General features: G+C 36.7%; 1 protein-coding gene across 1 annotated transcript; it reads right to left on the reverse strand.

The window, feature by feature from the left end:
- Nucleotides 1-12,607: 12,607 nt before the first annotated feature.
- Nucleotides 12,608-88,137, reverse strand: LOC140525461 (uncharacterized). The gene is given in 3 exon segments (XM_072640886.1): nucleotides 12,608-19,221; nucleotides 74,192-75,453; nucleotides 87,874-88,137. Coding segments are annotated over 3 exon segments (2,346 nt in total). The 5' UTR covers nucleotides 87,951-88,137; the 3' UTR covers nucleotides 12,608-18,214.
- Nucleotides 88,138-144,179: the final 56,042 nt, after the last annotated feature.

A 144,179-nucleotide genomic window follows, 5' to 3' on the forward strand; every position in this document is an offset into this window, starting at 1 on the left:
CTTCCTGACTCCAGACCCAGTTCTTTATCCATTGTGTCACCTAGACACCCTTCAGTTGTATTGAACATGTTTGGTAGTGAGATGACTATAATAGACAAAGTTCTACTCCCCATCCACAAGTTCACAGGGAGTACAAGATTGTAAACTTGGTCCCCAAACAGTCCATGCATACAAACAGTAGCAGTATTATCCACAAAGAAGAAAAAAAAACCCACCTTTTTTGGAACCCTTGGACATCTTTAATGTTAGTTGTCTCGTTCTCTTGTTGGCATGGGTATTCCATTATGGCTCAGTTTTGTGGAAGAACGATTGTGTCTGTGGATTCAATACTCCTGATAACTTTTGATGTAATCTTGAGGTTAGCCTTTGAAACAGGGAAAAACTAACAAAAATAAGACAAAATGAGGTTTAAAAAAATTAACTACTGAATGAATGACAATAATGCAAATAAACACCTACTATGTGCAAGTATTCTAACCCTAAATTCTAGGCACTAGAGAGATAGTAAAAGTTAGGTAGTTCCTACTTTAAAGAAGCTTATATGGTACTAAGGAATATAATAGTTGTGCTAAGTAAATACAAGTTAGTTTGGGCAAGGAAATACATACTTACAAATAATAATATCGTACTTCTTCTGTCCCTAACTCAACCCTGGGAAGTTTTCAAGTTGAGTCCTCAGGGGAGAGATTAGGTAGTCTAGGAGTCCAGATCTTAAAATTATAGTTAATGAGATCACTCTGGTATGTTAACCATTAATAGTCAACTAGTAGGTACTCAAAGCAAAGATATCTACCAAGATAACATAGTAAGAACAGTTAGCTACAATATTACCTCCATAAGACTGAGTTGTACTTTCCCATAAACATACATAGTATACAGGTACTAAGGTTCACATCTAGCAAATACTAGAGAGAATAAAATTTCTCTTTTCATAGTGTTCTCACACTGCTTCTCCCTGCTCAGCTAGACTCCCTGGGTCTGCCTCTTTCCACAACTTCACTTTTGACTACTGGTTTTAGTATCTTTGTCTATACCCTACTCCTTCTCTGTCATTTTCTTTTTATTATAAACTTTATAAATCTCTAGAAACAAATCTCAAGAAAAAGGATGTATATGAAACAGTGAATTTCTATTACGCATAGTTTGTCTTCTTCTCCACTATGTACAGCTTATGTTTTTACTTTAAATAATTCATATTTGTCATAGTAGTTTCAATACTGCCCTGCTTGTCTGTCACTTTCTGACTTTCTCACTTCCTTCTGTTCTCCTGTTTAATTGCTTTAACGATTCATTGATATTCTTTTTCTTCCTTTTTCTCTTGTTTCACTAACTGCTAAGTCCACTTCCCTGTAATTCCCACCAAAGAGAAATAAAAGTCCTCCCTTATAACAAACATGTATAATAATGAAAAACAGATCCATACATTATCTATGTCTGAGAATGTATGTCCCATTATTCATCTCTAGGATTTGGCATCAGTCTTCTGGACTTGGAAATCCTCTTTGTGTATCTAACGTAGATACTGCAGAAGGGAGTTAACTGGGGCTGGAGACCTGTAGCACTCCCTGTTCTGAACCCAGTCATTTCAGTTTATACAGGGTCATTGCTAGAGGGAAACTTCTAATTAGATTTCCCTCTCACATTCATTAGCTCAATGAATGAATTAGATTTCCCTCTCTCACATTCATTAGCTCAATGAATGAATTAGATTTCCCTCTCTCACATTCATTAGCTCAATGAAACATTATCCTGGTATTCTGGGGACAATGTTACTTTTCTGACTCATCTACAATCTTTCCCCAACAAGGGAAAGCAGGAAGAGATAATCAATGTACAATATAAATTTGGTAATGGTACATATATTTTTAAATCACTCCATATATCAACAGAATGACTTAAAACAATCAGTGTATCTATGAGTACAATTGGCTGGGAGGCTTGTATTCAAGACTTCTTGGCACATATTACAGTTTACAGGATTAATTAGCAGTTTTCACATTTTACCTCTTTCTTCTATTTTCCGATTGCTTGGGTGGTGAAAGCTTGCTGGCAAATTGACCAAAATGGGTTGTTTCCACTCAACATTGATTCTAATTTTTAAATTTTTTTCATTTGATTTTCCTGATAGTTGTATTTTGTAATTTGTATGAATCATTCTCCTGGTTCTTCGGCCAGCTTCAGTCTGTACCTGTTAATTCAAGTCTTTCCAGATTTCTATGAATCCATCTCTTTATTTACATACATATGCCATTCCCCAATTGATAGGTATCTATTTTATTTTCTTCAGCATTTTTTCGGGTCTCCTTTAGCAAGGAGTTGACCTGCTTTTCATGCTTTTCTTGCATCTCTCTCATTTCTCTTCCCAGTTTTTCCTCCACCTCTCTTACTTGATTTTCAAAATCCTTTTTGAGCTCTTCCATGGCCTGAGCCCACTGATTATTTATTTTGGTTGTTTGGGATACAGAAGCCTTGACTTTTATGTCTTTCCCTGATGGTAAGCATTGTTCTTCCTCCTCTGAAAGGATAGGAGGAGATACCTGTTCGCCAAGAAAGTAACCTTCTATGGTCTTATTTTTTTCCCCTTTTTTGGGCATTTTCCCTACCAGTTACTTGGCTTTTGGGTCCTTTGTCAAGAGTAGGGTATACTCTGGGGACCTGCAAGATATCATTTCCTCCAAGGTGGCACAATCAAACATGTACTGGTCTGGGTGCAGGGAAGGATTTTTGTGCCCAGAATCTTAGCAGAGGTTCCTCTCCACAGGCACCTGACCTCCAGTTCCAGCAAGCTAGCACTGGGGGGCTCAGATTCTGTCAAGCTGAGGGGGCAGGGCCACCATTCAGTGCAAAACAAAGACCAGCTGCCTCAGGGAGTCTACACAGGGCTGAGGTAAGACTCAGCTCTTCAGTGCCCCCAGGGGTTTTTACGCTCCAATGGAGCTGTATGTACCGGCTGCTGTGCAGCCTCTGTGACCACTGCCTGCTGCTGGAGCTATGGGAAGGCCCTTCTCCCTTCCTGGCCAGCTGATAACACCCCTTCATTGACCTTTGGCGCCTGTGAGTTGAGGGATCTGAGGACCCGCTGCTCTGACTGGAGATTCTTCCCTCCAGGTGTCCTCCTCCCAGAGTCTCTCGCCTCACCACGCTGGCCTGGGCTCTGCGCTCGGCTCCTTGTCCAGCGCAACCAACGTTTCCATGGGCCTTTCAGGTCACCCTGGGCTGGAAATCTCCTCCACTCTGTTGTTCTCTACTTCTGCTGCTCCAAAATTTGTTGAGAATCCTTCTCTACAGGTATTTTATGGGCTGTGGGGGGAGACCCTGTGTATGTGTCTTTCTACTCCACCTAGGTACCTATTTTATTATTTTTAGTTATAGCAAAAAGTGCTGCTAGTACTATTTTTTCTGTTTATCCTTTCCTTCTTTCTTTGATCTTTGGGGGATAAGACTAGTGATACTGTGGGTCAAAGGGTTAAGATTAGGGTTTAGTGACTTTTGAATAGTTCCAAATGCTTTCGAAAATGATTAAACCACTTTACAGTCTTCCCATAGCACATCCAACCACCGCCATTTTCAAATTTTGTCATTTTTGTCATTTTGATGGGTGTGCCATATAGCTTCTAAATTGTTTTATTTTGCATGTTTTCAGATTATTAAAATATGATTGTTGATAATTTTTTGTCTTTTTGTTCATATCCCTTACTATTTATGTATTGGCCTTGGGCAAATCACTTAACCTCTGTCTCCCTGTTTCCTCAACTATATAATGGGGTTAATAACAACATTTACCTCCTAAGTTTGTTGTTAGGATGAAATGAGATAACAGTTGTGAAAGTGCTTAGCACATAGTAGGCACTTAATAAGTAATAAGTACTTAATAAGTACCATAGTAAGCACTTGGTTCTTTTCTTCCCATTGGGGAAGGGTTCCTGTTCTTAACTATTTGAATTTACTTACCAATATATTATGGCTTTCAAATGTTGATCAGATAAATTTGTCACAAAGACTTTCCCTCCTAGTTAATTACTTGACCCTTTGATCCTAACTACTTCTACTTTGTGCAGAAACTTTTAGCTTCATGTAATTAAAATCATCCATTTTATCTTCAGTAATATTCTAATGTCTCTTCTTTTATGACACACTCTACCTTTATGTATTAGCCAGATAATAAGTAACAGTCACAATTTTAACTCAGTTACTCTGATTTTGTATCCTGTTTCTTTAGGATGTTTCAGCCTTCTGTGTCATGAGCCTAAAGGTTTGCAGGTTGTCATTAAAGACCACCAACCATTGATCATTGTGCTTCAGTCTTCAAGCCCCTTGGGACATTTCCTGTTAGGTTGCTGCAATTTTTATAAATCCACCTCACTCCTGCCAGAATTCCTGGTCAGGAATTTATAGTCTCTTCCCCTATCACACTATTTATCAGAAGTTAAATGAATTGACATTTTGCAGGTAAGTTTTTATATTGGTTAACAGCATAATATTTATTATACATCCATTACTGTAACTAATATGTCCCTATCAGTGAAAATTGAATATTAGTGTGATTGTAGGCCACTTAATTGATTTTTGTCCTAGTTTCCCCTATATTATATTTAAAATGAGAATTTAAAGACTTGCTAACTTTAGGAGTAATAACTGAGACTATAAGGGAATTTTATATATATATATATATATTATATAATTATATAAGGGAAAGATTTTAGAATCTTAAAAGAAAAAAGTATCAGAGAAAAATCAAAGATAAGTGTCTGTTATATATATGCATATTTATACATGCATTTATATATTTATATTTATATATGTATATAGAATATAGGCAGCTTCTTTTCTTTCCCTACCCCAAAGCTCCTTCAAAGAAAAGACTATTTATTTTTCATTTTTTTGTATCTCCAGCACTTAGCACACAGTGCCTTCACATAGTAGACATTTAATAAATGTTTCTTGAATTTAATTCACTTAGGATTCTTCATATCTGACCCAATATGAATTACTGACTGGGGGGGGTGGGGAATGACTTATTGGAAATATACCCTCATGTTAGTAAATGTCTTTTGTGTCTTACATATATGTATATTGACAATATTGTAACTATTGTTTTTCCTTATTTACCTGTATTTTAATATGTAATACTAATGTTTCATTGGTAAGAGCTTTTTGCACTTACGACTTCCTTTTTCAGATAAAAGAACTGATCCAGTGGAAGAGGTAAGCAAATAAAGCCTAGGCTATTGATAATATCAAATATTTACATGCAAAAATATGTTTATTTGGTTCTTTTATTTTCTCATAACTTCAGTTTTCAGAAGTCAATAAGGAGACTTAATCAATGATAACTAGACTCCCCTCCCAAACATCAATTTAGCTTGCTCATTTTCTGGGAAGAAAACTTGACTGGGCATGGAAAATTTAAAGGATATTTCTTCAGAAAGCAAATGAGCATTTGAAAATTAGGGCTGTAAAGGAAGTCTTTATTTAATGATCATAACTATAATGTTTGCTACTTTTAATATGTACTAAAATGGTGTAAAATATTAAGTCCACTGGAGGGGAAAAAAACCAACTAGGATTGATTTTTTTTCCAGTGCTGGTTTTTTGTACCAGTGGACTTCAGGGGTCTTCTTGACTTCAGGAGTGCAGCTCTCTGTCATCTCTTATGAGAAGACATTATAACTCTGATTGAGAGTCCTGCCCCTGACAGCAGGGATTCTTTCATAAACACAAAATATAGACGATATTAGATTATTATCCCTTCCCTCATCCTTCTAGTTTGTTCCTTCAAATATGACATTGATATCTAGCAAGTGATAGGAATGAAGAGTTTTTCTGATTCTTGACCCCCTTCATTGAGAGTCACGATGGTTTGGAGACTGGGTTCAAAAAAGAAGGTGTGTCTATCAGCTAGCAGCCACTTTTGGAAGAACACTGCAGCTTCTGGGTGCCTTCTTCTTTCCCAGATCTGCACTGATAAATCTTATTGGTGCTGCATGTCTCTCAGATGACCTGGGGTTAGAAACAGCTGGAGATGTATTTGCCTGGGGTGTTCTTTCTTCCCTTTCCAAGTTTTTCCCCTCCCCTTCATTACTCCAGCCTGGATGCAGGTGATGAGGCTGGCAAGCAGAGATCAAGCAGTGTTTAGCTCCAGAAGCACAGGAGGGAAGATTTACAACTCCTCCCTGTTCCACTTGATGGACAATTAAAGTGCTCCATGGTTGGAAGAGAGCAAAGTTGTTAAGAGTCAGAATAGTCAGAATAAATCAGTCACCTTCACTTAAAGGTCTGAGCTGGACTGCTTTCAGGGGACTTTATAGGCACAGAATACCATTTAGTTTATATTTTGAAACATAAGAATTTATTATAAAAATGTTGATGACCAGGAGAAAAAGAGTAGAAAGGTCTCAGCAAATAGGAGATTGAGTCATGTGGCAAGAAGCTTCAGGAGTTCATGGTGGCATTTGAGAGAGATGCTGGTCATAGTATTATAGAATTAATTCTGGATAAGGCTGAAAATGTTGAGATTTAGCAGTGCTGGGACCAAGAAATAGCAACACATAGTTCTTGCCCAAATGAATTTAACTCAAGTCTTTTGTCAGCCAAAGAAGTTTAAAATTTATTAAAAGTCCACCATAGTGGGTAGAAATCTGAGCATTTGTGATGATTGTCAAGTGGGTCAGATTGAATCTGAGCACTTACATGGACACAAGATAGATGTAATATACAGAAAGAATGAGGGAGGGATCTAGGGTGGCCAAGTAGTCTGGGGTGACTAGAGGAGGAGTCTAGGGAGGATCTTGATGGAAGTGGTCAGTAGGCTCAGGTTACTGGGACTATGTGGGTTAAAGAATAAATAGAAACTACATGAAAGGAAATTAAAATAATGCAATAACACACCATGGGATATTGCTAAAGAAATCCTCTGGGGAAAATTACATCCATTAAATCAAATTTTATTTTAAAAAAAGGACAGAATTAATGAACTTAACATGAATTTTTAAAAATTACAAAGCCAAGAAATAAACCTAAGATATGCATAAAAGAGGAGATAATGAAAACTGAAGGAAATAAATGAATCAGAAACCAAAAAAGACTACAGAAATGATCAACTTAATAGTTCTTTGAAAAGACTAACAAAATTGATTAACATTTAGCTAACCTGATTTAAAAGAGGGCAAAAAATAAAAGCAACAAAACAGCAAATGAATGAGATGAAATCACAACAAAATAAAAATAACTATCAGATCCTTCTATATACTTTTATATACGGTTGTTGATATTGTTCACCCTGAGCTCTAGAAGAGGACCAAGGAGGGTGATATCTTGACTTTCAATTGAATTGGGTTTAAGTGAGGCAGAGCTACACAGTCATCAGCCTCACCCATTCCTCCAAAGTTATCATGGTCCTGTGGCAAGATGACTGACAATGGCCGAGGATGCAGTGGGTGACCCTGGCCTTTTTAAATTAAGACCTTTCCTTGTCTCAGTTTTTCTGAGGCAAAGCCTATTCAATGACTAAGGGTTAGATAAGAACTGAGACAAAAAATGGCCTAGTTTACCAACAAAAGTACCAACATGGGAGGATAAGATCATCAGAGTTTCCAACAAGAACATAAAACAATTGTTATTTGCACTCATTCTAAGTCATCAAAGCCCAAACAATGAGCAACAAATGCTTGGGATAGGATCTATTATTGGCTATTCAATGAAAGCCAGAGCTATTTGGGTTTAAAGGCATAATCATGGAGCTTCATTTGATTCACAATGGGCTCTTTAAAAGCCTGGTTTTTCAGAACTATACTTCAAGAAATCATAAATGAATGGAAAGTGCACAGGACAAAGAGTAAATTCTCCCAGTAAACCAGGACAGGTTAGTAAATCAAAGGAAACATTTTGTATGAAAAGTTATGAAGCAATTAAAGATCCCCCAAAAGGAAAAAAATATCTACATGAGAGGAAGACCACCCCAGTTCCTCTATTCCTGATGGGGTGCCAAAAGCTGTCTTTTGTCCTTTGGGTTTACTGGCTGCATTTCTTGCTCAAAAATCAAGCCTTAAATCCAATTCACTCTGGAGTTCATATACTGGACAACAAGTCCGCAGTCCCCTAGCACAGAGTGGATGTAATAATTAAATAGTAATTTGTTTCTCTTTTACCCAGGAACCCTGAGGGTCTTCCCCTCCCAGTTTGATTTTTTTTTTTTATTAAAGGGGCAATCCCTTGAGTAACTTAAAGCAGCCTCTTCATTGAATGGGTGTATCTCACTCAAAGTAAGATTGTGATAAGACCTACGCCTGAAAGGGCCAGGGTCTCACATAGCATAATCAACAATCTCCAGTCTTCCTGATGAATATCATGTCACTGAACCCAGATGGCTAAGGAGAAGAAAGTGAGGTTGGTGACCCTGCACAGCCCTCCCTCACTCAGACCAAAGTGAATTACAAGTCACGTCATCATCTTGATGTCATGGTCCTCTTTGAGAAGGAAGGATAAACACAAGCCATGAGTGAGTAGCAGCTCCTCTCCTCTCCTCTGGTGTTCTGCCTAGGGGAAGGTAAACTCCATGGTCATAAGCTGCCTTTTTTCCATTGGGTTTACAGTATACAATTCTTGCTCAAAGATCAAGCCTTAAACCCAATTCATTCTGGAGCTCATAGACTAGACAAGTCCCCAGTCACCTGGCACAGAGTGGATGTAATAACTAAATAATAATTTGTTTCTCTTTTACCCAGGAACCCTGAGGGTCTTCCCTTCCCAGTTTGATTTTCTTTTGATTAAAGGAGCCATCCCTTGAGTAACTTAAAGAAGTCTATTCATTGAATGGGTGTATCTCACTCAAAATAAGATTGTGATAAGACCTAAGCCTTAAAGGGCCAGGGTCTCACATTGCCTCCTGGGCCATCTCCAGTCATCCTGATGAATATCATGTCACTGGACCCAGATGGCTCAGGAGAAGAAAGTGAGGTTGGCGACCTCCTCACTCAAATCAAAGTCAACTGCAAGTCATGTCATCATCTTGATGTCATGGTCCTCTTCAAGAACTAAGGACACACACAAGATGGGGTGCTTGTGTTTGGACCCCAGTCCTAGGACTATATCTCTCCCCAGGCCAAAGAATCTATCTCTGGCAATAACTCATGAGTGTGCCCCAGTGAGGCAAACTATCTCTCCCTGTTACAAGAACAAGCCAACCTCTCTAGAATTTCTCTTGCATAAATAAGGACTATCTTGTACCAGCAGAACTACCATGTGCTGGTTCCCATAGTTACCGTCTACAATCCAGAGGTCAAGCTATAGACTTAAACTCCCCAGGGTTCCCAGTAGTAAATGAACCCAAAAGTATAGAAACTGTATGATCTTTTAAGAGCTGATCATTCCTTGATCCCACCCCTGACCCTCTAATTAGCATATTGGACATATCATTTACTCAACTTTTTCTATATAAGCTTTAGCATCACTCCCATTAAGTTGTGAATTCCCTAAGGAGCTCCATCCACTTTATTAGCATTATAATAAACTTTTTCCACTTGACTGAAAGGTTGCTTTGGTCCCTGAATTCTTTCCAGATGACTCCACCTGGTACCTCACTAGTTTGGGGGTCACTGCACTCCTAAAACCACATCATACCCACTCCAGGAAACTTTAGTTATATGCTAATAAAGCTGAGAACAGAAAAGAGGAATGCTTTAAAAAAATTTTTAAAATATAAAATATTCAAACTAACAGAAGATGAAATAGATCTTAATCCATTTTCAGTTAGGTGACCTAGTTAGGGCCAAGTTCAAATATAGCCTCAGTTACAGGCTATGTGACCCTAGGCAAATCACTTTATTTGTTTCCACCTCCTCTATAAAATGAGGATGATAATAATAACACCTGTCTTCCGGGGTTATTGTAAGAATAAAATGAGATAATATTTGTAAAGCACTGCGCAACTCTTAAAATGCTAAATAAATGATAGCTATTAGAGCAATGAAAGTTGGGAGTCAAGGTGGCTGAGTTCAAATACTGCTTCACACACTTATTAGATGTCTGTTCCTGAGCAAGTCATTCAATTTCTCTATGCCTCAGTTTCCTCATCCATAAAATGGAGATAATAGCACCTACAATATGGTTTTTGTGAGGATCAAATGAGTTAACAAATCTAAAGCAAACATTAAAACACTATATAAATGCTAGCTTATCATCATCATCATCATCATCATCATCATCATCATCATCATCATCATTATTGATAATAATGAAATGAAACAGAACTATTTGTAAAGGAACTACCAAAGGCAAAACCTCCCAGTCTTTATAGATTGACAGAATTCTATCACACTTTTCAAGCACAAAACCTACATAAGCTATTCTCAAAGACTGAGAAAGAAAACATGCCACCAGACTATTTTATGAGACAAATGTAGTCCTAATACCCAAACTAGGAATGGATAAAGCAAAGGAGAAATAAAGCCAATATCATTGATGAATACTAATTCAAAAATTGGAAATAAAATCTTGTCAAATTATAGCAACTCATAAAAGAAAGCATTCATTATGACTAAGTTGGATTTATACAAGGGGTATATGGACAACTCAACACTAGGGCAAGGAAAAATAACTTTTTTCTACATGTAAATGGCTATAGAAAAAATCTTGGACAATGCTCAAGACTTATTTATGCTAAAGGTCATACAAAATACAAGGCACAAAGGGACCTTTTATTGTCATAAAAAAGTATCTAAAGTAAAAACAAGCAGGAGTAACAGTACTTCTAGACCTCAAACTATATTATAAGACAGCAGTCATCAAAACTATTTGGTATTGGGTAAAAAGGAGAGAGGGAGATTGATGGAACAGACTAGATGAGAATCAGAAACAATGAAACTCAGAAACCCAGTGTTTGATAAGCCTCAAAACATAAATTGCTTAAGAAAGAACATCCTGCTTGATTAAAAAAAATCAAACTACTAGAAAAACTGAAAAACAGTCTGGCAGAAATTAGGCTTAAACAAAGATCTTGCGTTGTATTTCATAACAAATGAAAAATGGCTAGATTATCCTAATATTAAAGATCATATTGTTTCGTAATAAAATCAGAAAAGAAACAGATCATATAACTTTCATTGCTTTGGATAATAGGCAAAGGAAATTGTAAAAGATAAATACTTTTCAATACATGTTATTCAAAAATTTTACAAAGTTAATGTATCTAGATTAAGAGAAGTTATAGAATGGGAAAAGATTTTTGTATCAAATTGCTCAGAAAAGAGTTTCATTTCTAAGATAAGTAGATAACATACACACACAACTAAAAGTCATTCCCCAGAGCTAAGTTAAAAGACATGACCAAACAGCTATTCCCCACGCTATTAATATGAATGATCTAAATCACCGATGCAAAATAAAATAGCACTGAAGGTTCACCTCAGGCCTAGAAAATTGGCAAAGATGAGAAAAGATGTTGGTCATTGTTGGAGAGGTTGTATGAAGACAGGCACACCGGTACATTGTTGATGGAGCTATGAAACAGTGCAATCGTTCTAGAAAGCAATTTGAAATAATGGATATAAATTGACTAAATATTCATACCTTTTGAACCAGAAATTCTGCTACTAGGCATATTATATTCCCAAAGAAGTCATTGATAAGAAGAAAGTTCTTACATATACCAAAATAATTATAGGATTACTTTTTATAGAGCAGAGGACAGCTAAGTGGCATGGTGGCTAAAGCCTGGTTGGGTCAAGAGTCAGGAAGACCTGAGTTCAAATCAAGTCTCGGATACTGATAATCATTTAATATCATTTGAACCTCAATAAGGGCCAGAGCCTGAATTAATCAACTAGAAAAAGAACCTCAGCCTAACTGATATCCCTTTGTTCTGAGTAAACTCAGAAAATACCTCTTTCTATGTCAACAAGGTCAGATGGGGCTGATTCAAGAGCATTTTTTTTTCTGTTTATGACAATTAAGGATAAGACCCTTAACCCAAGACACTATCTTGAATGGGACTTTTTCTTATTTTAATATTTTATGGACACATAATATGTTATGGCATGTTGATGGTAAAGAAAACACAGATATCCTGGGTTGTAATTTCAATTGACACTTTGTCAACTCTCTTATCTTATTGTATTTACCACCTCTTCAATTAAGAACAATACTTTCTCACAATGTGGTTAAACATATATGGAGATCATAAATTTGAGTGACATAGAGACCCTGAGTTGGGGTTGTTCTAAAACATATTTAAACTTGATCATTCTTTTATTAGTCAGTCAGAACTTATGTTTTGGCTCCATGCACCATGTATCTGCTAGCTTTAAGGGAATAAACAATACGAATTTATATATCACCTAGTCTGTTTGCCTCTTTTAACCAAACTTTCAGACTGACAATACTTACTAGATGTGTGACCCACTTAACTTCTGTTTGCCGCAGTTTCCTCATCTGCAAAAAGGGGATAATAATAGCACCTACTTCCCAGGGTTCTGTGAGGATCAAATGAAATAATAATTGTAAAGTGTTTATTTAGTATCGGTGCCCTCTACATGGTAAGCATTATGTAAATGCTAGCTATTACGATGATGATAAGTAGTTAAGAACTAGAAACAAAGAATGGCTAATCAAATTGTGGCACACGAATATAATGGAATTTTACTGTAGCATAAGAAATGACAAATATGATGAATACAAAGGAGCACAGACTTAAACGAAATAATACAGAGTGAAGTAATCAGTTAAGAAAATAATATACACAATGACAAAGGAACCATCACGAAACAATCAAAAGTGAATACTGCAAAATTACAATGAACAAGTATGACCTCAAAGAAGAAATATGAGAAAATACTCTTTTCTAACTCTCTTACAAAAGTGGAAGGTAAGTGGCTGTGGATATTTTGGACTATTTAGATGTATTGGTTTTTTCCTGATTTTTTTTTTCTCTTCCTATTTTCTTTAAAAATATGTTATATGTAATGGCTCTCTTGGAAATGTTAGTGATATAAAAGGAAATTATTTCCATAAGAAATTTCTCGAAAAATCCAGTCTTTCCTAAGCATTTTCTGCCAGAAGCAGTCAGATAGGAAAATTGCTGACAGCACTTGCCTGTTTTATGTAATTAATTCCCTTTCTTAGAAAGGAAAGGCAAGCATGTAATCTTCCCAAGATTTGTGAAACTTGATGACTACTATCAATTTATGTTGATTCATGAGCAGCAAATGATATGGCCAAAAGTAACCTAGAAAGTATTACTAAATGTTATGAACAATTGTTCTAAAAGAGTGGGTGATGGAGCACAATTGAATTTTTTTTTTTGTACATTATAGGGTCATTGTAACATTTTTAGAAGTGCACAGAAGTAAACAAAGTTGAGAAGGAAGCACAGACAAAAAAGTGAGTTTTGAAAGCAATGTGTGTAATTTATTATGTACTTTTTAAAGGAAGCAGTATGAAATGGAGATTTAACTTCATAATCATTCTTTTGTTCTGCTGTATAAATAGTGCTTTTGGTTTAAAATAAGAGCATCAGGAAAACACTTTTTAAAAAATTCAAGACTTAGCTAATGATTAGATGTAGATGACAGAATTCAAAGGTAAGGTGGGGATTTGGAGCCTTGATGTCAGAGGGTGGTTTGGGGGAAAAGATCAGTTTATTTTCAGTAACCTATTATCTTTCTCTTTTTCCCAAAATGACTATTCTGCAGTTCTTCACATTTTATTCCCTAGAAGTGCTTGATCCATGTACAATTTAGTGGAAAAGGAAAAGTGGAAAGCCTGAGTAATTCATTCTTAGATAAATGCAAAGTGATAGTGGCTTACATATCTCGAACTAGAGTTTCCAATGAGCCACAGATGTGACCTTCGGCAAAGTGACAAAATGAAACCTATGCATCACCTATATAATATTGGCCAAAATCACAATCTCTTTGCATCTGAGGTTCATTTGTAAAATGAGGCTAAAGTAGATGATTTCTAAAATCTCTTAATCCTATGAGTTCAAACTTTCTACTAGTCCCATGAGCACCCTTTCTTTACCCTTGTAGACTCCCATTAGCCTTTATACTAAAATGGGAATATTCCTACTTTTCATACTAACATAAACAGATCCCCTCAAAAGCACATAAATGGGTTTCCCCAGGCAAAAAGCATGAGAAGCATGGAAATATGGCACTCCAGATATAGACCAATTTGTCCCTGTGATTCAGCAGTCTTCTAACAAATTGGATCAGTGGTGGTAGTGAGTAAAATAGAAGGCAGCTGCCACTGTGAATATTAGCTCCCCCCAACTTAATTTATGTGCCTGTGGTTCCATCTCAAATTGACTGGCTTGGAAGGTCTGGACTGATTCCATCTGTGAAGCAAATTCTGGGCACATTTAAACAATCTCCATCTTTAGTTTGAGTCACATTTTTCAGCAGTCTCTGATCTAGACAAACTGAGTTTTGCAATGGGACAAAGGGACCCCATGATAATAGACTGGGCCAAAAAAACTTTCCCTTCTCCTGCAGCCTCCAAAGCTTCATGCTACCAGTTCTTGCAACTAAGATCAGCTCTATCATGTATTGACAGAAGAAAATCTATTTTCAGCCAATGAAAGAAGATAGGTAAGATACATTTTTTCCTAATTCAAGGTCATGGTCTCTCCTCCTCCAATTCTTCCTGACACTCATTATAGAAAATAGCTTTGTTGACTTCTTGACCCTCACCCACCTAGGGACCTTAAACAAAAAGATTCACGGTAGAAGCATCCACAGAGAGTACAAAGCTGAGGATCATTCCTTGGGGATACAACTCCAGATAAATGATAACAGTACGGTCTCTATTTCCCACACACTTCCCAAATATCTTTTTTAGAAATGCAATCATGTTAAAAAAAATTAACACCTAAATCACAAAAGGACTAGTATTTTGGAGGGCTTCTATTGGCTAATTGTATGGCATGTCTAAAGATCTGTGCTTGATGTTCACAAATGATTTTCTTTATAGGCTGGGGCTGTCAGAATGGAAGCCACAGTACTTACTACACATACTAGTCATGAGAACAAAATGAAATGTATATAAACTGCTTTGCAAACCTTAAAACATTATGCAAACATCTACTATTGTTGTTATGATTATCAAGGGTCCCAGGATTAAAAACTTGTGATCTTTATTCCTTTACTCATTCAGCCACCAAATTCTGTCAATTTGTGTCATGAAGATGGAAGAAACTAATAGTGTCATGCAATAGTAAACTGATGTTTAAAACACCCTTTTGAGGTGTGCTGTTATCCCCATTTTTCAGATGAAGAAACTAAGGCTGAGAAATGTTAAATGCCCTGCATGGGATCACAAATCTATTTGATTTGAATTCAAGTATTCCTGACTCCAAAACTAGAACTTTATGCATCTTATTTCCTCTTCTTCCTTAGAATCCAAACTCCTCAAACCCCCAGATGATTCACAGTAACACTTCACCATGGTGAAAATAAATCCATTGGTGAAGGTAGTAGTGACTGCCTCATTGAAAAGGCATGCTTTCACCCTCAAAGTTTCTGACTTCATTAGAGCTAAAGTCTAGGGTCTGGGTCTTTAAGGAGAAGTGGTTAAAGAAACTAGAGTCAGAACCCTGTAGAAAAACCAGTCAGGCAGGGCTGAGAACCTTAAGTACATTCCTAGGATGTACAGGTTCTACTTTGAGGTTAGCTGTACCCTGCCTTGATGATGGGACTTCTAAGTATTTTAGGGGCCCAAGTCAATGAGGACATTAGGCAGAGGTTTAACTGAGACCCAGGATAACAGTGTTCTTCAGATGGTTTAAGATCCAACTTTTCAACAATAGAGGGAAAAAAGTAAAATCTAAAGTCCCTACCATGATTAAGGGCATCTCAGAGTTTTCTAGTACATAGAGAAATCACCCTACATTGATTTTGAAATGGGATGTTCTATCAAAATATATTTTGGTATGGCTAATAATTTCTTTTGGTAACTCCAAGACTTTTAATTGAAAGCTATTTCTAGTCAAAGCTTTCAGTTAGAACTGATAAAAAACAAAGATCAATTTCACATTGTGTGTGTATATGCAATGTGTAGAGCAAATATCAAATAGAAAGGGACTAATTGGTGCCTAAAAAAAGTATAGATGGTCAGCAAGAAGATCAGGCAAAGAATTTTTTTGCTGACTAGAGAAAAGACAGATTGTTACAGAATTGATAAAAGCAGCATGATGGTGTTGGGCCAACATGTTTATTTTCCTGTTCTTGTGAAGATGCAGGGACCAAGATTGTGGAAAATCAGGAGCTCAGCTGTAAAAACTCTCAGATTAGAAAGAGAATATCATAGGTTAGAGGGAAACAGACCCCTAAGACTTGTGATACAAAGTTGGTGAGAGATGCTAAAGTTAGGGTTTAACTCCAAAAATGGTTCAATTGGTTTTACTCAAGTCTATAGAAAAGAGAACAGGTGAAAATCAATGAGAAAGTTACCTCCTTTTATCAGATTATCATAAATTTTCCAAATTGTCTATCTTGTATGGTGCTCTTTATAGTTTATGGTCCACTGTTTTAATGGTTATATTAAAAATAGCATAAAATGGTGGATAAAAAGCCAGCCTCAAAGCCAAGAACACCTGAATTCAGGTCAAGCTTCTGACACATACTGGCTATGTGATCCTGAAAAGTCTGTGTTTCTCAGTGTTCTAGGCAACTTTCTAAAACTGTAAGTTGCAGCAAGGAGGCTAATCTGAATTGGTAGTATTTCTTCACCTGTGAAAACAAAAGTGCAAAACTGAACCCCATTTTAACAATAATAATTTAAAAGAAAAGCATACTATTCAATTTTAATCATCTCAAAAAGAGACCTGGATATGATGACCTAGAGTAGACCATGAAGCCATGAACAAAACACTACCATCATCTCACTTTAATTGAAGACCAAGTATCTAAGAGAAAATAAACCATTGCAAAAAATTCAGTTTTATGAAGTCCACTCTGACAAATGTCACATAGGATAGGAATAATAGTACTTCCTTAATAAGCCAACAAATATTTATTAAGTACCTATTGATAAAACCATAGAACCTCTGCCTTGGAAGGGACCTCAGAGGTATTCTAGCCCAACCCACATCTGAATAAGAATCCCCTCTACAACATATCCATCATCAAGCTTTTGCTTAAAGACACCAAGTGAAAGGGAACCTATCACCTTTTAAGGAAGTCAATTAGACTCTAAAACAGTGCTAAATATTAATAAATTTTTCTTGAAACCAAGCCTAAGTCTATCTTGGTTTTTTTTAATTGTTTTTTTTATTACTGTCTTTAAAAATTCCCTGTTTGGGAATTCTCTTCTATTCTATGTCCAGCACTATTAGAGACCCATAAGGAGTTGATAAATAATCAGTACAGACAATTCATAAACAACCATAACTGGCACAGCAGATGTAGATGTCATTTGGTCACAGGAATGATAAGACAACAGTTGGAAGAAAAGATACGATTCTTAAATAAAAGAATAAATCTGTTTGTGATTGTAGTATTGATAATAATAACATATTATAGAGAGGAAGTAATAGGAAGTCAAGACTAGGAAAACCAAGGGGTTTGTGAAAATATTAGAGGCCAGATATTCTCATTGAAAGTCAGTGTAAAGCACTGCATTAGAAAGCACACAGATAAGCATATTTCAGGGCATACATGAATACCTGAGATCAGGTAGGATCAGAGGGGTAGGATCCAGGTGAACAAGTAAAAATTAAGGCATGCACAGATACTAATAAAATATCAGAACCCGTATAGGCAGGCAGTTGAGAACCAAGACACAAAGATCAGGGGCAAAGTATATGATTAAAAGTTTGGGTGGAAGGGCAGGGAGACAATCAAGAATCAGGAGATGTACCAAAGGAGCAAGAGAAGACAGGCAAAATCATATATGTGTGTGTGTGTGTGTGTGTGTGTGTGTGTGTGTGTATGCATATATATATACACACACATACACACACATATATACATATATGTATATATGTACGAATGTGTGTATGTGTATATATATGATACACTAATAGGGGAATCTTGTTTCTGATACACCTATCCAAGGTAGGAGGCTTTTTATATGCTTAATTTATGGGGCTGAAATCCAAGCAATAGGCCTGATCTTCCTACGAAAGTTAGAAGTGAATGCCATTGGTGGCAAGAGTGTGAATGGAAAATTAGGGGAAATGATGAAAAAGTTCTTTCCCCAAATTTTTATACTGGCAGGATTATTCTATGGTATGAAGTTGCTGGTGTCGGAGCAGGACTGAGCTATTACCAAAGGCTTTTCCACATTCATTACATTTATAGGGCTTCTCTCCAGTATGAATTCTATGATGCTGAATAAGGTGTGTGCTCTGGCTAAAGGCTTTCCCACATTCACTGCATTCATAGGGTTTCTCTCCAGTATGAACTCGCTGATGTTTTGTAAGTGATGAGCTTTCAGGAAAGGCCTTCCCACATTCGCTGCATTCATAGGGTTTCTCTCCAGTATGAATTCTCTGATGTTGAGTAAAGGTTGAGTGTGCAGTGAAGGCTTTCCCACATTCATTGCATTCATAAGGTTTTTCGCCAGTATGAGTTCTTTGATGCTGAGTTAAGTGTGTACTGCGGCTAAAAGCTTTACCACAATCATTACACTTATAGGGTTTCTCCCCAGTATGAATTCTTTGATGTTGAGTGAGGGATGAGAAATCACTAAAAGCTTTCCCACATTCATTACACTTATAAGGTTTTTCTCCAGTATGAATTCTTTGATGTTGAGTAAAGGATGAACAATCACTGAAAGCTTTCCCACATTCATTACATTTATAAGGTTTCTCTCCAGTATGAATTCTCTGATGCTGAGTAAGGGATGAGCTCACAGTGAATGATTTCCCACATTCATTACATTTATAAGGTTTCTCTCCAGTGTGAGTTCTTTGATGTTCAATGAGGGATGAGCTCTGGCTGAAGGCTTTCCCACATTCTTTACATTTATAGGGTTTCTCTCCAGTGTGAATTCTCTGATGACGAATAAAGTTTGAGCGGTCACTAAAGATTTTCTCACAGTCATTACACTTATAAGTTTTCTTCCCTGAAGAAATTTTTTGACATTTAACTAATTCTGAATGCAGTTTGAAGGTTGTTCCACATGTATCAAAACTACTAGATTTCTCTCCTATATGAACTCTCTGATGAGTAATAAGTTTTGACTTCAGTTTGAAGTTTCTTCTAATTTCATTACATTTATCATCTCTTTCTTCAGTGGGCATTACATTTTTTGTTACTGTCAATTGCCTGAAACCTTTCTTCTTGGAAAAGGATTTATTCTCAGTCTTGCTTGTAGGGTTTTGCTCCTGCCTCCCTAATTTGTCCTCACTTTCACACTCTTCTCCAAAAATGGAACCTTGTGTGATGTTCCCTCTTAGTTTTTCCATTATTGACCTGGTAAATCTCTTGCTTAAGAGATATGTTGCAATCTTCTTCTTTTCTTGGTCTCCAAATCTGAAAAAAAAAATTAAAAATGCAAATGTCATCTATTTTATTTTGAGGGGAAAAGAATATTAGGCCAGTGGGAAGAAGATTGTATATGTGTACGTATACATATGTTAATTTCCAATATTGAAATTAACATATGCTAGGAAATATGGCTTTTTCAGAGAACAAGAAAGTCAACAAAAATGACATAAAAAGGAAAATTATAGTTGTTACACAGGTTTGGGAACCACTGTTTTTGATGGAGCTATGAACTGTCTAGCTATTCAGGAAAGTAATTTACAACTACATAAAAAAGACTATATCTATAACTATTTATACTCTTTGACCCAGCAATAACACCCCTAGGTCTATATCCCAAAGAGCTCAGAGAAAGAGAAAAAGGGACCACGTGCACTAAAATATTTATAGCAGCTCCTTTTGCTATAAGAATCAGAAACAAAGGAAAGTGTCCATCAATTACAGAAGTTTAATATATTATGGTATATGCAATTAATGAAATAACATTGCACCATTCAAAATGACAAAAGGGATCTGAGAAGACATATAACAGTATGTAACAGTATATAAAAGTATGCAGAGCAAAGTGAGTAAAACCAGGAAGAGAATTTATACAATAACACTGGAAAGAAAAATAACTTTGTAAGATTTAAAACTCTGATCAGAGCAATGACAAAATATGATTTCAGAGGACCAGTGACTACTCACTTCTTGACGAAGTGTAATGGATTGAAGATTTTTTTAAAAAGCACATTTGGGGGCATGACAAATGTGTGGGTTTGTTTTGCTTGACTCTGCTTATTTGTTATAAGGATTATGTGCTTCTTTTTCTCATTGGAAGCAGGAATTTTCAGGGAAGGGGAAAGCTAGTGATAGTACTGTCGATAAAAAAAAGAGGGTCAATGAAGCATTTTGTTTTCCCACAGAGAACAGACATTCAGAAGGCAACAGAGACAAGCAAGAAAGTTTTGAAAGTTAACATGCAATATTTATTTTGTACCTTTTTTATACACCTTCTGGAGGGTATGCTCAGCTCAAGTCTGTTGTCCCTTCAATCCATCCTCCATTCAACCAAACGTTTTCTTAAAGTGAAGGTCTGACCATATTACCCCTCTATTCAATAAACTCCAGTGGCACTCTATCACCTTCAGGATAGAAAATGCTCTGTTTGGCATTCAAAGCCCTTTAAACCTAACCCCTCAACTCCCTCCTACCTTTCTAGTCCTCTTACACCTTATTCTACACCATGACCTAGTAACACTGGCCCCCTTGCTATTCCTCAAGCAAGATACTCCATCTCTCAGCTCCAAGTATTTTCTCCAGTTGTTTCCCATGCCTGCAATGTTCCCCCTCAACTTCAACCATAGACTTCACTGAATTTCTTTTAGTCCCAACTGAAATCTCATATTTTATATGAAGTCTTTCCTAAGCCTTTTAATTCTAGTGTCTTCCCTCTGTTATTTCCTATCTTGTATATAGTTCACTTTGTACATATTTGCTTGTATGTTGTTTCCCCATTAGAATACAAGTTCCTTACATGCAAAGACTATTTTTTCCTTCTTTTTGTATCTCTAGCACTTGGTACAGTACCTGACACATAGTAGGTGCTTCCTAAATGTTTATTGATATTTTAGGGTTAGGTTTTTTTTAAAAGCTGTAACAGAAATTCATAACTTTACACATAATTCTCTTTTTCTGTTCTACTTTCCATTTTCATTTTTTGTGTGTTAAGTTCAGAGTAGATATATGACACATACATCTGTGTTTGTTTTTATAGTTCAGTTTTGTCCAACTCTATATGACTTTGTGGACTTTTTTGTGGAATTTTCTTGGCAAAGATACTAGTGTACTTAACCATTTCCTTTTCCATTGTGTCTCCATATTACAGATAAGGAACTGAGGTAAAAAGGGTTTAAGTGAGGTTAAGTTTGGTTGCCTGGAGCTTTATTCACTGCTCACCTAGCCGCTCATATCTGTGTACATACATATATAATGTATGAGTGTTATATACACATACATATATAACACATGTTTATTTATATAGAACATATATAAAAATATAATGCATGTGTGTGAATATATGTGTATATGTGTGCCTTCTGCCTTCCTAGACCATGTTGTTTGAATGTCTTGAGAGAATACTACCTTGGACAAGATACCAAAAGGCACTTTAGTATTAAAGGCACTCAGCTGGCAGGATCAGGGATTCAATTCATTATTCACCTCTCCTTCACTTTCCCTTATTTTTCTGTCTCAAGACTGCATTGTTGCTTTTGAAAACCGTCAGAGTTTTACACTGCTAGTGTGGATTAATTTTTTTTGGAGATTTTTAAAAGTAATGCAAGTATCACTCTCATTTTACAAATGAAAAAACCCAGATGCTGAAAGGTTAAGTGACTTTACCGTAGTAATACAGATATTGACAAAATTTTAATTCAGGGTTCTTGATTCCAGATCTTATTCTCTCTCTCTCTCTCTCTCTCTGTCTCTCTCTCTTTCTCTCTCTCTCTCCCTCCCCACATATACACATATATACATATATACATAATATGTATGTATGTATATGTATATCACTGATTACTTTTATGTCACTGCAGGAATTAGGTCTTCAGAATATTTTTTTTTTAATTTTTACATTTTTTTTTCAGTTAACCAGAATTTATGCTTTTTCCTTGCTCCTTCTCTCTACCCTACTGGAAAAAAGAAAAGAAAAACAAAATCCTTGTGATAAATATGCACTCAAGAAAAACAAATTCCCACATTAATCCTGTCAAAAAATATTTGTCTCATTCAGCATCTTGATTTCATCATCCCTGTTTGTCAGGAGGAGGGCTAAACATGCTTTGGAATTGTGGCACATCATTGAACTAATCATAATTCTTAAGTTTTTCAAAGTGATTTTTCTTTACAATGCTGTTGTAAAAAATGATTCCCCTGGTTCTGCTCATTTCATCCTCCATCACGTAATACAAGTCTTCCGTGGTTTCTCTGAAAATGCCCCCTTCATCATTTCTAAGATAGGATAGTAATATTTCATTACATTCGTATAATTTCATCTGGTCAGCTATTTCCCAGTAAATGGGTGCCTTCTTTGATTCTCATTCTTTACTACTACAAAAAGTTGCTGTAAATATGATATGACTTCTTTTTCTCTTTTACTTCTTTGAATAAGTAAATTAATCCAGACAGTATTGCCACAGTTTTGTTATATTGACTCAGTTTATCTTATCCATGAGCAATTACTATTTCTCCACTTATTTGGCCAGTATTTATTTTTGTAAGGGGCCATCTCCACTTCTCCTGATGAATATCAGACAACTGGACTCAGATGGCTCAGGAGGTGAGGTTGGTGACCTTGCACAGCTCTCCCTCACTCAAATCAAGGTCAACTGCAAGTCATGTCATCACCTTGATGTCATGGTCCTCTTCAAGAACAAAGGACAAACACAGCCTGTGAGTGAGTGGCAGCTCCCCTCTCCTCTCCCCTCTCCTCCCCTCCTTTCTCCTCCCCTCTTCTCCCCTCTCTTCCCTTCCCATTCCCCTCCTCTTCCCTCCCCTCCCCTGGTGTTCTGCACAGGGGAAGGTGAACTCCATAGTCAAAAGCCGCCTTTTTTTTCCCTTTGGGTTTACTGGCTACATTTCTTGCTCAAAGATCAAGCCTTGAACCCAATTCACTCTGGAGCTCATGGACTGGACAGCAAGTCCCCACCCATCTAGCACAGAGTGAATGTAATAACTAAATGGTAATTGTTTCTCTGGAATGGTCTTTCCCTGGGGGTCTTCCCCTCCCAGTTTGATTCTTTTTTTTTATTAAAGGGACCATCTCTTGAGTAACTTAAAGATTGGTTGGTTGATGGGTTGTTGTCCTTCATTCTCAAAGAGGACCAAAATGACATCACCATGATAAACTGAAGTTTCAGTGTGTCTGACTATGGCTGATGAGACCCATACATGCTTGGAATGTTCTACCACAGATTGGACACAGAGAGTCCCTGTGAATATTTGAGGTGGTTACTCCAAATGTGCACCTAACTCACCAAGGGGTTTGAGACCTCTTGGTTACCCTCAGCCTGGTTTGGCCCATCTGCCAAAAAGGCTTACGAGGTATGGCCACTGTGCATGCTGCAGCTTCTTGGAGCCACAGGTGAGAGTTGGGTGGAACAGGTGGACACCAAAGGTGGAAAGAGCCCTGAAAAGAGCTCGGCAGCCATCACACCAAAGTTATCAGTCCTCCCTGAACATACCCTACACTCCAACCCAAAGAAGCCTATTCATTGAATGGGTGTACCTCAAAGAGAGAATCTGAAAAGACCCTAGCTTGAGAGGGCCAGGGTCTTGCATTGCATCCTGGGCCATCTCCAGTTGTCCTGATGAATGTCAGGCTACTCGATCCAGATGGTTCAGGAGAGGAAAGTGGGGTTGGTGACCTTGCACAGCCCTCCTTCACTCAAATTAAAGTCAACTGCAAGTCATGTCATCATCCTGATGTCATGGTCCTCTTCGAGAATGAAGGACAAACACAACAATGAATGTATATATGTGTATGTATATATATATGTATATTATATATGTATATATGTGTGTATAAACATGCATATATGTATCCAGATATATATACATATATGAACGCACAACACATTCGTTGTTATATGTACATACATATGTGTTATATATACATACATGTGTATATAAAAATATGATAATGGATATGTACATACTCAGATGGGGTCAGCTAGAAGGTACACTGGATAGAGCACTGGCCCTGGATCAGGAAGATCTGAATTCAGATCTGGCCCCAGACACTTACTAGCTGTATAACCCTGGTGTAATGTATAAATTCATTTAAGATATTCTGACTCACTCAGTATGTCTACAATCTGACTCTAACTAATCTAATGCCTAAGTAGAAGTTGAAGGACTGTTTATGGAAGTGGGCACCCCTCCCAGAATCAGACATTCCTAAACAGAAATGCTCTCACGGATGTTTTGAGAACAGTTTCTTTCCCACCAATCATGCATATAACTGGCTAAATGCCTTCTTGGTTAGCAGGAACTACTAAAGGCGCGTAGTCCTGAGCCATCTTCAGGAGCCTTCCCCATGGTACAGATGTGTAATCCAGGACCTTCCCATGAGGACTCTGGAGGCTGACCCAGGACTCACCAGCCATGTGATCCAGATGTAGATAACTGCCCCGTTGGTGCTGATCAATTGTGGTAATATTGGATACCTGGTGAGACTTACTGATTGTGACACATCTGTTGAGATTTACTGATTATACCATAACAGTTGAGATTTGCTGATTGTGCCATAACTGTGGAGATTTGCTGATTGTGACATAACTATTAGGACTTACTGACTGAGAACTTTATTATTATTTTCATTATTATTACTAATGAATACTAATAATATATATACACACATATGTCAAACTTGAGACTCTGTCATTTCTGAACCAATCTGAACTGAAACTAAATTAAGCTGCAGCAAATAAGGTTTCTTCATAATATATTTTTTTTGCATCACGAACAGAATTGGTTTAGAAATGCCTTCGTTCTCAAAGAAAACAGACCCATTGAATGCTGACATTCTGGGGTGGGAAGATATGCCTTACACATCCCTGGCTAAAGAGTGGGCCACGGTGAATACTGGGAAAGCAAATTGAGGAAAGCAGAAGCTCTGGATGTTGTACACTGCTTAGAGAATATCCCTTTTGAAAAAGGGGAAGATCATTTGACTGTTTGCCAGAGAGGCTGGGCTCTCCTGGCTTCCTATGAGCCTATACAACAGCAAAAGGGCACCCTGATACAGGAAAAAGTTTGAGTTGAGAAAGAGATGGCTGAAGTGCTTGATAAATGTCTATGTCACAATGGCAGAATATGATCCTCAGTGAACAAGCAAGAGGATATCAACGTGTGTCAGAAAAAAGGCATTTGTAGGGTTGTGCAGCAGAAATATAGGAAGAGAAAAAGGAAAATAAGTAAGATAAAGGAAGCTTTTTGCGTGGTCTCCACATGAGGACTAAAAATCTCCCCAAAACTGTCTGATTTGTGCAAGGGATTTCTGACAATTCTCTCTGAGCTTTTGGATTCTCCCTGTTATTTTGGTGTTTGTGTCTCTGTGTGATTCGAATGAGTGTCTATGTGTAATGTGACACCCTGTAAGGTTTAAAATACAGTCAGCCAATAGGAGTAGCCTGCAAGGGCAGTAGCTGGACTTTTCTTGGAATTCTGCTCTCTGTTTCTCTACCCCTCTCCCTCCCTCCCTGACTGTAGCAGCCTCAGAGGAGCAGGTGGATAGGAGAGAAAAAAAATACTTTACTGTTTAGGTTATATGATTGGTAAAGGCAAGTCAAAGAAGGTTTGAGAGTAAAGGGTTTGGAAACTGTTGAAAAGTAATCGGTGAAAAAAAAAATTCTCCTTATATATATTCTACCTTTAATCAAGTTTTGAATGTGGAAGGAGAGACAAGAAAGAAAGGGGGAATATTTTCCCCTCAGATCAGAATGACTAGCATATACTCATTTCATGCCTCACATAAAAGAAAAGGTTTTATGTACTGGAACACAACCAAAAGGTAATTGAATTAATTCTGGTCATCTTTTAAGTGAAATGTGCCACTCCTAATTTGATGTTTAATATAGGTCAGCATTTATTATATTATTTGGCACTAAGGCAAATTAGGAAAATGTTTAGATCTGAAATTTGTTAACTGGGTGACCTTAAGCAAGTTACCTCAGTTTATCTGACATGATTGGAAAGTGCCTAACATAATATCTGGCAGAGGGCAGACCCTATAATTGTTAACTATTATTATTAGTTCCTAAATTAGATGTGACCACTATACAATGCCAATAGTGCTAAGATGCCCAATTTTCTATGTAAGGTTAATTTGGAAATGCATTCAACAAACTTGGTGTCACCTGATTGGTAATCTGTTTGTTTCAAGTTTTTAATACATAACATTTTTTCAAATTGGCAGACTTTTGTGTCAGTCATGTCAAACAACTTTTCATCATTTGAATGTTATTAAAGTATGAACTGAAAGAAACTAAACGATAGTGGAAAAATTGTGTAAAACCAGCTATGTTACTTTATCAGCCCTGCTAACCTTGTCTTAGAATGTTTATTAACTGCCATTTAGAAAACCAGGTATTTCCACTTTTGCCTGTAGTTAAAGAGGAGGTTGTAGCTAAAACAATTCAACTATCACTTATGAACGATGTAAGATTGTCAGTAAAGGGAACTGAAAGAGGGAGAGCATTCCAAGAATCTGGGACAGTCAAATAAGAGAAAGTTAAGAGCAATTAAGAGAAAATGCGTGGAACAGGGATGCCTAGTTCATGGAACAACAAGGAGGTCATGTGTTAAAGAAGAGATGGAAAGGAGTAAGGTATAAGAGCTCTGAATGCCAAACATGTATTTTGTATTTAATTCTAGAGGAGAAAGGGAGCCATTGGAGTTTATTGAGTATGGATGAGTGGGTGGGTTGACATAATTAGACATGCCTTTCAGGAAAATTGCTTTGGTGGCTGAATGGAGGGTAGACTGCAGTAGGGAGAGACTTGAGTTTCTCCACCAGCTTGGTATTGCCATAGTCCAGATGAGGTGATGAAGGCCTCTACCAGAATGGTGGCAATATCAAAGGACAAAAGGGTGTATATTTGAGAGATAGTGCAAAGGTGAAATTGAGAGGCCTGTAGACTGGGTATAGGAAATGAGAGATAATGAAGAGTTAAAGTTAGTTTGTAAGTCAGGGAAACTGGGAGAAGAGAGTTGCCCTTGACAATACATAGGGATGGTAAGAGGCAAGGATGGTATAGGGAAAAGATAATAAATTCCATTTTGGAGATATCAAATTAGATATGCACTGAACATCTAGTTTGAGCTGTCTGAATGTCAGTTGGGGATGAGAGACTGGAAGTCAGCAGAGAAGTTAGGGCAGGATAGGTGGATTTGGAAATCATTGGCATAATTAAATCCATGGGAGCTGATGAAATCGCCAAAGGAAGAAGTATAGTATTACTCAACAGTAATAGTAAAGTTAAGAAGAAGGGAGAATTTGGTTGGGGGGGTTGGAGTGGAGATTTTGGAGAGTTCAGTTTTGAATATGTGGATTTTAAGATATCTACAAGACATCTAGTTCGAAGAAACAGCTAGAGCCACAAAAGTAGAAGAAAGGAGAGAGGTTAATATTATATAATTAGATCTGAGAATCATTTGCATGAAGATGACATAGAAATTGATTAAGGAATTGAGCCAAAAAAGAGAAGAGATACAATAGCTAGGTGGGATAAATGATGTGAGGGGTTTTTGACACGAGAATGCTTATAGACAGTAGAGAAGGAGCCAACAGATAGGAAGAGATTGAAGATTAGTGAGGGTGGAAATGAGAGAAATGGCAATCTGCTGGAGAAGACACACATGTACAGGATTTTTCCTTAGAAAAATATCCCTCACATGAGAAGGGGCCAAAGGAGGAGATTGGGGCAAAAGCCATCTAAGATGAGTAGGAGGGAAAAAGAGAACACTCTCTACAAAGAGCCTCAAGACAACGTTCTCAGCTGTGAGAGCAGGAACTATGGGAGATTTGAAGAAGAATGAAAAAGTCTGGAAAAGTCACTGCAGTAAGTGGGAAAATGAATCAATTAGGGGACTATAAAATGATTGCCTGGCAGCAGTGAGGGCTCAGTTGAGATTATGTAAAATAAGTCTTTAGTGGACCCAGTCAAAATGGTTTTATAACTTTCTCCAACTTTGTTCAGTGGCATTTGAGTAGAAGTAAAAGCAGTGGATGATGGGAATAGTTCAAGATTGAAGTTTGGCAGGGCAAGATTGGTCACAGGATAAGAGGACACTTCTAGACTTTCTCACTACCATTATCACTCAGTAATTTCTGCTTTGAGATTCACTCAATCCTTATTTACCACACAATCAATCAAAATTCTTGTAGCTGTTATCTACTAACCCTTAGGACACTGCAACTCCTCCACCAAGACCAGTGAGTTAAGGGGAGTATATGTCCAAAGGGTTGGAAAGTTGTGTCATCAGGAAGGAGGCAGATTTGAGTGAGTACAATATAGATGGAAGGAGTGATAAAGAAGCTTAAAAATGAAAGCATTCCAGAGATCACAACGAAAAAGGATAAACAGTTCTAAAGTGGGATACTAGGTGTCAGGGATAGGAGTTGAGAGAGATAGAATAAGGAAGCAGTCAGTGGAAGATGGAGAATGGGGTTTGAAACATGATGTTATTGGAATGTGAACAATGTGATGGAGTGTCAGTATGTTCACTACTGAAGAATAATAAGTTCTGATAGGTTATCATCATTCCTAGGAGTTCAGCCTCAGCATTGGAGTCATTCCAGGGTTTCAGACCCTGCCTTGGAAGGTGTTCCCATAAAGAGGGTAGGATCAGGTGAGGCAACTATTAGAGATGGAACTGTAAGAGGATAAAGAGAATGCAGGGAAGGAGCATACACAAATGGATGGCCCAGAGAGGGTAGGGCTAATTTCCAAAGCAATTTCATATAAATGATCTAATTTTATCCTCACAAGAACCACTGCCCCCAGTCCCTTGATCTATAGAGAAAATTTTAGAGGGCATGATAAAAAGGCTCAATAGACTTCTTAATACTCAAAAACCTCTAAAAGAGAGGATCTTAACTTGGTGTCCTTGAAGGGGTCTGTAGTAGATGAGGGAAAAAAATACATTTTTTTCAATATAATTTACTACATATGCCTATGACATGAAAAAGATTAAAAACTCTCATTAAGAAAGGATCTTGGCCTTGTGTACTTGAGAGGGGAGGAGAATTAGGGAGTTAATCTTGCATCAAACTCAGTTTATTTGATGTGAGGAGAATCACTCAGAAATGACTACATTCTCCAATAATACATTTAAAAACGACTTTTTGGAAACAGAGAAGGAAGAAAGTGAGGAACATTTCCTATGGAATTCATTTATCACTAGGAATGACACAATCAAATGAGATTATATTTGTAAAGTGCTTAACCGGCTCTAGTACATCGTATGTGTTTAATAAATATGTGTTTCCCCCACCTATCTTTTAAATTGAAAATGTTTGCAGCTTGCATTAATTGTGAGTAGTGAAATGTATTGCGAGGTAGAAGTTCTTAAAATAATAGATTGCCTATGCTTCTCATTTTGATGCACTATAAAGATGTACATACTGATAACCAGCAACCCATCATGAAAATGGAGAATGTTAGCAGGTCAACTAAGGAAGTATCATATCATCTCCCCAGTGATTTCATTAGCTCACATGAGTTTAATAATCTTCAGTATAGAAATGACTCCCAAATGCATATATAACCTAGCCCTAATCTCTCTACTTAGCTCCAGTTCAGAAATTCTGTCTACTAACACTTGAGACTCAATGTTTTAAAAAAGAATTCCCTATTTCTCTTCTAAATTTCCTTTTGTCTAAGGCCAAGTACCAATATCCTTCCAATAACCTCATTTTGATCTTTGGTGCTTCCTATTCCCCATCTCCATCTACCTTCCCCACCTATTTTCAAATCTGATACTAGATCTGGTTGATTATACCACCACAATACCTCCTACTCTTCCTATTCTCCCCATGTGCTTTGCTACCACTGTATTCCAGGCCCTTATAGTTTTATTTAACTAATTCATTTCCCTGCCTCTGATCTCTCCCAATTCTAATTCACCATCCACAACTGTCAATTTGGAAAAGCACAGTTCTGACCATACCATTCTCCTATTCAAAAACCTTCAAAAGGTCCCTTCTGCCACCAGGAAACAGCTTCAAATTTAAGGCCCTCTACAACTGATCTCCAATCTATCTTTTCAGTTTGATTTCACAATACTCATCTTCATATATTCTATGTTCCAGCTTTCTCCCTGAACTCAAAAATGCCATCTCCCACATCTGAGGATTTCAAAAATCGTTCTTCATGGTTGGAATATACTCCCTCCTCAGTTTAGCCTTTCAGATTTCCTATTTTCCTTTAAGAAAAATTTTAGGTGTCAACTCCTATGAAGCCCTCCCTAAATCACTCCTACCCCACTTATGAAGGCCTCACATATTCCTAGGTTCATTCATTGATCTTTCAATTGCCCTCTATATTTCTTATCTTGCATCATTTTTCATTCTCTTGGATCTGTTAAAAGATATATTCCTCAAGGAGTATAAATTCCTTGAGGAAAGGACTATTTTGGTTTGTTTTTGGTTTTTTGTCTTTCCATCCTCAGAATCTATCATAGTGCTTGTTAATTAGTGGAGTTTTTTTTTATTTGAATAAGGTAGGTAGCATAAACATTATTTTCTATTTATTAATATTCTCATCTCAGATAAAAAATGAGGTTAAATGACTTGTACATAATAACACATCTATTATGTGGTAGCAATGGGATAAAAACCAGCCTGGCATTCTTTTACTATATACCACAATATGAGTGCTAAAAGTAAATCCTGTTAAGAAGAGTATCTGGATTCTTTTTTCTCTTATATTTGTCACTATCTGGCAATCTAACCATTTAAAATTCATTTCACCCATTTTATTACCAAGTTTCCTAATTATAAAATGCAGATGGGTATGTCTTTTCATTGGATTTTTCCCTACTCTCTAAAGATTGTCTTGACCTAAGTCAAGACCTATTCTACCTAAAACTATCCTGTTTTGAGAAAATTTGGTTTCTCGGTGACTCGGGAAACTTTATGTTCCAGGTTAGCACTTCTTCAGCAACATTTCTTCATCAGCGGTTCAAATCTGCACCCACAGCAGGGAATGTGCATTTCCACACTAACTAAACACTCTGCTAAGAATTACTGACAGCAGAGACACATCAGAAGTAGCAAAAGGGCCGTGACAGTTTCAGTTACACCATCAGACCTCAGGGAACTCAAAAAAGCAAGGCACTGATTGCTTACATTGGCATGGTTTCATGAAAAGAGCACAGGTACTTGATATAAAGAGACCTAGTTTCTCAACCTGGTACTACCACTTACCAGCTGTGTGACCTATCTCAAGTCATTTTATCTCTTTGAGTTTCTTCATCTGCAAAATGAAGGATCTCAAGGGTGCCTTCCAAAGGTAACGTTCTGCGTTACAGTGAGGACTCAGTAAAGTTTGTTGGGGGAAGATTCCCTCCAGGTCCTTAGTCCCTTCCCTGTCAAGGAGGCTGACCCGGCTGAAACGACAAATGACAAACAGTCCTTGTCCAGTGGCTCTACCTCCCTCCCACCCCTTCCCCCATACAACAACTCAGGCAGAAACAAGCCTCCGGCTACGGATTCTCCCCCAGGGTGCTATTAAGGTGTCCGACCTCCTGCAAAAGAAAGGGCCCAAGTCAGTAAATACCTGGAGATGGGATCCCAGGACGGATGTCCTACGCGGAACCAAGGCGTCCAGAAATGGTGACGGAGCTGCGCACGCATCCCTGGCCTCCCGTCAGGTCTCCTGCAGAGGCGGGGCCTTGGCACTCAGCTTCCCCAAAATTTTGGGTTCCCCGTGACTTCCGTTCGGTAGCTCCGCAGCGCCCTTCTTCCCCTGAAGTCGCTACACCCTCTCTCTCTCCCGCTCCAGCCTTTGCACATCCCTCCTCACCTTCCCCTGCACCCCTTATCCCCCATCCCCGCAAATATCCTATACCTACCTCCCAGTAGGCCCTGACACAAACCCAGTCCCTTAGCAAAAGCTCCGCTCCATCGCCATCGCGCATGTCATTAGAGGAGGAGCGAGGACACTGCTAGAGGCTGGATCTGTCCGAGGTTTTGGCGACCACCTACCGCCTGAAAGGTTCCTCCCGCCCAGCGCCTAATTTTCGAGTCAGCACCAACGCGGTTTACGTATTTCCTTTTTAACTTTAATGCCTTTTTAAGTTATGAACTTGACAGAAATGAACAAACAGGAATATTTCCATATACAAAGAAGAGAAAAAGGTGTGTGAGCTGTGAATTTTTATTTAGGGCACATTGGTTTTTAGAGAAATATTTAAGTGGTTTGCTAGGTAGGAGTAGACATTCATCTCAATTGCGCATACAAGCTTTACAAAAATTGACCATGTAGGAGGACATAAAAACCTCACATTCAGAAAAGCAGAAATATATTAAGCACATCCTTTACTGACCATAATGAAATAAAATATATTCAATAAAGGGCCATGGAAGAAAGCATCCAAAATTAACTGGAGACAAAGTAACTTCATCCTAAAAGAGCAAAGAACAAGTCGTAGAAATAATAGATAATTTCACCCCCCAACAAATGACAACAGTGATGCAACATATTAAAATTTGTGAGCTTCGGAAAAGCCCTGCTTAGGGGTGACTTCATGTTTTTCCTCTATAGAAAAGAGAAAGAATGATCAATTAATTATTTATGCAACTAAATGTAGCAAGTGTGTCCTTAGTATCCCTGAGCTGGGCAGGTTGAAGACCAGTCTCTTTTCTACCGTCATTACACATACACACACACACACACACACACACACACGCACTTCAACGCACATTTCTAGGTGCCATTAACCATTTAATGCTGGGTGGTTTTTGGTATTTTGGTTTTTTGTTTTTTTTCCAAAATAATATTTACTTCAAAGATATATGTCCTTGTTGGGATGAACTACAAATATTTTCCCTGAACATGTTAAGGGACTATTCCATCTTGTCTAGAGAAGGAGGAAGGGGCTGAAAACTTAGTTCTGTCTTTACACAGCATTGATCTTAGCAAGTTTACACCCAAAGTTAGCATCTTTGCTGCAAAAGTCCTTATCTCAGTTACTACTGGGCTGAGATTCAAAAGGTTACTCCTTGTTCTTCAGTTATCAATGCCGCACTGGCACTGACTCTAGGACCCAGATTCTGGAATACTAGAAGACTGAGGCACCCTTTGGATCTTTTGAATTCCCAAGGGTGAAGAGGCCTTTCCCTTATAACTTGTTCTCTTTACCACAGAGTAAGCTGCCCACAATAACTTATAGAATGTCCATGTATGCTTCACAGTGTCTTCAAGGCACTTCCCTTATACATCATAATGCTTCTTCCAGAAGTAAGCTCCCTGGCCTTTCCACTTGTAGAAATGCTGTCTCAGACGTTATAAGCATGCATTAGACCTCCATAAACATGTTCAGGTATATTTTTATACAGCCCTATACATATACACACACCCACATATATAAACTACTTATATGTATATGTGTATATAATGCAATCTATGTGCATATGTATGTATATGATGGCCAGAGAATTTCTGGGTCAGGCCTTGTGACGCTCCTGTGATAAGACTTTGGACGGCAAAGAAAGTTTAACTCAGATTACTTTCCACCACTATTATAAAAAAAGGGCACTTCAGTCTCTATTTTGAGTTTACAGACATTGTTTCTGAAAGCTCAAAAGTCATATGACCTGCAAAATCAAGGCTAAAAAGGAAGCCACAACTCTTGATTTGACCAGCTTGCAGGTGTCCTTATCTTCCCCCTTCTGTTACTTGTGTTTCAGACATGTACCTTTATCTTCCCCTCCTGGTTTTTGTAAATTTTTAAAATTCCATTGTCCTATGGTGAATTTATATTCTATATAAGGTAGCTGAAGCTGATGCTCTAGGTTTTCTGACTTTCCATACAGAGAAACCTACATTCTGAGTGTAAATAAATATGCCCATAACTGTATCTGTATGTTGATCCAATGATTGGCAGTAGTTCCTAATCAATGGGGCCCTTGGATAATTTTTATTTCAATATATATATGTGCATGTGCGTATATACACATGTATATATGTACACATACATGCATATGCATGTTTTCCATATCCATACACACATATATTCTATGTTGTGTGGGAATCAATTGCATAAATCAAATGACCTCACTTCACTTAAAGTAAGATAGAAGATATTAGACTCTGGTGCATTCATCAGGTGAGAATACATCTTGATTACTCGCTAGGTGTGAATAAGGCCTAGACATGCTGCTAGGTACTTTTTAGGGTCTGTATAAAATGAAGAGCTAATTTACCATCACAAATATTTAAGTATCTGGTGGAAGAAAGGAGAGAGAGCCACTACTGAAAAGTATTCACTTGACAGAGGGAAAGGAGAGGATTTCAGCCTCAGCCTAGGTCTATTTCTCCTCCTCCCCTGCTCCGTATCTAGAGAAGGTTATTGTGAGCCTCAGTAGACCTGGAAGATTTGGAACTTCTCATTGGCCTCCTAGCATCATACCTGAATTAGCAGCAGCTGGTGAACACAATGAGGAAAGTCGATTCTAGGCTCCATAAAGAGTCCAGAAAGAAAGCTACAGTATAGCCAAGGGGAACACTGGGCTACTCTGTTTCTTTGCTTTTCTATATTGTGTGTAATCTGTTCCACTGATCAAACTATTTTTAAGCTTTTATTGATATTTTGTTTCTTGTACAACCATAGTTATCCCATGTGTTCCTCTCCTTCCCCTCTCAGGGAACTATCCCATATGACAAATTTATTTTTAGAGAGGAAAAAAAAGTGAACAAACTGGTTGATACATTGAAAAAGTCCCAAAACATGTGCAATGTATAACACCTGTGAACCTCTCATTCCACAACAGGAGGAGTTATGAGAGTCTTCACTTCTTTCTTCATTTGAGTCCTGCTGGACTTTATCATTTTGCTTTATTCTCTTTTGATGTGTGTGTATATGTGTTCTTTCCATTTACACACAGTGGATAAAATGCCAGGCTTGAAGTCAGAAAGACTCATCTTCCTGAGTTCAGATCTGGAATCAGATACTTACTAACTGTGTGAGCCTGGGCAAGTCACTTAACCCTATTTGCCTAAGTTCCCCATCTGTAAAATGAACTGGAGAAGTAAGTGGCATACCACGCCAGTACCTTTGCCAAAGATCCCCAGACAGTCACGAATAGTAGGACACAACTGAAATGAATGAGCAACAAAAGATTGCTGTTATTTCTTGCAGAAAACATTCTGCATCAGTTCATGTATCTTTCTTTTTTTTTTTTATTAAACTTTTAACATTTATTTTCACACGATTTTGGGTTACAAATTTTCTCCCCCTTTTTCCCCCTCCCCCACCCAGACCCAAGTTTTCTAATTGCCCCTGTGACCTATCTGCTCTCTCCTCTCTCCTCCCTCCCTGCCCTTGTCTCCATCTTCTCTTTTGTCCTGTAGGGCCGGATAGCTTTCTTGACCCCTTAACCTGTATTTCTTGTTACCCAGTGGTAAGAACATTACATTTGGTCCTAACACTTTGAGTTCCAACTTCTTTAGCTCCCTCCCTCTCTACCCCTTCCCCTTGGAAGACAGGCAGTTCAATATAGGCCATATCTGTTTAGTTTTGCAGATGATTTCCATACTAGTTGTGTTGTATAAGACTAACTATATTTCCCTCCATCGTGTCCTGTCCCCCATTACTTCCATTTTCTTATGGTCCTTTCCCTTCCCATGAGTGTCGACCTCGTATTGCATTCTCCTCCCCATGCCCTCCCCTCTATCCTCCCCCCCATCCTGCTTGTGCCCCTGTCCCCCACTCTCCTGTATTATGAGATAGGTTTTCCTATCAGAATGAGTGTGCATTATATTCTTTCCTTTAGTGGAATGTGATGAGAGTAGATCTCATGTTTTTTTCTTGCCTCCCCTCTTTATCCCACCACTAATAAGTCTTTTGCTTGCCTCTTTTATGAGAGATAATTTGCCCCATATAACTTCTCCCTTTCTCCTCCCAATATTTCTCTCTCACTGCTTGATTTCATTTTTTTTTTTTTAGTATATGATCCCATCCTCTTCAATTCACTCTGTGCACTCTGTCTCTATGTATGTGTGCGTGTGTGCATGTGTGCATGTGTGCATGTGTGTGTGTGTGTACTCCCACCCAGTGCTCAGATACTGAAATGTTTCAAGACTTATAAATATTGTCTTTCCATGTAGGAATGTAAACAGTTCAACTTTAGTAAGTCCCTTATGATTTCTCTTTGCTGTTCGCCTTTTCATGGTTCTCTTCATTCTTGTGTTAGAAAGTCAAATTTTCTTTCCAGCTCTGGTCTTTTCATCAGGAAAATTTGAAAGTCTTCTATTTCATTGAAAGACCATTTTTTCTCCTGAAGTATTATACTTAGTTTTTCTGGGTAGGTGATTCTTGGCTTCAGTCCTAGTTCCTTTGACTTCTGGAATATCCTATTCCATTCCCTTCTATCCCTCAATGTAGAAGGTGCCAGATCTTGTACTATCCTGATTGTATTTCCACAATACTTGAATTGTTTCTTTCTAGCTGCTTGCAATATTTTCTCTTTCACCTGGGAATTCTGGAATTTGGCCACAATGCTCCTAGGAGTTTCTCTTTTTGGATCTCTTTCATGCGGTGTTCTGCGGATTCCTTGAATATTTATTTTGCCTTCTGGTTCTAGAATCTCAGGGCAGTTTTCCTTGATAATTTCGTGGAGGATGATGTCTAGGCTCTTCTTTTGATCATGGTTTTCAGGTAGTCCCAGAATTTTTACATTGTCTCTCCTGATTCTATTTTCCAGGTCAGTTGTTTTTCCAATAAGATATTTCACATTATCTTCCATTTTTCGAATCTGCGTGGTATGTTCTGAGATATCTGTCTTTCTCGAAAAGTCCAAAGCTTCCATCTGTACCATTCCAGATTTGAGAGATCTATTTTCTTCAGTAAGCTTTTGAATCTCCTTTTCCATTTGCTTAATTCTGCTTTTGAAAGCATTCTTCTCCTCATTGGCCCCTTGCACCTCCCTTGCCAGCTGAGTTAGGCTAGTTCTCAAGGTGCCAATTTCTTCAAGATTTTTTTGGTTCTCCTTTACCAGGGAGCTGATCTGTTTTTCATGCTTCTCCCTTATCCCTCTCATTTCCCTTCCCAGTCTTTCCTCCATCTCTCTAACTTGATTTTCAAAATTCCTCTTGAGCTCTTCCATGGCCCGAGCCCATTGGGTGGGCTGGGACACAGAATCCTCGATTTCTGTGTCTTTGCCTGATGGCAAGCATTGTTCCTCCCCATCAGAAAGGAAGGGAGGAAGTTTTTTTTCTCCGATAAAGTACCCTTCAATAGTTTTATTTCTTTTCCCTTTTCTTGGCATTATCTCCACCTAGTGGCCTGACCTCTGAATGTTCTCCTCACACCCACCTTGCCTCCTGGTCCTCCCAGCCAGCGTTTGGGGACTGACTCATGTATCTTTCTTGTATTTGTCACATATCATTTCTTTTTTCCCATGTAATAGCATTTTATTTTCTCCAATTACATGTAAAGATAGTTTTCAAAATTCACTTCAAAATTTTATGATTTTGAATTCCAAATTTTTTCTTCCTCCATTCTTTCCCCCCTCCTCAAGGCAGCAAGCAAGACATGTATGATCATATTGTTGGAAACATACTCACTTTGAACAAAGAACAATAGTTGCTTTGAAATCAGGAAAGCTTTTATTAATTTTTACATTCATTCCCCCTGAATGAACTGGTAGTTCCTAATGGATTGCTACATTTGTTCAGATCAATGCAAGTCTTTTTATGCTGTTCCCAATGCGAATTTCCTACCTTGCTCTCCATTGGCTAGCACTCCAGGGTTGACTCCAGGCCATGTGGGCCATATTCTTCATTTTCTTTATAGAATGACATGATACACATTCTTTTAAAGGAATTCCCTTAATTGATGTACAGTCTTCTTGATGTTGATCTGAAACTTTGATTAAAGAGGCAAATAGGCTAAGTGATATGTTAATTGAATAGATGGTAAATATAATAAGAGAGTTGACAAAGTGTCAATTGAAATTACAACCCAGGACATCTGTGTTTTCTTTACCAGTAACGTGCCATAGCATAGTATGTGTCCTCAAAATATTAAGAAGTCCCATTATTCAAGATAGTGTGTTGGGTTAAGGGTCTTATAAAGAATGCTCTTAAATCAGCTCCATCTGGCCTTGTTGACATAGGAAGAGGTATTCTCTGAGGTTACTCAGAAAATAAAGAAGCTGTTAGGTCCAGGTTCTTCTGGTTGAGTAGTTCAGGCTCTGGCCCTTACTAAGGTCCAAAAATGATATTAAATGATTATCACTAGTATTGCAGATATTACATATTTTCTGTGGAAATGTAAGTTCAGTTCATCTCTTACAATATTAAAAATATTTCCACTTGTATAATTTCTTAAAGCAGAGTGATATTTGATTACATCATATGCCACAATTGTTTAGTCATTCCCCACTTAATGAACATCTGCTTGGGCATCATTCCTACTTCCTTTCATCATTTCCCTTAATATGTCAGATCTTTTGTTTTTCCAGATGAATTTCATTAATATTGTTATCAACTTCTATAAAGTATCTTCTTGGTAATTTGACTGGTATAGCATAAATATGTAAATTAACTTTGACAGTATTATTCCAATTCTTTGTTATCATAAAAAGTGCTGCTATAAATATTTTGGTATGTATGGGAACTTTATTCTTATAAATGGTTTTCTCGAGATAAGTCCAGTAATAGAGCTTTTGGTGCAAAGGCTATAGATATTTCAGTCACTATATTTGCCTAATTCCAAATTGCTTTCTAAAACTGTTGTACCATTTCACAGCTCGACTAAAAATCTGTCAATGTGCTCATTATACCACAAACTAGTCCACCATACTGACTGTTGCCATTTTTTGGTAATTTTTGCCATTTTGCAGGGTGTAAGGTGAAACTTCAAGATTCTTTTGATTTATCCTTCTCTTATTAGTCATTTGGATTATTCTTTCATGTGGTTGTTAATATTTTGTAATTCTTTTGAGAAATGTTTATTCACATCCTTTTGCCATGTATCTATTGGAAAATGGCTGTTAGTCACATATTTATTAAATATATGCATCTAGGGTCATCTCCAGTTGCCCTGACCTATGTTTTGCACTGGACTCAGATTACACTGGAGGAGAGAGTGAGTCTGGTGACTTTGCATAGCCCTGACTCACTGAAATCCAATTCACTTTCAAGTCAAGACATCACCCTCCTGGTCCTCTTCAAGAATGAAGGATGAATAACAAACACCAACAGTATCATATCACACACACACACACACGTGCACACATCTTGGCTACAAAACCCTTATCAGAGAAATTTGGTACTAAGTTGTTGTCTTTTTCCCCATTTTCCTTCTTATTCGATGTATATTAATATTATCCACCCAGAAGTTTTTCAGTTTCATGTAATCATTTATTTTTTTTTATTTTACCTCTTGTTTGGTTAAGAATATATCTCTTACCCAAATCTGTGAGAGGTATGCCATCTGTTTTTCTTCTAACTTGTTTATATTATGATCTTTAATATTAAGGTCTCAAAAACATTTTGAATGTGTTGTGAAATATGGTAGAAAGGTGTTGGTCTAAGCCTCATTTCTGCCAGACGATTTGCTAGTTTTTCCAGCAGTTTTTATGAAAGATGGAATATTTTCCTACAATTTATGCTTTCCACTTTATGAAATACTGAGTTATTGAGTTCTATTGTTTCTGATTCTCCTTTGTCTGATCTGGTCCATTGATCTATCTCTATTTTTCAATAATACCAGATGGTTTTGATGACTGCTCTTTAGTAATATAGTTTGAGGTCTGGAAGTGCTATTTCCCCCATCATTCCAAGTACTTCTCATCATCTCCTTTGATATTCTGATCTTTTACTTTTCCAAATGAATTTTGTTATTATTTTATCAAGTTCCCTAAAATATTCCCTTGGTAATTTGATCAGCATAATATTAAAGCTGTAAATTAACTTTCATAGTATTGTCATTTAATTATAATGACAGGGCCTGATTATGAACACATTCATCCAGCTATTTAAGGGTTTTTTAAATTTCTTTAAGGAGCACTTTGTAACTGAATCCATACAATCTTTTGTAGGTTTGGTAGGTTGATTCCCAGATTTTTTGTGCATTATATGTTATTTAGAATTTTATAAGTTATTTGAAATTAGATTTCCCTTTTAATTATTGTTTCTTGGGATTTGTTATTATTATATAGATATGCTGTAAATTTTTGAGGGTTTATTTTGTAGATTGCAATTTTGCTAAAGCTATTGTTTCGATTTTTATCTTTGTTGATTTCCTAGGATTTTTCAGTTATACCAAAGCAACAAACCCTTCTTCCATTTGTTACTAGGGAAAGCTCATTGGTGGTGTCCACCTGTATGGCTAGCTAGTGTATTGACCAGATAAGACTTTCTTGAAAGACAAACAGTATTTCAGAGAAAAAAGACCAGACTCCCTAGCATCTAACTGCACCCTTCAAGGATAACAAATTTCTTCTAACTGTACAAGGGCAGCTAGTGGTAACACTGTTAGGAAACAACTTTTAAATTTAATTCAGAGAGGAAAACTTCTGGACCAATGAACTTCTGAACTTAACGCAGAGGCAAAGAAACATTCCTCAGTAAGCTACAGAATAGAATCAATTACAGAACCATTTTAAAGAACAAAAACATACAAAAATTAAAAGTGACAGGATGAAACCAAACTTATTCTACATTAAGTGCATCCCAAAACAGCAGGGATTCCAATTTCTCTCAGAAATTCTTTTCTGTCCCCCACCCTGACTTCCCAGGCAGGATGAGTGGACTTTTAAGTAAAATATCTCCCAAACCACACACAGCTGGAGGTCGCTAATCTCCATTCACATACTATCTCTCTTCACCCAAGGTAGCATTCATCAATGGAATCCCCTCCTACCACCAAAGCAAGGCCTCCTTTCTTTACCTCCCTTTTCAAACTTCCCTCTGCCCTCAACCGCTTTCTGACAAATATTTCTCTTATTCAGACCACAGAGGTTACCCTTCCCTCTCCTTTGATCCCAGCACCTCAAACATTTTCCTCCATCCCATTGCTCTCCTTCCTTCTTTCATGTACCCTCCATTTTGTAATGTAGTACCTTCCCAAAATGTTGATTCACTTGTAGATAAAAGTGTTATCAGGTTCTGTCTACAATGCTCCAAGTCTACCTCTTCACTGTCACTTCTATTGGATGTCTGTCTGCAACCTGTCTCTTTGTGTAGTCTTCAAAAGAAATCTTTTTCTATTGCTGTTGCACTTCATTAAAGGTCCACACAACACATACACACACACACACACACACACACACACACACACACATACACACACACATTGTGCTTTGTCCCAGTATTCTATCCTATTTCCTCTATTCTTCGATTTTCTGGCCCAGCACTAGCTAGTACTTGTTCTGACCCAAATAACACAGAGTCAGATAGGGAGGTCTTCTGATATTGAGGACTCACTCCAGAACCCAGGGAGGGACTGTCACTAGGACTAGAGGAGATGTGACTCCCAGAAACATGACAATACTCTATCAAACTCATACCAGAATTAAAGGTTAACTTAAGCTTAAAAGCAAACATGTGCCAACTGACAGCTTTGTCAACTACACAGTTCTGGGTCACCACAGATCCTAGGGAAACTGAGAAGGGACCCAGCACATGGGGGTAGTATTCTCAGGTAGGAAGGAAGTTCAGAAGCAGGGAGCTGTAGTTTCGCTCAGACTTCAGTGTGATATAGCAGTTCTATCATCTAGCCTGAGGAATAACCAGAGAAGGAACCCCAGAACAAAGATGAGCTTGTAGTTCTTTCTCTGAAATAGCAGAACCTCCAAACTGAGAAGAACTAAGTCCATCAAAGTCAGCCATTGCACAGTGTGGCTGTTACTGTGTACAATATTCTCCTGGTTCTGCTCACTTCACTCAGCATCAGTTCAGGTTTTCTGAAGTCCACCTGCTCATCATTTCTTATAGAACAATAGTATTCTATTATATTCATATACCACAACTTGTTCAGCCATAGGCACCCCCACAGTTTCCAGTTCTTGGCAACCACAAAAAGAACTGCTATAAATATTTTTGTACATGTGGGTAAAACTATTTTTATTAGTGAAATTCTGCTTGAGGAAAAAATTGGAAAAGAAATGAGAAATATGGAAGAAAGAATTGGAAAAAGAATTAATAGCTTGTTATGAGAGGTCCAAAATCTTGATCAAACAACAAAGTACCTGAAATTTAAAATGGACCCAATAAAAGCCAATGACACCATGAAACAACAAGAAATATTAAACAAAGTCAAAAGTCTGAAAGGAAAATAGAAAAAATATGTTATCTCAGAGCAAAAACAACCAACGTGGAAAACAGATCAAGGAGAAAAAAATTACACATCCTTGTACTACCTGAACATCATTACCAAAAAAAAGAGCTTAGATATCCTTTTTCAAGAATTCTTAAAAGAAAACTACCCAGATATCTTAGAACCACAGGGAAAAGTGGAAATTGGAAGGACCCACCCGTCACCTATCCTGAGAGAAACCTCAAAATGAAAACTTTCAAGAACATCATAGCCAAAATCCAGGGCATCCAAGTCAAAGAAAGAAAATATTGCAAGCAGTCAGAATAGATTCAGGGGCCAAGTTGGCAGTTAGAATCACCTGTGATTTAGCAGTCACTACTATAAAGTAGAGAAGTTGGAATATGATATTCTAGAAGACAAAAGATATGTGTTTATATCCGATAATAACTTACCCAGCAAACCTGGGTGCAGTCCTACGGGGGAAAAATGGATCTTTAATGAAATACAGGAATTCTAAGCATTTCTATTTTTAAAAAAATACGAAAGCCACATGGCAACTTTGAAGTTCAAACATGATCGTGAAGAGTAATATAAAAAAGTAAACACAAATGAACAATGATCATTAACTAAAAAAAGGAAAAACTGTTTACATTCGACGATGTGTCCCCATTGAGGTCTATCATTATCAGGGTTCATAGAAAGGTTCCAAATAAACAAGGCCTGAGAATTATTCCATGATGTCTTGATGTATTAAAGACAACTTGAAAGAGATGGGAAGGAAATATATTTGGGATGAGAGGAAGGAAAAAAAGATTAGGGAAAACTATCTCACATAATTAGGGTACACAAACAGACATCTGTACAAATAAGGAGAAGGGGGTGAGGGGAGCAGCTGATACTTCAACCTCATTCTCATCTGAACTGGTTAAAGGAAGAAAAAATGTACTCACAGAGTTGAGTCCAAAAATACATTTCACTCAACAGGGAAATAGAAGAGGATGGAGGAAGAGAGTATTAAGGGGAAAATAGATTAAAGGAGGTTTAGTCCTAAGGAAGACAAATGTTAAATTTGTTTCCAAAAATATTTATAGTGCTTTTTGAGGTGCCAAAGATGGGAATCATTGAGGGTGATCTTAAATTGGGGAATGGATGAATATGTGTAGCATGTAAATGTTAAGGAGTATTATTAATATTCTAAGAAAATGAAGGGTATGGTTTCATAAAAACTTGGGAAGATCTGCATGAACTAATGCAGAGTGAAGTGAACAGAACTGATGAAAAGTGAGAAGAGAGCAATCTTTTAAGAAAGATTAAACTAAAATAACTGAAGGAACATAGTACTCTGTTTTTTAACAACCAAGGGGAAAAGTAACATAAAAAACAACGTTAGAGACAAATTGAGGAAAATATAAATGTAACTGATAAGTTTACATGTGAATAGATTAAATAGACCCATAAAATGTAAAAGAGAGACACGTTGGATAAGAAAACAGGACCTTACAATTTCTTGCTTATAAAAAAAATTCTATTTTTTAAAAATGATGTATTTATGCTTAGTTTTCAACATTCAGTTTTATAAGATTTTGAATTATAAATTTCCTCCCCTCACTCCCTCCCTCCTCCCCAAGAATGCATGCAATATGATACAGGCTATACATGTACATTCATTTTAAACATATTTCCACATTAGTCATGTCGTGAAAGAATAAGAGCAAAGGGAAAAACCATGAGAAAGAAAAATAACATAACAAAAGAGAAAACAATATACTTCGACCATCATTGAGACTCCATAGTTCTTTCTCTGGATGTGGATAGCATTTTCCATCATGAATCTTTTGGAATTGTCTTAGGTCATTACATTGCTGAGAAGAGCTAAATCTAACAAAGTTGGTCAGCACAATGTTGCTGTTACTTTGTACAATGAAGAAATACATTTTTAAAAACAATAATATACACAAATTAAAATGGAAGGGATGGGAAAATATTTTTTACTATGCATTAAGTGAATCCAAAAAAAGCAGGAGTTGTAATTATGCTATCTGACAAAGCCAAACAAACATTCCTAAAACAAAAAGGATAAACAAGGAAACTACATTATACTGAAAGGAACCATAGAAAACAAGACAATAACAATAATAAGTTTGTGTGCTCCATGTATCTTAGCATCCAAACTCATAAAGAAACACAATTTGAGTTCTAAGAAGACATAGCAAGTAATAGTGATGGAGACTGCAATATCCTTCTCTCAGTTTCTGATAAGTCTTACAGAAAGATGGGCAAAAATGGGGGGTGGGGTGGGGAATGGAACTGAACAAATTTCTTGAGAAAATGGAGTTAAAAGCCATGGTATCTTCTAAATGAGACTGCAAAAGAATATGCTTCTTTTTAAACTCTATGGAACTTTTACAAAAATTGACCATGTTTTAGGGCACAGAGACATAGAAAAAAAATTCAAAAAAGCCAAAGTACTTAATACAAACTTTATAGACCATAAAGCAATGATAATAGCAGTTGGTTCAGAGACCACAAATAAAAGAAAAAGGCACAAATAGAGACCTAACCATGAAAGTCTAAATATAGAATAAGTCAAAGAACAGGAAAAATCAATGAAAAATAAGTAGTCCTCAGGAGAAATATAATATCCCTAAAAATACATATTAACAAAATAGAAAACTAATGCTTAGCGATTAATTGATGAACTTAATATGCATTTTAAGAAATTAAGCAACAAATAAACCTAGAATAAGCACCAACGGAGGAAATATTAATACTTAGGGTGGATATATCAATCAGAAAAAAAACACAGAAACAAAAAATAAAACTAAAAGTTGGTTCATTGAAAAAACTAATAAAATAAATAACGCCAGAAGAAATCAAGAGAATAATAGGAACATATCATACACAGTTTTATACTAAGAACATAAACAAAATAGAAGAATATTTTCAACAATATAGGCTGTCAGAAACTATCAGATCAGATAGGTTTATTGAATAAACCAGTCTAAGAAAAGAAAATAAATCAACCTGTAAAGGAAGTAGCAAAGGAATAAAAAACCCTCTGATACTAATGAATGCAAAGGAGAATTCTATCAAACTTTAAAAAAGTAATTAGTATCCATATGTCATATGTCACTATATATTTGGGAAATGAAGCCTCTATCAGAGAAACTTGCTGCAAAAATTTTTATATTGCTTCATTGTCTATAGTACCTTTTAGCAAAAAGTAGTTTTCCTGATTGTCTTTTTAAATTAGGTCTCGTTTTGCTTTTGCTTTGTCTGAAATTATGATCGCTACTCTTACCTTCTTTTACTTCAACTAAGGCATGATAGATTCTTCTTCAGTCCTTTATTTTAATGGTATGTGTGTGTTTTGTTTCAAGTGGGTGATTTGTAAACTAAGTATTGTTGGATTCTAGTTTCTAATTCATTCTCCTATGTACTTTCATTTTATGGGTTTCTCCTGTTCACATTCAAGGTTACTGAATACACTTACTGTGTATTTCTCTTCATCCTATTTTCTTCTGTTTACTCCTCTCTCTCTCTTTGTCTCCCCCTGTGTTTTTCCCTTTCACTCTCTCCACATTTCTTCCCAAAAGTCTGTTTTGCTTCGGACTCCCTTAATCCACCCTCTTTTATCTCTCTCTCTCTGTCTCTCTCTCTCTGTCTCTCTTTCACACACACACACGCACACACACACACACACACACACACACATCTCCATCTCCTTCCTCTCCTATTTTTTTCTACTAGGTGAGAGAGTTTTCTATACCCAACTGAGTGTGTGTATATATTCTTCCTTCTTCAAACCAATTCTAGTAAGTTTAACATTTAAGAATTGCCTGTCACCTCCTCCATTATCCCCTTCACTATAAACTCAGCCTTGTGTGTTTCTATGTGAGAAAATTTTCCCCTTTCTCTTTCCCCTTCTCCTAGAGCATCCTTCTTTTTCACTCCTTCATTTTTCTTTTCTTTTGGAGACTTTTCTAACATGATCAACTCACATTCATGTCCTCTGTCTATGTAGATTCCTTTTAAATGTCTTCATTATAATAATATAGTTCTTTGGAGCTACATGCACATCTTGCCATTTGGGAATGTAAAATGTTCGACTTTGTCGAGTCCTTTATGATTTAAGTCCCTCTTTCATATTTGCCTTTTTATGCTTTTCTTGAGTCTTGTGTTTGAATGTCAAATTTCTATTCAGCTCTGGTATTTTCATCAGGAATGCTTGGAAGCCCTCTATTTCATTAAATATTCATTTTCCTTTGAAGTATTCTACTCAGTTTTGCTGGGCAGGTAATTCTTGATTGTAATCCTAGCTCCTTCACTTTCCAGAATATCATATTTCAAGTCCTCTACTCTTTTTCTGTGGAAGGTGCTAAATCTTGTTCAGTCTTTACTGTGATCCCACAGTTTTTGAATTATTTCTTTCTCAATGCTTGCAATAATTCCTCCTTGACCTAGGAGCTCTGTAGTTTGACTATGAGATTCTGTTCCTGGCAGTTTTCATTTCAGGATCTCTTTCAGTGATCAATGGAATCTTTCAATTTCTGTATTACTTTCTGGATCTAAGATACTGGGAACATTTTCCTTTATAATTTCTTGGAAGAGATGTCTAGGCACTTTTTGATGATGGCTTTCAGGTAATCCAATAATTCTTGAATTATCTCTTCTCAATCTATTTTCCAAGTCAGTTGTTTTTCCCAGTCATACATTTCATGTTTTCTTCTTTTATTTTCATTCTTTTCACATTATTTTACTGCTTCTTGATGTCTCATGGAGTCATTAGCTTCCACACACTTAACTTTAATTTATAAAGAGTTCTTTTCTTCAGTGAATTTTTGTGCCTTTTTTACCATTAAGCAAATTCTGTTTTTAAGGGTTTTTTCAGTATCTTTTTTTGTGTCTCTTTTATCAAGATGTTAATTCTCTTTATTTTTTTGTATCACTCTCATTTCTTCCTCAATTTTTCCTCTATCACTTATTTCTTCCAGGAATTCTTGTCAGACTTGGGTTCAATTAGCATTTTTCTTTGAGGCTTTGCACATTGTTGTCTTCTTCTGTGTTGATATATTTGTCTTCCCTACTTTTTATGGTTGAAATCTTTTTCCAGCCGTTTCTTGACTTTGAACTTTAAGCTAAAGTTAGACTCTGCTCACCTGTGGGTATGGAGGCACTGTATCAAGCTTCAGACATTTTGTGCTGCTGTTTTCAGAGCTAGTTCTAGGGGTTTACAAATTTTTTGTGCTTCCAAGGTGGTATGATCTGGGGAGAGGAGTGGTCACTGCTCTCCTGGTCTATACTCTGGTCTTTACTTGGGCAGGGCCCCTGCTCTTTTGTAGCCACAAGTGCTAGCATTCCTCTTGGACCTGGAACTATTACCAGGGCTCTTGCTTTCCTGCAGCCACAAGCACTAGTGCTCCTCTTGGCCTTGGAACTGTAACCAGGGTGCCTTCTCCCTTGAAACCAAAAAGAAGCACTCCTTTCCACCCTGGAATTGTGACCTAGAACTGCTTATGGGCAATAGGGTGCCAAAAAGAGGTCCCTGTAATCTCTTTCTCATCAGTTGTCTGATACCTCTTACCTTCTCTGGGCTGAGAGCTCCTGAAGCTGCTGCTAATGCTATTACAGCTCTAATGCCCACTACTAGTGCTTGTGTATGTACTCTGGGTCAGTGCCCATGCTGGTGTCACAGACCTTTCATGCTGTCTTCCTAAATTGTCTTAAGGTGGAAAAATATCTCACTCTACCCTTTTTGTTGGCTATATCACTTCAACATTTTATTTGAGGAGTTATTTAAAGCTGTTTGTAGGGGAATATTAGAAGGACTCAGCTAGGTTGATGCTTTTACTATTTTGACTCACCTGAGTCCTGATTCTTACATTGTCTTTTCTCACCATTTTCCTAATCAGTTTATCAACTAGTAGATACTTAACATTTTCTTCTATTTTAAAAAGTTATTTAACTATATTTTAATAGAGGTGTGTGTGTGTGTGCATGTGTGTGTGTGTGTTTCATAGGGTTATTGAGTTCTGATTGCCCCATTCTCTTTTTCATAGTTTCTTCTTAAATTTTAAAAAGTTTTTGCATGCTCTGTTCTAAGCTATCTATTCTCTTTTCATTTTTTTTTATTCAGAGATCTTCTTTCATTTAAATAAAATCTCTTATTTCATTGCTTCCTGTTAGAGTTCTTGTGGTCAAACAATTCTTTTCTCTTCAGTACTATATGAATTTGTTATGAAAATTTTTTCTTCTGAAAGCAACTCAATCCATAGCATATAGTTATTATGTTCAGCAGTTTCTTCTATTTATTCTTCTATTTATTTATTCTTCTATTATTTATTTCCTGCATCACTTTTTGAATTTAGCTCTTTGTACTTGGATTAGACTCTACTACCTCCTGTACTTTTGAATGAATCTGGTTACTGTTGCCTCTGCTATTCTGGGTACTCCTGCCCTTTTCAGGATTCAAAGATGCTGAGCCAAAGAAGCTTTGTAGCTTTATTTAGATTTTGGTCTTGGCCCCTTTCCTGTCTCCTTTTCTGCACAGTATTGCATTGGGAATCGATTCAGTCTCTTGCTGTGATTTTCACAGGTCTCAAATAGGTACTGTTGATTTTAATGGAAACGGATCACCTGCCCCATTCCAGATGTTGCATTGTCCCTGTCTTCTGCCACAATTCCAGCTCAGTGTGCATGGCTAAGGTATCATCAGGGTGCTGGTGTAGCTCTCTCTTGTTATGGGCTTGCACCATTTGAACATCAGAGCTTCCTGAGCACCTTACTTAATAAGTGCTGCAATGGCAAGGTCCTGAACTGGTCCTGACTCCTTGCACTCTGTCTGGCAAAGGCTATTTGGATGCCACACCTTTCACCTTCCCTGTTTTTTGTTTTTTTTGCTTAGAATGCCAAATGTCTTATAACAGTGTTCTTATCCAGTCCTGTACTGGATGGATAGTTTCTTTTTTGGCTTTCCTGACCTTTCTTCCTTCTGGTTCACACTTAAAACTCTTCGATAACATTTGTGTGAGATCTGGGCTTTTCTGGATCCTATTTCATAGCCACCTTAACTGGAAGTCCTAGATGACATTTACGTCCCATTACAGTTCTGTCTATGGTCCTAGGATCGCATACGAGCTGGTGTTCAAATTGCATTTTCACTATTACAAGGTGCTTTCCTCAAAAGGACTCTAAAAAGCAGGTGAGCACTGCTTAGGGGAAAATCAGCTTCCCATTTTCTCTGAATAAGCCGTGTTCAGATCCTAGAACAAATCCATTTTTGTTCATTTTTAAAAATTTACTGGTTTCTGGACAACCCTAGCTAAGGTCCTGATTTATCAAATTGCTCCACAAGATGGCGACATCCTGGGAAAAGAGACTGGAAAGCCCTGAGGAACCAGAGTGAGCCCCCAGCGCCAGCAGTTCTTTTTTCTCCAGCCACTGGGGTAAAAGAAAGGATTCCTTCTAGCCTTGTGGAATTGACGGTGGAGGGGATGCCGGGGAAACAAGATTAAGTTTTGTTAATTTAAAATGTTCGTTTTTCGTTTCTGGGCAGCTGGGGGACTAGTCTCCCAGAGGTCTAGGATCCTGAAGTGCCTGCTCCGTGAAACGGATTAAGGGTACCCCACACAGCTCCTGCAGCCGCTGCCATCAACCAAAACCAGCATCCTCAGGACTGAGTCGAATCTTTCTCAGTTACTTTTATTTTATTTCGTTATCCTTCCCTTCCCTTCTTCCCCTTCTTCTTTCCACCAAGAGGCGACGTCTCAGGCTACCTCAGAGAAAAAAAAACACAATAAACAAATTTCCATCATTAATTTCGATGCAAAATTTTTAAATAAAATATTAGCAAAGAGATGACAGCAATATATCATAAAGATCACGATCAGATAAAATTTATAACAGGAATACAAGCCTGGTTCAATATTAGGAAAAATATAAGCATAACTGAAAAACAACAAAATCATATGATTATATTAATGGATGGAGAAAAAGCTTTTGACAAAATACAGCATGAACTGAAAAACAACAAAATCATATGATTATATTAATAGATGGAGAAAAAGCTTTTGACAAAATACAGCATGCATTCCTATAAAGAACAGGAGCCTTTCTTAAAATGATAAGTAACATCTATCTAAAACCAAGAGCAAGGATTAACTGTAATGGGACTAAACTAGACACCTTCCAAATAAGGTCAGGGATGTAACCAGGATGTCCATTATTATCACATTATTTCGTAGTGTATTACGAATCCTAGATAAAGCAATAAAGCAAAAAAAAAAAAATGATTGAAGTAATAGAAATAGGGAACAAAGAAACAAAATATGCCACTCTTTCAAGATGATATGATGGTATAGAGAATCCTAGATAACCAATTTTAAAAACTAGTTGAAATAATGAACAACTTTAGCAATGCTGTAGTATACAAAATGAACTCACAGAAATCATCCACATTTTTTATATTACCAACAGAAAGAGATAGAAAGAGAAATTCCATTTAAAATAACTGCAGACAGTATAAAAACCTTAAGAGTCTATCTGCCAAGATAGAATGAGGAACTACATGAACACAATTACAAAACACTCTTCACATAAATAAAAACATCAAAACATGTATAGAGTAAGTCAACATAATAAAAGATAATTCTGCCCAAGTTAACATACTTATTCAGTGACATACTATTCAAACTACCAAAAAAATTATTTTATAGAGTTAGAAAAAATAACAACAAAATTCACCTGGAAGAAGGAAAGGTCAAAAACATCAATGAAATTTATGAAAAAAAATGCAAAGCAAGGATGCCCATTAGTGTAAATTTCAAGCTATAAATCAGATTCTGGCTAAAAAATATAGTGGTGGATCAATGGAATACAACATACCTAGTAGTAAATTATCCTAGTAATCTGTTTGATAAACCCAATGATCCAAGCTTTGGGGGTAAGAACTTACCATTTAACAAAAATTGCTGGGAAAACTATAAACGGATCATAGACCAATATTTCATACCATAAGGACAAGATGTATAAATTATTTAGACATAAAGGGTGATATCATAAGTAAATTAAGCAAACATGAAAAATTCAACCTCTCAGATATGGATATATCTGGATATGAGATGAATAAGGGGAGAGTTTATGACCAAACAGGAGGTACTGAGAATCACAGGAAGTAAAATGAATAATTTTCATTACATGAAATTAAAAAGGTTTTTCACAAACAAAACGTAGTCAAAATTAGAATGAAAGTTAGAAACTGGGGGAAATGTTTACAGCAAATTTTTCTGATAAAGGCTTCATGTCTTTTGTTTTGCTTTGCATTCTTTTTAATTTTAAAATTTTTATTTTTTAAACATAGTTCCACATTTGTCATGTTGTGAAAGAAGAATCAGAACAAAAGGGGGGAAACCACAAGAAAGAAGAGAAAAGTAGTATTCCATCTCCAGTCAGACTGCATAGTTATTTTTCTGGATATAGACAGCATTTTCTGGGTATAGATAGCATTTTCCATCATGTGTCTTTTGGAATTGTCTTAGATCATTGCATTGCTGAGAAGAGCAAAGTCTAAAAATGTTGGTCACTGTGCAATGTTGCTGTTACTGTGATTGATGTTCTTTTGGCTCTGCTCACTTCTCTCAACATCAGTTCATGGAAGACTTTCCAGATTTTTCTGAAATCTGCCTGCTCACCATTTCTAATGGAACAATAGTATTCCATTACATTCATTCCATTACATTCATATTCCTTTACATTCATATACCACAACTTGTTGGGTCATTCCCAATTGATGGACATCCTCTCAAATTCCAACTCTTGGCCACCACAAAAACAAGTGCTATTAATGTTTTTGTATATGTAGGTCCTTATCTATGATCTCTTTGGGATACGAATCTAGTAGTGGTATTGCTTGGTCAAAGGGTATGCACAGTGTTATAACCCCCTTTGAACACAATTCCAAATTGCTCTCCAGAACGGCTGGATCAGCTTACAGCTTCACCAACCATGCATTAGTGTCCCAATTTTCCCACATCCTCTCCCGTATTTATCATTTTCCTGTTTTGTCATGTTAGACAATCTGATAGGTATGATTTGGTACCTCAGAGTTGCTTTAATTTGCATTTCTCTAATCAATAGTGATTCAGAGCATTTTTATATGACTATAGATAGCTTTAATTTCTTCATCTGAAAACTTCCTGTTCATATCCTTTGACCGTTTATCAATTGGGGAATGACTTGTGTTCTTATAAATTCAACTCAGTTCTCTAGACATTTTAGAGATAAAAATTGTTACCCAACTTTCTTCTTCCCTTCTAACCTTGGTTGCATTGGTTTTGTTTGTGCAAAAATCTTTCAATTTAATGTAATCAAATTACCCATTTTACATTTCATAATGTTCTCTATCTCTTGCTTTGTCGCAAATTCTTCACTTCTCCATACATCTGACATGTAAATTGTTCCTTACTCTCCTAATTTCCTTATATTTTCACCCTTTATGTCTAAATCATGTACTCATTTTGACCTATATTAAATAAGAGTAGGCAAATGAACATCTTTGCCTTATCTTCGATCCTTTTGGGAAAGCCTTGTAGTTCCTTAGAATTATGATATTTAAAGACAATCATATTTTAATTATTTGTTTCATAGCCCTTTGTTGACTATAATTTCTATTACATTGTGATTAGTAATGATATATTTAGTATTTCTGTTTTTTTCACATTTTTTATGAGATATTTATGCCCCAATACATGGTGACTTGTGTAAAAATTCCATGTATAGATGAGAAATATGCAAATTCATTTCTGCCCCCATTCAGTAACTGCCAGAAATATATCATTTCCAACTTGTCTAAAGTTCTATTCAAGTCCCTAACTTCTATCTTTTTTATTTTTTGGTTAGATTTTCCTGCTCTGAAAAGAATGCACTAAGTTTCCCCACTATTACAATTTTATTACTGAATTCCTCCTTCAAATTCAATTAAATTTTCTTTTAAGTATTTAGATGCTATGCTATTTGTTGCATATATTAAGCACTGATATTAATTCATTGTCTATAATGTCTTTAAAAACAATTTAATGTCCTTACCTCTTTTTATTATGCCTCTATTTACCATGGTCTCATCTGAAATCACGATTGCCTTTCTGCATTTCTGAGGTTAGCTGAAACATAATAGATTTTCCTCCAGCTCCTCATTCTTTTTAAACCTTTGTTTCATGTGTGTTTCCTGAAGATAGAAAGATAGATGGATGGATGGACTGATAGATGAATGGATCAATGGATTCTGTTTTCTAATCCATTCTGTTATCTCCTTTCATTTTATGGGAGAGTTTGTCCCATTCACATTGGTGGCTATGATTGTTAATTAGGTATTATATTAATTATGTACATCCTATACTTTTTCTTTTCTCTCTTTACAAATAATAAGTAGGTGGTAAAAGAGAGGGAGCTTGCCTGACATGTGAGCTATAAATGAAACAACTTGTTTCTGTTCTGTTGCAACTCTTCTCTTCCTCTTGTCTCACTCCTGATCCCAACTGTTTGCCTTTATTTTCTTTCCTTTTAACATCCTCTTAATCTTCCCTTCTCTAATATTTGAGCACTTTCCTTGAAATGGAGATTTGGGGAAACATGAACCAATTATTGTCATTTTTATATACTTCTTCCAGGATTATTCTTCAATTTATGCATGTCTATTAGATGGTAATGATTTCTCTTCTCTTCATCCTCCTATCTTCTCCAGTATATTCCCCAATAGTGTGTACTATGTTCCAGGCACTATTCTTTGGTAAGGTTTTTTGCTCTCTATTTGTAACCTGAGTCCCAAAGTTTATTGGTAAGGAATTCTCTCCTCATAGTAGGTATCAAAATTCCAAGCTGGAGAGGTGGTTGATATTGGGGAGAGTGGGAGAGAAGAAACCACCAATTCTTTGGTCTTCCAATACTTACAGCTTTGAGAAAGAAAATAGATGATTACAGCCCTACTTTATGTTGCTGAAGGGAGAATAAAACTCTTGAGAATAAGCCAACATGACAGGAGTTAGAAATCTTCATCATATTCCTATCCCCAGCTTGCTATCTTGGAGACTTCAAGGAGCTTTTCTTTGGATGAGATCTAGAATTCTTTGTCTTGGTTGAGCTATTAGGTATCTCCCAATGGGAAAACTCCTTCACTGTTATTTTTTGGTACCTAATTTCCCATGCATACTTTCTCTAACTTCTATTTTGGTACAGACTTATATAAATAAGTTTCTTTTCAACTTGCTAGATGTGTAGAACTGGTATTTGGTAGGAAACTTTGGAGATTTGGAAAGCTTGGGTTCTCCTTTCCCCATTCATGAATAGTGATTAGAAGTTTAACTTGAACATGAAAATTATATCTTCTAGTTTGATAACATTTAATGGAGCAGATAGATGCAATTCTAGGCCAAAATGCCCTCTCTCTGAGGAGAGCAGAATAATCAGCCTCTGTCCTAGACTTCCTGCTTCCCCTCCTAGCAAGAATTAAAGTCTCCCTTGAAGAAGGGTGGGAGAAGAAGAGGCTAGGGGTATCTATTCCACCTCCTTTCAAGTTACACAATGACAATCATATGCTACATATGAGGGACAGCTTCATTACATATTCTAAATTATCAGTCCTTACCATTCTTCCCTTTATACCTGTTTCATTTCACATCAGTAATTAAATTAAAATTAAAAAAACATTTATTAAGTAATTACTATGTGCTATGGGGCAGCCCTAGGTATAGTAAATAGAGTGTCAGCCCTAGAGTCAGCAGGACCTTAGTTTAAATATGACCTCAGACACTAATTGTGTGATCCTGGACAAATCACTTAACCCAGTTTGCCTCAGTTCCTCATCTGGAAAATGATCTGGAAAAGGAAATGGCAAACTACTCTGGTAGTTTTACAAAGAAAACTGTAAATGGGGTCATGAAGAATTGGATAAGACTGAAAGATGACTGAAAAACAACAACACTATGTGCTATGCTAAGTGCTAAGGATACAAAGAGAGGTAAAAGACAGTCTCTGACCTCAAAGAGTTTATAATCTAATGGGAAAGACAACATGCAAACAAATATATAAAAAGCAAGCTACATAAAAGAGAAATTGGAAATAACTGACAGAAAGAAGGCAGTAGAACTGAGGGATTGAAGAAAGTTTCCAGAAAAAAAAAAAAAGGAGTTTTAGGTGAGACCTAAAGGAAGCCAGGAAGTCAGCATGTGGAATGTAGGAGAGAGAGTATTGTAGGCATAGAGAGCCAGAGAAAATGCCCAGATATGAGATGAAGTGTCTTGTTCATGACATAATCAGGAGGTCAGTGTCACTGGGTTGAAGAATACATGTCAAAGAGTAAGGTATAAGAAGACTGGAAAGCTAGGAGGGGTCTAGATTGGGAAGGGCTTTGTATTTCATTCTGGAGGTAATAGGAAAACTTTTTATCACTTTAGTGACTGAATAGAGGATGAATTAGAGTGGGGAGAGACTTGAGGCAGGCAGACCCACTAGCACGTTATTACTATAGTCCAAGTATGAGGTGATGAAGGCTTGAACTAGAGTGGTGGCAGTGTCAGAGGAAAGAGAGAAGTGTATTTCAGAGGTATTGCAAAGGTGAAATCTCTTGATAATGATTGGTTATGGGGAATGAGAGATAGTAAAGAGATTAGAAAGTCTCATTTGTGAACCTGAGGGATCAGGAGGGTGGTGTTGCCCTCTAAAGAAATAAAGAAGGAAGGTTACAGGGAAGTGTTGGGGGAAAGATAATGAGTTCTGCTTTGAATATGTCGAGTTTAAAACATTGAATATTTATTTTGAGATATCACAAAGGCACTAGATTATGAAAGATTGGAGATCAGCAGAGAGTTTAGGGCAGAATAGTTTTAAGAATTGTCAGTATAAAATAAAATAAAATCCAGTTGAGCTGTAAGATCACTAAGTAATGTACAGAGAGAAAATAAGAGAGTTCAGATCTGAACCCTGATGGATACCTAGAGTTAGAGTACTTGCTCTGGAAGAGGACCCAGCAAATGAGTTAGAGGAGTAGTCATTTAAGTAGGAGAAGAACCAGAAGATAGTTGTGTCCTGAAAATCTAGGAGAAAGAGAGCATCAAGGAGGAGAGAGTGATCTCCTGTGTCCAGGGGGGCACAGAAGTCAAGAAGAATGAGGATTGAGAAAAGTAACTTTGTAGAGAGCAGTTTCTGTGAAATGATAAGGTTAGAAGGTGGAACATAAGGGTAAAAAAAGAGTGAAAGGAGAAAAAATGGAGCACCTATTACAGACAGTCTTCTTGATGAATTAAGCTACAAAGTTTTAAAGAGGTATAGATTGATAATTAGTAGAGATGGAAGGATCAAGTGAGGATTTCAAAATGAGCAAGATACAGGTATATAAGAAATGAGCCAATAGACAGTAGGAGATTGAAAATAAGTAAAGGGTGGAGCCGAAGTGGCAGATTAGAGTCAGCTTCCCAGTTGAACTCTCCCAACATTCTCCTGCAAACAATGTAAAAATAATGCCTCAAATCAAATTTTGAAGCAGTAGAACAAACAAAAGGCTGGAATAAGACTTTTTTTAGCCTAAGAAAACCTAAGAGGTCAGAATGAAAAGTCTCTGGCACTGTGGAAGAGGTCCATTCAGAGCTCACAAATTTGACAGGGGCAATAGCAGCCCATAGCAGCAGTTCCAGAAGCTCTCAGTCCAAGGATGCTAAAGAGATTTTAAAACTGGACAGAAAGAATTTACAAGACACCCTTTTCTGGCACTTGGTACAACTGGTGCTGATTGGCAACTCTATTGCTCATACGCAGTTGTGGGTAACAGTTTCTGGGTGGAGAGGACTACTGGTGGTTGATCACAAGAGATCAGGGGTCTTGTGCTTGTGGCTATAGGGGAGCAGGAGACATTCCAGTGTAAGACCAGAGTACAGAACAGGAGAGCAGTGACGATACCTCTCCCAGGATCACACCATCTTGAAAGTGTCAAAAACTTGCAGACCTCCAGAACTAGCTCTAAAAACAGCTCTGAAAAAAAAACCCTGAAATTTGGTCTCCAATCCCAGGTGAACAGAGTCCAACTTTAACATAAAGCTCAAATTTTTTTAAGACTATAAAAAAAAGCAAAGAACAAAAAAATTGACAATAAAAACCTGCTAAGATAGCAGGGAAGATAAGATATGAACTCAGAAGCAGACAACAATATGAAAATTGCTACTTAAGAAGCCTTAACACACCAAAATCAACAAGAATTCATAAAAGAGTTTTAAAAAGTTGAAAATGAAGTAGAGAAACAATTGAGGAAAAATGAGGGTGATGCAAGAAAATTACGAAAAGAAAATTAATAGTTTAGTAAAAAGAGACACAAAAAATATTGACAAAAATAACATCTAAAAAACCAGAATGGGAAAAGTGAAAGAAAGACATAAAATTCACTGAAGAGAACTCCTTAAAAAGCAGAATTGGCCAAATAGAAAAGCAGTAAACAATTCCCTGAAGAAAATAATTTCATAAAAAGCAGAATTGACCAAATTTTGAAAAGAGGTCCAAAATCTCACTGAAGAAATTTATTTCTTACAAATTAGTATTGAGTAAATGAAAGCTAATTACTTCATGAGACATCAAGAACCAATGAAAATTACTTCCAGGAGCAGAGAAAAGATGTTCACTTCTCACAAAATGTATGATTCATCACACGGGCTTTCTTGAAATGAAAATTTATTCTTATATGTTTTTTAATCCTCTCATGTTCTGCTATGCATATGACATGCATTTTTTTTCATTTTTACTTTGTATTTAAGTTTCAACATTTAAATTTATGATATGTTATTGTTTTTCTCTATTCTGTATTTGTGTTCTAGCATTTGAGTCCAAAATAATTTTTAAAAATAATTAGAACTGAGCAAACAAAAACTAATGACTTCATGAGATCAAGAAGCAATAAAAATGATCTCCAGGAAACAAGATCATGGAATAAGCAGTAAATCACTCTTGCTCTCTCTTACTGATTTTGAAAAACACAGAAAATATTGCCCCAGGAAAAATTCTGGAACAGTGGAGCTAGCAAAAAGACAGGGTACAGAAGGTTTTCAGTCTATAAGGCTAGGGGAATTAATGGGAAAGGTCTCTCCCGCTGTGACTGAAGGGGACACAGGATGGGAGGGGTCACAGAAAGCCAGTGGTAAGCCCCACTTCAGCAAACCAGTGGGAGATACTGAGCTCCAGAGTGGTGGAGCAGGCAAGTGCCAACACCAGGATCCCTCACATGCCTTGGCACAGTCAGAGTAACCAGCATGGAAAACCACCACTGACATGGCAGTTGGGTGTCTTCCAGTGACTGAGCCTACTCATGCTCAAGAGCAGCCCCAGGCAAAGAGATAATCTCCAGTTGCAGATCCATTCCCACACCTCTTCCCAAGAGCTCCAGTGAAACCCTTACTAAATAAAGTAAAACTCCACTTGGAATCAGGACACAACAGCCTCTACCACCAGCTTCAGCTCAGCACCAGGTAAGCGACCTCCAGCTATCAGAACCTGAGGTCCCAGCACACAAAGCCAATAACAATTCATTAAAAATTAGAATTGGACAAGCAGAAACTAGTGACTTTATGAGACATCAGGAATCAGTCAAACATAATTTTGAAAAATGAAAAAAAATGGAAGAAAACACTAAATATCTCATTGTAAAAGCAACTGACCTGGAAAATAGATCCACAAGAGATAATCTAAAAATTATTGGTCTACCTGAAATCCATAGTGAAACAAAGAGCCTGAAAAGTATCTTGCAAGAAATCATCAAGGGAAACTTCTAGAACCAGAGGGTAAAATAGTCATCTAAAGAATCCACCTGTCACGTCGTGAAAGAGATACCAAATTGAAAATGCCAAGGAACATTATGGGCAAATTCTAGAATTATTAGGTCAAGGAGAAAATACTACAAGTAGTCAGAAATAAACAATTCAAATATTGTGGAATCACAGTCAGGATCATGCAGGACCTTGCAACTTCTACATTAAAAGACTGGAGAGCTTGGAACATAATATTTCATAAAGCAAATGAGCTTGGATTACAACCAAGGATTCACCTCAGCAAAATTGAGCATAATTTTTCAGGCAAGGAGATGGACATTCAATTAAATAGGAGACTTTCAGAACTCTCTGATGAAAATACCAGAGTTCGATGGAAAACTTGATCTTCAAATTCAAGACTCAAGAGAGACATAAAAAGGTAAACAAGAAAGGAAAAAAACATAAGGGTAGATGCTACACATCCTACGTGGAAAGATGATACTTGCAACTCTTGAGAACTGTATCTTTATTATGACATTTTAAAGGGATATGAAGAGAAAAAAAGGGTGTGGGGTATAAATTAATGGATATAATGATTAAAAAAACCTAATGAAGGGGTGAAAAGCAATTGTAATTTGAGAAGAATAAAGGAGGAGCCAGAAAAGCATAAATTATATCACATGAAGAGGCACAAAAACAAATTATTTTAGAGGGAAAGAAGGGAGGGAGATGACCATGGTTTGAACTTTACTCTCATCAGATTTGACTCAAGGAGGGAATAATATACTCAATTCGATATAAAAATCTAACATGCCCTATGGAGAGTAGAAGGGGAAAGAAAAACGGAGGGGTGGTTAGAAGAGATGAAAGGAGTAGTAAGAGAAAGGAGAAAGAAAAGTGAGAGGGCTGATAGAAGGGAGGGAAGAGTGAGGGACATGATGGTCAAAAGCAAAACTCTTTTGAGGAGGGAAAGGAAAAAGGGAGAAATAAAAGCATAAACGAGGGGGGGGAAGAGAATGGAGAGAAAGAAAGAGATAATAATCATAACTTTGAATGTGAATGGGATGAATTCTCCCATAGAATGAAAGTGGATAGCAGAATCAATTGAAAACCGTGAAAACATAATATATTGTTCACAAGAAACACATTTGAAACAGGGGATGGACACAAAGTAAAGACAAAAGGCTGGAATAGACTATATTATGCTTCAGCTGAATTTTTAAAAAGCAGGGGTAGCAATCCAAATCTCAGACAAAGCAAAACCAAAAATATGTCTAATTAAAAGAGATAAGGAAGGAAACTACATCTTGATAAAAGGCACCATGGATAATGAAGTAATATCATTACTAAACATACATGGACCAAGTGGCATAGCATTCAAATTCTTGGATAAGTTAAAGGAGTTACAGGAAGAAATAGACAGCAAAGCTATACTGGTGGGGGACATCAACCTCCCCCTCTCTGAACTAGATAAAACTAACCACAAAATAAACAAGAAAGAAGTTAAGGAGGTGAATAGGATTTTAGAAAAGTTAGATATGATAGACCTCTGGAGAAAACTGAATGGGGATAGAAAGGAATATACACTTTTTCAGTGATATATGGCACTGATATAAAAAGTGACCAGGTATTAGGGCATAAAAACTGCAATCCAGTGTAGAAAAGCAGAAATATTAAATGCATCCTCTTCAGATCATGATGCAATAAAAATTGTTTATAATAAAGGGTTTTGGAAAGATAGGTTAAAAATTAATCGTAAACTAAAAAATCTAATCCTAAAGAATGAGTATGTCAAACAACAAATCATAGAAACAATCAATAACTTCATTCAAGAGAATGACAATAATGAGACAACATGCCCAAACTTATGGGATGCAGTGATAGCAGTTCTTTGGGGAAGTTTTATATCTCTAAATGCTTACATGACTAAAATAGAGAAAGAGATCAATGAATTGGGCATGCAAACTAAAAAAGCTAGAAAATGAACAAATTAGAAATCTCCAATTAAATACCAAATTAGAAATACTGTAAACCAAAGAAGATATTAATGATTGAATTTTTTTTAAACTATTGAACTAACAAATAAAAATAAGAACTGGTTTTATAGGTAAAAAAAAACCAATAAAATAGATGAACTTTTGCTTAATATTTTAAAAAAAGAAAGCAGAAAATCAAATTACCAGTATCAAAAATGAAAAAGGTAAATTCACCACCAAAAAAGAGGAAATTGAAAAAATAATTAGAAACTTTTTCACCAGACTATATGGCAAAAATTGGCAATCTTTGTGAAATGGAGAACAATTAAAAATATATAAATTGCACAGATTAACAGAAGAGGAAATAAAATAAATAAATAAATAAATAACTCCATCTCAGAAAAAGAAATTGAATATGCCACCAGTGAACTCCCCAGGAAAAAAATCTTCAGGGCCAGATAGACTCACAAGCAAATTCTATCAAATATTTAACGAATAATTAATTCTGATATTACATAGGCTGTTTGGGAAAATAGATGAAGAAGACATCTGAATAAATTCTTTTTATGATACCAATATGATATGGATACCTAAACTGAAAAGAGTGAAAACAGAGGAAGAAAATTATAGACCAATTTCCTAATGAATATAGGTGCAAAATGTTTACATAGAATGTTAGCAAAAAGATTACAGCAACTTATCACAAGAATAACAAACTATGAACTGGTAGGATTTATACCAGTAATATAGGGCTGGTTCAATATTAGGCAAACTATTAGCACAATTGATCATTTCAACATCCAGACTAACACAAACCAAATGATTATCTCCATAGATGCAGAAAAAGCTTTTGACAAAAATACAACACCCATTCCTATTCAAAACACTGGAGAGCAGAGGAACAAATGGAGCCTTCTTTAAAATTATAAGTAGCATCTATCTGAAACCATGAGCAAGCATTTTATGTAAAAGGGATAAGATTGGGGGTGAAACAAGGACATTCTTATTCTCTGATATTCAATATGGTACTAGAAACATTAGCTTTAGCTATAAAAGAAAAAAAAGAAATAAGAGCAATTAGAAGAGACAAAGAAAAAACAAAGCTATCCCTCTTTGCAGATGATATAATGATATACTTAGAGAATCAAATGAAAAACTACATGAAATGATAAACAACTTTAGTAAAGTTGTAGTATATAACATAAATCCACAAAAATCACTGGCATTCCTATATATTACTAACAAAGCCCAACAGCAAGAGATAGAAAGAGAAATTCCATCTAAAGTTACTGTAGACATAATAAAATATTTGGGAGTCTACTTGCCAAAACAAACCCAGGAACTATATAACACAAATAAAGTCAAATCTGAATAACTGGAAAGAACATCAGTTGCTCCTGGGTAGGTCAGGTTAATATAATAAAGATGACAATTCTACCTAAATTCATTTACTTATTTAGTGTCATAAAAATCGAATTACCAAAAGATCATTTTATGGAGCTATAAAATTAATAACAAAATTCATCTGGAAGAACAAAAGGTTGAGAAGATCAAGGAAATTAATGAAAAAAAAATGCTCGGAAGGGGCCTAGCCATACCAGAAATTAAATTGTATTATAATGCAGCAGTCATCAAAACCACTTGGTACTGGCTAAGAAATAGACTGGTGGACCAGTGGAATAAGTTAGGTACACAAGATATAGTAGTTGATGACTATAGCAATCTACTCTTTGATGAATCCAAAGACTCTATCCTCTGGGATAAGACCTCACTATTTGACCAAAACGTCTGGGAAAACTGGAATACTATTCTGTGGTAGAAACTGGGCATAGACTAACATCTTACACCATATTCCAAAATTCAGTCAAAATGGGTACATGATTTAAATACAAAGTCAAGGAATAGGTTACCTGTGAGATTTATGGAGAATGGAAGGATTTATGATCAAACAAAAGATACAGAACCAAAAGATAGAGAACATTATGAAATGTAAAATGGATCATTTTGATTACATTAAATTAAAATGTTTTTGCACAAAGAGAGCCAAAATTAGAAGGGAAACAGAAAGCTGGGAAAGAGTTCTTACAACTATCTAATGCTAGGGCAGAACCAAGATGATGGAGTAGAAAGATGGACCTGCTGTAGCTCTACCCTCAAAGCCCATAAAATACCTCTAAAAATGACTCTAAACAATTCTAGAGAAGCAGAAGCCACAAAACTACAAAGTGAAAGAGATTTTCAGCCCAAGACAGCCTGGAAGGCTGACAGGAAAGGTCTGTCACACTAGGTCACATGGTGCCACACGGACAGGACCAGAGCAGCAGTGTCCATTTCAGAAGCCCTCAATCTAAAGACTCGGTGAGAACTGAGTTGCCAATCTTCACGGCAGACCTGAGTGGTGATCCTAGAGTGAGGAAGAGCACTGACTTGGTGCAATTGCTGGAGGATTTGGAGAGGATCCTGGGCAGAAAAGCTTGTGGTTGCTTCCAGAGCAGAGCACAGGCCAGGAGAGGAATAAATTCCTCTCCCTTGATTGTACCATCTTGGAGGAACTGAGAACTCACAGCTCCCTCGAGTATATCCTCTACTTGACAAAAGATTTAAAAGTCAAGTAAGCTGGGGAAATGCCCAAAAGAGGGAAAAAGTAAGACTATAGAAGGTCATTTTGTTGGTGAACAAGTATTTTCTTCCATCCTTTTGGATGAGGAAGAACAATGCATACCATCAGAGGAAGACCTAAAGTCAAGGATTCTGCATCCAAAACCTCCAAAATAAATATGCAGTGGTCTCAGGCCATGGAAGAGATCAAAAAAGATTTTGAAAATCAAGTAAGAGAGGTGGTGGAAAAATTGGGAAGAGAAATGAGAGTGATGCAAGAAAATCATGAAAAGCAAGTCAACAGCTTGCTAAAGGAGATTCAAAAAATGCTGAAGAGAACAACAGCTTTAAAAATAGACTAACCCAAATGGCAAAAGAGGTCCAAAAAGTCAATGAGGAGAATGCTTTAAAAAGCAGAATTAGCCAAATGGAAAAATAAGTTCAAAACCTCACTGAAGAAAATATTTCTTTAAAAATTACAATGGAGCAGATAGAAGCTAATGACTTTATGAGAAACCAAGAAATTGCCAAACAAAACCAAAAGAATTAAAAAAATTGAAGACTGTGAAATATCTCATTGGATAAACAATTGACCTAGAAAATAGATCTAGGAGAGAGAAATTAAAAATTATGCGGCTACCTGAAAACCATCATAAAAAAGAGCCTAGACATCATCTTTCATGAAATTATCAAGGAAAACTGCCCTGATATTCTAGAACCAGAGAATAAAATAAATATTGAAAGAATTCACTGATCACCTCCTGAGAGAGATCCAAAAAGAAAACCTCCAGAGTTCTCAGGTTAAGGAGAAAATATTGTAAGCAGCCAGAAAGAAACAATTCAGGTATGAAATACAATCAGGACAACACAAGATCTAGCAGTTTCTACATGAAGGGAACAGAGGATTTGGAATATGATATTCCAGAAGTCAAAGAAATAGGATTAAAACCAAGGATCACCTACCCAGCAAAACTGAGTATAATACTTCAGGGGGGAAATGGTCATTCAATGAAATAGAGGACTTTCAAGCATTTTTGATGAAAAGACCAGAGCTGAATAGAAAATTTGATTTGCAAACACAAGAATCAAGAGAATGAAAAGGTAAGCAGGAAAGGGAAATCACAAGGGACTTGCTAAAGTTGAACTGTTTACATTCCTACATGGAAAGATAATATTTGTAACTCTTCAGATTCTTCTCAGTCTTTAGGTAGCTGAAGGGATTATATACATATAGACAGAGGGCACAGGGTGAGTTGAATAGGAAAGAATGATATCTAAAAAGATAAAATTAAGGGGTGAGAGAGGAATATATTGGGAGGAGAAAGGAAGAATGGAATGGGGCAAATTATCTGTCATAAAAGAGGCAAGAAAAAACTTTTCTAAATGGAGAGGAAAAGGGTGGAAGTGAGAGGGGAAAAATGAAGCTTACTCTCATCATATTTGACTTCAGGAGGGAATAACATGCACACTCAATTTGGTATGAAAATCTGTCTTATACTACAGGAAAGTATTGGAGAAGGGGATAAGTGGGGTGTGGGGGAGATGATAGAAGGGAGGGTGAAGGGGAGGAGGGAGTAATTAGAAGTAAATACTTTTTGTGGAGGGACAAGTTCAAAACAGAATAGAATAAATGGGGGCAGGATAGGATGGAGAGGAATATAGTCTTTCACAGCATGACTATTATGGGAATCTTTTGAATAACTACTCATCTATGACCTATATTGAATTGCCTGTCTTGTCAGTGGGGATGGGTGGGGAGGGAGGAAAGGAGAGGAGTTGAAACTCAAAAATTTAGGAACAACTGTTGAGAATTGTTTTTGCATGCAACTGGGAAATAAGAAATACAGGTAATGAGGTATAGAAATCTATCTTGCCCTACAAGAAAAGAGAGAAGATGGGGATAGGGTAAGGGAGGGGAGGGATAGAAGAGAGGGCAGTTTGGGGGAAGGGGTAATCAGAATGCACAGTGTCTTTGGGTGGAGGAGAGGAGAGGTGGGGAGAAAATTTGGAATTCAAAATCTTGTGGAAATGAATGTTGAAAAGTAAAAATAAACTTAATAAATTTAAATGAAATAAATTTTAAAAAACAAATTCTTACAACCAGTGTCTCTAATAAAGGCCTCATTTCTAAAATATATGGAGAGAGAACTAAGTCAAATTCAGAAGAATACAAGTCATTCCCCAATTGATAAGTGGTCAAAAGGTTTGAACAGGCACTTTTCAGATAAGGAAATTAAAGCTGTCTATAATCATATTAAATGCTCTAAATCACTTCTAATTAAATAAATGCAAATTAAAATATCTCTGAGATAGCACTTCACATCTCTCAGATTGGCTAACATGACAAAACAGGAAAGTTGTAAATGTTGGAGAAGATGTGGCAAAATTGGAACACTAAGGAATTGTTGGTCAACTTGTGAACTGATCTAAACCATTCTGGAGAGTAATTTTGAACTATGCCCAAAAGGCTACAAAAATGTGCATACCCTTTGACCCAGCAATGTTGCTTCTAGGACTGTATCTCAAGGACATCATAAAAATGGGAAAAGAGCTCACTTGCACAAAAATATTTATAGCAGCTCTTTTTGTGGTGACCAACAACTGGAATTTGAGGAAATACCCATCATTTGGGGAATGGCTGAATAAGTTGTGGTATATAAATGTAATGGAACACTATTGTGCTATAACAAATGATGAACAGGAGGATTTCAGAAAAACCTGGAAATACTTATATGAACTGATGCTGAGTGAAATAAGTAGAACCAGGAGAGCATTATACACACTAACAGCCACAACATGTGAGGACTGTTTCTAATAGACTTAGCCCTTTACAGCAATGCAAGGACCTAAACCATTCCCAAAGAACTCTTGTTGCAAAATGCCATCCACATCCATAGAAAGAACTATGGAATTGGAATGCAGAATGAAGCAGACTCTTTTCTCTTCTAGTATATTTTGGTTTGGTTTTTCTCATGACTTCTCCCATTTATTTTAATCCTTCTATGGAATATGACTAATGTGAAAACGTGTTTAATAAGAATGTATGTGTAGAACCCATATAAGATTGCATGCCATCTCAGGAAGGGAGGAGGGAGAGAGGGGTAGAAAATTTAAAACTTATGGAAGTGATTGTTGCAAACTCAAAACAAATTAATTTTTAAAAGAAAAGAAAAAGAAAGTCAAAAGAATGAAAAACTAGAAGTAAATGTGAAATATCTCATTGGAAAAACAACTGACCTGGAAAACAGATCAAGAAGAAATAACTTAAGAATTATTGGACTACCTGAAAGATATGATCAAACAAAGAGCATAGACATCATACTTCATGAAATGACCAAGAAAAACTGCCTTGATATCCTAGAACCAGAAAGTAAAATTAAAATTGAAAGAATCTACCCACTTGAAAAAGACCCAAAATGAAAACTTCCACAGTTTTGGCAGCACTTTTTGTGGCAATAAACAACCGGAAATAAAGCAGATGTACATGAATAGGAGAAAGGCTAAACAAAGTATCATACATGAATTATGACAAGAATAAGTGAATATGATGAATACAAAAAAATATTTACATGGGTTGGTGCAAAGTGAAAAATGGTCAGGGTAACAATCTACACAATGATCACAAAAATGGACAAAACACCATCCATAAAATATTTTTAAAAATAAAATTTCAGGGAAATCGTTTGATTCCAATGAAGAGATATGGGAAAAATACCTTTTCCTATCAGAGGAGACAACAAACAAATCAATAAAAGCAAGCTACATACTAGATAAATAGGAGATAATCAACATAGGGAAAGTGCTAAAATTAAGAAATAGAAAAGGTTTCTGGTAGAAGATATGATTTTAGTTGGGTTTGAAGGAATCCAAGGAAGTCAGGGAAAAAATGAGTAGGGAGAGTATTCTAGGAATGAGGGACAGCCAGATAAAATACCAGGAGCAAGAATTGGAACATCGTGTTTGTGACACATCAGGGAGAACAGTGTGACTGGATCAAAGTGTATTGTGGGAAAGGGATAGACTGGAAAGCTGGGGGACAGAGTAGGTTATAAAGGGTTTGAATGACAAAGGATTTTGCCTGTCATACTGGAGGCAATAGAGAAGCAGTGGGGTTATAGGTGGAGGAGAATTCCATGGGTGTTGGACATTGTATAATATTGTCATATTTTTAAAAATATATTCCTCATTTTTGCTTATTTTTCTTTTGAAAAACTTCTTTATAATAAGTCACAACTCGGAGGGAGGGGAATGGATACAAGAGGAAACAGGTAATGTAAAAAACAAGGTATTAATCTTTTTTCAAAAAAATAAAAATGATCCTGAGGTTTCAACTTATGTCTGGCACATTTGAAAGAATGACTAGAGATTGGAATCATCAATATAGAGGGTGGGGAGTACAGAAAGACAAGGACACTCATGCATTATTTGTGAAGCTTCAAATTGATGCAGTCATTCTGGCAATCCATTTAAAATTATGAAATGTCATACTATTTGAAACCAAGATCCTGCTGCTAGGCACATACCCCAAGCAAATCAATGACAAAAAGAAAGACTTTAGGTATACCAAAAAAAAAAAATATTTAGAGTAGCACTTTTTTGTGGTAACAAAGAACTGGAAACAAAGAGTATGCCCATCTATTTTGGCAGAATGTCTAAACAAACTGTGCTGCACTAATGAAATTATTTTCTAGTAAAAAGTGACAAATATGAAGAATACAGAGAAGCACTGAAAGACTCACAAGAACCAATGCAAAGGGAAATAAGTAGGAAAACATGATATATGGTGACTACAATAACGAAAGTGAAAGAACAGTCACAAAACAACTCAAACTAAATGCTGAAAATTTTAAGGAACAAGTTTGGCCACAAAGAAAAGCTATGAGAAGGGACATGAACTTGCTCCTTTGCAGAGGTTCGAGACTGTGGAACCAGAACTATGATATCAACATTTCTTTTCAATATGTTGATTAGTTTTCATGAGTTTTTTATCTTATTCCTGTTTTTAGTCTTAAATATATTTGTTATGAAGGATGACTCTTTAGGAGGAGAAGGAATACAGGTGATGATAATGGAGGTAATGTAGCAAAAGAAATCAATAAAAAAATATGTTTTGGTTCAGCAATCACATCCATCATTTTTTTCTATACCATGGGATTTATCTGGAATTAGTGGCCTGAATTCATCAAAGTCAGCTGGATGCTTTTTTTTTTTTTTAACCATCTCCCTACTTATTCTGGTTGTCAGCTCCCTTTCCAATCCCCAAATCCTTCTCTTTTGAAGAAAAAATAGATAAAATAAGAGCTGAGTAGTTACACTCTTCTGAATTGTCAGTTTTCATCATCCCCTGTGCCCACAAGCTTCAGTTCCATCCCTTCCTTAACCCTTCTCTTTTCCCCAACATTACTTTGGAATACCTCCTCTGGGTACACTCCCCTTAACCCACAGACACTCACAGGTTAGGTCTCTATAGAGCAGCTAACTACTACTTTCTCAATGTAAGTGTGAGGGACAGGGAATTTCTAGTACTATAGTTTCTGAGCCCTTACTTGTGTGCCTACTCTTATTAGATGGAAACAGTGGAACTCCATTAGCTTTTAGGAAAGGGATTTACTGATAAAGTGTATCAAGAACAGTTTGTATAAAATATAACCACTAAATATACTTACTCCTTGAACACACAAAGTCCCTAAGGTCAAACTTAAAGGGCAATGGTAGTGAGGCAAATGTGAGAACATATATGATGAAAGAATTGCTCCTCACCCTTGAAGTTCTTTTCTCTTTTGTGGAGTACTCATGAAGTTGCCTTTAGATGTACCTCTCTGCTGGTGGGTCATCCACTGGGTCAGGCAACTCCCTTGTTGCTGCTGGGTTGGGTTATTCCTCAGCTGGTTTGGACCATTTATCTGCTGGGTCAGGCCACTCAACTGCTACCAGTACTTTCTTCTTCCCTTTTCCCCCTCTCCATTGGTGAGCTTGTTCCTCATTGGCCCTAGCTATTAGTGATCTAGACCAGCATTTCTTAAACTGTTGGTCATAACCCCATGAGGGGTCACAGAACTGAATGTAGGAGTGGGAAAAAATTTGGCAACCATAAAAGGATTCTGAACGTGGAATGACCAAAAATTAATTCAAAATCAAATGTGTATCTGAGGTGTTTCTGGCAGCATTTGCCCATGTTGCACTGCACAACTTCATTGTAGTCTTGGTTCTAAACATACAACGTGTGCACTTTGTACTGTGCATGCCACCATATAATGCAATGCCTCCAGAAATACTTTCACTCATATTTGAGACTATTGTATGCTATAAATTGCAGTGTTTTAACTGTACATACAAAGTTGTCTGCTTTTACAGAAATATAATAGTTTAATTACAGAAAATAAAGTCTTTTAATTTCTTCCTACCATCATATCTCAGCATGTAAGTATCAAATTAACCTATCTTTGGATTGTATTGTGTTAGAATGTTTGGTTTTTAAAATTACTATTATCTCCTTCTTGAAACGTGTTTAATTTTAGCAAGACAAAAGTCCTTTAATAATATTTCTCCACCTTTACCACTGCATGTAAGGGTGAACATCAATTTTTAAAAATAGGTACAAACACATATAATTTTATAAACTAAAGCTAGCATTTATTTGAGAAATTTTTAGCAATCTTTATATTTTAGGACAAAGGTATTCTTCAATTATGGATAAGCAGCTAAATTTAGACAGAAGAGGTAAAAATACCGAGGACAATGCGACAGTCCTCACAACCAGGTTGTAGTACTCTGAAATTGACAAGCAAAAGAAAACATGTCAAATCCTTTTTGCAACATGGATTTGCTTCTAATAATGATGATGCTGTGCAAAAACCTCTTTGCTTAATTCGTAATGAAGTTTTGGCTGCAGAGAGCTTGAAAGCAGTCAAACTAAAATGACAGCTTAATACCAAGCATGCAGTGTACTGCAATAAATCAAAGAAATATTTTGAACAACTCTTAAAATCTTCAAATAAAGAAAAACAATGTCTTTAGAAATTTGTTGCTGTCCAATGAGATATTTCGCATTATCTTCCATTTTTTCATTCTTTTGGTTTTGTTTTGTGATTTCTTGGTTTCTCATAAAGTCATCAGCCTCCATCTGTTCCATTCTAATTTTGAAAGAACTATTTTCTTCAGTGAGCTTTTGAACCTCCTTTTCTATTTGGCTAATTCTGCTTTTGAAAGCATCCTTCTCCTCATTGGCTTTTTGAACCTCTTTTGCCAACTGAGTTAGCCTATTTTTCAAGGTGTTATTTTCTTCAGCATTTTTTTGGGTCTCCTTTAGCAGGGTGCTGACCTGCTGTTCATGCTTTGACTGCATGTCTCTCATTTCTCTTCCCAGCTTTTCCTCCACCTCTCTAACTTGATTTTCAAAATTCTTTTTGAGCTCTTCCACGGCCTGAGCCCACTGGGTGGGCTGGGATACAGAAGCCTTGACTTCCATGTCTTTCCCTTATGGTAAGCATTGTTCTTCCTCATCAGAAAGGAAGGGAGGAAATGCCTGTTCACCAAGAAAGTAACCTTCTATAGTCTTATTTCTTTTCCTTTTTCTGGGCATTTTCCCAGCCAGTGAATTGACCTCTGAATATTCTCCTCACACCCACCTCGCCTCCTGATCCTCCCAGCCAGTGCTTGGGGTCTGAGATTCAAATGCTGCTTCCCAGCCTCAGGGCTTTTGGCGGGGGCAGGGCTGCTATTCAGTGTGAGATTAAGTTCTGGTGCTCAGGTGGGGGCAGGGCCACCTCTGGGGCTCAGTTCTCTCAGGGGGTTTATGCAGAGACCTTCAACAATGGATCCAGGCTCCTGCCTGCTTGGGGAGCCCTGGTCTGCCGCTGCCTCAGCTGCTGCCTCCCTAGGGGGCCTGAGTTATGGGGGCACCCCACTCCCCTCTCGATCCTCCAAAGAGTCCCTCTCACCGACCCCCGTCACCTGTGGGTGGAGGGACCCATGCGGCTGCTGGAGATCCCATCCCTGAAGCCCGCTTGGATCAGCACCTCCCAGTGCGGTGGGCACGGCAGGGCTGTGCTGGGCTCCCAGTTCCAGCGCCCAGTCCATGGCATGAAGGACCTTTTGCGAGAGGTTTGCAGGTCCCTCTGGAACAGAAATCTCCTTTGCTCCACTGTTCTGTGGCCTCTATTGCTCCAGAATTCGCCACGAGTTCCATTTTACAGATGTTCTATGGGCTGTGGGTTTAGAGCTATGTGTATGTGCGTCTTTCTACTCCACCATCTTTGCTCCACCCCCCCAAAAAGACAGATTGTTACAGAATTGATAAAAGCAGCATGATTCTATTGGGCCAACATGCTTATTTTCCTCTTCTTGTGAAGATGCAGGGACCAAGATTGTGGAAAATCAGGAGCTCAGCTGTAAAAATTCTCATATTAGAAAGAGAATATCATAGGTTAGAGGGAAACACACCCCTAAGATTTGTGATACAGAGTTGGTGAGAGATGCTAAAGTTAGGGTTTAACTCCAAAAATGGTTCAATTGGTTTTACTCAAGTCTATAGAAAAGAGAACAGGTGAAAATCAATGAGAAAGTTACCTCCTTTTATCAGATTATCATAAATTTTCCAAATTGTCTATCTTGTATGGTGCTCTTTATAGTTTATGGTCCACTGTTTTAATGGTTATATTAAAAATAGCATAAAATGGTGGATAAAAAGCCAGCCTCAAAGCCAAGAACACCTGAATTCAGGTCAAGCTTCTGACACATACTGGCTATGTGATCCTGAAAAGTCTGTGTTTCTCAGTGTTCTAGGCAACTTTCTAAAACTGTAAGTTGCAGCAAGAAGGCTAATTTGAATTGGTAGTATTTTTTCACCTGTGAAAACAAAAGTGCAAAACTGAACCCCATTTTAACAATAATAATTTAAAAGAAAAGCATACTATTCAATTTTAATCATCTCAAAAAGAGACCTGGATATGATGACCTAGAGTAGACCATGAAGCCATGAACAAAATACTACCATCATCTCACTTTAATTGAAGACCAAGTATCTAAGAGAAAATAAACCATTGCAAAAAATTCAGTTTCATGAAGTCCACTCTGACAAATGTCACATAGGATAGGAATAATAGTACTTCCTTAATAAACCAACAAATATTTATTAAGTACCTATTGATAAAACCATAGAACTTCTGCCATGGAAGGGACCTCAGAGGTATTCTAGCCCAACCCACATCTGAATAAGAATCCCCTCTACAACATATCCATCATCAAGCTTTTGCTTAAAGACACCAAGTGAAGGGGAACCTATCACCTTTTAAGGAAGTCAATTAGATTCTAAAACAGTGCTAAATATTATTAAATTTTTCTTGAAACCAAGCCTAAGTCTATCTTGGTTTTTTTTAATTGTTTTTTTTATTACTCTCTTTAAAAATTCCCTGTTTGGGAATTCTCTTCTATTCTATGTTCAGCACTATTAGAGACCCATAAGGAGTTGATAAATAATCAGTACAGACAATTCATAAACAACCATAACTGGCACAGCAGATGTAGATGTCATTTGGTCACAGGAATGATAAGACAACAGTTGGAAGAAAAGATACGATTCTTAAATAAAAGAATAAATCTGTTTGTGATTGTAGTATTGATAATAATAACATATTATAGAGAGGAAGTAATAGGAAGTCAAGATTAGGAAAACCAAGGGGTTTGTGAAAATATTAGAGGCCAGATATTCTCATTGAAAGTCAGTGTAAAGCACTGCATTAGAAAGCACACAGATAAGCATATTTCAGGGCATACATGAATACCTGAGATCAGGTAGGATCAGAGGGGTAGGATCCAGGTGAACAAGTAAAAATTAAGGCATGCACAGATACTAATAAAATATCAGAACCCGTATAGGCAGGCAGTTGAGAACCAAGACACAAAGATCAGGGGCAAAGTATATGATTAAAAGTTTGGGTGGAAGGGCAGGCAGACAATCAAGAATCAGGAGATGTACCAAAGGAGCAAGAGAAGACAGGCAAAATCATATATATGTGTATGTGTGTGTGTGTATGTATATATATACACACACATATATACACATATATATGTATATATACATATATGTATATATATGTATGTATGTGTGTATGTGTATATATATGATACACTAATAGGGTAATCTTGTTTCTGATACACCTATCCAAGGTAGGAGGCTTTTTATATGCTTAATTTATGGGGCTGAAATCCAAGCAATAGGCCTGGTCTTCCTACGAACGTTAGAAGTGAATGCCATTGGTGGCAAGAATGTGAATGGAAAATTAGGGGAAATGATGAAAAAGTACTTTCCCCAAATTTTTATACTAGCAGGATTATTCTATGGTATGAAGTTGCTGGTGTCGGAGCAGGAGTGAGCTATTACTAAAGGCTTTTCCACATTCATTACATTTATAGGGCTTCTGTCCAGTATGAATTCCATGATGCTGAATAAGGTGTGTGCTCTGGCTAAAGGCTTTCCCACATTCACTGCATTCATAGGGTTTCTCTCCAGTATGAACTCGCTGATGTTTTCTAAGTGATGAGCTTTCAGGAAAGGCCTTCCCACATTCACTGCATTCATAGGGTTTCTCTCCAGTATGAATTCTCTGATGTTGAATAAAGGCTGAGTGTGCAGTGAAGGCTTTCCCACATTCATTGCATTCATAAGGTTTTTCACCAGTATGAGTTCTTTGATGCTGAGTTAAGTGTGCACTGCGGCTAAAAGCTTTACCACAATCATTACACTTATAGGGTTTCTCCCCAGTATGAATTATTTGATGTTGAGTGAGGGTTGAGAAATCACGAAAAGCTTTCCCACATTCATCACACTTATAAGGTTTTTCTCCAGTATGAATTCTTTGATGTTGAACAAAGGATGAATAATCACTGAAAGCTTTCCCACATTCATTACATTTATAAGGTTTCTCTCCAGTATGAATTCTCTGATGCTGAGTAAGGGATGACCTCACAGTGAATGATTTCCCACATTCATTACATTTATAGGGTTTCTCTCCAGTGTGAGTTCTTTGATGTTCAATGAGGGTTGAGCTCTGGTTGAAGGCTGTCCCACATTCCTTACATTTATAGGGTTTCTCTCCAGTGTGAATTCTCTGATGACGATTAAAGTGTGAGCGGTCACTAAAGATTTTCTCACAGTAATTACACTTATGAGTTTTCTTCCCTGAAGAAATTTTTTGACATTTAACTAATTCTGGATGCAGTTTGAAGGTTGTTCCACATGTATCAAAACTACTAGATTTCTCTCCTATATCAACTCTCTGATGAGTAATAAGTTTTGACTTCAGTGTGAAGTTTCTTCTAATTTCATTACATTTATCATCTCTTTCTTCAGTGGGAATTATATTTTCTGTTACTGTCAATTGCCTGAAACCTTTCTTCTTGGAAAAGGATTTATTCTCAGTCTTGCTTATAGGGTTTTGTTCCTGCCTCTCTAATTTGTCCTCACTTTCACACTCGTCTCCAAAAATGGAACCTTGTGTGATGTCCCCTCTTAGTTTCTCCATTATTGACCTGGTAAATCTCTTGCTTAAAAGATATGTTGCAATCTTCTTCCTTTCTTGGTCTCCAAGTCTGAAAAAAAAATTTTTTTAAATGCAAATGTCATCTATTTTATTTTGAGGGGAAAAGAATATTAGGCCAGTGGGAAGAAGATTGTATATGTGTACGTATACATATGTTAATTTCCAATATTGAAATTAACATATGCTAGGAAATATGGCTTTTTCAGAGAACAAGAAAGTCAACAAAAATGACATAAAAAGGAAAATTATAGTTGTTACACAGGTTCGGGAACAACTGTTTTTGATGGAGCTATGAACTGTCTAGCTATTCAGGAAAGTAATTTACAACTACATAAAAAAGACTATATCTATAACTATTTATACTCTTTGACCCAGCAATAACACTCCTAGGTCTATATCCCAAAGAGCTCAGAGAAAGAGAAAAAGGGACCACGTGCACTAAAATATTTATAGCAGCTCCTTTTGCTATAAGAATGAGAAACAAAGGAAAGTGTCCATCAATTACAGAAGTTTAATATATTATGGTATATGCAATTAATGAAATAACATTGCACCATTCAAAATGACAAAAGGGATCTGAGAAGACATATAACAGCATATAAAAGTATATAAAAGTACACAGAGCAAAGTGAGTAAAACCAGGAAGACAATTTATACAATAACACTGGAAAGAAAAATAACTTTGTGTGATTTAAAACTCTGATCAGAGCAATGACAAAATATGATTTCAGAGGACCAGTGACTACTCACTTCTTGACAGAGTGTAATGGATTGAAGATTTTTTTGAAAAGCACATTTGGGGGCATGACAAATATATGGGTTTATTTTGCTTGACTCTGTTTATTTGTTATAAGGATTATGTGTTTCTTTTTTTCATTGGAAGCAGAAATTTTCAGGGAAGGGGAAAGCTAGTGATAGTACTATCGATAAAAAAAAGAGGGTCAATGAAGCATTTTTTTTCCCACAGAGAACAGACATTCAGAAGGCAACAGAGACAAGCAAGAAAGTTTTGAAAGTTAACATGCAAAATTTATTTTGTACCTTTTTTATACACCTTCTGGAGGGTATGCTCAGCTCAAGTCTGTTGTCCCTTCAATCCATCCTCCATTCAACCAAACGTTTTCTTAAAGTGAAGGTCTGACCATATTACCCCTCTATTCAATAAACTCCAGTGGCACTCTATCACCTTCAGGATAGAAAATGCTCTGTTTGGTATTCAAAGCCCTTTAAACCTAACCCCCCAACTCCCTCCTACCTTTCTAGTCCTCTTACACCTTATTCTACACCATGACCTAGTAACACTGGCCCCCTTGCTATTCCTCAAGCAAGATACTCCATCTCTCAGCTCCAAGTATTTTCTCCAGTTGTTTCCCATGCCTGGAATGTTCTCCCTCAACTTCAACTATGGACTTCACTGACTTTCTTTTAGTCCCAACTGAAATCTCATATTTTATATGAAGTCTTTCCTAAGCCTTTTAATTCTAGTGTCTTCCCTCTGTTATTTCCTATCTTGTATATAGTTCACTTTGTATATATTTGCTTGTATGTTGTTTACCCATTAGAATACAAGTTCCTTACAAGCAAAGACTATTTTTTGCTTCTTTTTGTATCTCTAGCACTTGGTACAGTACCTGACACATAGTAGGTGCTTCATAAATGTTTATTGATATTTTAGGGTTAGTTTTTTTTAAAAGCTGTAACAGAAATTCATAACTTTACACATAATTCTCTTTTTCTGTTCTACTTTCCATTTTCATTTTTTGTGTGTTAAGTTCAGAGTAGATATATGACATATACATCTTTGTGTTTGTTTTTATTGTTCAGTTTTGTCCAACTCTATATGACTTTGTGGACTTTTTTGTGGAATTTTCTTGGCAAAGATACTAGTGTACTTAACCATTTCCTTTTCCATTGTGTCTCCATATTACAGATAAGGAACTGAGGTAAAAAAGGTTTAAGTGAGGTTAAGTGAGGTTGCCTGGAGCTTTATTCACTGCTCACCTAGCCGCTCATATCTGTGTACATACATATATAATGTATGAGTGTTATATACACATACATATATAACACATGTTTATTTATATAGAACATATATAAAAATATAATGCATGTGCGTGAATATACGTGTATATGTGTGCCTTCTGCCTTCCTAGACCATGTTGTTTGAATGTCTTGAGAGAATACTACCTTGGACAAGATACCAAAAGGCACTTTGGTATTAAAGGCACTCAGCTGGCAGGATCAGGGATTCAATTCATTATTCACCTCTCCTTCACTTTCCCTTATTTTTCTGTCTCAAGACTGCATTGTTGCTTTTGAAAACCATCAGAGTTCTACACTGCTAGTGTGGATTAATTTTTTTTGGAGATTTTTAAAAGTAATGCAAGTATCACTCTCATTTTACAAATGAAAAAACCCAGATGCTGAAAGGTTAAGTGACTTTACCGTAGTAATACAGATATTGACAAAATTTTAATTCAGGGTTCTTGATTCCAGATCTTATTCTCTCTCTCTCTCTCTCTCTCTCTCTCTCTCTCTCTCTCTCTCTCTCTCTCTCTCTCTCTCTCTCTCTCTGTCTGTCTGTCTCTCTGTCTCTCTCTCTCTGTCTGTCTGTCTCTCTGTCTCTCTCTCTCTCCCTCCCCACATATATACATATATATATATACATACATAATATGTATGTGTGTATATGTATATCACTGATTACTTTTATGTCACTGCAGGAATTAGGTCTTCAGAATATTTATTTTTTTTTGAATTTTTACATTTTTTTTTCAGTTAACAAGAATTTATGCTTTTTCCTTGCTCCTTCTCTCTACCCTACTGGAAAAAAGAAAAGAAAAACAAAATCCTTGTGATAAATATGCACTCAAGAAAAACAAATTCCCACATTAATCCTGTCAAAAAATATTTGTCTCATTCAGCATCTTGATTTCATCATCCCTGTTTGTCAGGAGGAGGGCTAAACCTGCTTTGGAATTGTGGCACATCATTGAACTAATCATAATTCTTAAGTTTTTCAAAGTGATTTTTCTTTACAATGCTGTTGTAAAAAATGATTCCCCTGGTTCTGCTCATTTCATCCTCCATCACGTAATACAAGTCTTCCGTGGTTTCTCTGAAAATGTCCCCTTCATCATTTCTAAGATAGGATAGTAATATTTCATTACATTCATATAATTTCATCTGGTCAGCTATTTCCCAGTAAATGGGTGCCTTCTTTGATTCTCATTCTTTACTACTACAAAAAGTTGCTGTAAATATGATATGACTTCTTTTTCTCTTTTACTTCTTTGAATAAGTAAATTAATCCAGATAGTATTGCCACAGTTTTGTTATATTCACTCAGTTTATCTTATCCATGAGCAATTACTATTTCTCCACTTATTTGGCCAGTATTTATTTTTGTAAGGGGCCATCTCCACTTCTCCTGATGAATACCAGACAACTGGACTCAGATGGCTCAGGAGGTGAGGTTGGTGACCTTGCACAGCTCTCCCTCACTCCAGTCAAGGTCAATTGCAAGTCATGTAATCACCTTGATGTCATGGTCCTCTTCAAGAACAAAGGACAAACACAACCTGTGAGTGAGTGGCAGCTCCCCTCTCCTCTCCCCTTTCCTCCCTTCCTCCCCTCCTTTCTCCTCCCCTCCCCTCCACTCTCTTCCCTTCCCATTCCCCTCCTCTTCCCTCCCCTTCCCTGGTGTTCTTCCCAGGGGAAGGTGAACTCCATAGTCAAAAGCTGCCTTTTTTTCCCTTTGGGTTTACTGGCTACATTTCTTGCTCAAAGATCAAGCCTTGAACGCAATTCACTCTGGAGCTCATGGACTGGACAGCAAGTCCCCACCCATCTAGCACAGAGTGAATGTAATAACTAAATAGCAATTGTTTCTCTGGGATGGTTTTTCCCTGGGGGTCTTCCCCTCCCAGTTTGATTCTTTTTTTTATTAAAGGGACCATCTCTTGAGTAACTTAAAGATTGGTTGGTTGATGGGTTGTTGTCCTTCATTCTCAAAGAGGACCAAAATGACATCACCATGATAAACTGAAGTTTCAGTGTGTCTGACTATGGCTGATGAGACCCATACATGCTTGGAATGTTCTACCACAGATTGGACACAGAGAGTCCCTGTGAATATTTGAGGTGGTTACTCCAAATGTGCACCTAACTCACCAATGGGTTTGAGACCTCTTGGTTACCCTCAGCCTGGTTTGGCCCATCTGCCAAAAAGGCTTACCAGGTATGGCCACTGTGCATGCTGCAGCTTCTTGGAGCCACAGGTGAGAGTTGGGTGGAACAGGTGGACACCAAAGGTGGAAAGAGCCCTGAAAAGAGCTCGGCAGCCATCACACCAAACTTATCAGTCCTCCCTGAACATACCCTACACTCCAACCTAAAGAAGCCTATTCATTGAATGGGTGTACCTCAAAGAGAGAACCTGGTAAGACCCTAACTTGAGAGGGCCAGGGTCTTGCATTGCATCCTGGGCCATCTCCAGTTGTCCTGATGAATGTCAGGCTACTCGACCCAGATGGTTCAGGAGAGGAAAGTGGGGTTGGTGACCTTGTACAGCCCTCCCTCACTCAAATTAAAGTCAACTGCAAGTCATGTCATCATCCTGATGTCATGGTCCTCTTCGAGAATGAAAGACAAACACAACAACGAATGTATATATGTGTATGTATATATATATGTATATTATATATGTATATATGTGTGTATAAACATGCATATATGTACACAGATACACATACATATATGAACGCACAACACATTCATTGTGTTATATGCACATACATATGTGTTATATATACATACATGTGTATATAAAAATATGATAATGGATATGTACATACTCAGATGGGGTCAGCTAGAAGGTACACTGAATAGAGCACTGGCCCTGGAATCAGGACGATCTGAATTCAAATCTGGCCCCAGACACTTACTAGCTGTGTGACCCTGGAGTAATGTATAAATTCATTTAAGATATTCTGACTCACTCAGTATGTCTACAATCTGACTCTAACTAATCTAATGCCTAAGTAGAAGTTGAAGGACTGTTTATGGAAGTGGGCACCCCTCCCAGAATCAGACATTCCTAAACAGAAATGCTCTCACGGATGTTTTGAGAACAGTTTCTTTCCCACCAATCATGCATATAACTGGCTAAACGCCTTCTTGGTTAGCAGGAACTACTAAAGGCGCGTAGTCCTGAGCCATCTTCAGGAGCCTTCCCCATGGTACAGATGTGTAATCCAGGACCTTCCCATGAGGACTCTGGAGGCTGACCCAGGACTCACCAGCCATGTGATCCAGATGTAGATAACTGCCCCGTTGGTGCTGATCAATTGTGGTAATATTGGATACCTGGTGAGACTTACTGATTGTGACACATCTGTTGAGATTTACTGATTATACCATAACAGTTGAGATTTGCTGATTGTGCCATAACTGTGGAGATTTGCTGATTGTGACATAACTATTAGGACTTACTGACTGAGAACTTTATTATTATTTTCATTATTATTACTAATGAATACTAATAATATATATACACACATATGTCAAACTTGAGACTCTGTCATTTCTGAACCAATCTGAACTGAAACTAAATTAAGCTGCAGCAAATAAGGTTTCTTCATAATATATTTTTTTTGCATCACGAACAGAATTGGTTTAGAAATGCCTTCGTTCTCAAAGAAAACAGACCCATTGAATGCTGACATTCTGGGGTGGGAAGATATGCCTTACACATCCCTGGCTAAAGAGTGGGCCACGGTGAATACTGGGAAAGCAAATTGAGGAAAGCAGAACCTCTGGATGTTGTACACTGCTTAGAGAATATCCCTTTTGAAAAAGGGGAAGATCATTTGACTGTTTGCCAGAGAGGCTGGGCTCTCCTGGCTTCCTATGAGCCTATACAACAGCAAAAGGGCACCCTGATACAGGAAAAAGTTTGAGTTGAGAAAGAGATGGCTGAAGTGCTTGATAAATGTCTATGTCACAATGGCAGAATATGATCCTCAGTGAACAAGCAAGAGGATATCAACGTGTGTCAGAAAAAAGGCATTTGTAGGGTTGTGCAGCAGAAATATAGGAAGAGAAAAAGGAAAATAAGTAAGATAAAGGAAGCTTTTTGCGTGGTCTCCACATGAGGACTAAAAATCTCCCCAAAACTGTCTGATTTGTGCAAGGGATTTCTGACAATTCTCTCTGAGCTTTTGGATTCTCCCTGTTATTTTGGTGTTTGTGTCTCTGTGTGATTCGAATGAGTGTCTATGTGTAATGTGACACCCTGTAAGGTTTAAAATACAGCCAGCCAATAGGAGTAGCCTGCAAGGGCAGTAGCTGGACTTTTCTTGGAATTCTGCTCTCTGTTTCTCTACCCCTCTCCCTCCCTCCCTGACTGTAGCAGCCTCAGAGGAGCAGGTGGATAGGAGAGAAAAAAGATACTTTACTGTTTAGGTTATATGATTGGTAAAGGCAAGTCAAAGAAGGTTTGAGAGTAAAGGGTTTGGAAACTTTTGAAAAGCAATTGGTGAAAAAAAATATTCTCCTTATATATATTCTACCTTTAATCAAGTTTTGAATGTGGAAGGAGAGACAAGAAAGAAAGGGGGAATATTTTCCCCTCAGATCAGAATGACTAGCATATACTCATTTCATGCCTCACATAAAAGAAAAGGTTTTATGTACTGGAACACAACCAAAAGGTAATTGAATTAATTCTGGTCATCTTTTAAGTGAAATGTGCCACTCCTAATTTGATGCTTAAGATAGGTCAGCATTTATTATATTATTTGGCACTAAGGCAAATTAGGAAAATGTTTAGATCTGAAATTTGTTAACTGGGTGACCTTAAGCAAGTTACCTCAGTTTATCTGACATGATTGGAAAGTGCCTAACATAATATCTGGCAGAGGGTAGACCCTATAATTGTGAACTATTATTACTAGTTCCTAAATTAGATGTGACCACTATACAATGCCAATAGTGATAAGATGCCCAATTTTCTATGTAAGGTTAATTTGGAAATGCATTCAACAAACTTGGTGTCACCTGATTGGTAATCTGTTTGTTTCAAGTTTTTAATACATAATATTTTTTCAAATTGGCAAACTTTTGTATCAGTCATGTCAAACAACTTTTCATCATTTGAATGTTATTAAAGTATGAACTGAAAGAAACTAAAAGATAGTGGAAAAATTGTGTAAAACCAGCTATGTTACTTTATCAGCCCTGCTAACCTTGTCTTAGAATGTTTATTAACTGCCATTTAGAAAACCAGGTATTTCCACTTTTGCCTGTAGTTAAAGAGGAGGTTGTAGCTAAAACAATTCAACTATCACTTATGAACGATGTAAGATCGTCAGTAAAGGGAATTGAAAGAGGGAGAGCATTCCAAGAATCTGGGACAGTCAAATAAGAGAAAGTCAAGAGCAATTAAGAGAAAATGCCTGGAGCAGGGATGTCTAGTTCATGGAACAACAAGGAGGTCATGTATTAAAAAAGAGATGGAAAGGAGTAAGGTATAAGAGCTCTGAATGCCAAACATGTATTTTGTATTTGATTCTAGAGGAGAAAGGGAGCCATTGGAGTTTATTGAGTATGGATGAGTGGGTGGGTTGACATAATTAGACATGCCTTTCAGGAAAATTGCTTTGGTGGCTGAATGGAGGGTAGACTGCAGTAGGGAGAGACTTGAGTTTCTCCACCAGCTTGGTATTGCCATAGTCCAAATGAGGTGATGAAGGCCTCTACCAGAATGGTGGCAATATCAAAGGACAAAAGGGTGTATATTTGAGAGATAGTGCAAAGGTGAAATTGAGAGGCCTGTAGACTGGGCATAGGAAATGAGAGATAATGAAGAGTTAAAGTTAGTTTGTAAGTCAGGGAAACGGAGAGAAGAGAGTTGCCCTTGACAATACATAGGGATGGTAAGAGGCAAGGATGGTATAGGGAAAAGATAATGAATTCCATTTTGGAGATACTGAATTCGATATGTACTGAACATCTAGTTTGAGCTGTCTGAATGTCAGTTGGGGATGAGAGACTGCAAGTCAGCAGAGAAGTTAGGGCAGGATAGGTGGATTTGGAAATCACTGGCATAATTAAATCCATGGGAGCTGATGAAATCACCAAGGGAAGAAGTTTAGTATTACTCAACAGTAATAGTAAAGTTAAGAAGAAGGGAGAATTTGGTTGGGGGGGTTGGAGTGGAGAAGATTTTGGAGAGTTCAGTTTTGAATATGTGGATATTAAGATATCTACAAGACATCTAGTTCAAAGAAACAGCTAGAGCCACAAAACTAGAAGAAAGGAGAGAGGTAAATATTATATAATTAGATCTGAGAATCATTTGCATGAAGATGATATAGAAATTGATTAAGGAATTGAGCGAAAAAAGAGAAGAGATATGATAGCTAGGTGGGATAAATGATTTGAGGGGTTTTTGATACGAGAATGCTTACAGACAGGAGAGAAGGAGCCAATAGATAGGAAGAGATTGAAGATTACTGAGGGTGGATATGAGAGAAATGGCAATGTGCTGGAGAAGACACACATGTACAGGATTTTTCCTCAGAAAAAGGGGACAAAGGAGGAGATAGTGGCAAAAGGCATCTGAGATGAGTAGGAGGGAAAAAGAGAACACTCTCTACAAAGAGCCTCAAAACAACGTTCTCAGCTGTGAGAGCAGGAACTATGGGAGATTTGAAGAAGAATGAAAAAGTCTGGAAAAGTCACTGCAGTAAGTGGGAAAATGAATCAATTCGGGGACTATAAAATGATTGCCTGGCAGCAGTGAGGGTTCAGTTGAGATTATGTAAAATAAGTCTTTAGTGGACCCAGTCAAAATGGTTTTATAACTTTCTCCAACTTTGTTCAGTGGCATTTGAGTAGAAGCAAAAGCAGTGGATGATGGGAATAGTTCAAAATTGAAGTTTGGCAGGGCAAGATTGGTCACAGAATAAAGGACACTTCTAGACTTTCTCACTACCATTATCACTCAGTAATTTCTGCTTTGAGATTCACTCAATCCATATTTACCACACAATCAATCAAAATTCTTGTAGCTGTTATCTACTAACCCTTAGGACACTGCAACTCCTCCACCAAGACCAGTGAGTTAAGGGGAGTATATGTCCAAAGGGTTGGAAAGTTGTGTCATCAGGAAGGAGGCAGATTTGAGTGAGTACAAAATAGATGGAAGGAGTGATGAAGAAGCTTAAAGATGAAAGCATTCCAGAGATCACAATGAAAAAGGATAAACAGTTCTAAAGTGGGATACTAGGTGTCAGGGATAGGAGTTGAGAGAGATAGAATAAGGAAGTAGTCAGTGGAAGATGGAGAATGGGGTTTGAAACATGATGTTATTGGAATGTGAACAATGTGATGGAGTGTCAGTATGTTCACTACTGAAGAATAATAAGTTCTGATAGGTTATCATCATTCCTAGGAGTTCAGCCTCAGCATTGGAGTCATTCCAGGGTTTCAGACCCTGCCTTGGAAGGTGTTCCCATAAAGAGGGTAGGATCAGGTGAGGCAACTATTAGAGATGGAACTGTAAGAGGATAAAGAGAATGCATGGAAGGAGAGTGCATAAATGGATGGCCCAGAGAGGGCAGGGCTAATTTCCAAAGCAATTTCATATAAATGATCTAATTTTATCCTCACAACAACCACTGCCCCCAGTCCCTTGATCTACAGAGAAAATTTCAGAGGGCATGATAAAAAGGCTCAATAGACTTCTCAATACTCAAAAACCTCTAAAAGAGAGGATCTTAACTTGGTGTCCTTGAAGGGGTCTGTAGTAGATGAGGAAAAAAAATACACCTTTTTTCAATATAATTTACTAGACATGCCTATGACATGAAAAAGATTAAAAACTCTTATTAAAAAAGGATCTTGGCCTTGTGTACCTGAGAGGGGAGGAGAATTAGGGAGTTAATCTTGTGTCAAACTCAGTTATTTGATGAGGAGAATCACTCAGAAATGACTACACTAGCTAATAATACATTTAAAAACGACTTTTTGGAAACAGAGAAGGAAGAAAGTGAGGAACATTTCCTATGGAATTCATTTATCAATAGGGATGACACAATCAAATGAGATTATATTTGTAAAGTGCTTAACCGGGTCTAATACATCGTATGTGTTTAATAAATATGTGTTTCCCCCACCTATCTTTTAAATTGAAAATGTTTGCAGCTTGCATTAATTGTGAGTAGTGAAATGTATTGTGAGGCAGAAGTTCTTAAAATAATAGATTGCCTATGCTTCTCATTTTGATGCACTGTAAAGATGTACATACTGATAACCAGCAACCCATCATGAAAATGGAGAATGTTAGCAGGTCAACTAAGGAAGTATCATATCATCTCCCCAGTGATTTCATTAGCTCACATGAGTTTAATAATCTTCAGTATAGAAATGTCTCCCAAATGCATATATACCCTAGCCCTAATCTCTCTACTTAACTCCAGTTCGGAAATTCTCTCTACTAACACCTCATACTCAACGTTTTAAAAAAGAATTCCCTATTTCTCTTCTAAATTTCCTTCTGTCTATGGCCAAGTACCAATATCCTTCCAATAACCTCATTTTGATCTTTGGTGCTTCCTATTCCTCATCTCCATCTACCTTCCCCACCTATTTTCAAATCTGATACTAAATCTGGTTGATAATACCACCACAATGCCTCCTACTCTTCCTATTCTCCCCATGTGCTTTGCTACCACTGTATTCCAGGCCCTTATAGTTTTATTTAACTAATTCATTTCCTTGCCTCTGATCTCTCCCAATTCTAATTCACCATCCACAACTGTCAATTTGGAAAAGCGCAGTTCTGACCATACCATTCTCCTATTCAAAAACCTTCAAAAGGTCCCTTCTGCCACCAGGAAACAGCTTCAAATTTAAGGCCCTCTACAACTGATCTCCAATCTACCTTTTTAGTTTGATTTCACAATACTCATCTTCATATATTCTATGTTCCAGCTTTCTCCCTGAACTCAAAAATGCCATCTCCCACATCTGAGGATTTCAAAAATCGTTCTTCATGGTTGGAATATACTCCCTCCTCAGTTTAGCCTTTCAGATTTCCTATTTTCCTTTAAGAAAAATTTTAGGTGTCAACTCCTATGAAGCCCTCCCTAAATCACTCCTACCCCACTTATTAAGGCCTCACATATTCCTAGGTTCATTCATTGATCTTTCAAATGCCCTCTATATTTCTTGTCTTGCATTATTTTTCATTCTCTTGGATCTGTTAAAAGATATATTCCTCAAGGAGTATAAATTCCTTGAGGAAAGGACTATTTTGGTTTGTTTTTGGTTTTTTGTCTTTCCATCTTCAGAATCTATCATAGTGCTTGCTAATTAGTGGAGTTTTTTTTTTTTATTTGAATAAGGTAGGTAGCATAAACATTATTTTTTATTTATTAATATTCTCATCTCAGATAAAAAATGAGGTTAAATGACTTGTACATAATAACACATCTATTATGTGGTAGCAATGGGACAAAAACCAGTCTGGCATTCTTTTACTATATACCACAATATGAGTGCTAAAAGTAAATCCTGTTAAGAAGAGTATCTGGATTCTTTTTTCTCTTATATTTGTCACTATCTGGCAATCTAACCATTTAAAATTCATTTCACCCATTTTATTACCAAGTTTCCTATTTATAAAATGCAGATGGGTATGTCTTTTCATTGGATTGTTCCCTACTCTCTAAAGATTGTCTTGACCTAAGTCAAGACCTATTCTACCTAAGACTATCCTGTTTTGAGAAAATTTGGTTTCTCGGTGACTCGGGAAACTTTATGTTCAAGGTTAGCACTTCTTCAGCAACATTTCTTCATCAGCGGTTCAAATCTGCACCCACAGCAGGGAATGTGCATTTCCACACTAACTAAACACTCTGCTAAGAATTACTGACAGCAGAGACACATCAGAAGTAGCAAAAGGGCCGTGACAGTTTCAGTTACACAATCAGACCTCAGGGAACTCAAAAAAGCAAGGCACTGATTGCTTACATTGGCATGGTTTCATGAAAAGAGCACAGGTACTTGATATAAAGAGACCTAGTTTCTCAACCTGGTACTACCACTTACCAGCTGTGTGACCTATCTCAAGTCATTTTATCTCTTTGAGTTTCTTCATCTGCAAAATGAAGGATCTCAAGGGTGCCTTCCAAAGGTAACGTTCTGTGTTACAGTGAGGACTCAGTAAAGTTTGTTGGGGGAAGCTTCCCTCCAGGTCCTTAGTCCCTTCCCTGTCAAGGAGGCTGACCCGGCTGAAACGACAAATGACAAACAGTCCCTGTCCAGTGGCTCTACCTCCCTCCCACCCCTTCCCCCATACAACAACTCAGGCAGAAACAAGCCTCCGGCTACGGATTCTCCCCCAGGGTGCTATTAAGGTGTCCGACCTCCTGCAAAAGAAAGGGCCCAAGTCAGTAAATACCTGGAGATGGGATCCCAGGACGGATGTCCTACGCGGAACCAAGGCGTCCAGAAATGGTGACGGAGCTGCGCACGCATCCCTGGCCTCCCGTCAGGTCTCCTGCAGAGGCGGGGCCTTGGCACTCAGCTTCCCCAAAATTTTAGGGTTCCCCGTGACTTCCGTTCGGTAGCTCAGCAGCGCCCTTCTTCCCCTGAAGTCGCTACACCCTCTCTCTCTCCCGCTCCAGCCTTTGCACATCCCTCCTCACCTTCCCCTGCACCCCTTATCCCCCATCCCCGCAAATATCCTATACCTACCTCCCAGTAGGCCCTGACACAAACCCAGTCCCTTAGCAAAAGCTCCGCTCGATCGCCATCGCGCATGTCATTAGAGGAGGAGCGAGGGCACTGCTGGAGGCTGGATCTGTCCGAGGTTTTGGCGACCACCTACCGCCTGAAAGGTTCCTCCCGCCCAGCGCCTAATTTTCGAGTCAGCACCAACGCGGTTTACGTATTTCCTTTTTAACTTTAATGCCTTTTTAAGTTATGAACTTGACATAAATGAACAAACGGGAATATTTCCATATACAAAGAAGAGAAAAAGGTGTGTGAGCTGTGAATTTTTATTTAGGACACATTGGTTTTTAGAGAAATATTTAAGTGGTTTGCTAGGTAGGAGTAGACATTCATCTCAACTGCGCATACAAGCTTTACAAAAATTGACCATGTAGGAGGACATAAAAACCTCACATTCAGAAAAGCAGAAATATATTAAATACCTCCTTTACTGACCATAATGAAATAAAATATATTCAATAAAGGGCCATGGAAGAAGGCATTCAAAATTAACTGGAGACAAAATAACTGAATCCTAAAGAACTGGTGGAGCAAAGAACGAGTCATAGAAATAATAGATAATTTCACCCCCCTAAAAATGATAACAGTGATTCAACATATCAAAATTTGTGAGCTTCGGAAAAGCCCTGCTTAGGGGAGACTTCATGTTTTTCCTCTATAGAAAAGAGAAAGAATAGATCAATTAATTATTTACGCAACTAAATGTAGCAATTATGTCCTTAGTATCCCTGAGCCGGGCAGGTTGAAGACCAGTCTCTTTTCTACCGTCATTACACATACACACACACACACACACACACACACACACACACACACACACACAGTTAATATTTAATATAAATTTTAGACTTTAATAAGGGCCAAAGTTTGAATCAAGAAGAGTCTGGACCTAATAGTCTCCTTTGTTTGGAGGATGCCTACACCTTGGGTTGTGAATAAACAATTTCAAAGGCCTGTTGAGGACAGGATGTCTGCAATCTGGGTGATGGGACTTTTCCTTACCTTGAATCACAAAGGCATGCTACGGAAGGAAGATGCCCATAGCCTGGGATCACAAAACCCAATTACAATGTGTTTACAGTGTGAGAACTCCTTTCTCATGGCAAAATGTACTTAAGACAATGAATTTCTGTAATAAGGCAGCCAGTTCTGATCCTGGCTCCATAGCGCTATGTAACTGTTTTCTTTATGGGGAATTGCTTAATTAATTAAATCATAAAATGTATCCATTTAGCCTGCTGCCTTTTCTCTAACCAAGTTTTCAGGTCAACAACACACACACGCACATGCACGCACATTTCTAGGTGCCATTAACCATTTAATGCTGGGTGGTTTTTGGTATTTTGTTTTGTTTTGTTTTTTACAAAATAATATTTACTTCAAAGATATATGTCCTTGTTGGGATGAACTACAAATATTTTCCCTGAACATGTTAAGGGACTATTCCATCTTGTCTAGAGAAGGAGGAAGGGGCTGAAAACTTAGTTCTGTCTTTACACAGCATTGATCTTAGCAAGTTTACACCCAAAGTTAGCATCTTTGCTGCAAAAGTCCTTATCTCAGTTACCACTGGGCTGAAATTCAAAAGGTTACTCCTTGTTCTTCAGTTATCAATGCCGCACTGGCACTGACTCTAGGACCCAGATTCTGGAATACTAGAAGACTGAGGCACCCTTTGGACCTTTTGAATTCCCAAGGGTGAAGAGGCCTTTCCCTTATAACTTGTTCTCTTTACCACAGAGTAAGCTGCCCACAATCACTTATAGAATGTCCATGTATGCTTCACAGTTTCTTCAAGGCACTTCCCTTATACATCATCATGCTTCTTCCAGAAGTAAGCTCCCTGGCCTTTCCACTTGTAGAAATGCTGTCTCAGATGTTATAAGCATGCATTAGACCTCCATAAACATGTACAGGTATATTTTTATACAGCCCTATACATATACACACACCCACATATATAAACTACTTATATGTATATGTGTATATAATGCAATCTATGTGCATATGTATGTATATGATGGCCAGAGAATTTCTGGGTCAGGCCTTGTGACGCTCCTGTGATAAGACTTTGGACAGCAAAGAAAGTTTAACTCAGATTACTTTCCACCACTATTATAAAAAGAGGGCACTTCAGTCTCTATTTTGAGTTTACAGACATTGTTTCTGAAAGCTCAAAAGTCATATGACCTGCAAAATCAAGGCTAAAAAGGAAGCCACAACTCTTGATTTGACCAGCTTGCAGGTGTCCTTATCTTCCCCCTTCTGTTACTTGTGTTTCAGACATGTACCCTTATCTTCCCCTCCTGGTTTTTGTAAATTTTTAAAATTCCATTGTCCTATGGTGAATTTATATTCTATATAAGGTAGCTGAAGCTGATGCTCTAGGTTTTCTGACTTTCCATACAGAGAAACCTACATTCTGAGTGTAAATAAATATGCCCATAACTGTATCTGTATGTTGATCCAATGATTGGCAGTAGTTAATAATCAATGGGGCCCTTGGATAATTTTTATTTCAATATATATATGTGCATGTGTGTATATACACATGTATATATGTACACATACATGCATATGCATGTTTTCCATATCCATACACACATATATTCTATGTTGTATGGGAATCAATTGCATAAATTAAATGACCTCACTTCACTTAAAGTAAGTAAGATAGAAGATATTAGACTCTGGTGTATTCATCAGCTGAGAATACATCTTGATTACTCGCTAGGTGTGAATAAGGCCTAGACATGCTTCTAGGTACTTTTTAGGGTCTGTATAAAATGAAGAGCTAATTTACCATCACAAATATTTAAGTATCTGGTGGAAGAAAGGAGAGAGAGCCACTACCGAAAAGTATTCACTTGACAGAGGGAAAGGAGAGGATTTCAGCCTCAGCCTAGGTCTATTTCTCCTCCTCCCCTGCTCCGTATCTAGAGAAGGTTATTGTGAGCCTCAGTAGACCTGGAAGATTTGGAACTTCTCATTGGCCTCCTAGCATCATACCTGAATTAGCAGCAGCTGGTGAACACAATGAGGAAAGTCAATTCAAGGCTCCATAAAGAGTCCAGAAAGAAAGCTACAGTATAGCCAAGGGGAACACTGGGCTACTCTGTTTCTTTGCTTTTCTATATTGTGTGTAATCTGTTCCACTGATCAAACTATTTTTAAGTTTTTATTGATATTTTGTTTCTTGTACAACCATAGTTATCCCATGTGTTCCTCTCCTTCCCCTCTCAGGGAGGTATCCCATATGACAAATTTATTTTTAGAGAGGAAAAAAAGTGAACAAACTGGTTGATACATTGAAAAAGTCCCAAAACATGTGCAATATATAACACCTGTGAACCTCTCATTCCACAACAGGAGGAGTTATGAGAGTCTTCACTTCTTTCTTCATTTGAGTCCTGCTGGACTTTATCATTTTGCTTTATTCTCTTTTGATGTGTGTGTATATGTGTTCTTTCCATTTACACACAGTGGATAAAATGCCAGGCTTGAAGTCAGAAAGACTCATCTTCCTGAGTTCAGATCTGGAATCAGATACTTACTAACTGTGTGAGCCTGGGCAAGTCTCTTAACCCTATTTGCCTAAGTTCCGCATCTGTAGTGGCAAACCACACCTGTACCTTTGCCAAAGATACCCAAAGACAGTCACGACGAGTAGGACACAATGAAATGAATGAGCCACAAAAGATTGCTGTTATTTCTTGCAGAAAACATTCTGCATCAGTTCATGTATCTTTCTTGTATTTGTCACATATCATTTCTTTTTTCCCATGTAATAGCATTTTATTTTCTCCAATTACATGTAAAGATAGTTTTCAAAATTCACTTCAAAATTTTATGATTTTGAAATCCAAATTTTTTCTTCCTCCATTCTTTCCCCCCTCCTCAAGGCCGCAAGGAAGACATGTACAATCATATTGTTAGAAACATACTCACTTTAAACAAAGGACAATAGTTGCTATGAAATCAGGAAAGCTTTTATTAATTTTTACATTCATTCCCCCTGAATGAACTGGTAGTTCCTAATGGATTGCTACATTTGTTCAGATCAATGCAAGTCTTTTTATGCTGTTCCCAATGTGAATTTCCTACCTTGCTCTCCATTGGCTAGCATTCCAGGGTTGACTCCAGGCCATGTGGGCCACATTCTTCATTTTCTTTATAGAATGACATGATACACATTGTTTTAAAGGAATTCCCTTAATTGATGTACAGGTTCTTGGCGTTGATCTGAAATTTTGATTAAAGAGGCAAATAGGCTAAGTGATATGTTAATTGAATAGATGGTAAATACAATAAGAGAGTTGACAAAGTGTCAATTGAAATTACAACCCAGGACATCCGTGTTTTCTTTACCAGTAACATGCCATAGCATAGTACATGTCCACAAAATATTAAGAAGTCCCATTATTCAAGATAGTGTGTTGGGTTAAGGGTCTTATAAAGAATGCTCTTAAATCAGCCCCATCTGGCCTTGTTGACATAGGAAGAGGTATTCTCTGAGGTTACTCAGAGAATAAAGAAGCTGTTAGGTCCAGGCTCTTGTTCTGGTTGAGTAGTTCAGGCTCTGGCCCTTACTAAGGTCCAAAAATGATATTAAATGATTATCACTAGTATTGCAGATATTACATATTTTCTGTGGAAATGTAAGTTCAGTTCATCTCTTACAATATTAAAAATATTTCCACTTGTATAATTTCTTAAAGCAGAGTGATATTTGATTACATCATATGCCACAATTGTTTAGTCATTCCCCACTTAATGAACATCTGCTTGGGCATCATTCCTACTTCCTTTCATCATTTCCCTTAATATGTCAGATCTTTTGTTTTTCCAGATGAATTTCATTAATATGTTATTAACTTCTATAAAGTATCTTCTTGGTAATTTGACTGGTATAGCATAAATATGTAAATTAACTTTGACAGTATTATTCCAATTCTTTGCTATCATAAAAAGTGCTGCTATAAATATTTTGGTATGTATGGGAACTTTATTCTTATAAATGGTTTTCTCGAGATAAGTCCAGTAATAGAGCTTCTGGTGCAAAGGCTATAGATATTTCAGTCACTATATTTGCCTAATTCCAAATTGCTTTCTAAAACTGTTGTATCATTTCACAGCTCGACTAAAAATCTGTCAATGTGCTCATTATACCACAAACTAGTCCACCATACTGACTGTTGCCATTTTTTGGTAATTTTTGCCATTTTGCAGGGTGTAAGGTGAAACTTCAAGATTCTTTTGATTTATCCTTCTCTTATTAGTCATTTGGATTATTCTTTCATGTGGTTGTTAATGTTTTGTAATTCTTTTGAGAAATGTTTATTCATATCCTTTTGCCATGTATCTATTGGAAAATGACTGTTAGTCACATATTTATTAAATATATGCATCTAGGGTCATCTCCAGTTGCCCTGACCTATGTTTTGCACTGGACTCAGATTACACTGGAGGAGAGAGTGAGGCTGATGACTTTGCATAGCCTTGACTCACTGAAATCCAATTCACTTTCAAGTCAAGACATCACCCTCCTGGTCCTCTTCAAGAATGAAGAATGAATAACAAACACCAACAGTATGGTATCACACAGACACACACACAGACACACACACACACACACACACACACACTCATACACATATCTTGGATACAAAACCCTTATCAGAGAAATTTGCTACCAAGTTGTCGGTTTCTTCCCCATTTTCCTTCTTATTCTATATATATTTATATTATCCACCCAGAAGCTTTTCTGTTTCATGTAATCAGTTATTTTATTTGTTTGTTTTACCTCTTGTTTGGTTAAGAATATATCTCTTACCCAAATCTGTGAGAGGTATGCCATCTGCTTTTCTTCTAACTTTTTTATATTATGATCTTTATAATAATATACACAAAATAAAATTAAAGGGATAAGAAAATTTTTTTTACTATGCATCAAGTGAATCCAAAAAAGCAGGAGTTGTAATTATGCTATCTGACAAAGCAAAACAAACATTCCTAAAACAAAAAGGATAAACAAGGAAACTATATTATACTGAAAGGAACCGTAGAAAACAAGACAATAACAATAATAAGTTTGTGTGCTCCATGTATCTCAGCATCCAAACTCATAAAGAAACACAATTTGAGTTCTAAGAAGACACAGCAAGTAATAGTGATGGAGACTGCAATATCCCTTTCTCAGTTTCTGATAAGTCTTACAGAAAGATGAACAAAATTGGGGGTGGGGTGGGGAATGGAACTGATCAAATTTCTGGAGAAAATGGAGTTAAAAGCCATAGTATCTTGTAAATGAGACTGCAAAAGAATGTGCTTCTTTTTAAACCCTATAGAACTTTTACAAAAATTGACCGTGTTTTAGGGCACAGAGATATAGCAAAAAATATTCAAAAAAGCCAAAGTAGTTAATACGATCTTTACAGACCATAAAGCAATGATAATAGCAGTTGGTTCAGAGACCACAAACAAAAGAAAAAGGAAGAAATAGAGACCTAACAATGAAAAGTCTAAATACAGAATAAGTCAAAGAACAGTTAAAATAAATGATAAGTAAGTAGTCCTCAGAAAAAATATAATATCCCTAAAAATACATATTAACAAAATAGAAAACTAATGCTTAGCGATTAATTGATGAACTTAATATGCATTTTAAGAAATTAAGCAACAAATAAACCTAGAATAAGCACCAACGGAGGAAATATTAATACTTAGGGTGGATATATCAATCAGAAAAAAAAACATAGAAACAATAAATAAAACTAAAAGTTGGTTCATAACTAATAGAATAAATAAAGCCAGAAGAAATCAAGAGAATAATAGGAACATATCATACACAGTTTTATACTAAGAACATAAACAAAATAGAAGAATATTTTCAACAATATAGGCTGTCAGAAACTATCAGGTCAGATAGGTTTATTGAATAAACCAGTCTAAGAAAAGAAAATAAATCAACCTGTAAAGGAAGTAGCAAAGGAATAAAAAACCCTCTGATACTAATGAATGCAAAGGAGAATTCTATCAAACTTTAAAAAAGTAATTAGTATCCATATGTCATATGTCACTATATATTCGGGAAATGAAGCCTCTATCAGAGAAACTTGCTGCAAAAATTTTTATATTGCTTCATTGTCTATGGTACCTTTTAGCAAAATGTAGTTTTCCTGATTGTCTTTTTAAAGGTCTCTTTTTGCTTTTGCTTTGTCTGAAATTATGATCGCTACTCTTACCTTCTTTTACTTCAACTAAGGCATGATAGATTCTTCTTCAGTCCTTTATTTTAATGGTATGTGTGTGTTTTGTTTCAAGTGGGTGATTTGTATTGTTGGATTCTAGTTTCTAATTCATTCTCCTATGTACTTTCATTTTATGGGTTTCTCCTGTTCACATTCAAGGTTACTGAATACACTTACTGTGTGTTTCTCTTCATCCTATTTTCTTCTGTTTACTCCTCTCTCTCTCTTTGTCTCCCCCTGTGTCTTTCCCTTTCACTCTCTCCACATTTCTTCCCAAAAGTCTGTTTTGCTTCTGACTCCCTTAATCCACCCTCTTCTCTCTCTCTCTCTCTCTCTCTCTCTCTCTCTCTCTCTCTCTCTCTCTCTCTCTGTCTCTCTCTCTCTGTCTCTCTTTCACACACACACACGCACACACACACACACACACACACACACACACATCTCCATCTCCTTCCTCTCCTATTTTTTTCTACTGGGTGAGAGAGATTTCTATATCCAATTGAGTGTGTGTATATTCTTCCTTCTTCATACCAATTCTAGTAAGTGTAAGATTAAAGAATTGCCTGTCACCTCCTCCATTATCCCCTTCACTATAAACTCTGCCTTGTGTGTTTCTATGTGAGAAAATTTTCCCCTTTCTCTTTCCCCTTCTCCTAGAGCATCCTTCTTTTTCACTCCATTTTTTTTTCTTTTCGCGACTTTTCTCATATAATCAACTCACATTCATGTCCTCTGTCTATGTAGATTCCTTCTAAATGTCTTCATTATAATAATATAGTTCTTTGGCGCTGCATGCACGTCTTGCCATTTGGGAATGTAAAATGTTTGACTTTGTCGAGTCCCTTATGATTTAAGTCCCTCTTTCATATTTGCCTTTTTATGCTTTTCTTGAGTCTTGTGTTTGAATGTCAAATTTCTATTCAGCTCTGGTATTTTCATCAGGAATGCTTGGAAGTCCTCTATTTCATCAAATATTCATTTTCCTTTGAAGTATTCTACTCAGTTTTGCTGGGCAGGTAATTCTTGATTGTAATCCTAGCTCCTTCACTTTCCAGAATATCATATTTCAAGTCCTCTACTCTTTTTCTGTGGAAGGTGCTAAATCTTGTTCAGTCTTTACTGTGATCCCACAGTTTTTGAATTATTTCTTTCTCAATGCTTGCAATAATTCCTCCTTGACCTAGGAGCTCTGTAGTTTGACTATGAGATTCTGTTCCTGGCAGTTTTCATTTCAGGATCTCTTTCAGTGATCAATGGAATCTTTCAATTTCTATATTACTTTCTGGATCTAAGATACTGGGAACATTTTCCTTTATAATTTCTTGGAAGAGATGTCTAGGCACTTTTTGATGATGGCTTTCAGATAATCCAATAATTCTTGAATTATCTCTCCTCAATCTATTTCCCAAGTCAGTTGTTTTTCCCAGTCATACATTTCATGTTTTCTTCTTTTATTTTCATTCTTTTCACATTATTTTACTGCTTCTTGATGTCTCATGGAGTCATTAGCTTTCACTCGCTTAACTTCAATTTTTAAAGAGTTCTTTTCTTCAGTGAATTTTTGTGCCTCCTTTACCATTAAGCAAATTCTGTTTTTAAGGGTTTTTTTCAGTATCTTTTTTTGTGTCTCTTTTATCAAGATGTTAATTCTCTTTATTTTTTTGTATCACTCTCATTTCTTCCTCAATTTTTCCTCTATCACTTATTTCTTCCAGGAATTCTTGTCAGACTTGGGTTCAATTAACATTTTTCTTTGAGGCTTTGCACATTGTTGACTTCTTCTGAGTTGATATATTGGTCTTCTCTATTTTTTATGGTTGAAATCTTTTCCCAGCCATTTCTTGACTATGAACTTTAAGCTAAAGTTAGACCCTGCTCACCTGTGGGTATGGAGGCACTGTATCAAGCTTCAGACATTTTGTGCTGCTGTTTTCAGAGCTAGTTCTAGGGGTTTACAAATTTTTTGTGCTTCCAAGGTGGTATGATCTGGGGAGAGGAGTGGTCACTGCTCTCCTGGTCTATACTCTGGTCTTTACTTGGGCAGGGCCCCTGCTCTTTTGTAGCCACAAGTGCTAGCATTCCTCTTGGACCTGGAACTATTACCAGGGCTCTTGCTTTCCTGCAGCCACAAGCACTAGTGCTCCTCTTGGCCTTGGAACTGTAACCAGAGTGCCTTCTCCCTTGAGACCAAAAAGAAACACTCCACTCCACCCTGGAATTGTGACCTAGAACTGCTTATGGGCAATAGGGTGCCAACCAAAGGTCCCTGTAATCTCTTTCTCATCAGTTGTCTGATACCTCTTACCTTCTTTGGGCTGAGAGCTCCTGAAGCTGCTGCTGCTGCTATTACAGCTCTAATGCCCACTACTAGTGCTTGTGTATGTACTCTGGGTCAGTGCCCATGCTGGTGTCACAGACCTTTCATGCTGTCTTCCTAAATTGTCTTAAGGTGGAAAAATATCTCACTCTACCCTTTTTGTTGGCTATATCACTTCAACATTTTATTTGAGGAGTTATTTAAAGCTGTTTGTAGGGGAATATTAGAAGGACTCAGCTAGGTTGATGCTTTTACCATTTTGACTCACCTGAGTCCTGATTCTTACATTGTCTTTTCTCACCCTATTTTCCAACTCCATTTATCAACTAATAGATACTTAACATTTTCTTCTTTTTAAAAAGTTATTTAACTATATTCTAATAGAGGTGTGGGTGTTTGTGCATGCATGTGTGTGTGTGTGTGTTTCATAGGGTTATTGAGTTCTGATTGCCCCATTCTGTTTTTCATAGTTGCTTTTTAAATTTTAAAAAGTTTTTCCATGCTCTGTTCTAAGCCACCTATTCTCTTTCCATTTTTTTTTAATTCAGAGATCTTCTTTCATTTAAGTAAAATGTCTTATTTTATTGCTTCCTGCTAGAGTTCTTGTGGTCAAACCATTCTTTTCTCTTCAGTACTATATGAATTTGCTATGAAAATTTTTTTCTTCTGAAAGCAACTCAATCCGTAGCATATAGTTATTATGTTCAGCAGTTTCTTCTATTTATTCTTCTATTTATTTGTTCTATTTATTCTTCTATTTATTCTATTTATTTCCTGCATCACTTTTTGAATTTAGCTCTTTGTACTTGGGTTAGACTCTACTACCTCCTGTACTTTTGAATGAATCTGGTTACTGTTGCCTCTGCTATTCTGGGTACTCCTGCCCTTTTCAGGATTCAAAGATGCTGAGCCAAAGAAGCTTTGTAGCTTTATTTAGATCTTGGTCTTGGCCCCTTTCCTGTCTCCTTTTATGCACAGTATTGCATTGGGAATCGATTCAGTCGCTTGCTGTGATTTTCACAGGTCTCAAATAGGTACTGTTGATTTTAATGGAAACGGATCACCTGCCCCATTCCAGATGTTGCATTGTCCCTGTCTTCTGCCACAATTCCAGCTCAGTGTGCATGGCTAAGGTATCATCAGGGTGCTGGTGTAGCTCTCTCTTGTTATGGGCTTGCACCATTTGAACATCGGAGCTTCCTGAGCACCTTACTTAATAAGTGCTGCAATGGCAAGGTACTGAACTGGTCCTGACTCCTTGCACTGTCTGGCAAAGGCTATTTGGATGCTATACCTTTCACCTTCCCTGCTTTTTTTTGCTTAGAATGCCAAATGCCTTCTAACAGTGTTCTTATCCAGTCCTGTACTGGATGGATAGTTTCTTTTTTGGCTTTCCTGATCTTTCTTCCTTCTAGCTCACATTTAAAACTATTCCATAACATTTGTGTGAGATCTCGGCTTTTCTGGATCCTATTTCATAGCCACCTTAACTGGAAGTCTTGGATGACATTTACATCCCATTACAGCTCTGTCTATGGTCCTATGATTGCATATGAGCTAGTGTTTAAATAGCATTTTCACTTTTACAAGATGCTTTCCTCAAAAGGACTCTAAAAAGCAGGTGAGCACTGCTTAGGGGAAAATCAGCTTCCCATTTTCTCTGAATAACCCCTATTCAAATCCTAGAACAAATCCATTTTTGTTCATTTTTTTTAAATTTGCTGATTTCTGGACAACCCTAGCTAAGGTCCTGATTTATCAAATTGCTCCACAAGATGGCGACATCCTGGGAAAAAAGACTGGAAAACCCTGAGGAACCAGAGTGAGCCCCCAGCGCCAGCAGTTCTTTTTTCTCCAGCCACTGGGGTAAAAGAAAGGATTCCTTCTAGCCTTGTGGAATTGACGGTGGAGGGGATGCCGGGGAAACAAGATTAAGTTTTGTTAATTTAAAATGTTCGTTTTTCGTTTCTGGGCAGCTGGGGGACTAGTCTCCCAAAGGTCTAGGATCCTGAAGTGCCCGCTCCGTGAAACAGATTAAGGGTACCCCACACAGCTCCTGCAGCCGCTGCCATGAACCGGAACCAGCATCCCTAGGATTGAGTCGAATCTTTCTCAGTTACTTTTATTTTATTTCGTTATCCTTTCCTTCCCTTCTTCCCCTTCTCCTTCTTTCCACCAGGAGGCGACGTCTCAGGCTACCTCAGAGAAAAAAAAAACACAATAAACAAATTTCCATCATTAATTTCGATGCAAAATTTTTAAATAAAGTATTAGCAAAGAGATGACAGCAATATATCATAAAGATCACGATCAGATAAAATTCATAACAGGAATACAAGCCTGGTTCAATATTAGGAAAAATATAAGCATAACTGAAAAACAACAAAATCATATGATTATATTAATGGATGGAGAAAAAGCTTTTGACAAAGTACAGCATGAACTGAAAAACAACAAAATCATATGATTATATTAATAGATGGAGAAAAAGCTTTTGACAAAATACAGCATGCATTCCTATAAAGAACAGGAGCCTTTCTTAAAATGATAAGTAACATCTATCTAAAACCAAGAGCAAGGATTAACTGTAATGGGACTAAACTAGACACCTTCCAAATAAGGTCAGGGATGTAACCAGGATGTCCATTATTATCACATTATTTCGTAGTGTATTACGAATCCTAGATAAAGCAATAAAGCAAAAGAAAAAATGATTGAAGTAATAGAAATAGGGAACAAAGAAACAAAATATGCCACTCTTTCAAGATGATATGATGGTATAGAGAATCCTAGATAACCAATTTTAAAAACTAGTTGAAATAATGAACAACTTTAGCAATGCTGTACTATACAAAATGAACTCACAGAAATCATCCACATTTTTTAGATTACCAACAGAAAGAGATGGAAAGAGAAATTCCATTTAAAATAACTGCAGACAGTATAAAAACCTTAAGAGTCTATCTGCCAAGATAGAATGAGGAACTACATGAACACAATTACAAAACACTCTTCACATAAATAAAAACATCAAAACATGTATAGAGCAGGTCAACATAATAAAAAATAATTCTGCCCAAGTTAACATACTTATTCAGTGACATACTATTCAAACTACCAAAAAAATTATTTTATAGAGTTAGAAAAAATAACAACAAAATTCACCTGGAAGAAGGAAAGGTCAAAAATATCAAGGAAATCTATGAAAAAATGCAAAGCAAGGATGCCCATTAGTGCTAGATTTCAAGCTATAAATCAGATTCTGGCTAAAAAATATAGTGGTGGATCAATGGAATACACCATACCTAGTAGTAAATTATCCTAGTAATCTGTTTGATAAACCCAAAGATCCAAGCTTTGGGGGTAAGAACTTACCATTTAACAAAAATTGCTGGGAAAACTATAAACGGATCATAGACCAATATTGCACACCATAAGGACAAGATGTATAAATGATTTAGACATAAAGGGTGATATCATAAGTAAACTAAGCAAACATGAAAAATTTAACCTCTCAGATATGGATATATCTGGATATGAGATGGATAAGGGGAGAGTTTATGACCAAACAGGAGGTACTGAGAATCACAGGAAGTAAAATGAATAATTTTCATTACATGAAATTAAAAAGGTTTTTCACAAACGAAGTGTAGTCAAAATTAGAGTGAAAGCTAGAAACTGCGGAAAATGTTTACAGCAAATTTTTCTGATAAAGGCTTCATTTCTTTTGTTTTGCTTCACATTTTATTAATTTTTAATATTTCTCTATTTTATTTTTTAAAAATATTTCCATATTTGTCATGTTGTGAAAGAAGAATCAGAACAAAGGGGGAAAACCACAAGAAAGAAGAGAAAAAATAGTATTCCATCTCCAGTCAGACTGCATAGTTATTTTTCTGGATATAGACAGCATTTTCTGGGTATAGATAGCATTTTCTATCATGAGTCTTTTGGAATTGTCTTAGATCATTGCATTGTGGAGAAGAGCAAAGTCTAAAAATATTGGTCACTGTACAATGTTGCTGTTACTGTGTATGATGTTCTCTTGGTTCTGCTCACTTCTCTCAGCATCAGTTCATGGAAGTCTTTCCAGGTTTTGCTGAAATCTGCCTGCTCACCATTTCTAATGGAACAATAGTATTCCATTACATTCATTCCATTACATTCATATTCCTTTACATTCATATACCACAACTTGTTGGGTCATTCCCAATTGATGGACATCCTCTCAAATTCCAGCTCTTGGCCACCACAAAAACAAGTGCTATTAATGTTTTTGTATACATAGGTCCTTTTCTCTGATCTCTTTGGGATACAAATCTAGTAGTGGTATTGTTTGGTCAAAGGGTATGCACAGTGTTATAACCCCCTTTGAATACAATTCCAAATTGCTCTCCAGAATGTCTGGATCAACTTACAACTTCACCGGCCATGTATTAGTGTCCCAATTTTCCCACATCCTCTCCCGTATTTATCATTTTCTTGTTTTGTTATGTTAGCCAATCTGATAGGTATGATTTGGTACCTCAGAGTTGCTTTAATTTGCATTTCTCTAATCAATAGTGATTCAGAGCATTTTTATATGACTATAGATAGCTTTAATTTCTTCATCTGAAAACTGTCTGTTCATATCCTTTGACCATTTATCAATTGGGGAATGACTTGTGTTCTTATAAATTCAGCTCCAGTTCTCTAGACATATTAGAGATAAAAATTGTTACCGAACTTTCTTCTTCCCTTCTAATCTTGGTTGCATTGGTTTTGTTTGTGCAAAAATCTTTCAATTTAATGTAATCAAATTACCCATTTTACATTTCATAATGTTTTCTATCTCTTGCTTTGTCGCAAATTCTTCACTTCTCCATACATCTGACATGTAAATTGTTCCTTACTCTCCTAATTTCCTTATATTTTCACCCTTTATGTCTAAATCATGTACACATTTTGACCTATATTAAATAAGAGTAGGCAAATGAACATCTTTGCCTTATCTTTGATCCTTTTGGGAAAGCCTTGTAGTTCCTTAGAATTATGATATTTAATGACAATCATATTTTAATTATTTGTTTCATAGCTCTTTATTGACTATAATTTCTATTACATTGTGATCAGTAAATGATATATTCAGTATTTCTGTTTTTTCACATTTTTTATGAGATATTTATGCCCCAATACATGGTGACTTGTGTAAAAATTCCATGTATAGATGACAAATATGCAAATTCATTTTTGTCCCCATTCAGTAATTGCCTGAAATATATCATTTCCAACTTGTCTAAAGTTCTATAAGTCCCTAACTTCCATCTTTTTTATTTTTTGGTTAGATTTTCCTGCTCTGAAAAGAATGCACTAAGTTTCCCCACTATTATAATTTTATTATTTATTTCCTCCTTCAAATTCAATTAAATTTTCTTTTAAGTATTTAAATGCTATGCTATTTGTTGCATATATTAAGCACTGATATTAATTTATTGTCTATAATGTCCTTAAAAACAATTTAATGTCCTTATCTCTTTTTATTATACCTCTATTTACCATGGTATCATCTGAAATCATGATTGCCTTTCTGCATTTCTGAGGTTAGCTGAAACATAATAGATTTTCCTCCAGCTCCTCATTCTTTTTGAACCTTTGTTTCATGTGTGTTTCCTGAAGATAGAAAGATAGATGGATGGATGGACTGATAGATGGAATGGATCAATGGATTCTGTTTTTTAATCCATTCTATTATCTCCTTTCATTTTATGGGAGAACTTGTCCCATTCACATTGGTGGCTATGATTGTTAATTAGGTATTATAATAATTATGTACATCCTACACTTTTTCTTTTCTCTCTTTACAAATAATAAATAGGTGGTAAAAGAGAGGGAGCTTGCCTGACATGTGAGCTATAAATGAAACAACTTGTTTCTGTTCTGTTGCAACTCTTCTCTTCCTCTTGTCTCACTCCTGATCCCAACTGTTTGCCTTTATTTTCTTTCCTTTTAACATCCTCTTAATCTTCCCTTCTCTAATATTTGAGCACTTTCCTTGAAATGGAGATTTGGGGAAACATGAACCAATTATTGTCATTTTTATATACTTCTTCCAGGATTATTCTTCAATTTATGCATGTCTATTAGATGGTAATGATTTCTCTCCTCTTCATCCTCCTATCTTCTCCAGTATATTCCCCAATAGTGTGTACTATGTTCCAGGCACTATTCTTTGGTAAGGTTTTTTGCTCTCTATTTGTAACCTGAGTCCCAAAGTTTATTGGTAAGGAATTCTCTCCTCATAGTAGGTATCAAAATCCCAAGCTGGAGAGGTGGTTGATATTGGTGAGAGTGGGAGAGAAGAAACCACCAATTGTTTGGTCTTCCAATACTTATAGTTTTGAGAAAGAAAATAGATGATTACAGCCCTACTTTATGTTGCTGAAGGGAGAGTAAAACTCTTGAGAATAAGCCAACATGACAGGAGTTAGAAATCTTCATCATATTCCTATCCCCAGCGTGCTATCTTAGAGACTTCAAGGAGCTTCTCATTGGATGAAATCTAGAATTCTTTGTCTTGGTTGAGCTATTAGGTATCTCCCAATGGGAAAACTCCTTCACTGTTATTTTTTGGTACCTAATTTCCCATGCATACTTTCTCTAACTTCTATTTTGGTACTGACTTATATAAATGTTTCTTTTCAACTTGCTACATGTGTAGACCTGGTATTTGGTAGGAAACCTTGGATTTTTGGAAAGCTTGGGTTCTCCTTTCCCCATTCATGAATAGTGATTAGAAGTTTAACTTGAACATGAAAATTGTATCTTCTAGTTTGATAACATTTAATGGAGCAGATAGATGCAATTCTAGGCCAAAATGCCCTCTCTCTGAGGAGAGCAGAATAATCAGCCTCTGTCCTAGACTTCCTGCTTCCCCTCCTAGCAAGAATTAAAGTCTCCCTTGAAGAAGGGTGGGAGAAGAAGAGGCTAGGGGTATCTATTCCACCTCCTTTCAAGTTACACAATGACAATCATATGCTACATATGAGGGACAGCTTCATTACATATTCTAAATTATCAATCCTTACCATTCTTCCCTTTATACCTCTTTCATTTCACATCAGTAATTAAATTAAAATAAAATAAACATTTATTAAGTAATTACTAAGTGCTATGGGGCAGCTAGGTATAGTAAGTAGAGTGCCAGCCCTAGAGTCAGTAGGACCTTAGTTTAAATATGACCTCAGACACTAACTGTGTGATTCTAGACAAGTCACTTAACCCAGTTTGCCACAGTTCCTCATCTGGAAAATGATCTGGAAAAGGAAATGGCAAACCACTCTGGTAGTTTTACAAAGAAAACTGTAAATGGGGTCATGAAGAATTGGATAAGACTGAAAGATGACTGAAAAACAACAACACTATGTGCTATGCTAAGTGCTAAGGATACAAAGACAGGTAAAAGACAGTCTCTGACCTCAAAGAGTTTATAATCTAATGGGAAAGACAATATGCAAACAAATATATAAAAAGCAAGCTACATAAAAGAGAAATAGGAAATAAGTAACAGAAAGAAGGCAGTAGAATTCAGGGGTTGAAGAAAGTTTCCAGCAAAAAAAAAAAAGGAGTTTTAGGTGAGACCTAAAGGAAGCCAGGAAGTCAGCATGTGGAATGTAGGAGAGAGAGTATTGTAGGCATAGAGAGCCAGAGAAAATGCCCAGATATGAGATGAAGTGTCTTGTTCATGACATAATCAGGAGGTCAGTATCACTGGGTTGAAGAATACATGTCAAAGAGTAAGGTATAAGAAGACTGGAAAGCTAGGAGGGGTCTAGATTGGGAAGGGCTTTGTATTTCATTCTGGAGCTAATAGGAACACTTTTTATCACTTTAGTGACTGAATAGAGGATGAATTAGAGTGGGGAGAGACTTGAGGCAGGCAGACCCACTAGCACGTTATTACTATAGTCCAAGTATGAGGTGATGAAGGCTTGAACTAGAGTGGTGGCAGTGTCAGAGGAAAGAGAGAAGTGTATTTCAGAGGTATTGCAAAGGTGAAATCTCTTGATAATGATTGGTTATGGGGAATGAGAGACAGTAAAGAGATTAGAAAGTCTCATTTGTGAACCTGAGGGGTCAGGAGGGTGGTGTTGCCCTCTAAAGAAATAACAAAGGAAGGTTATAGGGAAGTGTTGGGGGAAAGATAATGAGTTCTGCTTTGAATATATTGAGTTTAAGACATTGAATATTTATTTTGACATGTCACAAAGGCACTTGATTATGCAAGATTGGAGATCAACAGACAGTTTAAGGCAGAATAGTTTTGAGAATTGTCAGCCTAAAGATGGTAATAAAATCCAATTGAGCTGTAAGATCACTACGTAATGTAGAGAGAGAAAATAAGAGAGTTCAGATCAGAACCCTGATGGATACCTACAGTTAGAGTACTTGCTCTGGAAGAGGACCCAGCAAACGAGTTAGAGGAGTAGTCATTTAAGTAGGAGAAGAACCAGAAGATAGTTGTGTCCTGAAAATCTAGGAGAAAGAGAGCATCAAGGAGGAGAGAGTGATCTCCAGTGTCCAGGGGGGCACAGAAGTCAAGAAGAATGAGGATTGAGAAAAGTAACTTTGTAAAGAGCAGTTTCTGTGAAATGATAAGGTTAGAAGCTGGAACATAAGGGTAAAAAAAGAATGAAAGGAGAAAAAATGGAGCACCTATTACACACAGTCTTTTTGATGAATTTAGCTACAAAGTTTTAAAAAGGTATAGACTGATAATTAGTAGAGATGGAAGTATCAAGTGAGGATTTCAAAATGAGCAAGATACAGGTATATAAGAAATGAGACAATAGACAGAAGGACATTGAAAATAAGTAAAGGAGGGAGCCGAAGTGGCAGATTAGAGTCAGCTTCCCACTTGAACTCTCCCAACATTCTCCTGCAAATAATTTAAAAATAATGCCTCACATCAAATTTTGAAGGAGTAGAAAAAAACAAAACACTGGAATGAGACTTTTTTTAGCCTAAGAAAACCTAAGACGTCAAAAGGAAAAGTCTCTGACACTGTGGAAGAGTCCTATTCAGAGCTCACAAACTTGAAGAAGCAATAGAAGCCCATAGCAGCAGTTTCAGAAGCTCTCAGTGCAAGGAGGCTCAAGAGATTACAAGACACCCTTTTCTGGCACTTGGAACAACTGGTGCTGATTGGTAACACTATTGCTTATACGCAGTTGTGGGCAATAGTTTCCGGGTGGAGAAGACTACTGGTGGTTGGTCACAAGAGATCAGGGGTCTTGTGCTTGTGGCTACAGGGGAGCAGGGGATATTCCAGTGTAAAGACCAGAGTACAGATCAGGAGAGGAGTGACGATACCTCTCCCAGGATAACACCACCTTTAAAGTGTCAAAATCTTGCAGACCCACAGAACTAGCTCTAAAAACAGCTCTGAAAAAAAACCTCTGAAATTTGGTCTCCAATCCCAGGTGAGCAGAGTCCAACTTTAGCATAAAGCTCAAATTTTTTTTAAGGCTATAAAAATAAGCAAAGAACAAAAAAAATTGACCATAAAATGCTGCTAAGATAACAGGGAACACAAGATATGAACTCAGAAGAAGACAACAACATGAAAATTGCTACTTAAAAAACCTTAACACAGTAACATCAACAAGAATTCATAAAAGAGTTTTTAAAAGCTAAAAACTATGTAGAGAAACAATTAGAGAAAAATGAGAGTGATGCAAGAAAGTTATGAAAAGAAAATGAAAGTTTAGTAAAAAAAAGACACAAAAAATATTGACAAAAATAACATCTGAAAAATCAGAATGGGAAAAATGGAAAAAAAGCATAAAATTCACTGAAGAGAACTCCTTAAAAAGCAGAATTGGCCAAATGGAAAAGCACTGAAAATTCACTGGAAAATTCACTGAAAAATTCAAAGGAAAATTCACTGAAGAAAATAATTTCATAAAAGCAGAATTGACCAAATTTTGAAAAGAGGTCCAAAATCTCACTGAAGAAAACAATTTCTTAGAAATTAGTATTGAGCAAATGAAAACTAATTACTTCATTAGACATCAAGAAACAATAGAAATTACTTCCAGGAGAAAAAAAAAAAGATGTATGGTTCTCACAAAATGTATGACTTATCACACAAGCTTTCTTGAAATGAAAATTTATTCTTATATATTTTTTAATCCTCTCATGTTCTGCTATGCATATGTTATGCATTTTTTTTAAATTTTTACTTTGTATTTAAGTTCCAACATTTAAATTTATTATTTGCTCTTGTTTTTCTCTATTCTGTATTTGTGTTCTGGCATTTGAGTTTAAAATAATTTTAAAAAACAATTAAAACTGACCAAATTAAAGTTAATGACTTCATGAGATCAAGAAACAATAAAAATGACCTCAAGGAGCCACGATCATGATGTAAGCAGTAAGTCACTCTTGCGCTCCCTTACTGATTCTGAAAAACACAGAAAATATTGCCCCAGGATAAATTCTGGAACAGTGGAGCCAGCAGAAAGACAGGGTACAGAAGGTTTTCAGCCTATAAGGCTAGGGGGCTTAATGGGAAAAGTCCCTCCTGCTGTGGCTGAAGGGGACAAGTACAGGATGGGAGGGGTCCTCGAAAACCAGTGATAAGCCCTACTTCAGCAAACCAGTGGGAGATACTGAGCTCCAGAGTGGTGGAGCTGGCAAGTGCCAACACCAGGACCCATCACATGCCTTGACATAGTCAGAGCAACCAACAGAAACAAGTGTGGAAAACCACCACTGACATGGCAGCTGGATGTCCTCCAATGACTGAGCCTACTCATGCTCAAGAGCAGCCCCTCATGAAGAGATAATCTCCAGTGGCCAGATCCATTCCCACACCTCTTCCCAAGAGCTTCAGTGAAACTCTTAGGAAATAAAGTAAAACGCCACTTGGAATCAGTACACAACAGCCTCTACCCTCAGTTTCAGCTCAGCACCAGGTAAGCAGCCTCCAGCTGTCAGAACCTGAGATCCCAGCACACAAAGCCAAAAGCAATTCATCAAAAATTAGAATTGGACTAGCAGAAGCTAGTGACTTTATGAGACATCAGGAATCTGTCAAACAAAATTTTGAAAAATGAAAAAATGGAAGAAAACACAAAATACCTCATTGGAAAAACAACTGACCTGGAAAATAGATTCAGAAGAGATAATCTAAAAATTATTGGTCTATCTTAAATCCATAATGAAACAAAGAGCCAGGAAATCATCTTCCAAGAAATCATCAAGGAAAACTTCTAGAACCAGAGGGTAAAATAGTCATCTAAAGAATCCAACTGTCACCTCATGAAAGAGATACCAAATTGAAAATGCCAAGGAACATTACAGGCAAATTCTAGAATTATCAAGTCAAGGAGAAAATACTGCAAGTAGTCAGAAATAAACAATTCAAATATTGTGGAATCACAGTCAGGATCATGCAGGACCTTGCAGCTTCTACATTAAAAGATTGGAGGGCTTGGAATATAATATTCCATAAAGCAAATGAGCTTGGATTACAACCAAAGATTCACCTCAGCAAAACTGAGCATAATTTTTCAGGCAAGGAGATGGACATTCAATTAAATAGGGGAATTCCAGAACTTTCTGGTGAAAATACTAGAGTTCGATGGAAAACTTGATTTTCAAATTCAAGACTCAAGAGAGACATAAAAAAGTAAATAGGAAAGGAAAAAAACATAAGGGTAAATGCTACACATCCTACTTGGAAAGATGATACTTGCAACTCTTGAGAACTGTATCTTTATTACGATATTTAAAAGGGATATGAAGAGAAAAAGGGTGTGGGGTATAAATTAATTGATGCAATGATTAAAAAAACATAATGAAAGGGTGAAAAGGAATTGCAATGTGAGAAGAATAAAAGAAGAGGCAGAAAAGCGTAAATTATATCACATGAAGAGGTACAAAAACAAATTATTGTAGAGGGAAAGAAGGGAGGGAGATGACCATTTTTGAACTTTACTCTCATCAGATTTGACTCAAGGAGGAAATAATATACTCAGTTAGGTATAAAAATCTAACATGCCCTACAGACAGTAGAAGGGGAAAGGGGAAAGAAAAAGGGAGGGGTGGTTAGAAGAGATGGAAGAAGTAGTAATAGAAAGGAGAAAGAAAAGTGAGAGGGCTGATAGAAGGGATGGAAGACTGAGGGACAAGATGGTCAAAAGGAAAACTCTTTTGAGGAGGGAAAGGAAAAAGGGAGAAATAAAAGCATAAACGAGGGGGGAAGAGAATGGAGAGGAAGACACAGATAATAATCATAACTTTGAATGTGAGTGGGATGAACTCTCCCATAGAATGAAAGTGGATAGCAGAATCAATTAAAAACCATGAAAACATAATATATTGTTCATAAGAAACACATTTGAAACAGGGGATGCACGCAAGGTAAAGATAAAAGACTCGAGTAGAATATATAAAGCTTCAGCCGAATTTTTTAAAAGCGGGTAGCAATCCTATTCTCAGACAAAGCAAAACTAAAAATATGTCTAATTAAAAGAGACAAGGAAGGAAACCATATCCTGATAAAAGGCACCACAGACAATGAAGTAATTTCATTACTAAATATACATGGACCAAGTGGCATAGCATTCAAATTCTTGGAGAAGTTAAAGGAGTTACAGGAAGAAATAGACAGCAAAGCTATACTGGTGGGGGACCTCAACCTCCGCCTCTCTGAACTAGATAAAACTAACCACAAAATAAACAAGAAAGCAGTTAGGGAGGTGAATAGGATTTTAGAAAAGTTAGATATGATAGACCTCTGGAGAAAATTGAATGGGGATAGAAGGGAATACACATTTTCTCAGTGGTATATGGCACTGACATAAAAAGTGACCAGGTATTAAGGCAAAAAACTGCAATCCAGTGTAGAAAAGCAGAAATATTAAATGCATCCTCTTCAGATCATGATGCAATAAAAATTGTTTATAATAAAGGGCTATGGAAAGATAGATTAAAAATTAATTGTAAACTAAAAAATCTAATCCTAAAGAATGAGTATGTCAAACAACAAATCATAGAAAGAATCAATAACTTCATTCAAGAGAATGACAATAATGAGACAACATGCCCAAACTTATGGGATGCAGTGATAGCAGTTCTTAGGGGAAGTTTTATATCTCTAAATGCTTACATGAATAAAATAGAGAAAGAGACTGGGCATGCAAACTAAAAAAGCTAGAAAATGAACAAACTTAAATCCCCAATTAAATACCAAATTAGAAATACTGTAAACCAAAGAAGAGATTAATCAGATTGAATTTTTAAAACTATTGAACAAATAAAAATAAGAACTAGTTTTATAGGTAAAAAACAATAAAGTAGATGAACTTTTGCTTAATATTTTAAAAAAAGAAAGCAGAAAAAAAAATTACCAATATCAAAAATGAAAAAGGGTAAATTCAACACCAATAAAGAGGAAATTGAAAAAATAATTAGAAACTTTTTCCCCTGACTATATGACAATAAATTGTCAATCTTCGTGAAATGGAGAACATTTAAAAATATATAAATTGCACAGATTAACAGAAGAGGAAATAAAATAAATAAATAAATAATTCCATCTCAGAAAAAGAAATTGAATATGCCACCAGTGAACTCCCCAGGAAAAAAATCTTCAGGGCCAGATAGACTCACAAGCAAATTCTATCAAATATTTAACGAATAATTAATTCTGATATTACATAGGCTGTTTGGGAAAATAGATGAAGAAGAAATCTGAATAAATTCTTTTTACGATACAAATATGATATGGATACCTAAACTGAAAAGAGTGAAAACAGAGAAAGAAAATTATAGACCAATTTCCTAATGAATATAGGTGCAAAATGTTTACATAGAATGTTAGCAAAAAGATTACAGCAACTTATCACAAGAATAATAAACTATGAACTGGTAGGATTTATACCAGTAATGTAGGGCTGGTTCAATATTAGGAAAACTATTAGCACAATTGATCATTTCAACATCCAAACTAACACAAACCAAATGATTATCTCCATAGATGCAGAAAAAGCTTTTGACAAAAATACAACACCCATTCCTATTCAAAACACTGGAGAGCATAGGAATAAATGGAGCCTTCTTTAAAATTATAAGTAGCATCTATCTGAAATCATGAGCAAGCATTTTATGTAAAAGGGATAATTTAGAAACATTTCCAATAAGATTGGGGGTGAAACAAAGACATTCTTATTCTCTGATATTCAATATGGTACTAGAAACATTAGCTTTAGCTATAAAAGAAGAAAAAGAAATAAGAGCAATTAGAATAGACAAAGAAAAAACAAAGCTATCACTCTTTGCAGATGATATAATGATATACTTAGAGAACCAAGTGAAAAACTACTTGAAATGATAAACAACTTTAGTAAAGTTGTAGCATATAACATAAACCCACAAAAATCACTGGCATTTCTATATATTACTAACAAAGCCCAACAGCAAGAGATAGAAAGAGAAATTCCATCTAAAGTTACTGTAGACATAATAAAATATTTGGGAGTCTACTTGCCAAAACAAACCCAGGAACTATATGAACACAATATTGAAACACTTTTCACACAAATAAAGCCAAATCTGAATAACTGGAAAAAACATCAGTTGCTCCTGGGTAGGACAGGTTAATATAATAAAAATGACAATTCTACCTAAATTCATTTACTTATTTAGTACCATACAAATCAAATTACCAAAAGATCATTTTATAGAGCTATAAAATTAATAACAAAATTCATGTGGAAGAACAAAAGGTTGAGAATATCAAGGAAATTAATGAAAAAAATGCTTGGAAGGGGCCTAGCCATACCAGAAATTAAAGTGTACTATAATGCAGCAGTCATCAAAACCACTTGGTACTGGCTAAAAAACAGACTGGTGGACCAGTGGAATAGGTTAGGTACACTAGACATAGTAGTTGATGACTATAGCAATCTACTCTTTGATAAACCCAAAGACTCCATCCTCTGGGATAAGACCTCACTATTTGACCAAAACTTCTGGGAAAACTGGAATACTATTCTGTGGTAGAAACTGGGCATAGACTAACATCTTACAGCATACACCAAAATTAAGTCAAAATGGGTACATGATTTAGATACAAAGTCAAGGAATAGGTTACCTGTCAGATTTATGGAGAATGGAAGGATTTATGATCAAACAAAAGATAGAGAACATTGTGAAATGTAAAATGGATCATTTTCATTATATTAAATTAAAATGTTTCTGCACAAAGAGAGCCAAAATTAGAAGGGAAACAGAAAGCTGGGAAAGAGTTCTTACAACCGTCTAATGCTAGGGTGGAGCAAAGATGGTGGAGTAGAAAGATGGACTTGCTGTAGCTCTACCCTCAAAGCCCATAAAATACCTCTAAAAAATGACTCTAAACAACTCTAGAGCAATGGAAGCCACAAAACTACAAAGTGAAAGAGATTTTCAGCCCAAAACAGCCTGGAAGTCTGACAGGAAAGATCTATCACACCAGGTCACATGGTACCACACAGACAGGACCAGAGCAGGCTTCAGCGTAATCAAGGACAGCAGGTGCAGTTCCCAGATTTCTCAACCCATAAATGTCAAAGACAGCTTCAAAGGTCAGTGCAAAAGCTCTTTCACCTGGGTAAGAAGAAAATGTGGTCTGACCCTGGCCAAGAGCAGTGGTGGTAGCTGAGGCAGCAGTATCCATTTCAGGAGCCCTCAGTTTAAAGGCTCTGAGAGAACTGAGCTGCCAATTTGCACATCAGCCCTGAGTGGTGATCCTGGAGTGAGGAAGAGCACTGACTTGGTGCAATTGCTGGAGGATTTGGAGAGGATCCTAGGCAGAAAAGCTTGTGGTTGCTTCCAGAGCAGAGCACAGGCCAGGAGAGGAATAAATTCCTCTCCCTTGATTGTACCATCTTGGAGGAACTGAGAACTCACAGCTCCCTAGAGTATATCCTCTACTTGACAAAAGATTTAAAAGTCAAGTAAGCTGGGGAAATGCCCAAAAGAGGGAAAAAGTAAGACTATAGAAGGTCATTTTCTTGGTGAACAAGTATTTTCTTCCATCCTTCTGGATGAGGAAGAACAATGCATACCATCAGAGGAAGACCTAAAGTCAAGGATTCTGCATCCAAAACCTCCAAAATAAATATGCAGTGGTCTCAGGCCATGGAAGAGATCAAAAAAGATTCTGAAAATCAAGTAAGAGAGGTGGTGGAAAAATTGGAAAGAGAAATGAGAGTGATGCAAGAAAATCATGAAAAGCAAGTCAACAGCTTGCCAAAGGAGATTCAAAAAATGCTGAAGAGAATGACAGCTTTAAAAATAGACTAACCCAAATGGCAAAAGAGGTCCAAAAAGTCAATGAGGAGAAGAATGCTTTAAAAAGCAGAATTAGTCAAATGCAAAAACAAGTTCAAAAGCTCACTGAAGAAAACATTTCTTTAAAAATTAGAATAGAGCAGATAGAAGCTAATGACTTTATGAGAAACCAAGAAATTGCCAAACAAAACCAAAAGAATTTAAAAAATTCAAGACAGTGTGAAATATCTCATTGGAAAAACAACTGACCTAGAAAATAGATCTAGGAGAGCAAATTAAAAATTGTGGGGCTACTTGAAAAACCATCATAAAAAAGAGCCTAGACATCATCTTTCATGAAATTATCAAGGAAAACTGCCCTGATATTCTAGAACCAGAGGATAAAATAAATATTGAAAGAATTCACTGATCACCTCCTGAGAGAGATCCAAAAAGAAAAACTCCAGAGTTCTCAGGTCAAGGAGGAAATATTGCAAGCAGCCAGAAAGAAACAATTCAGGTATGAAATACAATGAGGACAACACAAGATCTAGCAGCTTCTACATGAAGGGAACAGAGGATTTGGAATATGATATTACAGAAGTCAAACAAATAGGATTAAAACCAAGGATCACCTACCCAAGCAAACCTGAGTATAATACTTCAGGGGGGAAATGGTCATTCAATGAAATAGAGGACTTTCAAGCATTTTTGATGAAAAGACCAGAGCTGAATAGAAAATTTGATTTGCAAACACAAGAATCAAGAGAATGAAAAGGTAAACAGGAAAGGAAAATCACAAGGGACTTGCTAAAGTTGAACTGTTTACATTCCTACATGGAAAGATAATATTTGTAACTCTTCAGATTCTTCTCAGTATTTGGGTAGTTGAAGGGATTATATACATACAGACAGAGGGCACTGGGTGAGTTGAATAGGAAAGAATGATATCTAAAAAGATAAAATTAAGGGGTGAGAGAGGAATATATTGGGAGGAGAAAGGGAGAAATGGAATGGGGCAAATTATCTGTCATAAAAGAGGCAAGAAAAAACTTTTCTAAATGGAGAGGAAAAGGGTGGAAGTGAGAGGGGAAAAATGAAGCTTACTCTCATCATATTTGACTTCAGGAGGGAATAACATGCACACTCAATTTGGTATGAAAATCTATCTAACACTACAGGAAAGTATTGGAGAAGGGGATAAGTGGGGTGTGGGGGAGATGATAGAAGGGAGGGTGAATGGGAGGAGGGAGTAATTAGAAGTAAATACTTTTGTGGAAGGACAAGGTCAAAAGAGAATAGAATAAATGGGGGCAGGATAGGATGGAGGGGAATATAGTCTTTCACAACATGACTATTATGGGAATCTTTTGAATAACTACTCATCTATGACCTATATTGAATTGCCTGCCTTGTCAGTGGGGATGGGTGGGGATGGAGGAAAGGAGGGGAGTTGAAACTCAAAATTTTAGGAACAAATGTTGAGAATTGTTTTTGCATGCAACTGGGAAATAAGAAATACAGGTAATGAGGTATAGAAATCTATCTTGCCCTACAAGAAAAGAGAGAAGATGGGGATAGGGTAAGGGAGGGGAGGGATGGAAGAGAGGGCATTTTGCGGGAAGGGGTAATCAGAATGCACAGTGTCTTTGGGTGGAGGAGGGGAGAGGTGGGGAGAAAATTTGGAATTCAAAATCTTGTGGAAATGAATGTTGAAAAGTAAAAATAAACTTAATAAATTTAAACGAAATAAATTTTAAAAAACAAATTCTTACAACCAGTGTCTCTAATAAAGGCCTCATTTCTAAAATATATGGAGAGAGAACTAAGTCAAATTCAGAAGAATACAAGTCATTCCCCAATTGATAAGTGGTCAAAATATTTGAACAGGCACTGTTCAGATAAGGAAATTAAAGCTGTCTATAATCATATTAAATGCTCTAAATCACTCCTAATTAGAGGAATGAACTGATCTAACCATTCTGGAGAGCAATTTCGAACTATGCCCAAAAGGCTACAAAAATGTGCATACCCTTTGACCCAACAATGTTGCTTCTAGGACTGTATCTCAAGGACATCAAAAAAATGGGAAAAGATCTCACTTGTACAAAAATATTTATAGCAGCTCTTTTTGTGGTGACCAACAACTGGAATTTGAGGGAATGCCCATCACTTGAGGAATGGCTGAATAAGTTGTGGTATATAAATGCAATGGGAACACTACTGTGCTATAACAAATGATGAACAGGAGGATTTCAGAAAAACCTGGAAAGACTTATATGAACTGATGCTGAGTGAAATAAGTAGAACCAGGAGAACATTATACATACTGACAGCCACAATGTGTGAGGACTGTTTCTGATAGACTTAGCCCTTTACAGCAATGCAAGGACCTAAACCATTCCCAAAGAACTCAATGCAAAATGCCATCCACATCCATAGAAAGAACCATGGAATTGGAATGCAGGATGAAGCAGACTCTTTTCTCTTCTAGTTTATTTTAGTTTGGTTTTTCTCATGATTTCTCCCATTTATTTTAATTCTTCTATGCAATATAACTAATGTGAAAATGTGTTTAATAAGAATGTATGTGTAGAACCCTTATAAGATTACCTGCCATCTCAGGAAGGCAGTAGGGAGAGAGGGGTAGAAAATTTAAAACTTATGGAAGTGATTGTTGAAAACTGAAAACAAATTAATTTTTAAAAGAAAAGAAAAGAAAAAGAAAGTCAAAAGAATGAAAAACTAGAAGTAAATGTGAAATATTTCATTGGAAAAACAACTGACCTGGAAAACAGATCAAGACGAAATAACTTAAGAATTATTGGACTACCTGAAAGATATGATGAAACAAAGAGCATAGAGAGAACATATATGATGAAAGAATTGCTCCTCACCCTTGAAGTTCTTTTCTCTTTTGTGGAGTACTCATGAAGTTTCCTTTAGATGTACCTCTCTGCTGGTAGGTCATCCACTGGGTCAGGCAACTCCCTTGTTGCTGCTGGGTTGGGTTATTCCTCAGCTGGTTTGGACCATTTATCTGCTGGGTCAGGCCACTCAACTGCAACTAGTACTTTCTTCTTCTGTTTTTCCCCTCTCCATTGGTGAGCTTGCTCCTCATTAGCCCTAGCTACTAGTGATCTAGACCAGCATTTCTTAATCTGTTGATCACAACCCCATGAGGGGTCACAGAACTGAACGTAGGAGTGGAAAAAAATTTGGCAACCATAAAAGGATTCTGAACGTGCAATGACCAAAAATTAATTCAAAATCAAATGTGTATCTGAGGTGTTTCTGGCAGCATTTGCCCAGGTTGCATTGCACAACTTCATTGTAGTCTTGGTTCTAAACATACAACATGTGCACTTTGTACTGTGCATGCCACCATATAATGCAATGCCTCCAGAAATACTTTCACTCATATTTGAGGCTATTGTATGCTATAAATTGCAGTGTTTTAACTGTAGATACAAAGTTGTCTGCTTTTACAGAAACATAATACTTTAATTACAGAAAATAAAGACTTTTAAATTTCTTCCTACCATCATATCTCAGCAGGTAAGTATCAAATTAGCCTGTCTTCAGATTGTATTGTGTTAGAATGTTTGATTTTTAAAATTATTATTATCTCCTTCTTGAAACGTGTTTAATTTTAGCAAGACAAAAGTCCTTTAATAATATTTCTCCACCTTTACCACTGCATGTAAGTGTGAACATCAATTTTTTAAATTAGGTACAAACAAATATAATTTTATAAATTATAGCATTTATTTGAGAAATTTTTAGTAATCTTTATATTTTAGGACAAAGGTATTCTTCAATTATGGATAAGTGGCTAAATTTAGACAGAAGAGGTAATAATACCGATGACAACGCGACAGTCTTCACAACCAGGTTGTAGTACTCCTAAACTGACAAGCAAAAGAAAATATGTCAAATCCTTTTTGCAATATGGATTTGCTTCTAATAATGATGATGCTGTGCAAAAACCTCTTTGCTTAATTCGTAATGAAGTTTTGGCTGCAGAGAGCTTGAAACCAGTCAAACTAAAATGACATCTTAATACCAAGCATGCAGAGTACTGCAATAAATCAAAGAAATATTTTGAACAACTTTTAAAATCTTCAAATAAAGAAAAACAATGTCTTTAGAAATTTGTTACTGTCAATAAAAAGTACTTATTTGCATATTATAAAACTTATTTAATTGCAAAACCCTTTAAGTTTTTGCACACTCCTACACAATAGGAGACGGTCTTGGGTTACCTGTTGCTATTAAAGTGTCAGAAGTAGTTCATGGGAAAAAGTATGGGGACAAAATTTGCAAAATTCCTTTATCAAATGATATTGTTTCCAAAAGAATTCTGAAATTAGAAAAGATCAATTCCAGCAGCTTATTACCAGACTTAAGGGCAGCCCAAAGTTCAGTTAGATGGAACAACATGGCACTGTTGTTACTTTATGCAAGATATGTTTATGAAGGAAGCATATATGAGGAATTATTCTTTTGTCACCCTGTTGAAGGGCACACAAGAGGAGAAGATATATATATATATATATGTATATATATATATATATATATATATATATATATATATATATATATATATATATATATATATATATATGTAACTTAAAGTCAATGAATTTTTCACAAATTAAGGTTTACAGGGGAAAGATTACAGTGCTCGGAGAGAATATTGGATTTGTAGCAAAATTTAAAGCAATGAATATATCACTTTTATTCACTGCTTGATCCATCAAGAGGCACTCACAGCCAAAAAAAAAAAAAAATCACCAGGTAGATGTTGTGCTTCACAAAACTATCAAAATCATTAATTTCATTTAAAGTCATGCCCTTAACAGTCATTTGTTTTCAAATTTTTGTAACGACATGGATTTCAATTGCAAAAGCATAAGCTATTACATGCCAAGGCAGAGGGCAAAGTTTAAACAGATTATTGAAATTGAAAGATGAATTTGTCATATTTTTAACTAAGCAATTTTGTTAATTTTTTTCATAGTAACTTATGGCTTTCAAAATTGTGTTATTTGTCAGATATTTTCCAAAAATTCAGTGACTAAATTATGTCACTTCAAGGAAGAAAATTGTAACATATATGGAAGAATATAGCAGAAAATGGGATTTTTTTTAGAAATTTTTACAGCTACAAATAATTTCATATTTGAAAATAATCTTTCCAAAGATTTAATTAATCATCTGAAGTGTTTGGAGACACAGTTTCAGAAATACTTCCCTTCATATTTTGATTCCAAAAAACTAAGCTGGGTTCATAAACCATACTCAATTGAAATTGAAGATAGAAGTCATCGTCCATTAAAAGTTCAAGAAGAATTTGTCAAGTTATCAAGCAACACAGTTTTAAAAACATGAGTTTCCTTAAATATCACCAAATGAGTTTTGGCTTGGGATTAGAATGGAATTTCCAACAATTTCTGAAATGACCCTAAATATACTTCTACCATTTTGTGCTATGTATTTATGTGAAGTGGTGCTCTTAGCACTGCGGGTTATAAAATCAAAATCTCAAATCAACTCTGAAAAACATTGAAGATGCTCTGTGTCCTACAGTACCAAATATTCCACTAATGTTTAATTCTTTATGCAAAATAAACAAGTACACCCATCTCATTAATATGCAAATTTGCTTTTGTCTTTAATAAACGGCAAAATTAAATGTATACCAAGGGATTGTTTTAAAATAAATTTCTTCATAATTTCCTATCAGTAAATGTTTTATTTGTATACCTACTTTACATGCCTTTATGCAACCCAAGGTTGCATAAAAATTTCTCGGGTGAAAAGAGGTCGTGATTAGAAAAAGTGTAAGAAGCCCTGATCTAGACTGCTCAGCTTCTACTCTGTAATCATTCTAGATATTTAATATCCACAAGATTGCTGCCTGGGAATGTCCATATTAGAGTTGCTTCTTAGTCACATCTTGACTCCTGTGGCCATTGCTACATTTGCTGAACTCTGTGACTGACATTTGTCAGAAGTGGAAGAAGTCACTTGAACATTCCCCTCTTGTAATAATGTTACCTAAGATCAGGAGAGTACAGTCAGAGACATGAATACATGACTGCATGGGGAAAATTCAGCCAGCTGTACCTCTCCCATTTAATTTATCAAAAACATAACCCCTCCTCAGTCATAGGAGAGTAAAGGGGAAAGCAAACCACAACATTTTAGTAAGTAAATAAAGTTTACTTAAAAAGTTAATTTCAAAAAAATCCATGCAATGGATCATCAGCCCACATTTTCTGAGCTTGTGTGAGTTTGTGACTTTTCACCGTCACACAATACCAACTCCTGAGATACTCATAGCCAGAAGTCAATTCCCCAAAGTTTCACTTGTACCGAAACTAAGTAGGAATATCTGCACATGCTTCAAGGACTAATATAAGGTCAGAAGATCTGTGCATGGTTTAAGGACCAGTCTAATTGACCATGACTTTCCATTATAGCTTTAAAAAATCTTTTTGTTCTGCTTAACATCCCTCATCTTTCACCACTTTAAGTTGTGGAAAGCCACGTTCCTTCTCTGGGCCTGACTTCCCATATTTGTGAAAATTAAGATCCTTTGAGGTATCTTTTAGCTCTAAATCTCTTGTTCCTAAGTCTCTGGATGATGCCACAAAGGAGGATTCTGTATTAGTCCAACTCTTTCATTTTACAAATGAAGAAGCTGCAAGAAAAAATTTCCCTAGCACCAGAAAAGTATAACTTCCTAAAATCTATAAAGAAAGCAGAGAGTACCAAGAGGATCCCAAAAATTCAAATGAGGGCTTTGAAGTTTAATGCATCACTATTAGAGGGAGAATGGAGCCTAGTATAGAGGTTCCAAGCAGCCAAATGACATTGACATTTACCTGCAGAACTCACTAATTACTTAGCACTCTTATCCTGTTCATAAAAGTAAGTCTTAAAGTAAACAATTTATTGATTAATATTTTTTTATTTTATTTCCTTCTGGCTGCCCTTCTCTCTGCCTACTCAAGTCAATTAAAGCATCTTCCTCAATGACCCCCAAATCTTCTGCTCCCATCAGTGCCACCACTGTTTAGCCAAAATATCCCTGCAATCCTGCCCTTACAGGAATGTCCATGCTATTTTTTACCGTTAATTCCAGAGTCACTGAATGCTGCTACATGATTTCCATCTTTTATGTATTCTCAGATGGTTCTAGTCCTAGTGGGCTGGTGAGAACACCCTTGCATTTTAATTAGCTATGGCACTGGAGGATAAAAGACTGTGTTTGTGCAAAAGCAAGATAACCTCAGCTGGAATGGATAACCATGACAACCCTCTGGGCAGGGCAAATTTACAACATAATAATTTAATAAACCAAGTTTAGCTTTCAAAAGTCTGCATGCAAACACTCCTCAGCATATATTTTCTGAGTTTGTGTGGGTATTCAGGGACATTTCATCACTTGTTCCCTAGCTACCCATAATTATTTTTTGAAATAAATTGTGTTTGATTTCCATTGTGTCAAAGAATGCTTAGAAAGAGTCTTTGAATTTCAAATTCCTGGTTGGCTGATCCAAAGACTCAAACTTCTCCAAGAAGTACACTTTCTTGAAGGGTATACCCAGCCCTGGGGAAAGGTCAAGGGGATTTACCAGAGCCAAATTCATAGACTGCTACAATGCTAAAATGAACTTTAGAGATTATCTTCTCCAGTCATCTCATTTTACAGGTGAGAAAACTGAGAACCCAGAAATGAGAAATAATTAGACTAAGGCCAAATAGGCCATTAGCTGGCACAGCTGAAATTAAAACATAGATCTTCTGACTATATGTTCTTTCCACCATACCACACTACCAAGTAATCTGTGATTCCATGACTATCAGCCCTTAAACTCAATGGAATTTGAAAAGGAGTTTGCCAAAGTGGGGACTCCCTTCTTTCTGTCTTGCCTGAATTAGAATTAACTTGCTTCTGCTTTCTTTTGTATGAGAAAGATACAGTTTATTTTTACACTTTGTTTCAATGCTTGGCCCTTTAAAATAATTTATGCCATTCTGCCCTCTAAAATATACATTCACTTAAGAGGCTCTGTGTTTCTGGAAGACATGAGAAAACTTTTTTTTTCTTTTTCAAGAAATGGACTCATAGCAAAGATCACTTGAAGATTAATAAAGCATGCTGTGCTAAAATAATAAAAATAAAATACAATTAAATTTAATTTACTACACCAGTTACTACAGAGTCCGAGACAGGGTGTAGATTACTACACCAATCAAACTGCCAAAAGATCACTTTACGTAGTCATTTAGGGGAACAAAAGACATTGCATATCAGGGGAAATAATGAAAGGAATGAAGGAGTGAAAGAGGAATAGCACTTTCTTTTTCTTGGTTTTTTATTATTTATTTTAATTGTTTTTTAGAAACTTCATTTACACAGTTTGTGTGAAGTATTTTGTGAACTTAAAAAAACTAAGCAAATGTCAGTTTCCACTATTATTGCTGATGTTGTTAATACATTGTACTCAGGCTTTTTTCTTAAGCTATTTTTCAGTTTATAGTTTAATATGGTTTCATTCTACATTTTTGTCGGGATTTTTCATAAATTTAGAATAGAAATTTTACTTAAACATCTAAATAGTTGTGGGTTTTTTTGTTTTTTAAGGAATACATTTTCTTAAAGTAAATGGAAAACACCTCATAATGGTTCAGTCAACTGTGTACTAGAAAATGCCATTGTAAAAATATTCGTTCCTATGTAGTATATTCCTAAGTGGAATATACTAAATACATTGGTAATTAGCTCTTTAAGGCACTTTATTTTTAAAAATTCATTCATTCATTTATTTATTTATTTTTAGTTTTCAACATTCACTTCCGTAAGATTTTTGAGTTCTAAATTTTCTCCCCCTTTCTCCCCTCTCCAAGACAGTATGCAATGTGATATCTGCTCTACATATATATTCATATTAAGCATATTTTCACATTAGTCATGTTGCAAAGAAAAATTAGATAATAGGAAGAACCACAAGAAAGAAGAAACAGAGAGAGAGAGCATATAGTATGCTTAAATCTGCATTCTGACTTCATAGTTCTTTATCTGGAAGTGGATAGCATTTTCCATTATGAGTCTTTTAGAGTTGTTGAGTTGTTTCATTTCTGAGAAGAGCTAAGTCTATCAGTTAGTCATTGCACTGCTGCTGCTATTCTGTACAGTGTTCTCCTGATTCTGCTCACTTCATTCAGCATCAGTTCAGGTAAGTCTTTCCAGGTTTTTCTGTCCACCTGCTCGTTATTTCTCATGGAACAAAAGTATTCCATTACATTCATGTACCACAACTTGTTCAGCCATTTCCTAGTTCATGGGCATCCCCTCAATTTCCAGTTCTTGGCCACCACAAAAAGAGCTGCTATAAATATGTTTGGACATGCAGGTCCTTTTCCCATTTTTATGATCTCTTTGGGATCCAGCCCTAGAAGTGATATTGCTGGGTCAAAGGGTATGCACATTTTTATAGCCTTTTGGGCATTGTTCCAAATTGCTCTCCAGAGTGACTGGATCAATTCATAATTCCACCAACTATGCATTAGTGTCCCAATTTTCCCACATCTTCTCCCACATTTATTATTTTCCTGTTTTGTCATATTAGCCAATCTGATAGGTATGATGTGACACCTCAGAGTTGTTTTAATTTGCATTTATCTAATCAATAGTGATTTAGAGCATTTTTTCATATGATTATAGATAGCTTTAATTTCTTCATCTGAAAACTGCCTGTTCATATTCTTTGGTCATTTATAAATTGGAGAATGACTTGTATTTTTATAAATTTGACTCAGATCTCACACGAAATAAACTCAATTAAAAACCTTGAACATAAGCAGATAAATGTATAATGAAGGTATTAATAACAGAAGGGAGTATGACTTTTAGATCACCTTAACGAATCCAAACATATTTAAATATTGTGGTAAGACAAAGGTAAATTAATCAATCAACACCTGATAAGTCAGAAGCCCTCATGGATTCCTTTACATAAAACTTTTAAAAAGTTTTATTGACATATCTGTGTTCTGTTTTTACATATAAACTGAGTCCCAGTGCCTTCTGATCTGGGATTCTCTATTTATTTGTGGAGATTAATGCCTTATAACTGTGTGAGGAGCAGGATAGAGATGTCAAAAGCTACAGAGAGGAGAAGTTCAATCTCTTCAAGTTCTTGAGTATCTTTGCATTCTTCAGTGTCTTCAGACTCTTTAGCTGCTTCAGGCATCCTGGCATCTCAGAGTTTCCATACTAAATTAGCGGGATGCACCTTTCTAGCTCCATTCCAGCTTCAATTTATGAAGGCTCACACTCCATGGAACTTATCTCTGGCAACTGAAACTGAAAAAGACAAACAATACATAACATAAAAATCCCTAGGCCCATTCATCAGAGTCAAGTAAAAGAGGAAGTACATCTTCACTCACTGGTTGAGTTCATAATGCTCATGCTGTTGGTTAACTGTGGTCACTTTCTGGGTGCAGCAAATAAAAGTGTCCTAAAAGATAGCAGGAGAAAGAAGCAGAAAAGAAGGGTCAGCAGCTTAGTCTTATCAGTTTTAAAGATGCAGGCAGTCAATCAAAAGGAAGCTGCCTCCCATCCATGTGTTAGGGAACACAGAAGCTTCCATGTAAGTTAATTGTGACATTTTCCAAAGGCTCCTCCACTAACCTCCATGTGAGCCAAACTGGCAACGCCCATGTGTTACAAACATTTTTTGTAAGTAATTTTGTGAAACAATAAAGCAAAACTGACAATACAATGATCGCATCTGAAAGTGAATGCAACGTTACATATCTCTGGTACTCCCAACCACTGTACTTTTAAATGTTTTTAATAGACATCTATCTTCTCTCATTCCTACCTTATTGGAAAAAGAAAGAGAAAAGATAAACAAAGCTCCTTTTAACAAATATGAAAGGTTGAATAAAGTAAATTCCCTCATTTGCTGTATACAAATACACACACATTTTTTATACACACACACACACACACACACACACACACACACAAATATCTGTCTCTTCCCATAGTCCCTCTAAATCTATCACTGCTATTAGAAGGTAGATAGTATGTTTTGTCATCACTCCTCTAGAATCATAGATAGTCATTGTTTCTTTGTTTGTTTTGCATGTTGCTTTTTAAAAAGTTATTTTCATTTTCAGTTCCAAATTATTCCCCTCTGTCACCCCATGAATAATTGTGCTATTGATCATAGTTTTTACAACTTTCTAAGTTGTTTGTCTTTACACTGTTGCTTTTATTATATACAGTTTTTCTTTTGCCTCTGTTAATTTCATTCTTCATCAGTTTATAAAAGTTTGAAATTATTGATTTTTTATAATTTGATATTATAATATAAATTGTTCTTCTGGTTCTGTTTATTCTGCATCAGGTCCTATCAATCTATGTTCATTTGAAATAATCTTTTCCCCTCATTTCTTACAGCAAAATAATATTCTATTGCATTCCCACACCAAAATTTATTTAGCCATCCATTAGTTAGTGGGCATCTCTTTAGTTTCAATTTTTTGCCAACACATAAATTGTTGCTATAAATATTTTTGTACATATAGGACTTTTCCTATTTCTTTTATTTCTTTAAGTCTAGAACCCAGAAATGGCATAGCTGGGTCAAAAAGTATACACTATAACTTTTGGGGTCAAATTCCAAATTGCTTTTCGGGAACAATTGTATGTTTATTGTCTCATTGTGGACATTATCTCTAGTGAAATTATCTTTCACTTTTTTGATTTGTTCTTAGACCTATGTTCCTTAGTATTAAATTATTTACTCTCTAGTCTCTAGTCTAGATTCTCTAGTCTACTCTTCCTCTTACTTTCCCACTCACTCTTATTTCCTTCTTTAGTGAAATATATTTCTGTATTTAATTCTGTGCATGTATGTGAGAAACAAGTTCAAATTCACCTGCTCCTCCTACTCTTTCTTTTTTTAAATAGACTTCTGCTCATCTATCCCAATTATAATTTCTCTTTATTCTTCATCTCCATTCCTACCTATCCCTCCCTCAGTGTTCCTCTTCCCCTCCTCTTCCATTCTAGAATCAGTCCCAGTTTTTCTATCTAATAAACTCCCTTATGACCCCTAATGATGAAATGGTTCAAAGGGGGTCATCTCTCCATATTAGGTTGTAAACTATTTGTCTTCTTTAGTCACTTTTGATTGTTGCTCATATTTATCTTTTTATATATCTCTTGAGTACTGTGTTTGCGCTTCAAAGTTTCTATGCAGCTTGGGTCCTTTCATCAGAAATGCTTGGAAGTCCTCATTAAAGACTCATTTGTTCCCTGTAAGATTATAAACAGTTTGGGTAAGGTATTCTTAGTTGTAAGACTTAAACTCATTCAGGTAAGGAGAGTATTTTAGAGGTTTATAGACAATAGCTTCCAGAATTTTGATTGAGTGGTGAAGATGGGTTAAGTGAATTACTGTGATGATTAAAAAAATCTGAAGGACATAGTTTCTGTTCAATTTAATAATCTCATTAATAAGGTCAGCAGGTTATTAATAAAGGGATGATCATTTGGCCATCTCAGACCAAAGACCTTTGAGGAGGTGTTTTCAAGGGGTGCCCCTTTGGAATGTTACATTACATGTTTTCTGAGATTCTACTCTTTTACAATGGCAAGTGCTAAATCTTGTGTGATCCTGACTGTGACTCTTTGGTATTTGAATTCTTTCTTTCAGGCTTCTTGGAATATTTTTTTTCCCTTTTACTTTGGATTTTTTTCTATAATATTACTGGGAATTTTAATTTTGGAGTTTTTTGCAAGTGATTAGTGGGTTCTTTCAGTTTCTGCTTTGCTTCCTAATTCTAAGAATTATGAGAAGCTTTCTTCTTGGGTTTCTTAAAATATCATTTCTAGGCTCATTTTTAGGTCATGGCTTGTAAGTAGTCCAATAATTTTTAAACTACCTCTCTTCAATCTGCTTTCCAGGTCAGTTGTTTTTTCTATGGGATACTTTACATTTTCTTCTCTTTTTTCAGGTTTTGATTTTGTCTTAGTGGGGATTTTTCATTGCTTTTATTGTCCACGGAACCAAGTTTGGTCCATTCTCATTTTAAGGGTATATGCTACTTGAACAAGGTTTTTCTTGTGGTTTGTTTGTTTTTTAACCTTCAGTTCTTTCTTCCATATCCCTCATTTCTTTTCAGATTCTTCCTCAGGCACTCATTTCATTTACAAAAAAAAGTTTTAAAAGCACTTTTTAAAACTCTTCCCTCATTTTTCTTTTTTTAAAATTTAATTGTTTTCAGTTTTCAACAATCACTTCCCTAAGTCTTCAGTTTTCTCCTCCTTCCTCTTCCCTTACTTCCCAAGATGACTTGCAATCTTATATGGGTTCTATATATACAGTACTATTAAAAACATTTTCACATTAGTCATGTTGCATAGAAGAATTAAAACAAATGGGAGAAACTGAGAAAACAAAACAAAACAAAACACAAGAGAAAATAGTCTGCTTCATTTTACATTCTGATTCCATAGTTCTTTCTCTGGATGTGGATTCTTGCCTCATTTCTTATAGGAATTCTAATTGAATGTGTGCCTAAGTGGTTTTTTTCTTTGAGATGTTTGTAGATGTTTTGGAATAATTTTCTTCTGGTTTTGTGTCTTTAGCATCCCTGTGACCATAATCATTTTTTATGTTGGGAATCTTTTTTATTTGTTCATTCTTCTGGCTTATTTCCTGAACCCTCCTCATGGGGGTTTGATTCAAACCCTATCCTTTATTACCATTCTCCTCAATCCAAAATCCCCAGTGTATCACTTTAAAGCTATTCACCCTTTCTTTTGTACTTCCTGAAATACCTGCTCCACAGGTAACAAAATTACATTCTTCTTCAAAATTTTCCTTTCCTACTCCTTCCATCTTCAGGCTCTGACAAAGACCAGGTTGAACTTTCATTCATTCCCCTCCTTCCACTTCCTGGATCACTGGTTGAGGTGGGGGAGTTGAATCCCCATTGCTACTTCCAGGATTCTCCCATCATCACCCAATAACCTCTCCTTTGTAGTGTAAGAAGTAAATATTTATGTCATATTTAGTAACTAATTCTTGTATTAGGATGAAGATTTTACCCCTTTTCTACTTCCTCATCCAGACACCAACCTGTATGGAAAATGTCTCTTAAAGATTTACCCAGGTTAAGATTTATTCTGACAGTAAAAGAAATTCTAAGTTTGGGTGTATTCCTGCTCGTTGTGTTTCCTCAGGTAGGTCTGGGAAAATGTTGATTCACTTTATTATCAAGTTAGGTGATATGGAAATTGATGTCTCTTTGACTAAGATTTGGTGACCTAAGTCACAAAACTCAATATAGCCCCTTCTCATTTGACTAGCCAATCAGAGTTGAGTAGACACCCCTTGAGAACACCTCCTTGAAGGTCTTTGGTCTGAGATGGTCAAATGATCATCCCTTTATTAATAACCTGCTGACCATATTAATGGAATTATTAAATTACACAGAAACTATGTCTTTCAGATTTTTTTAATCATCACAGAAGTTCATTTAACTCATCTTTACCACTCAATCAAAACTCTGGAAGCTATTGTCTACAAACCTCTAAAATATCTTCTTACCTGAATGAGTTTAATGTATGGCTCATAGTCTTTCTTCTCCTCCTCAACTTTTACTTTCACATACTTCAACATATTGATACTATCTCAAACAACCTAAACTCTCAGTTCTTCCACTTACTCATTTCATATTATCTGCTCCTTTACCCCACTACAGTCACACATTAATCAAATAATAAAAGTCTAGAATAGATGGAAATGGAGGGCAAATAATGAAGAAAATGAAGAGGAAAAGTCCTTTATAGAAGAAAGGCACAGAAAATAACATTTTAAAAACTAACAAACAAAACAAGTTGGAAAAAATGAAAGGATGAGTGATTTTACTTAACTACTTAACTGGGATTTTGAAAAGGAAGAGTAAGAGTAAGAGCAACTAGATTAAAAAAAGAAATAAAAAATGAGCTATTAAGATAAACAAAATGTCAGAAAAAAAAGATTAGGGAAAGGGGTGAAAAATAGGGTGGGAGGGTGTATAGAGGAAGAGAAGAAGAGAAGCAGTGAAAATTGAGTTGCCTCAAAATATATTAAGTGTGACTTTCTTTTTTGATTGCACAAAGGACAACAACACTTTAGATTATTTGGATGCCATAGCACATTGCTGATTCATTTTGAACTTGCAGTCCACTAAAATCTCTAGCTCTTTTGAGACAAACTGCTTCGTAACCACATCCTCCTCATTTTGTCCTCATTCAGTTGATTGTTTGAATGTAACTTGACTTTACATTTATCCCAGTATTAAATTTCATCTTATTTGATTTGGTCCTACACTAATAGGATCATGGCTTTTTAGCTGAAATGGATCTTACAGGTCATTGCAATGAAGCCAAATGAACCTTCTCTCTGCTTCTCACACATTGTACTCCATATCCTATCTCTGGATCTTTGCACTGGTCATCTTCAATGACTGGATTATATTCTCTCTGTACAACATCACTCTTTCAAAATGTATCTCAAGCATGACTTTCTCCAAGACACTGTTCCTGATCCTTCCAACTAGTAGTGCTCTCTCTCTCAACCTACCATGAATTTAATTACTTTCTACTTATTCTCCTTGGGCAGCTAAGTGGTACACTAGATAGAACAGTGGGCCTGGAGTGAGGAAAACTCATCTTTGTGAGTTCAAATCTGGCCTCAGACACTTACTAGCTTTGGGACCCTGGGCAAGTCACTTCACTCTGTTTTCCTCAGTTCCTTCTCTATAAAATGAACTGGAGAAGGAAATGGCAAACCATTCTAGTATCTTTGCCAAGAAAACCCCAGTGAGGTTACAAAGAGTCTGACATGTCTGAACAACAACAAGAGAGCAAGAACCTTAACGTCTTGAACAATGGGACACAAGAAAATGCAAGGACAGGGTCAACCTCAGGTATTTATAAGAAATAAGATTAGATTAGTCAGATGCAGTCTTTCTTAAAAATATATTTTATTTAATTTATTAAATATTTCTCCATTATATGTAAAACAATTTTTAACATTCATTTTTAGAAAAATTTTGAGTTCCAAATTCTCTCTCCCTCATACCCTTCCCCCATTCCTTGAGAATGAGTGATATAAGCGATTGTACGTGTAAAGTTATGCAAAATATGTTTCCATATCAGCCATGGTGCAGAAGAAAACACTCACACAAAAACCTAAGAAGAAATTTTGTTGTTTTTTTAAGTATGCTTTGATCTGCACTCAGAATTCCTTGATTCTCTCTCTGGAGGTAAATAGCATTTTTCATTTGGGTCCTTTGGAATTGTCTTGAATCATTGTCTTGATCAGAGTTGCTAAATCTCTCACAGTTGGTTATATTTACTCCAGGCTCTGCTCACCTCACTTTGCATCAGTTTACATAACTCTTCCCAGATTTTTCTTAAACCATCCTTCTTGTCATTTCTTGCAGTACAATAGTATTCTATCACAATCATATACGACAACTTGATCAACTATTCTCCAAGTGATAGACACCCCCTTAATTTCCAATTCTTTCTTAAAACTAAAAGATTTGCTATAACTATTTTTATTTTATTTTTTAAAAATTATTTATTTATTTAACTTTTAACATTCATTTTCACAAACTTTTGGGTTCCACATTTTCTCCCCATTTGTCCCCTCCCCCCACCCCAAAACACTGAGCATTCTAATTGCCTCATCACCAATCTGCCCTCTCTTCTATCATCCCTCTCTGCCCTTGTCCCCTTCTTCTCTTTTGTCCTGTAGGGCAAATAAATTTCTATACCCCTTTACCTGTATTTCTTATTTCCTAGTGGCAAGAACAGTACTCAATAGTTGTTCATAAAACTTTGAGTTCCAACTTCTCTTCCTCCCTCCCTCCCCACCCCCTCCCTTTGGAAGGCAAGCAATTCAATATAGGCCATATCTGTATAGTTGTGCAAATGACTTCCATAATAGTCGTGTTGTATAAGACTAACTATATTTCCCTCCATCCTATCCTGTCCCCCATTACTTCTGTTCTCTCTTTTGATCCTGTCCCTCCCCATGAGTGTTGACCTCAAATTGCTCCCTCCTCCCAATGCCCTCCCTTCCATCATCCTCCCCACCCTGCTTATCCCCTTATCCCCCACTTTCCTGTATTGTAAGATAGGTTTTCATACCAAAATGAGTGTGCATTTTATTCCTTCCTTTAGTGGAATGTGATGAGAGTAAACTTCATGTTTTTCTCTCACCTCCCCTCTTTATCCCTCCACTAATAAGTCTTTTGCTTGCCTCTTTTATGAGAGATAATTTGCCCCATTCCATTTCTCCCTTTCTCCTCCCACTATATTTCTCTCTCACCCCTTAATTTCATTTTTTTAAGATATGATCCCATCCTATTCAATTCACTGTGTTGTGTGTGTGTGTGCGTGTGTGTGTGTGTGTGTGTGTGTGTGTGTGTGTGTGTGTAATCCCACCCAGTACCCAGATACCGAATAGTTTCAAGAGTTACAAATATTGTCTTTCCATGTAGGAATGTAAACAGTTCAACTTTGGTAAGTCTCTTATGACTTCTCTTTGCTGTTTACCTTTTCATGCTTCTCTTCATTCTTGTGTTTGAAAGTCAAATTTTCTTTTCAGCTCTGGTCTTTTCATCAAGAATGCTTGAAAGTCCTCTATTTCATTGAAAGACCATTGTTTTCCCCTGAAGTATTATACTCAGTTTTGCTGGGTAGGTGATTCTTGGTTTTAGTCCTAGTTCCTTTGACTTCTGGAATATCCTATTCCATGCCCTTCGATCCCTTAATGTAGAAGCTGCTAGATCTTGTGTTATCCTGATTGTATTTCCACAATACTTGAATTGTTTCTTTCTAGCTGCTTGAAATATTTTCTCCTTGACCTGGGAACTCTGAAATTTGGCCACAATGTTCCTAGGAGTTTGTCTTTTTGGATCTCTTTCAAGAGGGGATCTGTGGATATTTTGAATACTTATTTTGCCCTCTAGTTCTAGAATCTCAGGGCAGTTTTCCTTGATAATTTCATGAAAGATGATGTCTAGGCTCTTTTTTTGGTTCATGGCTTTCAGGTAGTCCCATAATTTTTAAATTGTCTCTCCTGGATCTGTTTTCTAGGTCAGTTGTTTATCCAATGAGATATTTCGCATTATCTTCCATTTTCTCATTCTTTTGGTTTTGTTTTGTGATTTCTTGGTTTCTCATAAAGTCATCAGCCTCCATCTGTTCCATTCTAATTTTGAAAGAACTATTTTCTTCAGTGAGCTTTTGAACCTCCTTTTCCATTTGGCTAATTCTGCTTTTGAAAGCATTCTTCTCCTCATTGGCTTTTTGAACCTCTTTTGCCAATTGAGTTACCCTATTTTTCAAGGTGTTATTTTCTTCAGCATTTTTTTGGGTCTCCTCTAGCAGGGTGTTGACCTGCTTTTCATACTTTACTTGCATGTTTCTCATTTCTCTTCCCAGTTTTTCCTCCACCTCTCTAACTTGATTTTCAAAATCCTTTTTGAGCTCTTCCATGGCCTGAGCCCATTGAGTGGGCTGGGATACAGAAGCCTTGACATCTGTGTCTTTCCCTGATGGTAAGCATTGTTCTTCCTCATCAGAAAGGGAGGGAGGAAATACCTGTTCACCAAGAAAGTAACCTTCTATAGTTTTATTTTTTTTCCCTTTTCTGGGCATTTTCCCAGCCAGTGACTTGACTTCTGAGTTTTCTTTCCACCCGTACCTAGTCTCCAGATCCACCCAGCCAGTGCTTGGGGTCTGAGATTCAAATGCTGCTTCCCAGCCTCAGTGCTATTGGCAGGGGTGGGGCTGCTATTCAGTGTGAGATTAAGTTCAGGTGCTCAGGTTGGGGCAGGGCCACCTCACGGGGCTCAGTTCCCTCAGGTGGTTTATGCAGAGACCTTCAACAATGGATCTGGGCTCCTGCCTGCTTTGGAAGCCCTGGTCTGCTCCCGCCTCCGCTGCTGCCTCCAGAGGGGGCCTGAGTTATGGGGACACCCCACACCCCTCTCGACCCGCCAGAGACCTTCTCACCGACCCTTGTCACCTGTGGGTGGAGGGACCCGCATGGCTCCTGGAGATCCCATCCCTGAAGCCCGCCTGGATCTCCTCCTCTCGGTGCCACATGGCCAAGGCAGGGCTGGGCTCTGGGCCTGCAGCGTGAGGACCTTTTGCGAGAGGTTTGCAGGGCTCTCTGGAACAGAAATGTCCTCCGCTCCACCATTCTGTGGCTTCTGCTGCTCCAGAATTTGTTGGAAGTTCTTTTTTACAGATATTTTATGGGTAGTGAGATCGGAGCTAGCGTATGTGTGTCTATCTACTCCACCATCTTGGCTCTGCCCCCCTGCTATTACTATTTTTGTACACATAGGTCATTTTCCTTCATCTTTTATCTCTTTGGAATATAGGTCTAGTATAATATTGCTGGGTCAAAGGGCATGCAAGGTTTTATTTTCCTTTGACCTTCTGTACATTAGTATCCTTATTTTTCTACATTTCTTCTAGCATTTATCATTTTCCTTTTCTGCCACTAGCCTATCAGAATCAGTGTTTAACAGAGTAAAAGTATATGATTATGAATGAATGCCCACAGGTTTGTAGGGATAGGCAGGGAGAACCACCCATTCTGTTTTTCTCTTATTACTCTAGTTACCTTAGAATTAGCATTGGTGATGGAGAACAGTTTTAGACCTCCCTCCTACTTGTTCTTTTAGGTTTCACCTCTCATGGAATCATTTGGAGGCTTTGGTGTCATTGCCACCACTGGTTGTGATTTAGTTGCATCTCAATTTGTGTTTTTTATGTCTTGTTAGAAGAGGATCCCACAATTTCCCTCTTGTCCTTCTTTCCTTATCTTCTCTTTTCCCTCTCAAAATATCCTTCCAAAACTCACTCTGTTGGAGAAAACCCTGCCTTCTAGGCCTGATCCCATATTAGCTTCCTCTCTTCCTATGATAAGAATAAATGTAACTTCCATGGTCTTTGACATCATCAACTAGAATGTTTCTAGCATATTTTTCCATATCCTCAATTCTATATAGTTTTTCAGGGACCCGAAGAGACTCAGATTTCATCCTTTTCTTATATCTCTTGCTCTAAAGAGTTTCAACAAAGTTCACAAGGCACAATTTTAATGACCTTCTGGATACCATGCAGCAGTTTATTCATTAACATTCTTAGACGTCATTAACAGTTTTATGTGAAACCCTAAACCTACCACAGCTGATAATACATTTGGAGATTACATTCATCTACAAATAGAGTTAAATGATTCAACAAGAAACCAAGATTTCATAAAGTTGTAAGTTACCATCTTTCTGGTGTTTTTTTTCCAAGTTAATCAATTAGAATTAATAAATTCAAAATCAAAGTAAAAACAAAGAATGAAGAAAAGGAAATGAAAAACAAGAGTTTCCCCTCTCAGAATGAGACTTTAGATGAACTCGAAGAGAATGTTGGGCTTTTCCATCTGAAACCAGTAATCTAAGGTCAGTTAGAAGCTTTCCTTTACATTCAAGTCAAAAATCAAGTTATATTAGGTGAAAATTGTCCATATGTGTTCCTCTAGCATGTAAGGCTAAGCAAAGGCATATTTTTGCTGACATGTGCATGTAACAACCATAGCTTCTGGAGGATGGGGATGAGAAAGGCTCTTCCATCCTCCCCCTCCTTACTGGAAATCAAATAGTAAGTTGATGTTGTCTGAGTCTCACCAAAGAGATTGCTTTGAAAAGACTGGAACTATCTGTCTTTACTCTTTTATAGGCCACAAAATTGCTACTCTTCTCAACTCAGTCCCTAATCTCTTTTGTCATAGCTTTGAAACATAGAAATATGCAAGAGTCATCCAGAAAACTGCTGGCTGAAATTCTTTAACAAAGAGTCAGAGCACGTGTCCATACCCACAGAGCCAAAGCACATATTCTCAGCTCCATGAAAGATGCCCCACTCCAGCAGATCACTAGGTTTCCCTGATCACTCCTACATGTATGGTATATCATTTGAACCTTTAAAGCCCAACAAAGATGTGTTCAATTTTTGCTCAACCAATAAGGTCACTCTCTTTAATTGCATCAGAAAAATGCATTCATACTTCATTAAAGGACATTAATACCTCGTTACCTCTGAAAAGCTTTTACATGAAAGAACTTATTGCATGTAATATTAGAAGGGGGGAGGAGGAGCCAAGATGGCGGAGTATAAAGATTCACATATGCTAGCTCCAAACCCACAGCCCATAAAATATCTGTAAAGAAGAACTCCCAAAAAATTCTGGAGCAGCAGAAGCCACAGAACAACGAAGTGGACAAGATTTCTGTTCCAGAGAGCCCTGAAAAATGGACAAAAGGTCTGTCACGCCCAGGACCCAGAGCCCAGCCCAGCCCTGCCTTGGCCGTGGGGCACTGAGACGACCAGATCCAAGCAGGGGAGCAGGCTTTAATCTCCAGCGGCCAGGCAGATCTTTCCACCTACAGGTGCCAGGGGTGAGTGAGAGAGTCTTTTTGGCTTGCTGGGAGGGGAGTGGGGTGTCTCCATAACTGAGGCCCCCTCGGGAGGCAACAGCTGAGGCGGGAGCAGACCAGGGCTTCCAAAGCAGGCAGGAGCCCAGATCCATTGTTGAAGGTCTCTGCATAAACCACCTGAGGGAACTGAGCCCCGTGAGGTGGCCCTGCCCCAACCTGAGCACCTGAACTTAATCTCACACTGAATAGCAGCCCCACCCCTGCCAATAGCACTGAGGCTGGGAAGCAGCATTTGAATCTCAGACCCCAAGCACTGGCTGGGTGGATCTGGAGACTAGGTACGGGTGGAAAGAAAACTCAGAAGTCAAGTCACTGGCTGGGAAAATGCCCAGAAAAGGGAAAAAAAATAAAACTATAGAAGGTTACTTTCTTGGTGAACAGGTATTTCCTCCCTCCCTTTCTGATGAGGAAGAACAATGCTTACCATCAGGGAAAGACACAGATGTCAAGGCTTCTGTATCCCAGCCCACTCAATGGGCTCAGGCCATGGAAGAGCTCAAAAAGGATTTTGAAAATCAAGTTAGAGAGGTGGAGGAAAAACTGGGAAGAGAAATGAGAAACATGCAAGTAAAGTATGAAAAGCAGGTCAACACCCTGCTAGAGGAGACCCAAAAAAATGCTGAAGAAAATAACACCTTGAAAAATAGGGTAACTCAATTGGCAAAAGAGGTTCAAAAAGCCAATGAGGAGAAGAATGCTTTCAAAAGCAGAATTAGCCAAATGGAAAAGGAGGTTCAAAAGCTCACTGAAGAAAATAGTTCTTTCAAAATTAGAATGGAACAGATGGAGGCTGATGACTTTATGAGAAACCAAGAAATCACAAAACAAAACCAAAAGAATGAGAAAATGGAAGATAATGCGAAATATCTCATTGGATAAACAACTGACCTAGAAAACAGATCCAGGAGAGACAATTTAAAAATTATGGGACTACCTGAAAGCCATGAACCAAAAAAAGAGCCTAGACATCATCTTTCATGAAATTATCAAGGAAAACTGCCCTGAGATTCTAGAACTAGAGGGCAAAATAAGTATTCAAAATATCCACAGATCCCCTCTTGAAAGAGATCCAAAAAGACAAACTCCTAGGAACATTGTGGCCAAATTTCAGAGTTCCCAGGTCAAGGAGAAAATATTTCAAGCAGCTAGAAAGAAACAATTCAAGTATTGTGGAAATACAATCAGGATAACACAAGATCTAGCAGCTTCTACATTAAGGGATCGAAGGGCATGGAATAGGATATTCCAGAAGTCAAAGGAACTAGGACTAAAACCAAGAATCACCTACCCAGCAAAACTGAGTATAATACTTCAGGGGAAAACAGGGTCTTTCAATGAAATAGAGGACTTTCAAGCATTCTTGATGAAAAGACCAGAGCTGAAAAGAAAATTTGACTTTCAAACACAAGAATGAAGAGAAGCATGAAAAGGTAAACAGCAAAGAGAAGTCATAAGAGACTTACCAAAGTTGAACTGTTTACATTCCTACATGGAAAGACAATATTTGTAACTCTTGAAACTATTCGGTATCTGGGTACTGGGTGGGATTACACACACACACACACACACACACACACACACACACGCACACACACACACAACACAGTGAATTGAATAGGATGGGATCATATCTTAAAAAAATGAAATTAAGGGGTGAGAGAGAAATATAGTGGGAGGAGAAAGGGAGAAATGGAATGGGGCAAATTATCTCTCATAAAAGAGGCAAGCAAAAGACTTATTAGTGGAGGGATAAAGAGGGGAGGTGAGAGAAAAACATGAAGTTTACTCTCATCACATTCCACTAAAGGAAGGAATAAAATGCACACTCATTTTGGTATGAAAACCTATCTTACAATACAGGAAAGTGGGGGATAAGGGGATAAGCAGGGTGGGGAGGATGATGGAAGGGAGGGCATTGGGAGGAGGGAGCAATTTGAGGTCAACACTCATGGGGAGGGACAGGATCAAAAGAGAGAACAGAAGTAATGGGGGACAGGATAGGATGGAGGGAAATATAGTTAGTCTTATACAACACGACTATTATGGAAGTCATTTGCACAACTATACAGATATGGCCTATATTGAATTGCTTGCCTTCCAAAGGGAGGGGGTGGGGAGGGAGGGAGGAAGAGAAGTTGGAACTCAAAGTTTTATGAACAACTATTGAGTACTGTTCTTGCCACTAGGAAATAAGAAATACAGGTAAAGGGGTATAGAAATTTATTTGCCCTACAGGACAAAAGAGAAGAAGGGGACAAGGGCAGAGAGGGATGATAGAAGAGAGGGCAGATTGGTGATGAGGCAATTAGAATGCTCAGTGTTTTGGGGTGGGGGGAGGGGACAAATGGGGAGAAAATGTGGAACCCAAAAGTTTGTGAAAATGAATGTTAAAAGTTAAATAAATAAATTTTTAAAAAAAGACTAATGTGAAAATATGTTTAATATGAATGTATATGTAGAGCCAATATCAGAATGCAAACTCTCTTGGGGAAGAAGGGAATAAAATTCTGAACTCAAAAGCTTGCGAAACCAAATATTGTAAACTACAAATACATAAATTTTCTTTAAAAAAAAAAAAGATTAGAAGGGAAGTTGCCAAAAGGAAAAGTCTTTTCCTTTGGCATAAATGATATAGAGAGGGAACAAGAAAGGGACACTGGAGACAAAGTTGGGTATGTTAAAATGTCACAAATGATAGAAATGCAAATTTCCCTTAAAAGAAGGCAAACTAGTTTAAAAAGAAAACAAAAGAGGGGGGCAGGGAGTAAAAGCAAAAAAGTATAACAAAATGATGAAAGGAAAATATACAATTAATGATCATAATTATCAATGTGAATGAACATATCCATAGACATTAAAACAATAGCAAAATTGATTAGAAATCAGAATTCCACAAAATATGCTTTTAAAAAAAACAGACCTAGAACATAAAGTTTACACAGAATTAATGTTCTGTAGTAAAATGTACTTTGCTACAGTTGAACTCAAAATACCATGAGTAATAATGATTTCTGAGGGGACATAAGAACCAGTGAGAAGTTGCTGTGTCATACAAGTAAATTCCTTTGCAAAGAGTTACAGAATGTGTCCCCATGGAAAAGAATGTGTCCAGCTCCATTGGAAAAGCTTCAATTTCCCAATATATTAAAATGTATTTCTATTTTTTTGTCATTCCATCTTTACAGTCATATCTGACTCTTCCTGACCCCATTTTGGATTTTCTTGTCAAAGATCCTGGAGTGGTTTCCCATTTCTTTATCCAGCTCATTTTACAGATGATAAACTGAGAAAGTGACTTGCCTACAGTCACACAGCTAGTAAGTATTTGAGGCTAGATTTTAACTCAGGAAGATAAGTTTTCCTGAATTCAGGTCCTGTTATGAAACCTTAAAAAGAAGTTATTCTTTTTCCCCTGAAAACATTTTAAAAATCTATGACAGTTTGAATTTCTTAAGTACTATAAGTTAAGATTTTTATTCCATTCCCTTCATTAGTCTCACTTCAACTTTTCTACAGGGTGTTTGGCACTGCTTGTTATTTGTCATACTAAGTCTTTTTTGTGCATTTCTCCTATTCTACTAAACTTTCTACTGTCATTTGCTCTTTCTCCACACACCCCATTTAGGAGTTTTGCATTATTCTTTTTTTTACTAATAGTTTCTACTGCCTCAGAATATCTTTTTATCCAAGATCAGGACTCCTTATGATTACTACCTCTTTCCTTTTATGTAATCAGACCCTAAAACTCTTTCTAGCCAGTTACCTAAAGTCATGGAGGCAAGTGGTTCCACAAGTTTTTTTTCCTAAAGAGCTTTCATGAAGCTGAAGATTCAGCAGAGGACAGTATTGACACTATACCCACATCTGAAACTTCAAAAAGGAATATGAACAGCTCTCAAGCCCAAGAAGCATTCTTGGAAGAACTAAAGAAGAATTTTAAATGTTAAATTAGAGAGGCAGAAGAAAAATTGATCAATTCCTTTAAAAATACAATTGACAAAATGGAAACAAAAATTCACTGAAGAAAACAACTTCTTAAAAAGTAAAATTGTCTAAATGGAAAAAGAGGTATAAAAACTAACTGAAGAAAACAATTTGTTAAAAATTAGAATTGGGCAAGTAGAAGCTAATGATTCTATGAGGTATCAAAAATCACTCAAACAAAATTATAAGAATGAAAAAAATAGAAGGAAAAGCAAAGTACTTCATCAGGGTGGGGAGTCTCGGGGGAAGTGACCAGGAAAATAGATCCAGGAGAAATAACTTAAGAATTATTGGTCTACCTGAAAGTCACAATGAAAAAAGGGGGCCTGGACAGTATCTTCCAAGAAATCATCAAAGAAAACTGCCTGAGGTTCTAGAACCAGAGAGTAAAATAGTCATCAAAAGAATCCACCAAACACCTCCTGAAAGAAATCCCAAATTGAAAACATCAAGAATATTGCAACCAAATTCCAGAATTATCAGCTTTAAGAGAAAATACTGCTAGCAACCAGAAAGAAACAATTCAAATATCATAGCACCCCAGTCAGGATTACACAGGACCTTGCAGCTTCTACACAGAGCTTGAAATAGGATTTTCTATAAGGCAAAGGAGCTTGGATTACAACCAAGGATTAACTACCCAGCAAAATTGAGCATAATCTTTCATGCAAGGAGATGAACATTCAGTGAAATAAGGGACTTTCAGACCTTCCTGATAAAAAGACCAAAGTTCAATGGAAATTTTGTATTCAGATACAAAACTCAGGAGAGATATAAAAAGGTAAACAGGAAAAAAAATGTTATTCTTTAAGTGCAAATTGTCTATATCCCTATATGGGAAGATGATACTTGTAAATCTTGAGAATTGGACCTTTATTACAACATTTAAAAGGGATAAACATAGACAGAGAGTGTGGGTATAAATTAACTGATATGATGATAAAAAGCCTAATTAAGAGATGAAAAGGGATTGTAATGTGAGAAGAGGAAAAGAGGAGACAGAAAAGGATATATTACATCACATGAAGAGGCACAAAAACATATTACATTAGAGGGAAAGAAGGGAGGGAAATGAGCATTGTTTGAACTTTACTCTCATTGGATTAAACTCAAGGAAGGAATAACATACTCAGGTGTAGAAATCTAACTTGCCCTACAGGCAGTAGGGCAGTAGGCAGTAGGGAAAAGGGGAAAGAAAAGGGAGAGGGTTGATAGAAGGGAGGGAAAATTGAGAGACATGTTGATCAAAAGCAAAACTCTTTTGAGGAGGGAAAGGGAAATAAGAGAAATCAAAGCATAAATGGGGGGAATAGGATGTAGAGAAAGACACAGATAGTAATCATAACTGTGGATGTGAATGGGATGAACTCTGTCATAGAACGAAAGTGGATAGCAGAATCGATTAAAAGTCACAATCCTACAACATGTTGTTTACAAGAAACACATTTGAAACAGAGAGATAATACAATCAGGGTAAAGGTGAAAGGATGGAGTAGAATATTTTATGCTTCAGCTAAAGTAAAAAAGCAGGGGTAACAATCCTAATCTCAGACAAAGAAAAGGCAAAAATAGGTCTAATCGAAAGAGATATGGAAGGAAACTATATTCTGCTAAAAAAAAAAAACACCATAGAAAATGAAGTAGTATCATTACTGAACATATATGCACCAAGTGGCATAGCATCCAAATTCTTAAAGGAGAAGTTGAGGGTGTTACAAAAAGAAAGAGACAGCTAAATTATATAGTTCATACTAGTGGGGGACCTCAACCTCTCCCTCTCTGAACTTGATAAATCTAACCTCAAAATAAACAAGAAAGAAGTTAAGGAGGTGTATAGAATTTTCGAAAAAGTAGATATGGTAGACCTCTGAAGAAAACTGAATAGGGATGGAAAGGAATACACCTTTTTCTCAGAAGTACATGGCACCTACACAAAAATTGACTATGTACTAGGGCATAAAAACCTTGCAATCCAGTGAAGAAAAACACTTTTCAGATCATTATGCAATAAAAATCATATGTAATAAAGGACCATGGAAAGATAGAGTAAGATTAATTGCAAACTAAACAATCTGTTCCTAAAGAATAAGTGAGCCAAACAACAAATCATAGAAACAATCAATAACTTCATTCAAGAGAATGACAATAATGAGACAGTGCACCAAAACTTGTGGGATGCAGTGATAGCAGTTTTAAATCCTTCAATGCTCACATAAGTAAAATAGAGAGAGGATCAATGAATTGGGCATGCAAATTTAAAAAGCTAGAAAAAGAACAAATTAAAAATCCTCACTTGAATACTACATTAGAAATACGGAAGACCAAAGGAGAGATTAATAAAATTGAAATTAAGATAACTATTGAACTAACAAATAAAACTAAGAACTGGTTTTATGAAAAAGACAATAAAATGGATAAACCTTTGGTTAATTTGATTTTTTTAAAAAGAAAGCAGAAAACCAAATTAGCAGTATCAAAAATGAAGAGTAAATTCACCACCAATGAAGAGGAAATTAAAACAATAATTAGGAATGATTTTGTCCAACTATACACCCATAAATTTGACAATCTTGGTGAAATGGATGAATATTTACAAAAATATAAATTGTTCTGTTTAACATAAGAGGAAATAAAATTCTTAAATAATCTCATCTCAGAAAAAGAAATTGGACAAGCCATCAATGAACGCCCTAGGGAAAAAATCTCCAGGGTCAGGTAGATTTACAGGCAAATTCAATCAAACATTCAAAGAACAATTAATTCCAATACTATGTAGACTATTTGGGAAAATTGGTGAAGAAGGAGTTCTACCATATACCTTTTATGAGACAAATATGATACTGATACCTAAACTGGAAAGAGTCAAAACAGAGAAAGAAAATTATAGATCAATTTCCCCAATGAGTATAGATGCAAAAATTTTAAATAAAATACTAGCAAAGAGATTACAGCAAATTATCATGAGGGTAATACACTATGACCAGGTGGGATATTTACCAGGAATGCAGGGCTGGTTCAATATTAGGAAAACTATTAGCATAATTAACCATATTAACAAAGTTAACAGAAATCATACCATTATCTCAATAGATGCAGAAAAAGCTTTTGACAAAATATAGCACCCATTCCTATTAAAAACACTAGAAAACACAGGAATAAATTGGAGTCTACCTTAAAAAGATAAGTAGCATCTATCTAAAACCATCATCAAGCATTATATGTAATGGAGATAAACTAGGAGCATTTCCAATAAAAGTAGGGGTGAAATGAGGACGTCCATTATCACCATTGTTATTCAATATTGGACCAGAAATGTTAGCTTTAGTTATAAGAGAATAGAAAGAAATTGAAGGAATTAGAATTATCAATGAAGCAACTAAACTATCATTTTTTTGCAGATGATATGATGGTAAACTTAGAGAATCCTAGAAAATCTAGTAAAAAACCTCTTGAAATAATAAACAACTTAGCAAAGTTGCAGGCTATCAAATAAACTCACATAAATCATTGGCATTTCTACATATTGGTAACAAAGCCCAGCAGCAAGAGATAGAAAGGCCAATTCCATTTAAGGTAACTGTAGACAACATAAAATATTCAGGAGTCTACATGCCAAGAAAACCCAGGAACTATAAGAACAGAATTACAAAATACTTTACACAAATAAATTCAGATCTAAATAACTGAAAAAATATAAGTTGTGCATGGGTAGGCTGAGCTAATATAATAAAAATGACAATTCTATCTGAATGAATTTATTTGTTCAATGCCATACCAAATCACCAAAATTTATTTTATAGAGCTAGAAAAAAATAATAACAAAATTCATCTTGAAGAACAGAATGTTCAGAATATCAAGGGAATTAATGAAAAGAAATGCAATGGAATGTGGCCTACCTATACCAGATATAAAGTTATATTAGAAAGCAATGATCATCAAAACTACTTGAAACTGGTTAAGAAATAGAGTGGTGAATCAGTGGAATAGGTTTAAGAGCGGGTAACTTGTGGCCTTCACAAACTTCCGTGAAGTTTGGATTTAGTCAAAGAGTCACACTTGTGACCTTGACAGCCACATATGGCCTTGAGGTTACAGGTTTCCCACCCCTTGTATTAGTTACACGAGACACAGTAGTCAATGACTATAATAATCTACTGTTTGATAAACACAAAGACTTCAGCTTCTGGGATAAGAAGTCATGATTTGACAAAACCTATTGGGAAAACTGGAAGATAGTGTGGCAGAAACTAGGCATAGACCAGCATCTTACACTGCATACCAAGATAAGGTCAAAATAGTACATAATTTAGACATATAAGGTGAGATTATAAGCAAATTAGGAGAGTAAGCAACAGTTTACATGACAGATCTATGGAGAATAAAAGAATTTGTGGCCAAAGAAGAGATAGAGAACATTATGAAATGCAAAGTGGATAATTTTAATTACATCAGATTAAAAGGCTTTTGCACAAACAAAGCCAATGCAACCAAGACTGAAGGGAAAAGGAAAGCTGGGA

This window comes from Notamacropus eugenii, chromosome 2 (genome assembly GCF_028372415.1).
Source record: "Notamacropus eugenii isolate mMacEug1 chromosome 2, mMacEug1.pri_v2, whole genome shotgun sequence".
Lineage (NCBI taxonomy): Eukaryota > Metazoa > Chordata > Mammalia > Diprotodontia > Macropodidae > Notamacropus > Notamacropus eugenii.